At 37.6% G+C, this 144,179-nt stretch overlaps 2 protein-coding genes, 1 long non-coding RNA gene and 1 pseudogene across 10 annotated transcripts; 3 read left to right on the top strand and 1 right to left on the bottom strand.

The window, feature by feature from the left end:
* Positions 1–1,649: 1,649 nt before the first annotated feature.
* On the bottom strand, positions 1,650–2,229 carry LOC125355364 (annotated as a pseudogene).
* Positions 2,230–20,468: 18,239 nt separating this feature from the next.
* LOC125354351 (calcium-activated chloride channel regulator 1-like) lies at positions 20,469–40,011 on the top strand. The gene is made up of 14 exons (XM_048349954.1): positions 20,469–20,627; positions 22,027–22,167; positions 22,398–22,545; positions 22,919–23,027; positions 25,249–25,426; positions 26,262–26,489; positions 28,215–28,439; positions 30,410–30,587; positions 31,688–31,788; positions 32,652–32,876; positions 33,697–33,967; positions 34,476–34,643; positions 35,486–35,725; positions 39,671–40,011. Exons 1-14 carry the CDS (start codon positions 20,469–20,471, stop codon positions 40,009–40,011), a joined length of 2,712 nt encoding a protein of 903 aa, XP_048205911.1.
* A 20,929-nt stretch (positions 40,012–60,940) lies between these two features.
* On the top strand, positions 60,941–94,055 carry Sh3glb1 (SH3 domain containing GRB2 like, endophilin B1). 8 transcript variants are annotated; one of them, XM_048351697.1, is made up of 11 exons: positions 60,941–61,323; positions 70,301–70,442; positions 73,580–73,708; positions 76,112–76,245; positions 78,610–78,702; positions 82,681–82,764; positions 84,315–84,338; positions 87,475–87,564; positions 88,279–88,379; positions 92,933–93,161; positions 93,595–94,055. In XM_048351697.1, the coding sequence occupies exons 1-11, from the start codon at positions 61,252–61,254 to the stop codon at positions 93,700–93,702; spliced, it is 1,206 nt and encodes a 401-aa protein (XP_048207654.1). In that variant the 5' UTR covers positions 60,941–61,251; the 3' UTR covers positions 93,703–94,055. The 8 variants fall into 8 exon arrangements, with proteins under 8 accessions (XP_048207654.1, XP_048207658.1, XP_048207656.1 ...); XM_048351701.1 differs by having other exon boundaries at positions 60,942–61,323; positions 82,681–82,716; XM_048351698.1 differs by having other exon boundaries at positions 60,943–61,323; positions 92,936–93,161.
* Positions 94,056–107,513: 13,458 nt separating this feature from the next.
* Positions 107,514–128,399, top strand: LOC125355367. The gene is made up of 5 exons (XR_007211650.1): positions 107,514–108,567; positions 122,073–122,147; positions 123,255–123,331; positions 127,550–128,215; positions 128,250–128,399. It is a non-coding gene; the product is annotated as an uncharacterized LOC125355367 (long non-coding RNA).
* The last annotated feature ends 15,780 nt before the right edge of the window (positions 128,400–144,179 follow it).

A 144,179-nucleotide genomic window follows, 5' to 3' on the forward strand; every position in this document is an offset into this window, starting at 1 on the left:
ATTGAGTCTTTTATCCCAGAATTTTACATAAGAGGATAAATATCATGAATCAAACTGCCTTTTAAAGTCAAGTGACAAGCCCTTTGTATTGTTTCAAAGTCTGAGACACTTCTTGAACCATCACTACTTACAATCTAAACTCTTCTAAATATTAGCAATGGAACAATGGGCTGAAAATATGAGTAATTCAGACATCTCTCATCCTACAAAAAGTTACCAACTTGTCAAAGATGCCCTTCACACCAGAAATGATCTGGCACAAACCAGAACTGTCAATACAGGAGATCACAGTGATATTTGCATTACTAACACTTTATACTTCTAACCTCTCCAAGAATAGAAACAATGAGTTTAACCATACCTCTTATTCCAAATTCTTAAATTCCATATTATAGGCACAAGAGAATAAGCAAATCTGGGATGTGCTCCAACAGAAATGCAACAGCATAGCTATGTTATTCTTAAAAATACTGTCTATTCTTTCCTATATAACCAAGCACTCAGTGGCTACACTTTTACAGCCCACTTTAGTTGACAATAAATGGATTTTATTGTGCAACAAATCTATCTAAGCTTTTTTTTAGGTATTTTTCAATATGTCCAAGAAAGAACAGGTGCTTATTTAGAGGTACTGATCTACAATGACACCAACTCCATTTTTAAGGTTAGCGTATTATTGGGCCAATTGAAACAAAAATACAAGAAAAATTCAATCACAATAAAATTTCTTCGGGTCAGTTAAAGGCCTAACTCTGGCTGGCATAGGAAAAAAATTAATCTCACCAGCCTACACTCCAAATGTTAATGCCTCTAGGAACAATCAACAGCAAGAAAAATAAACCTGCTAATAACTGGCCTACTATTGAAAAAGCAATTTAACCACATACTTAGATAAAAATATAACACTACCTACCCTAAACTGTCCCACCCATTAGAGACGAAAAAAATTGCTTTAAAAACCTAAGTAGGGGCTGGGGATATAGCCTAGTGGCAAGAGTGCCTGCCTCAGATACACGAGGCCCTAGGTTCGATTCCCCAGCACCACATATACAGAAAACGGCCAGAAGCGGCACTGTGGCTCAAGTGGCAGAGTGCTAGCCTTGAGCGGGAAGAAGCCAGGGACAGTGCTCAGGCCCTGAGTCCAAGGCCCAGGACTGGCCAAAAAAAAAAACCTAAGTAAGCTTGTAATTTCTCACAAGGATTACATGTGGTCCAACTCCTGAGAGAGTGCTCAGAAGGACTAAAGACAGAGTGAAGGCAATGTCTAGGGATTGGCATCCCCCCAAAGTATGTCTTTATAAGCCCAAAAGTACCACGAACACACTAAACTTGTCTATGAACTAGAAAATAAGATATTGCTACTGCTTCTTTTTTATCTACTGAGATCAACAGTTTTTGTAGGCTCTGACCTTCAGTATGAAAGCAGGACATAAAATCAGCTAAAAATTTCCAAGTCATCTGCTACTCAAATTTTTGGGACAGTATATCCTAGTAACTGAAACAAAAGAGATCTACTGTCTTCCTTCCATCCAACCACCTCACAAAAATAAGAGAACTCAAACAATTAAAACGTGATTTTAAAAAGTCTGTGAAAATATTAAACTTTTAGAGGAAAGAAAAGCAAGAAAAACAAGAATGAGGGAGAAAGCTTAAGGAGGGGGGAAAATCAATGGGCCTCTTTTATTTGGCGACAAGCAAGTGCAAGAAAGTTCATATGAAATTTGTTTAGTTGTCTGTCTTGTGCATATCTGCATTCTGAAGAGAGGGAACATTGAGGTTTTTCTGAAGGACTTGAGCATCTGCAAGCTCTATCCTCTTATAGTAGTTCTTCTTTGTCTCAATAATCTCAAAGCCAAACTTCTTGTAGAAGTCGATTGCTGACTCATTACTGATCTGGGCATGCAGATAGATGTTGTCAAAAGTGCCATCTTTTTCACAGATGTTTAAGAGGTGATTTAACATTTTTGTTCCTATTCCTAGTCTTCCCTAAGGTGCAAGACTTCCTAGTATCATGACGTAAAGTCTCTTCTGATCCACCCTGCAGTACACTGCACCGACAGCTATATCATTGAAATAGGCAAGCTTTGCTAACTCGCCAACCTCCAGCACATCCTTGTAGAACTTGTCACTGTAGCTGACCGGGAAGATGACCTAGTTTAGTCTCTTCAACTGTTTAATATTGTGTGGTGTCACAGCTCCCTGCTGGATCCTGCTACCTTTCATCTTCCCCGCCTGTTAAAGGCCCTCTCTCCACGATGTTGTCCTTGCCGCCCTAGCTCTCTGCGCCCTCACCGCGGGCCACTCAACACCAGCAGCAGGTCTCCTCGCCCTGTCGTTTCTAGTCGGTCGTCTCCCAGAGTGACCTTCAAACGCTCTTGGCTCCTTCACAGGGATTTGTAACACTTATTTCCTTTCTTGATCACTGCCTACCTTAAAAGAATTTTCTCCAATTTTCAGACGTTTTCCCAACCTGAACTCTTGATTCTTTTTTCCTACTGTCTCATCAGCCTTATATCATGGCTAAATTTCTCTCTGCCTCTAAGATTTTCTAATTTATCAGATGGTAGTGGAGGAAGAAATCTGACATTCTTAGGATCCCTTGTTCTAGGGCAACAGGTGATAGAAAAATCATATCCCTTACTATCTATTTTATTTCTAGTACTAGCAATTACCACAATAAGCACTCAGAGGTGATTTAGACTATTTAGGTATTTATTCAGTATTACTACCATAGCAATTATTAAGGAATGGAAAGGGAAGACAAAGAGAAGGGGGAGGGGAGGATAAAGGAGAAGAGGAAAGATTCAAAATAATGAAGACTCAGTGTCTGAGGAGCTGCTTTTAAGATGGCAATGAAATGTAGGGCAATCTGCCATCAGCTGAAAAAGACACAGTTTAATTCGTTACATTTTTTGTACCATCATCAAATATTAAATACTAAAACATATGAAGAAAAGAATTCTCAAAGTAGTTTTGACTTATCAGATTCTCTGAATGAGACTTAGACACTACGGCCCAAGGTCCACCTGGACCAAAAGCAAGAGACTTTATCAAACCAAAAGCAAAGGAGGCTAGACGTGTGGCTCAAGTGGTAGACTGCTTACCTAGCAAGCACAAAGCCCTTAGTTGAAACCCAAGGACCACCAAGAATAAAATGTTGTGAATAGAATTCTCTGAGATAAAAATGGTTAAGGTGCTATAAAGTGCAACAGAAAAATCAATTAAAATAATTACTAACATACAGGGTCATTTATCAGTACCTTGAGGAAAGTCAGAACAGTAACATCATCAGTGTTATATATCTGTCAAGCAGAGCATTGACAGTGCAAATGTTCGTTACAGTTTGTGAATGAATAACTGAATAGATGAGAGAACTGAAGACAATATTTTCAAATTGGGGCTTGATTATTGGCAGAAAATAGAGTGACCTTCCAAAGGCAATGAGATAAAAAGCAGCAGTTAGAAAGAAGTAATAAAAAGAATTCTAAGGAAGTACTTACAAGGGAATGAAGATGAAAATTTACTGTCATCTGTAGTTGCAAGTTTGTGTAATAGATAATTCCAGTATAATCTTTATAGGAATTAACTATGACATTTAAGGATGATTGTATCAGTGGTTGTGTAGGGTTTTGTTATCTCCTCAATCTCAGAATTAGTGAACCATATCCATGGGTAAACTCTTAATACCTTCTTATTTAGATCATATGTCTTTATTTTGTTCTTTGAAAGACAAATTAACTATATAAAACCTATTGGATGTTACTTCACTACATACATGGTTCTAATATTAAATCTTCTCATCTAGAAGAGTTTTTCAGGAAGATGATCTAGGGAAAAATGAATAAGGAAATCATTTCAATAAAAACTACCTAAGGCTGGATGTTGGTGGCTCACACCTGTAATCCTAGCTATTCCGGAGCCTGACAACTGAGGATCATAGCTCAAAAACTAGCCTGGGCAGCAAAGTCCCTGTGAGACTCTTTTCTCCAATTAACCACTCAAAAATCCATATGTGGAGCTGTGAGGCTAAGTGGTAGAGCACTAGCCTTGAGCAAAAGAGTTCAGGTACAGCATCCAGGCCAGGAGTTCAAGCCCTATGACTGACAAATTCAAATAGTTAAAGAAACCTAGGTGAAGATTACCTTGGTAGAATGCTGTGACAATGTGACTTTTACAGTTGTCCACTTTAAGTTAAGATCTAATTTAAAATGACTGACAGAAAAGAGTTTCTGTCCACAAATAATCAAAAATGAAAAAATTTGAAAAGACTTATATTTAACTCTAAGATTTTGAAGCAATTCAGCCTAAGAAAATTCCATTATTCCTCCTTATTCGTATCTTGAAACAAGATAGAAATTCTTTTGACTAATATAAAATCATTGATAATAGGCTAGAAGCATGGTTCAAGTGGTAAATCACTTGCTTGTCAAGAAAAAGGCCATGAGTCCAATTCGTAAATCCCAATAATTCACATTTTCTAGACTCCTATTGATGGCTACTGCTTATAAAAGATCCTACTTTCAAAATAATTTTCAAGCCTAAATACTTTCCGATCATCCTTTTCAGAAGTACTATACGTGGCATATGTTTGAAAATAAATTGAGGGCTGCGTTATGGCTCAGTGGAGAACATTTACCAGCATGGGTAAGGCTTTGTGTTTGATCCCCACCATTGCTAGGGGAAAAATAAAGGGGGGGAAGAGAAAATAAATAGAGTATGCTAAAAAAAAAAATGTATAAGTGCTGAAGCTGAATGTCTTGATTTTCTTTTCTTTATTTTTTTATTTTTATTTACTGTAAAAGTGATGAACAGGAGATTACAGTTATATAAGGTAATGAGTACATTTCTTTTTAAACACTGTTACCCCTTCCCTTGTTTTCTCCTGCTTATCACATTCCCCACTCTCCTCCACCCTGCAATTGTAAATGTTTATTTCCAATATAGTTCTAGTGAGTATGATGGTTCATGTTTTGTCTGGCCATTTCTGTGATTCCTTTTCCCTTCCACTGAACACATAAGCAAAATCTCTGGCCACAAAAGAAATGCCAATCAAAACAACAATGAGATTCCACCTTATCCCAGTTAACATAAAAGACACAAGACTAGACAAGTCATTTCACAGGACTAAGACATGGAATGATAATGACAACTCACTTACTAGCAAGAATTTTCAAAACCATATTTGTTTTGGCATGTTTTATTAAAACAATATAATAAAAGGACCTTTCATAAGCCAAACGAAAGGTAGAACATCCACCCATAGGTTACTTAAGCTTCAATATTGAAAACTCTCATTGTAACCACTCTGGAAATACAACATTTTCTCATGACTTTTAAATGTATAGCAGAGTCAAATAAAATATTAGTATAGCCACTGGAGGAAAAAACCCAAGAAGGAAATTATCTACTCAAATATTTAGTTCCAATTCAATTCAGAAAAGATTAAGCCTTCAGTGGAAAACTGAGCTCTTATGCCCCTAGTGCTGATTCTAGAAAGTAAAAGAAGTGATGTGTTACTTGTTTGCACTGAGGAAGAAGGAACATTATCATGTCCTTTCTTGTGAAGGGCAGGAAGTATAATTGTGGCTGGCAAACATTACCCTTAAACATCATAAAGATATATTAAGAGCAGGGCACTGGTGGTTCACACTTGTAATCCTAGCTACTCAGGAGGCTAAGATCTGAGAATCACCATTCAACACAGCCCATGCAGGAATGTCCATGAGATTCTTATCTCAATTGGCTGCCAAAAAGAAAAAATGTCAGGAGTGGAGCTGTGGCTCAAGTGGTAGAGTGAAAGCCTTGAGCCAAAAGCTCAGGGACCCTGTCAAGGCCCTGAGTTCAAGCCCTCAGAACTGGCACCAAAAATTAAAAAAAAACGGGGGGGGGAATTCAAGACCTCAGGACTGGCACCAAAAATTAAAAAGATATCTTAAAGAGGAAATGAGGTGCAGAGGGGTAGGCCTAATGATGAACTCTCTGGGAAAGGTGCCTGGCAGGTGTATAAGCTATGTGAAAGGACCTACTGGACTAACATTCCCCTCTTTGCTTTAATAAGTGAGCAAGGGCACTAGGACAGGAACAGCATAGAGGATGTAGTGGGCAGAGCAGGACAAGTGGGTGGGGGGTTAGATAGGGAGGGGAAGGCTTAGATTTAGGGAACAGAAGAGAGGGAATAGTTAGAGGAAGCAGGAGGGTTGGAGAATGGAGACAGTTTACTGGATGTCAGCCCTGGGGTAAAGAGAGGAAGGATAGCCCATAACCCTGTGAGGTGGTAGGACGCTCCATTGAGCAGTGCCCCTTTTTTGCCATTTAGGAAATGATAGTGGGGTGGGCATGGGGGCTGGGAGAGGGGAGAGTTGAGGACAGGTGCCTGTCCAGTGGCCAATCTGGCCTCACCCCAGGCAGGGGCTTAGAGGCTGCTGTGGGATGTGCCTTTAATAGGTGGTATTTAGCCTTTTAGGCTTTTTCATCTCTGCCATTGTATATTCTGAATGCTATCTCTAAAACCTCTTCTTGTGGGTAAGGTGTTCCTTATCCAGTTGTTAAAGTTTGGCCTAATGTCTGAGGTACATTGGGAGAGGAAAAAAAAAAACTCATTAGTAAAAGTTGACCTTCCTGGGTCTCCAGGTGCAAGCCAGTGTACCCGAGGCATGCCTGGTAAGGCACCCAAGGAAAGTTGATGGATTTTTATTTTTATACCAATAATGTATTGTAATTGACAGCCTTGTAAGAGAGAATCTGGGTAGGCTCCCGGGTCTGAACCTGTGTAAAGGTGACACCTAGTGTTTTTGAGGGATGTTGCACCTCCACAGTGCTAGAGTCTATTGCTGGCTGGTTCTCAGCAGGAACAGGGAGGTGGAGAGAAGAGCAGGGACAAGTGGAAGGAGGTCCTAACCCTGAAGAGTGTGAGGGCTAGTAGCCAGAGGATTAGGAATGGGGTAGGAAAATGTTGGGGGGGGGGGATCCCTGGAAGGAAGGGAGCAGCTGAGTCTGGGACTTGAAACAGTGCATAGACATGCCTCCAATCACAGTGAGTGCTAAAATGAATGAAGATGCCAAGATCTTCCCCCACCCCATAATCATTTATGCAGAAGTAGTACAAGTGTATGTACCCATTCTTGGAGCCACCGTGACTGCAATCATTGAATCAAACAGTGGACACACAGAAGTTTTGAAACTTTTAGATAATGATGCAGGTAAATTTACAGTCCATATTTACATAACTTGGGATATATTAAGGGTCTGTGGCAATGTGGGGCATAAAAAAATATGACAGGCACAGAAGAATTAATGCAGGTGATGAAGGAAATGCCGAGACAGCAGGAAATTCTGTCAAGCAAAATCTGCAAAGGGGCTTAGCAAGCATTATGCACATGGTAAGCGTTCTGTAAATGCTATTTATTTCCATTGCTATAGTCTGTCATCTAGATAGCCAATGCTTCTCATCAGTTAGGAAGGTCTCATTCAGAAGGTTGAGGATAGAGTCAAAAATTCTTAGCCAGTGTTGATTGTTGGAACATCATGACTAAAATCTAGACAGAGAAGGTGAAAGTATACACGGGCAGATGGGATTAAGTGGTCAAATCCAGCCCCTTAAATGGAAAATGAGAGAAGCAAGTGGAATTCTCAATAGCTGGAATGAAATAGAAAATTGAGCGCTGATGATCAGTACTATCTGAGGCTGCCACAGAAGGGACAGCACCTGATCATCTAGGCATCAGACTCCAGATCTAACTGGTAAGCAACAAGGAGCAGGCAGGACATTCTCCGTCTTCTTGGTCTGTAAGAATGAATGGGAACTGAAGCTTCCATTAAGAGCTCAATTAGCAGGGAAACCAGAATTCCATGCACATCTGACTTGTTTCTGATTTCCGTCAGTACCATTGGGATATAATCTATGTGGTCATTTAGTAATCCTGTCTCCATCTGGACTTGGCCAATTTTTCTTTGGTGTCCATCAATGCATTCTTCTGAGTATAACTATTTTCTACAATTATCCAATAAGTCATCTATACCATATCTATACCTGTCAGGGCCTCATAGGACCCCTTCCCCCCTATCTCCCGGGAAAATGCCTGAACCTCAAATTATGAAAGAAACTCTGCCGGCATAAGGAAACTCATACCGGCAGAAGGAGTAAGGCGTGTCCTTAACCGGACTGCTCTAAGCTGAAGTGGGATGCCGAAATCACTTCCTCGGCCCCCCATAATGTGTCAGGAGGCGCAGGACAAAGATATCGGGGAGACAGTTGGATGTTTGAATGGGTCTCCAAGGATTTAATTGGGAGGGGGGTTTATATAGCGGTAATGGCGGGAATGGGAAGGACTTGGGCCATTGGCTAAGCCGGGCTGCCCATCAGGTGATGTCATGAAACTTCCTTTGTGGGCTGGACAACCCTATCATGGTGGCACACATGTGTTCGGCCCCCAGGGGCAGGGGGCTTCTTTTCCGGTTGAGGCCGGAAGGTGGGAGGGGCTCCCTCCCACACTGCCCCAGGGCTGGGGAGGGAAGGGCAGTGTCTGGCTCTTGTCACCCATCCCCCATTAAGGCCAAATTAAATCCCCAACATATACCTACATATTTATAAGGATAACATATCTGTATTTGTTTCATTTCTTAGCATTTGATCAAATGAATATTTAGTCAGTTAGGAAACAGGCTACTTTGGAATGTCTTTACCTAAAAAGGTAGTAGTAATTAGCAATGGCTTAGAGAAGGCATTCTCCCACTTCAGTTTACAAAAACACAGGATACTGAGTGCTTTCTCTATGTAATCTGGGAAAATTGTAAATCTAAAAATCTTCAGAACTATGGAGTGTTACAAAACTGCTGGTACAAGGCCATTGATTTTATAGCCACTGATTTAGACTGTTAACCCCTTAGGGCAATGTGCTTTGTAATTTAACAGGTGATTCTAGTGCTGGTGATATCAGGAAGTGAGCTATTTGTTTTTGTTGTTTTGTTTGTGTTTGTTATGAGTACTGGGGCTTGAGCTCAGAGGTTCATTCTCATTCTGCTTGCTTCCTTGCTTGCTCAGCTGGTACCTTACCACTTCAGATTTTGCATTTAGCCCCGCTTTGTGCTGGTTAATTGGATATGGATTCTTGAGAATTTTGTGCCCTGGCTCAATCCAGATCTCAGCCTCTTGAGGATTATAGCCACTGTGAACCCCTGGTGATAAGAATTACACATATAATACAGCTTTACTTTTTCTGTGCAGTCATTTATTCTAATAGTAGATGGGATGGGTTCTTCTGTCAGAGGAGATATTTATTGATTGTGAAAACTAGAGCAGGGTAAAGGGAAGAAAACTGCTATCAAAGATGAGGTAACATAAGTAATTTTTTTACTATAAAGAGAATTAAATCCCACACAAAGATATGTCATTTGATTTAGTGGGGACACTTTGACTTAAACAGAGAAATTACAAAATTAATATAAGAGAAAGTAGGCAGAAAGCTAACCATCTGGCAGAGAAATAGTAAGAGTACATGATAAGGAATGCATAGAAAGGTGAGGTATTAAAATATTCAGCAAACACAAATATCAATATGTACATAATTGTTATATAGATATTTTGTATCAAAATAACAGACAATTCAACAATATGTTGTCTTGGCATAATTAATGGAAATATTTTCCAGAATTAAATGTGAAGTACCAAGTCATGCTTATAGGAGCAAATGCTTATCTCAGAAAATATATGAATATGTGTTTTAATTTATAAAAACAACAACAATAATAATGTATTTATTTCTAAAAAAGATGCTGATTCTTTCAAGAATGATGGACTCTATTCCAGATATTTTACTGCTTACACAGAAAATGGTAGACACAGCTTAAAAGTGCGGGCTCATAGAGGAACATACTGTGTCAGGAGAAGCTTATGGTATCCAGCAAACAGAGCTGCGTTCATACCAGGCTGGGTAGTAAATGGTGAGTAAGTCATGATATCTAGAATCCAGCCACAGCTTGGATAGTATTTGCAATTTCATATAACTACAGCTTCAAATATTTTACTTTAAAAGTATTGCTTTTTCTATTTTTATAGTGAAGTTCTTAAATCACTGGCTCTAGGTTAATCTCAGCTTTAGAAAACTGCTTGGCATCTAGTAAGAACTCAAAACCTGTCAGATAGTATTATGTTAGTTTGAAACACCTTAACAATATTAACAGTAACATGGACAGGTTTCAGTGAGGATAAAAGAGGACACTGTACTATGTTATGAGGCTAAATACAGCGTGGCAGGATTTACCTTTCAGAATGGATGGGCTATCAGAGTGATCACTTATGTGGAGTGTTTTTATTAACTCAAAAGAAAAAATGTATAGAATATGATGATAACAAGCACTAAGAACCCGGTCTTCACTAGCTTTCCTTTGGTTCCTTTATCTTGTGACTTTCAAGGACTTTTCAATGGGATAAAATCAGAAGTATTTCAGATACAATCCTAGGAACTTGGGAGGCTGAAATCTAAGGATCCAGGTTCAAAGTCAGCCTTGGAAGAAGAGTCCATAAGATTCTTATTTCCAGTGAACCAGCAAAAAGTCAGAAGTAGAGGTGTGGTTCAAGTAGTAGAGGGCCAACCTTGACTGAAAAAGTGAAGTGAGAGTGAAAGGAAGAGGAGGAGGAGGAGGAGGAGGAGGAGGAGGAGGAGGAGGAGGAGGAGGAGGAGGAGGAGGAGGAGGAGGAGGAGGAGGAGGTAAAGGATTCCTTAGCAACATGGGAGGGAATAGGATTTAGTCCAAGTGGTTGCAAGGGACTCTTCATTTTCCCAAGTATATTCTTATCTTAGAAATAATGTTACAGATAAAGCAATACCTTTTATTAAGGGCTCATGTTCAATTACTTGATGTTATTCTCATTCAGTGCAGTATTCCAAAGCAATTTGTTATTCCGTTTTATCCAACAACATTCTGGTAAAGCATTCTCCCACCAGGCCAATGCTATGATTATGTCATAAGGCTTAGTAAAAAATGTGACTCTGCTATAGTGAAAAAGTGAATTATATAAATGATGCATTGCATTATAGAAATATTAGCAGCGTTTTGCCTATTTTGAACTAGTGAATTTTCAATGTAGGAGATGTTCATGCAAATCCACTCAGACCTGAAATCAATAGGATGATCAGACATTCTTGGAGAATTTCAGCAGAACAGCATTAGGAGATGCATTTGTGATGTTACAAGTTCCACCTGGTCCCTTGCCTGATCTGTATCCTCCAAGTCAAATCATAGACCTTTATGCCACATTTGATGAGGATAAGATCAATCTAACATGGACAGCTCCAGGAGATGATTTTGGTGATGGAACAGGTAGGAACAAAGTGTCATATGGTTTGACATAAGTGAAAGGTACTCATTGGAAAAGCAAAGGTTCATGGATGTGCTAGGAAAGAATACTTTTTGACAGATAAATTGAATAAGTCAAACATGATATAGTTTTATCCTTGTCCTAGTATATATAAAGTAGTGCATTTGGCAGAATTTAGAAGCTGGAATTCAGTGGGACACAGTGTGGCACACTTTGAATCCTAGCACTCGGGAGGGTGAGGCATGAGTTCTGAGCTAACCTGAGTTATACAATGATTTCTAGGCCACCTGGGATACACAGTGATATCCTGTGTTTTAAAAAAGCAAACTAGTAATAACAACAATAACAAATTTATTAATTTATTTTAGTAGTCAAATTTCAGCTTTTATAAAACTTATCAGGCTGATACAAACATATTTTGCATGGCTAAGAAATTTTTTAGACTAAGTAGCAGGAAAATGAATGTAGTATCCTAGTTACTAAACCACTTGCAAGTGTTTTCTTCTCAGTTCAACAGTATATCATAAGTATAAGAGGAAGTATGCTTCATCTGAGAGAAAATTTTGTCAATAATCTTCAGGTTGACACTTCTAACCTGTTACCAAATAAAGCCAACTCTGAGAAGACCTTTGCATTTAAGCCAAGAAATATCCCTGAAGAAAATGCCATGCACATATTCATTGCCCTTCAAAGGGTAGACAAAAGAAGTTTGACATCAAAGTTATCCAGAATTGCACAAGTAGCTTTGTTTGTCCCTGAGGAAGGTGCCTGTCCTGATTCTGGCCCTGGTAATGCTAGGTCTGTAGTTAATGTTACCATTCTGGTGGTGTCAGTCAGTGGTACTTGTGTTTCTTATTGTAGGTGCCACTGCTTAGCTCTTAAAAAGAAAATCTTCAAAGAGCTTCAACAATATTTTACAACAAGCAGAAACACCACAATAAATGCTATTCCTGAATTTTTTATATTCATCCATGTGGAGTCATAAAAATAATCTTAAATGGTGTAGAAAGGTTACTAATTAAATAAAAAGGGTGTATTGTGAACAACTGTCAATAATATCATTTTCCATTTTAATCATTTATTTCATGCATTTATTTTATTTATAAGTAGTTTTTTATATTGATTCCTGGATGTGTATTTTATTTCTGGCGAAAATGTTTTCTGAAATACCTATGTATAGTAACTAATGCCTACAATACCAGTGATGACTCTAGAGGTAGAAATCAGAAATCAGAATCACTATTCAAGGCAATAGTCATACCTCATCTCAACTAATAAGCTGGGCATAGTGGGACACATGTGTCAGTCCACTTACACAAAAGGGATAAATAAGAGGACTGTGCTTCAGACCAGCTAGGACAAAAGCATAAGATCCTATGTGAAAAATAAGAATTCTTAATGGAAAGCTTGGGGACACCATTCTTAGTTCCTGATGCATGCTACTGGGGTTCAGTTTTCTGATAAAAAGTCTGTGAAATTATTCCAGAATTTGAAAACACATCACTGGTTTCTGGCAACAAAGGCTGTTCTTTCTTAAAGATGTTCTACAAAATGGCAATGATATTAACCAGTTTTATTGACTGTCTATATGTAAACTCCTATGTAACTCATTCCATGTTTGTATCAATCTAAAAGAAGAAGTATTAATCTATTTAAGAGGCAAGGGAAGGACTGGGAATGTGGTCTAGTGGTAGTGTGCATGCCTCACATACATGAAGCCCTAGGTTCAATTCCTCAACACAACATATACAGAAGAAGCCGGCGGTGGCGGTGTGGCTCAAGTGGTAGAGTGCTTGCCTTGAGCAAAAAGAAGCCAGGGACAGTGCTCAGGCCCTAAGTTCAAGCCCCAGGACTGGCAAAAACAAAACAAGACAAGAGGGAAGGGAAATGAGCTGTCTAGCTGTTCTACAAGTTGGCCAAGATTCATAGCCAGAATGAATAGGCAGGTTTAGAAACACATATAGATGAATTCAAATTCTATGTCCTTTATCTTACTAAACATTTCCCAGATATTTGGTTTTTTATAAGGTATCAAGAAACCTTTCAATGTCCAAGCTAAAACAACTGCTTGGGATTGACCGACAGCTTGAAATTACAGGCAGAGACTCTGCTCATTAATAATTTACTTTTATAATAACAACTGAAAGTAGAAAACTCCTGTACTGAGGCCCTGATCGGTGAGTCCACTCTCACTTGGTCATCCTTACAATATTTTTTCCATTTGATAACAGGAAATGGTAAGCACAACATCTGCCTATGTATTTGAAGACAGACAGACAGACAGACAGACAGACACACACACACACACACACACACACACACACACACACACACCACGATTGTTTTTCAAAAATACATCTAGCCAGGCAACAGTGGCACATTCTTATCTCCCATTAACCAGCAAAAAGGCAGAATAGCCAGCTATTAGTGGTGCATATCAGTAAGCCTAGCTACTCAAGAGGCTGACATCTAAGGATTGTGGTTAAAAGCTAGGTCAGGCAAGAAAGTCCATGAGATTCATTTTCAATTAACCACTAAAAAGCCAAAAGTAGAGCTGTGGCTCAAGTGGCAGAGTGCTAGCCTTGATCGAAAAAAGCTCAATGATAGTGCCCAGGCCCTGATTTGAACCCCAGGAGTGCCACCCCCCCCAAAAAAAATGACCCAATTAATGTCAACATGTATTGAAAAGTTTCATGACTCCCCATGTACCTCAATGCTCTCCTCTCTCTCTCTCTTTCCTATTCCATACCCAATGAGTATTCATTAAATGTCTTGCTTTTATAATAATCAGCCAGCCCTAGCCATTTTCTGGACTGCTTCCCCGTTTGCTTTCTTTCAAACAGCACCATCACCTCCCATGCCATTCTTACCTGTCCTTCATATGCTCTCTTAATAAAGTTTGTTCTTTCGTCCCCTCTAGTCTTTTATTCCCTCTCAGTTGTACTTTCTTTCTACAAGAATGATCAGCAAAGTCAGTCACTTCAACCACAAGTGCCCAACAGATGAATTCCCCCACCTAACATGAAGTTACCAAATCTCCTGTACAGAGTGATCCAGACAAATATCCTTGGTTCCTGTGACATTTCCTAGATTGTCCAAGAAAATTACAGAACTAGTTCACTTCACAACAAATCCCAGCTAAGTGAAGGCCTTAGATGAACTTCATAAAAATTGTACTCAACTCCCTTTCTCATTTCCATAGCAACATTTAAAAGATTGCTACCATTTTTCTAAAGATCTCTGGCAACACCTCTTACTTCAAAAAATAAATAGATGGCTAATTGAAACAAACAGAATCTTCTATGTATTTCTTTTCTTGATCTCTGCCTATCTTAGAAGAATTTTCTCCAATTTTCAGACATTTTCCGTAGCTGAGCTCTTAATTCTTTTTTCCTACCCTCACACCAGCTTTATTTCATAGCCAAATTTCCTCTCTTCCTCTCAGATTTTCTAATTATTATATGTTTATGGAGGTAGAAACCTGACATTCTTCAAAACTGTGTCCTGAGGGCAACAGACTATGGAAAAATATCCCTTATGATCTATTTTTTTCTCTAGATTGTATTCTTTTATTGTGAGGTTGATGTACAGAGAGGTTACAGTACCTACCTAAGGTTGTGAATACATTTCTTGTGAAACTTGTTACCTCCTCCATCATTTTTCTCCCACCTTCCCTCCTCCCCAACTCCCCCCACTTAGTTGTACAGACATATTGTCTTGTACGTATTGCTGTTGCAATGGTTCACCTTTTACCTTTTACCCCTTTGTCTCATCATTTGGATGTTCCCCTTCCCTTCCTTAATTCAAACAAACATATATAAAATATCTAGGGTACCCAAATCAAATACAGTGACAACAGGGGATAAACCATAGGGAAGATAAACAAAAGATAAAAAAATTTCACATAGTATGTTAAGAAATAACAACAACAATAAACCACTTGTTTCCATATCTTAGAGTTCATTTCACCGCTACAATCTATTTTATTTTGTAGTAATAGCAATTACTACAACAAGTACTCAAGATTAGACTATTTAGGTATCTATTAAGTATTACTGCCATAGCAATTATGTAGGAATAGAAAGGGAAAAGGAAGAGAAGGAGAAGGTGAAGGAGAGGAAAAGAGGGAAGGAGAAAGATTCAAAATAATAGAGACTCAGAGTCTGAAGAACTGCTTTTACGATGACGGAAAGTAGGGCAATCTTTCATCAGCTGAAAAAGACAGTTTAATCCAATACATTTCTTTGTATCATCATCAAATGTTAAATACTAAAAGTATGAAGAAAAGAATTCTCAAAGTAGTTTTGACGTTTTTTTCTAATCCCCTGAAAGAGGCTTAGACACTAAGTCCCAAGGTCTACCTGCACCAAAAGCAAGAGACCTTATCAAACCAAAATGAAGGAGGTCTGGCTCAAGTAGTAGACTGCTTACCTTGCCTAGCAAGCACAAAGACCTTAGTTAAAACCCCAGTACCGCCAAGAATGAAATGTTAATTGATTATAGCATTCTCTGAATTAAAATAATGTTTAAGGTTGTATAAAGTACAACAGAAAAATCAATTAAAATAATTACAAACATGCAGGGTCATTTATCAGTACCTTGAGGAAAGTCAGAACAGTAACATCATCAATGTTATATACTTTGTGTAAGCAGAACATTTGACACAGTGCAAAAGTTCATTACAGTTTGTGAATGAATAACTGAATTAATAGATGAGAAAACTGAAAACAATACTTTAAATTTGGGGCTTGTTTATTGACAACAAATAGAGTGACCTTTCAAAGAGGATGACATAAAGCAGCAGTAAGAAAGCAGTAATAGTTGAAAGAGTTATATGATAGAAGAGAATCCAAAGACAAACCAGAGCTGGGATGTATCTCAGTGGCAACGTGCTTGGCAGCAAGTGCAACATCCTAGGTTCAATCCCCAGTGTAAAAACAGAAAGGAAAAAAAACTAAAAATTAAAAAGTAGAAAGAATTAATAAGGAGAATTCTAAGGGACTACGTACAAGGAAATGAAGATGCCCAGCCCTAGTTCACTGTTCTATGGTTCATTTCAAGTTTGTGTAATACATAATTCCAGTATAATCTCTATAGGAATTAACTATGACATTTAAGGATGATTGTTTCAGTGGGTGTGTTGCCTCATAATTGTCTGATTAGTTAACCGTATCCATGGGTAAGCTCTAAATATTTCCTTGTTTAGATCACATATCTTTATTTTGCTTTTTAGAAGACAACTGTATAAAAAGAATGAACTGTTACTGCATACTTCTAATATTACATCTGTTCTTATAGAAAAATCTTTCAGGATGATGATCCAGGGAGAAATGAATTAATAATTTTCATAAAAATCACTTAATAATTTCAGCACCAGTGGCTCACATTTACAATCCTTGCTTCTCAGGAGGCTGAAATCTGAGGGTTACAATTCAAAGCCAGCCTGGGCAAAGTCCCCAGAGACTCTTTTCTCCAATTAACCACTCATAAAAACCAAAAGTGGAGCTGTGGCTCAAAGTGGTAGTAGCCTTGAGCAAAAGAGCTCAGGTATCACATCCTGAACTAAAGCCCCACAAAAAAAAAAAAAAGACGGTATGAAGGAAAGAAGGGAAGAAGGGAGGGAGGGAGGGAGGGAGGGAGGGAGGGAGGGAGGGAGGGAGGGAGGGAGGGAGGGAGAGAGAGAGGGAGGAAGAAGGAAGGAAGGAAGGAAGGAAGGAAGGAAGGAAGGAAGGAAGGAAGGAAGGAAGGGAGGGAGGGAGGGAGGGAGGGAGGGAGGGAGGGAGGGAGGGAGGGAGGGAGGGAGGGAGGAAGGAAGGGAAGGAGGGAGGGAGGAAGGGAAGGAGGGAGGGCGGGCACATATTTTAAAATGATTTACAGAAAAGAATTTCCATGCACAAAATAATAAAAAAAAATCAGTAACTAAATTTGGAAGAACATATTTAATTCTAAGGTTTTGAAGCAAGTCAGCCACAGAAAATGCCATTATTCAGCCTTGTTTCTATCTTGAAACAGATAGAAATTCTTTTGACTAATACAAAATCAATGATAATAGGCTAGAAGCATGCTTCAAGTGGTCAACTACTTGCTTGGCAAGTACAAGGCCGTGAGTTCAAATCCTAAATCCCAGTAATTCACATTGTCTAGACTCTTCTACTGAAGACTACTGTTTATAAAAGAAGCTACTTTCAAAGTCTTCTTCAAGACTAATCATCCCCCAAAGTACTATATTTGGCATATGTTTAAAAACAGACTGAGGGCTGAGGTATGGCTCAGTGGAGAGCACTTTCCTAGCATGCAAAAGACTCTGGGTTTGATCTTCAAAATTTCTGGGGGAAAAAAGAGAAAGAAAAAAGAAAATAGAATATGCTTTAAAAAAAAGAAAGTATAAGCTCTGAAGCTGAATGTCCTGAGGTTCAATAGCAAAGGTTTCCTTTCTGAAAGCCTAAGGTTTCCATTCATCAATCTCCTAAAGAATGGTCTTCTCCCAGTGTCTTTCTGAATCCCTCTACCATAAATGATTCCCCAATTTTCTGCTCTCTAGTGATTATCTTATAACTCTCCTATAGAACTGTTCTTGCCCTATCTTGGGTTGTTCTTTTTTTTACAACTCTAATCTATGCAACTAATCCATAAATTATTTGTCAGTAATGTTATATTTACTCATTTCTGTACTTGCTCAAGAGTAGAGCACTGGACCTGGCACCTAGAAGCATTTATATATTTTTTCATATAATTAAAAGAAACCAGGAAAAGCACTAGACATTTATTTTAATGTATTCCTATTATCCTTAAGTAATTGTACAAAGGAGTTGTTATTCAACAAAGCAGTTTATGATCAGTGCCACCCCTTTCAATGTGCTCTCCCATCCCTCTCAACACACCATCTTTTCTCATTTTTCACAATTTTGGAGGATATGCATTTAGAATTTACGACTGCATTCTCTCCTCTTCCTCTCTTCATTCATCTACCCCCCTCCCTCCCACTGATCCCATCTCACCCCTTCCAAATACAGGTTTCTCGGTTGAACTGTTGAACTGTGACTTAGATTTTCGAAGGAATTACACAGTTTGAGTTCTCCTCACACTAAGTAAACATTCACTGTAAGTCAAATATGCACCAGCACTTACAAATACTTTCCCATGCTGTTATTTTATTTCATCTACCCAACATTCCTTCCAGTTACTTCCTCATTTTATAGTTAAAGAAACTAAGATTTGGCTGGGAATGTGGCCTAATAGCAAGAGTGCTTGCCTGGGATACATGAAGCCCTGGGTTCGATTCTCCAGCACCACATAAATAGAAAACTGCCAGAGGTGGCGCTGTGGCTCAAGTGGCAGAGTGCTAGCCTTGAGAAAAAAAAAGCCAGGGACAGTGCTCAGGCCCTGAGTACAAGGCCCAGGACTGGCCAAAAAAAGAAAGAAAGAAAAGAAACTAAGATGGGGAAGGATTAAATTCAGAAAAAAAAAATCCCTCTAAAGAAGACCTACTATGCATATCAATAATAACACAAGCAAGACTGGATGTGGTGGCTCACACCCATAATGAAAACTACACAGGAGGCTGTGGGTAGGAAGACTACAGGCACAACCTGGCTGGGATGAAATTGTAAGACCCTCTCTGAAAGTGAAAAGGACTGGGAGTGTGGCTCAAGTAGTAGTTGACCTAGCAAGCACAAGGCTCTGAGTTCAAAACCTCCAGTACTGGTTCATAATAATAATAAATTACAGGAGCAATGTAGATGTTAAGTAAACATGGTGGCACAAATAAGTTCACAGGAAAAAACATTACTTTTATTTATTTTTTATTTTTTATTTATTTATTTTTTTGCCAGTCCTGGGGCTTGGACTCAGGGCCTGAGCACTGTCCCTGGCTTCTTTTTGCTCAAGGCTAGCACTCTGCCACTTGAGCCACAGTGCCACTTCTGGCCGTTTTCTATATATGTGGTGCTGGGGAATCGAACCCAGGGCTTTATGTATACGAGGCAAGCACTCTACCACTAGGCCATATTCCCAGTGCCAAAAACATTACTTTTAATGTGGATGACTTAGTAGATTTTTAGGCTGGACCTGCAAGGGGTACATCAAGAAATAATGACAGAGCATTCCAAAAAGCCTATGGCTTCAATCTAGTAGACAGTTCTTCCTCTAGTTTGGGGCATTCTCAGGGACTTGCAGTAAGACACTGGGAGGTTAATCAAAATGTGTAATAAGTTTGCATCTATAACATATAATGCTTGATAATAAGGTATAATATTAGGAGCTTATCTAGTGTCAGTCGTCGTGTATGAAAACTTCGTAGATCCTATTCATAGATTATCTCACTTAGAGCTTTTTTTTTAGTACAAATTATTCTAATAGCACCATAAAAGAAGGGTCTAAAAAATGAGCCACAGAACTCTTACAAAAAATAATTACATGAGTATTAAGTGACCAAAGCAATAAATAGTAGGGTTTCTATATTTCTAACATTAGAGCCAGCTCACAATACCATTGTACACACGTTCAAACTAAGGACCATTTGTGTTCAATCTGAAAAATAAATAAATAAAAGGAAGAAAGAAATCCTAACTGAAACATATTAAGTTCCCAAGTTATGCAAGGCCTTAAAACAGTCAATGCTATTTGAAAATGGAAATAAATGAGTATTTATCACAGAAGGTGAAAATTTTCCCACTGACCCACAGCTGTTTTGAACCATTGTAGTTATTGCACTCCCTTCTAAAGAAAGAATATAAACCCTTAATTCACTACCACTCCCTCTTCAGTCCCTTTCAGATTTTTGTTTTTCCAAGACTCTTTTCATCTTCCCTTTCCTGGTGCTTTGTGCTACATTCTCTCCTCTCCCTGAAGGGCTTTTCTGTAAGGAGATCCTGAGGTCACCTTTGGTGGTGACAATCATAACCGCACATGTCTAGAAGCTTGACTGTCCACACAAAGAATGCTAAGTATGTTTAGCATAATCCCCACTGCTACTTCACATCTACACCTTTAGAATTAATAAGATAAGGAAGTTCACTAAGAAAATTTAGTGTATTTAAATATATCAAACTTATGCAAATAGGTTGGTCTTAATTCAAATTCCTAAACTAATAGGCAGACATATAAATACCCTCCTTGGATTTCCATAAAATTAATTGTAGCCTGGGCAATAATGATGTTCAGTCTAAGGGTTATTCTATGGCTAGCTCTGCATCTCTTGCCAGAGGTGAAAAGCTCAATGGTAAAATTATACAACAATGGATATGAAGGCATTGTCATTGCAATTAACCCCAATGTAACAGAAGATGAAAACCTCATTCAGAACATCCAGGTAAGAGAAAATTCTTATTATTCATATATTTTACTATGGTAACTATTTCCAACTCAGCACATACATAAATCAAACAGTTATAACTTCTCAAAGTTGTTTTGACAGTGTTCTTCATTTATGTCAAACTGATCCAAACTGCCAGGATCAACTCTATTTAGCTTTATGGTTTAATTATATATTAGTAGTCATTCCCTTAACGAATAACTAAAAGGCCAAACTAGTAATATTTTTTCAACTAGTTAAGCTAATACAAGGAAAGCTACTCTCAGAAAGATTGAATATCAAGACGCTGATGGCCCATACCTGTAATCTTAACTAATCAGGAGGCTCAGACCTGAGGCTCATGGGTCAAACCCAGCCCAGGAAGAAAAGTTTGTCAGACTATTATCTCCAGTTCACCACCAGAAAAACAGAAGTGGTGCTGTGCTAAAGGGTTAGAACACTAGTCTTGAGCTGAAGTGCTCAGGGACAGTGCCTAGGCCCAGATTTCAAGCCCCAAGACTGACAAAATAATAATAATAATGTTTAAATAATAATCCATATATATTCCCCAGACTTTCTATTTTTCTATAGGAAACTTAAAATTTTTATTTATATTATCTTGAAGAAAATCTTACATATTTTGAGGTTCATTCGCTTCTTACTATTAGTACAATAAAAAACTTTATAACACTTAATACATACTATTTTCTTTGATCCTCTCAGTGTTACCATGTTGTAGTCAAGAGCAAGGAATTTTACTCTAGAAATGAAAGAAACTAAATGGTTTGTGCAGTTATATAGTAACTTTAGGTCCCTAAACTGGGACCTAAAGTCAAGAAGACACTAGAAATCTAGCAAATGCCTTTTAATTAACCTAAAGTATAATAATCTGAACCAGTGCCAGTGGCTCACACCTTCCACTCTAGATATTCAAGAAGCTGAGATCTAGCCTGAGCAGAAAAGTCTTCAAGGCTCCAACTCCAAAATAACCAACAAAAAGACAGGCTGAGAGCATAGATTAAGTAGTAGAGGAACAGTCAAGCAAGGCAAGTAAGTGTGAAGCTCTGAGTTCAGTTGACTTCCAATTTATTTAAATGGCCCAATTATAAGAACTTGCATATTAACTAAGCAATTTTCCCACAGGCCCCCAAACTTACTCACATTTGGATTTTAACCAGTATTTTTATTTCCATCTCCAACAGTAATGCTGAGTACGAATTTGGACAAGTAAAAAGCAGAGTTGGCTTTGGGACATGTGAAAGTAAGCTTATAGACTAGTTTAAGCTATTTTGCAGTTAATCTTTGAAAAAGTATTTGGAGGAAAGAAGTTGTAATTAGCCTCTTCTAGTTTGTACAAATACTTTCATGCTACAGTTGTTGTAAAGTTGTTATGACAAAGTATTTTTAATTTTGTCAGAAAATGGTAACTGAAGCTTCAACCTACCTGTTTCATGCCACCAAGCAAACAGTTTATTTCAGAAATGTAAGCATTTTACTTCCAATGACATGGAAGTCAAAATCTGAGTACTTACTGGCCAAACAAGAATCATACGAGCAGGTAGGTATTTTTTCTAGCTCTTATAACATTTCCTAAGCTTTCTTTATATTTGCTCGCTATTTACTCATTTAGTACTTAAACTATTAATGTAACTTTTCTAAATGTAGATGAAAAAGTTGTTGTTTTGAAAATCCCTTGTTTCTGTTTTGAAATTTGTTTTTGTTTGTTGGTTGTTTTGCTTGGCTTTTGGTTTTTGTTGTTAGTTTTCTTTGGTTCTTCTGCCTTTTTAGGCAGATGTAATAGTTGCTGAACCTTATCAGAAATATGGAGATGATCCTTATACACTACAATATGGACAATGTGGAGAGAAGGGACAATACATACATTTCACTCCAAATTTCCTGTTGACTGACAACTTAGCTGTCTATGGGCCCCGAGGTAGGAAAGCTATTTTATACTCCTATTTTCAATATCATATAAACACATAAAATATATGATATGTAAAAATATAAAATATGAAACACAATGATTAACTGTACTTTTAAGGATTTTTAAGAAAAAAACAAGTATTAATGCCTTTAGAAGTGTGCAAGTTACATTCACCTATTTCCTGTGTCCATGGGTTTAATAATAATGAGAGTCATGTATTATCAACTAAATAATTTCAACTATTTTGACCTAGTAAAAAAATGTTGAATTCTAGAATTTCTTGACAGTAAGATTGGGAAACAGGCATAAGGTGTTAAAGACAAAAGAAATAGTATTAAAATATTACAGTTACAAGTTTATAAATGACAGTATTCTCTTGTAGGCAGAGTATTTGTGCATGAGTGGGCCCATCTCAGGTGGGGAGTATTTGATGAGTATAACGTGGACCGGCCATTCTACATTTTCAAAAAGAATACTATTGAAGCAACAAGGTATCACTCTATTCAAAACAAATGTTTCCAAATCTTTTCACTTACTGTTCTTCAAATTTCCATTTAGGCAAACAAAGGCTATTAAAGTGATTGGATCTTCATACAGTTAATTGACATACGAAATCTGTGCTATTTGTGCATATCCAATTAATTCATCCTTGAATGAAGATCAATCAGGAATTGGTAATCGTTTCAGTACTCACACATATGAATTCTACTAACATGTTATTAGAAGAAGAGAAAACAAAACAAAAGAAAAAACCTGAGACCTAAGATATCAGAAAATTAGAGTCAAATCTACCCACTCTTTTGTACAATGTAATCCATTACCTTTTCATTAAAGTTGCTTCCCTTAAAACATTGAAACTGTTAAAGTTTCTGGTAAATATGTTTTACTTTTTAGTGAAAGGGAAAAAAGCATTTCTCATATTGAACTTTTAAGAAATACAATTCCAATTCTGGGAGTGGGTACAGATCATCTGTTTTTAAACAGATGATAAAGCTTTTAAACAAAAAGCATTATCAATCCCATAGAACATTTAAAAGTATTGAACAACAACAGAAATCAATACAGCAAAGATAAAATAAGTTGAGAAATGTATTAGCTGGAAGAAGGGTTCTCAACTAATGCTTGTCTGAATCCTTCATACTGTTTCCAGAGCTATAAGTCTTTCATACAGACTGAGCTCTTAGTCCAAGACACTCCGTTTCCCACTCATCCCATGAAACTCCTCCCTTATCTAACAAAGCCTGTTTAGCCTTTAAATATTTCTTCTCTAAATGTCTTTCCTTTTCTTCCACTTAAGGTTAAATTCTCTTGAAACTGCTCCCACAGGAACATGTGTAGGAACCCTCAGGCTTACATCACCGGGCAGTAATTGTCCATGTAATTTTTTCCCCATTATAATTTTAACTTCATTTGGGACTATGCTTTTATAAACCATTAGGTCTGTCATAAAGTCAAATCTAAACCAAGTAATATTTTTAAGCAATAAACATTTTAACAAATTATTTTCCTCATAATCAGTCATAAAAATAGATAAATTAGTGGAAATAAGTATCTAGAAAAACATTCAAGGAGCTATTATTGTGTGCCAGGTACTTTTTTAAAAAAATTTTTTTGCCAGCCTGGGGGCTTGAACTCAGGGCCTGAGTGCTGTCCCTGAGTCTCTTTGTGCTAAAGGATATCACTCTACCACTTAAGCCACATCATTACTTCCAGCTTTTTTCTAAGTAGTTTGTTCGAGATAAGAGACTTTCAGACTTTTCCTGCCTTCAGACTGTGATCCTCAGACCTCAGCCTCCTGAGTAGTTAAGACTGCAGAAGTGAGCTACAGCAGCAGTGCCTGGCTGCATGAGAAACTTTAAATCAATTAAGTCACTTTGTATGTAAATTCAACTTTTTAACTCCAGTGCTAACTCTCTTGGAAAATATTAATTACCATCTCCTTTAATCCTTAAAATGCAAGAAAATTTGTTAAAATAGACTAATTTCATGAAGTTCAATAAAAACACAGAATGGGAGGGAGGAAATTCTACTTAAAAGCAGAAACTCTTTCAAATACCCATACAGAACCTCCTCCCCTTTCCTTTCCAAAGGTGCAACAGTTATCATAAAGACCACATGACTTGAGTGGACAAACCTGTCCATTAAACTACAGTTTAATTTTATTTCTTCCTCCAGTCTAGCTTATTTGTATATAAAATTATGTATGTCACAAATGGATATTTAAGAACACTTTAATCACAACATTGACTCTCACTAGACACTAGGTAGAAAATGAACTATGCAACTTGTAGGCAGGGAATGAGGATGGAAACTAGGGAGAAGTGAAGGCAAGAGTGACATTGTCCCAAAAGAAATGGACTCATCATTTCCTGACATGAAACCATAACCCCTCTGTATGACACCTTAATGATAATAAGATTGAATTTAAAAAATATTGACTTTCCCCTGCCCACTAAGAAGCAAATTTTCTGTAACTCTCTTTAAAATATAATTCACAAAGACAGTATGTTTATTGATCATGATTATAAGCAATGGATAATGGATAGGAACAAAAAAAGACTGCTCTTATTGAAGTCAACACCAAATAGGGGTCAAAATTATGGTATATGATCTACAGCACCTGCCACTGAAATAAAGATACAAGGATGATGGTCTTTATTCTTCACTCACTTGGTCTTCATTTGCGAATGTAATGTCTCTTCTTTATCACAGATGTTCCACTAGTATTACTGGCAGGAATGTATTCAAGGACTGCCAGGGAGGAAGCTGTGTAATAAGGGATTGTAGACGTGATGCCCAGACAGGGTTGTATGAGGCAAAATGTACATTTATCCCAGACAAATCCCAGACTGCAAAGGACTCCATAATGTTCATGCAAAATCTTGATTCTGTAAGTACCTCCTTTTTCCTGTCTCACAAAGAAATGCTTAGAAAAGTATTAGAAGGGGCTGGGGATATAGCCTAGTGGCAAGAGTGCCTACCTCGGATACACGAGGCCCTAGGTTCAATTCCCCAGCACCACATATACAGAAAACGGCCAGAAGCGGCGCTGTGGCTCAAGTGGCAGAGTGCTAGCCTTGAGCAGGAAGAAGCCAGGGACAGTGCTCAGGCCCTGAGTCCAAGGCCCAGGACTGGCCAAAAAAAAAAAAAAAAAAAGAAAAGTATTAGAAAACGGATTTTTCTATTGTGATATGTGTACCAGCAGAGAAAAAGGAAATTTACTCATACTATTAATTAGATGCCATTCTTCTGCCTTGGAATTGTGCCATCCTTTCTTGTTAGCCTCTTACTTGCTTCAGAGGTGGCATTATATCCTTCTCGGTGAAGTGACATAATGAATCCTTAGATAATCACTTCCTTCCTAGACAACTACCTATCTACCTACTTCTTCTGAGTTTTAGACATACTATTATTCTAGAGTAATCTACAATGGATCTTTAGAAAGCTGACATTCTAGATTTTGACCTGAAACATTCAATTTAAATATACAAAGAATAATGTGTAACAACAGGTGTGTTAAGAGATAAATAGTTGGTATTGAAACATAACCTGTCATTTTCAAGCTGCATCACTGTGGGATAACAGTTACATCTGATTTAGTTCTTTATAAGAATTAAACTACTTCATATTCTTGCTGTCCATAACTTCTCTGCATATATTTGGTTGGAAAAGATAATGACTCCAAATTGTTGAAATGTTTAATGTTCTAATTAATTCTTTTGCAGGTAACTGAATTTTGTACCAAAAAAACACACAATGCAGAAGCTCCAAACCTACAAAACAAAATGTGCAATCACAGAAGCACATGGGAAATAATCAAAGAATCTGATGATTTTCAGAATGCATCTCCCATCACAGGAATAAAAGTGCCACCTCATCCTACATTTTCATTGCTCAAGTCCAAACAGCGAGTGGTCTGCTTGGTGCTGGATAAATCTGGAAGCATGAGTGCAGTAAGTCAGTCATTCACTAACATTTTTAAGTTATTAGGAATATAACTTAACATTAATGCTAGTTATAATAAGCTAACACATCATTTATGCACTAATAAACTTTAGCACTCTAATTTTATATAAACGTACTAGAAGATAACCTGCTACATATATAAAATATTAAATACATAATATAAAATAATTATTATATTAAGGCTATATAATATGGATCACTTTTACTCCTTAATATTTCTTTGCCAGGCCTGGGGCTTGAAATCAGGGCCTGAGCATTGTCCCTGGCTTCTTTTTACTCAAGGCTAGCACTCTACCACTTGAGCCACAGTGCCACTTCTGGCTTTTTCTATATATATGGTGCTGAAGAATCGAACCCAGGGCTTCATGTATTCGAGGCAAGCCCTCTACCCCTAGGCCATATTCCCAGCCCCTTTAACTCCTTAATCTTGGACTGGGAATGTGGCCTAGTGGCAAAAAGTGCTTGCCTTGTATACATTAAGCCCTGGGTTCAATTCCCCGGCACCACATATATAGAAAACGGCCAGAAGTGGCACTGTGGTTCAAGAGGCAGAGTGCTAGCCTTGAGCAAAAAGAAGCCAGGGACAGTGCTCAGGCCCCGAGTCCAAGGCCCAGGACTGGCAAAAACAACAACAACAACAAAAAAAAAACTCCTTAATCTTAATCTTAATCTAACTAGAAGACTTACAACAAAGAGAAAAAATAAAAATTATAATTCCACTATCCAACCTGATAGTCTAGTTTTATTGTTGTCAGTGTATTTGTTTTTCTTTTTCAAAAAATGTGATTATAGCTGGGTGCTGGTAGCTCATACCAATAATCCTAGCTACTCAGGAGGATGAGATTTGAGAATTGTGGTATGAAGCCAGCCTAGGTATCTCCAATAAACCACCAACAAAAAAAAAAAAAAAAAACTACCACCAACAAAGAAACAAAAACAAAAAACTAGAGGTAGAAATATGGCCCAAGTGATGGAGTGCTAGCCTTGAGGAAAAAAATTCAGTGACAGTGCCCAGGTCTGAAGTTCAAGCCCCAGAACCAACCCCCCCAAAATAATAGTAAAATAAATGTGATTGCCATTTATATAATGTAAAAATCATTCTATAGCATAGTTTTAAAGACTTTATCATAGATGCATACTATAATTTAGCCAAATAATCTCATTGGAGCTTTTAAAGATTTTCAACTTACTACTATTAAAAGCTACATAGCAATGAACATCTTTATACACATTTAAATTATTTCCTTAGGTAATGTTCTGAATATATAACTGTTAAGTAAAAGCATATAGATTTTTAAAACTGTCAAATATAATGATGTCTTTTTAAAAATAGTTGTCATTTGTTTGTTTATTGTGCTAGTATTGGGATTTGAAATCAGGGCCCCGTGCTAGTTTTCTTGGTTAGCACCCGATCGCTTGAGCCTTGCCTTCTGCCTCGCTTTTTGCTGTTTACTTTGAAGATGGAGTGTCTTGGGCTTCTTGCCATGCTGGACGTGAACTGCACTCTTCTAGATCTCAGCTTCCTATGTAGCTAGTGTTACAGGTGTGAGCCACTAGTTGCCAATTTCAATTTTTAATTTTTAAATAAAATGGAGTTATATTTTTAAATACATCAATTTATTATTGTTGTGATATATGGCCAATGACTGTCTTTTATTAATCTGTCAAGATTGGAAGTGACACAGGAGTTATTTAAACCTTTTTTCTTATAGGAAGACCGTCTTATTCGGTTGAATCAAGCAGCAGAACTATACTTAATTCAAATCATTGAAAGAGGATCTCTAGTTGGGATGGTTGTCTTTGACCATATTGCTGAAATAAAAAATAATCTAATAAGAATAGGTGAAGAAAATGCTTACCTAAACATCACTAGAAACCTGCCACAAAATGCTGATGGTGGAACTTCAATTTGCAATGGACTCAAAGCAGGATTCCAGGTTTAAAATCATTTAAACATTATCATTTGCCATTTACTATTGCTTTTCACTTGCTCCTCCTTTTGAAAAAAAGTCATGAATTCGGGGCTGGGGATATGGCCTAGTGGCAAGAGTGCTTGCCTCCTATACATGAGGCCCTGGGTTCAATTCCACAGCACCACATATATAGAAAATGGTCAGAAGTGGCGCTGTGGCTCAAGTAGCAGAGTGCTAGCCTTGAGCAAAAAGAAGCCAGGGACAGTGCTCAGGCCCTGAGTCCAAAGCCCAGGACTGGCAAAAAAAAAAAAAAAGTCATGAATTCATAGGTTTCTCATTTAATAATATTCTGATCTGATCAAGACAAGTCATTTACAAATCATAATAGATTATTTCAATCCACATTCAAAGTCATAAATAGTTCTTAAATACTTACCCAATAAAACCATGTCAATATATAAGCATTTTATGTACAAAATCATAACAACAACTAAAATGTTTTGATGATACACATTATTGTCTGTGCTAAATGCTTTATATCCTTACTATGATTTTGTAAGTTGGATAATATTACTATACCCACTCTGCATGAAAGGAAAGTGAAGTTTAGACTAACTATATATAATTTGTGTGTATATGTTTGCATATAATGACACTAACATTAGATGTAGATCACTGGCAAAGCTCTTGCTTAACAAGTGCAATGTCAGGCTGCAATGTCCTCCTTTTGAAAAAAAGTCATGAATTCGGGGCTGGGGATATGGCCTAGTGGCAAGAGTGCCTGCCTCGAATACACGAGGCCCTAGGTTCGATTCCCCAGCACCACATATACAGAAAACGGCCAGAAGCGGCGCTGTGGCTCCAGTGGCAGAGTGCTAGCCTTGAGCAGGAAGAAGCCAGGGACAGTGCTCAGGCCCTGAGTCCAAGGCCCAGGACTGGCCAAAAAAAAAAAAAAAAAAAAAAAACAAGTGCAATGTCCTGGGTTCAATCCCCAGTACTAAGAAAACACACAAAAAATTATACTTAAAAAATGAAAGCACTTGGGGACAGTGCCCAGGCCCTGAGTTCAAGCCCCATGATCACAATGACATTATGTAATTAAGAACCCAGCCTTTCACTACCCAGCAACTACCTCCAATAACCAAGCTATTCCTAGCTCCAGCATCATATTATTAACAAATGGAGAAACAGTATGTGTGAGGGGTCTGAGTGTAATTTCAACTCTTGGGACAAAAACAATACTGTTCTCTTTAGTAAAATGGCATAGCTATAATTTCTTCTTTAGTTATCTAACACAAGAGCACTTAACTAATACTCAGTACAGTAAGTCAGGAAGATGAGAAGAAATGTTTACAATCCTTGATATTATGAACTTTCTTCCTCATGTCAAGTCAGTTTTTTTCTCAGGTAAATCTTAAGATTCTATAGTAGTGACTAGATAACATGTATTAAAAAGGTATCATTAAGTATCTCTAGGGCTGGGAATATGGCCTAGTGGCAAGAGTGCTTGCCATGTATACATGAAGCCCTGGGTTCGATTCCCCAGCACCACATATATAGAAAATGGCCAGAAGTGGTGCTGTGGCTCAAGTGGCAGAGTGCTAGCCTTGAGCAAAAGAAGCCAGGGACAGTGCTCAGGCCCTGAGTACAAGGCCCACGACTGGCAAAAAAAAAAAAGTATCTCTAGTATGATGACAGCCAAAACTAAGTGCTTGCTGTGTGGCAGGAATTATTCTAAATGCTTTATTCTTCCTTTTTTTGGGTAGTAGGAATATTTATACTTGAAATTGTTAAAAAGGGGCAAGCATCTCTCTGAAAAATTTTACTACACTTATTTCCATTTGCCAATTCAGCCATGAATGATACTATGAAAAATTTCCTTTTGCTTACTCTAATGTATAATACTAAAACTTCTCAGACTTAAGAAACAAGTTTTTTCTTAGTTTCAACTGAAATAACATTCTGAAATTAATAATCCAATTTTAAACTATCAGGCAATTACCTCCAGCAACCAGACTACTTCTGGTTCTGAAATTGTGTTACTGACAGATGGAGAAGATAACAGCATCAGCCAGTGCTTTGAGGAGGTTGAACAAAGTGGTGCAACCATCCACACCATTGCTCTGGGGCCTGCAGCTGCCAAAGAACTGGAAACCCTGTCAAATATGACAGGTAAAGCTTTAGAACATCACTTTTGATAGAAAATATATTCCTAGTCTCTCCTTCTAAGAGCTTTCTCCAGAACTGTAGTTTTTCAAAATTGCCTATCATAAAATGAATTTTGTTTTTTCTCCTTCAAATTAAGTTCTTTTCCCCTTCCTCCACTTCTTCGTATAAAGCTTCCTGCTGTCTTCATTCATTCATTCTTTTCCCACTGTCAATACACACTAAACAGAAAGGTTTTTCTCTATCATTGCTCACTTGTAAGTCTAAAGTTATTACTTAATTCCAAAATAACATTCAGTCTCAGAAAAAGGTTTAACCATCCCTGTTTTCTAAATAAGGAAATAGGTAAACTGACTACAGACGAGTTGCCTAAAGCTGTCATTGAAGTCAGACCTCTTCCCCTTGTCCTACACTGTTCCCTTCAAGTCTTTCTAAACCTGAGTGGAGGATATTTATGTATTTCCCCTGTCTATCCAGTTCTACCACCACATCCTAATCCTAATCTAGCCCTCACAAATTTCTACCTGAATTTCTTCAATACCCTTTCAGCTGGACTTTCTGGACTTTATTGCTTTAGATTAATATGGATTGATTGTCATATTTCTGGAAGTCACTTATATTAACTCTTGCTCTCCCTAATCTAGTCTAAATTATCACACCTAAGTAATCTCTCTGTTCCTTAACTCCTCTATTATTTATTTTCTTCAATCAGTTTGTATTTTTTCTTAGTGCTCATTCTCTAAGTTCTTGATATGTTTTTGACCCATCTAGAAAATAAACAGGTGGTTCATTACGAAATTTTAAATTTCATTTTTATAACATCTAATAATAAGACCAGCTTTAAAAATGTGACATATACTTACATTTGATGATTGATGGATTAAAAATATAAAATGACCTATTCCATAAATTTTTTTTATTCTTATTTATTTTTGAGGAAAGTTCAGATATTATAGAATTATATTTAAAATACTAATACCAAAAAGTCCATGTGGTTCTTACAAATCTATCTTTAGTACAGTCTAAAGAGAAATGTTAAACAGACTTTAAAGCTTATTGATGACACACAAACAAATGTGATTTCCCCATTGAAAACTTCATTTTAGGAGGGCATCGTTTTTATGCCAATAAAGACATAAATGGCCTTATTGATGCATTCAGCAGAATTTCATCAAGAAGTGGTAGCATTTCTGAGCAGGCTATTCAGGTTAGTATGTCAAGAAAATTCTTTACTTTCTTACAGTTACAATTACTTCCTATTACCCTAGTTATTAACTTTTTTCTCTAATAAACAATTCTGTGCTAAAATGTATTTCAGTTGTATAGAAAAACATCCTTAGTGAAATTGTTTTTCCATGACATAACCACTTTTCTCGTGCTTCTAGAGTTTACATGTACTCTTGAAATTTTTCTTTAACTTTTTGATATTTTAAGTGAAATGTTTGAAACAAAATTTAAATTATATTGTAACTTCTCACACCTAAGTAATCTCTCTTTTCCTTAACTGCTACATTACTTATTTTCTGCAATAGATCAATTTGAATTTTTTTCTTAGCTTTCGTTCTCGAAGATCATAGTATGTTTTTGACACATCTAGAAAATAAGCAGCTGTTTCAGTAAGAACTGTTCCAATTTTTGTTTTTATAATTTATTTTAGTAAGCATTAAGGTTATATTATCTATGAGAAAAAAATAGGTTGAGAATAGTGGTTCATATCTGTAATGCTAACTACTAGAAGGCTGAGATGGGAAAGATTTGTAATCTAGGTCAATTTAAGAAAAAAAAAAAAAAAAAAGTTCCTAAGACTCAATCTCAGTCAAATTAGGTGGATGTTGGAGGTATATGCCTGTCATCTATACTATAACAAAAAGCATGAAAGTAGAAGAATCACAGTCCAGGCATAGGCATACGTAAAAAGCCTATCTCAAAATAACCAAGGCCAGAGTGCTAGAGGTGTAGCATAGTTGTAGAGCACCTACCTACCAAGTATGAAGTCCTTGCTTCAAGCCCAAGTATGGTCAAAATAAATAACAAATTGGTTTTATATGTTTCCTTTTACTGATGTACCAGTTGGAGAGCAAATCCTTGAATGTCTCAGGGAAGACATGGGTCAATGGCACAGTGTATGTGGACAGCACCATTGGAACTGACACATACTTCGTTGTTACCTGGACAACACAAAAGCCACAAATTATTCTCCAAGATCCAAAAGGAAAACAATACAATGCCTCAGAATTCAAAGAACATAAGCTAAATATTCGATCTTCTCGTCTTCAAATACCAGGCATTGCAGAGGTAACTCTATTTTTTTTTTTTTTTTGCCAGTCCTAGAGCTTGAACTCAGGGCCTGGGCACTGTCATTGGCTTATTTTGCTCAAGGCTAGCACTCTACCTCTTGAGCCACGGTACCACTTCCAACTTCTGTGTATGCAGTGCTGAGGAATCAAACCTAGGGCTTTGTGCATGCTAGGCAAGCACTCTATTACTAAGCCACATTTCCAGCCTGGTAACTCTAATTTTTATCACTATGTTTTTATTAATAACCATTTTATAAATATGAATGATGTCTTATACATTGTCAATATTAAAAATGACAGGTCATCTTTCATAATAAAAATAAATTGAATATGTAGTAATTCACATCCATATTATTTACTAGTTTCTAAAATCAGTCTTAGAAATCAATATTGGGGCTAGAGTATAGCTCAACATAGACATTTACCTACTGATAGATGAAATAAAGTATTATCTTCATCATCACACACACAAACACACATATATATACAGGTATGTACATATGTATCAATATACACATATATAAAACTATTTACATTTCTAAATAAGTTTATATCCCAATGAAAGAATAAATTTTTTTTTGTTGCTGGTCTTGAAATATAGGCCTGGGTGCTGTCCCTGAACTTCTTTCTACTGTTATCATTCTACCACTTAAGCCACTGTGTCATATCCAGATTTTTCTGTGATATAATTGGGGATAAGAATCTCACAGACTTTCCTTCCCACGGTGGCTTCAAACCATGATCCACACATCCCAGTCTCCTGAGTAGCTAGGATAGCAAGGCTCCTAAAGAATTGTTGTTGGTTTTTTTTTTTTCAGACAGGTACTTGGACTTATAACCTTTTAAATAATCAAATCCGACCTCAGTTGCTATCAGTGACAATGACCACTCGAGCAAGAAGTCCTTCTGTACTTCCAATAATTGCAGTTGCTCACATGAGTCAAAATATAGCACAATACCCTAATCCAGCAACGGTTTATGCACGAGTCAGTCAAGGGTTTATGCCTGTGCTGGGAGTTAATGTTACAGCCATGATAGAGACTGAAGATGGACATCAAGTAACACTGGAACTCTGGGACAATGGTTCAGGTAACTAGAATCTCCTTCAATTTTGAATTTCAAACACCTCCTACAGGATTCAACGAAGTCATAACCTACATATATGTATAAATCATATTTTAAAGTTATAGTATTTCTAAACTTTTTACTCACCCCGACAAAGCAAAAACAAATGCATTTATCTTCTTTCAACTTCAAGGACAATTTTACTTTTCCCATAGAATATACAAATACAATCCTTCTCTAGGTTTCTTCGTGTTTTGACTAAAATTTCACCATCTAGTTATATTTTCTTTTTGAATTTTTTTATAAAACAATAACAGCTAATATCAGCTGAATGAATACAATCAGATAGACTGTTTCCAGTATCAAAGGATTCACATGTGGCTGAGCCAAGGTATGAATGCAAACATTCTTGATTCTAGAGTTCATACACTTTATGCTGTCTCCCAAACTGCTGATATCACTACTGCTCATAGATAGATACAACAGCCATTTTTATTTACTGGATAACTAATTATTATGTTTGAACCTAAAGGTGCTGATACCATCAAAAATGATGGCATCTACTCCAGATATTTTACGGAATACAATGGAAATGGTAGATACAGTTTAAAAGTTCGTGTCCAGGCAAGAAATTACACAGCTAAACAGAGGTTAAGACAAAATAACAAGTCTCTATATGTACCTGGCTATGTTGTAAATGGTAAGTAGCATTAAAATTGAAATGAATCACATATTCTCATACATTGCATGGGGCAAACATTGAAATTTAATGTACTGTGGAATATTCATATACATAATTATGTCATGGATGTCTGTTTCAAAATCATACTATCAGATCTAGCATTAAGTAGGCTGTCACAGTTTTGTTAACATCTCCCATGGTTCATTTCAATTAGAATGAAAAATTGGACTGAACATCTGGTATGAGGCCAGCACAGTAATAGATGCTTGGACTACAAAGATGAATGAAACATAATCCTTGAACCAGGCTCATGTCTCACACTTGTCATACCAGCTACTCAGGGAGTGGGGATTGACGGGATTGCTGTTCCAGGCAGGCTGGGACAAAAAGAAATTTCCTGAGACCTCCATCACAACAAAAAAGGGCAGGATGGGCATCCGCGGAAGCCTAAATGGGAAGATTCTAGTCCAAGGCTTGGCTGGGTGGAAATCTTGATACCCTATCCAAAAAAAGAACATAACTAAAACCAAAAGATCTGGAGCATGGCTCAAGTAACACAGTGCCTCGCCAGCAAAAATGAGGCCCTGAGTTCAAACTCCAAAACCACAAAAATAAACAAAAGGATCCTTGCCCTGAAAGAATTTCCAGCCAGCTAGTTAGTAGAGATAGAAGGATCAAAGATAGTATTAACATATCATAATATCTCCTCATTCGTTTCAAAATTATATTAAAACAAGAGGGTTTTTTTCACTAAAAATTATCACTGCTACATGTCCACTATTAACTTTCAACTTACCCATCTACAAGATGAAGTATACACATCACAATATGAAAAGTTTCAAAATGACTCTTTTTGATAGGTACCATTGTACTGAACCCACCCAGACCTGAAGTTAAAGAAGACTTGGCAGAAGCTAAACTGGAAGGTTTCAGCAGAGTAACTTCAGGAGGGTCATTCACTGTATCAGGAGCTCCTTCTGCTGGTAACAGTGTGCCCATGTTCCCACCTAATAAAATCACAGACCTGGAGGCTGAGGTTAAAGAAGATCATATTCACCTTTCATGGACTGCCCCAGGCAGTACCCTTGACAAAGGAAAAGGTAAGCTTGTTATTTAGCTTCTAAATTTTCTAAAAGAAATTCTATTAACTTTCATTTACTAAGAATGTTCTAATGTCCAATTTATAAATAATATTTGTTGGAGTGTCTACATGGGCAAGTATTCATTTGTTTTCAGATGTAAAAGCCGAAGCTTCAAGGGGTAGAAATTGGGCCAAATTATATCTATATTCTAGCATTCTAACCCATTCTTACCATATTCTATTGTACTTTTCTGGTTGTTTTTTTCAGTTTGAACCATCCTAAAATTACTTGGGGAGGCCTAAATAACAGCTTTCTCTCCCTGGCAAGGGAAATTATTTTTCTAAGCATTTCTGTACTTATGAAATTTCATTCATTTATAATCGAGTTTCAAACCATATGAGGTTCCTAGGAACTAACCCTATTGAATCAGTTGAGCATAAAGGACACATGAATATACAAGTCATTTTATAGAACTAAGACATGGGATGATAATGGCAACTCACTAGATAGAATTTTCAAAGCCATATTTGTGCACTATTGAAAAATACTACTTAGCAGTAGAGTGCTTACCTTGCATGCATGAAGCCCTGGGTTCGATTCCTCAGCACCATATAAACAGAAAAAGACAGAAGTGGCCTGTAGCTCAAGTGATAGAGTGTTAACCTCAGCAAAAGAAGCCAGGGACAGTGCTCAGGCCCCAAGTCCAAGCCTGAGGACTGGCAAAACAAAATAAAATAAAATGACCTTTCATAGGCCAAAAGAAACATAGAACTTTCACACATAGATCGTTTTTGCTTCAATACTGAAAACTCTCATTATGAACCCTTCTGAAATATACAATTTTCTCATGGCTTTTAAATATATGGCCGAATCAAATAAAATTAGTATTGGGGCTAAGAATGTGGCTTAGTGGTAGTGTGCTTGCCTACCATGAATGAAGCCTCGGGTTCCATTCCTCAGTACCACATAAACAGAAAAAGCCAGAAATGGTGCTAAGGCTCAAGTGGTAAAGCACTAGCCTTCAGCATACAGAGGCTCAGGGACAGAACTGAGGCCCTGAGTTCAAGTGGTAGGATTGGCAAAAAAACAAAACAAAACAAAACAAAACAAAAAAAACAGTATTGCCACTGAAAACAAGCCAGAAAGGAAATTATCTAATCAAATATTCTAAATTCAATTCAGTAATGTTCCATCCTTCAGTGGAAGACTGAGCTCTTATGAAATGTCCATTGTGCTGATTATAGAAACTAACAGGAATGATGTGTTACTTGTGGGCACTGAGGAAGAAGGAACATCACCATGTATACCCATAAGTGCTTAAACTTTCCTCTTTCTTATGATGGGTAGGAAGAATAATTGTGGCTGGCAAACAATTACCCTTAAACATCATAGATATCTTAAGAACAGGGCACTGGTGGCTCACACTTTTAATCCTAACTATGCAAGAAGAGGCTGAGATCTGAGAAATACCATTCAAAAGCAGCCCATGAAGGACTGTCCATGAGACTCTTGTCTCCAATTGGCTGGCGGGGGGGGGGGGGGGGGGAAAGCCAGACTTGGAGCTGTGACTCAAGTGGTAGAGTACTAGCTTTGAGCAAAAAAGCTCAGGAACAGTGTCCAGGCCCTGAGTTCAAGTCCCCAGGACCGTACTCCCCCCCCCCAAAAAAAGATCCATAATCTCCAGTGAAGCACTTAGATTCTTCCATAGTTTCCATTCCTGTTAAATATGCAGATTTAGCTAGATGCCAGTGGCTCATACTTCTAATCCAAGCAACTCAGGAAGCTGAGACCTGGAAGATCACATTTTGAAGCTAACTTAAGCAGAAGTCTGTGAGACTCTATCACCAATTAATCAGAAAAAAGTAAACATGAGGCCACAAGTTCAATCCCCAGTAAAGGCAGGAAAAGAAATGATATTTAGAATCCCCAAAATAAGTAGATAAGATTCCAATATTTTGTAATTCTCTACTTGTATCAAACACACATACTCAATACAATATTGTGTACCCTCACTGGTATTATTTTTTAAAAATCTACTGTCAAGAATAATAGGATCTCATCAGAATGAAAAGCCAGAAAATCATGCAGTAGAAGTTCATGGAAGAAAAAAATCAAGGCAGATGAAACACTCAACTAAGACTTTATGAGAAATGGTTCTTGGTTGGGCCTTGAAGAATAAGATTTGAAAAATACCTGAAAACTAACTTAAAAGCAAACAAAGGCTGGTGGTGTGCCTCAAGTGATAGAGCATTTGCCTAAGTGCAAGGCCCTGAACTCAAAACCAAGAACTGCCAAATATTAAAAGTAAAAAAGCAAACCTTAACAATATGTGAATTAAACTTAGGGCAGAAGAAGAGGGAGAGGGAGAGGGAGAGGGAGAGGGAGAGGGAGAGGGAGATGGAGCCAAGGAGACTTACATCAGTGGAATATAAGGTTTATGTGCAAAATGATAGAGTATACCAAAAGGGATGTGTATAGAGAAGCTACATGTTAATCTTGACTTAGAAATAAAAAAAACACACCCAAAATAACTTACCACATACTTGAAATCTTCTCATCATTTCCCAGAACATAAAAAATAAAGACTTCATCTCAAAAAAGGGCATTAAACCTTCTAGCATCAAATTTACATACATGACAAGATTTTGTTTTCTTTGCTGTGTTGTTGTTGTATGTTCTGCAGGTATTCTACCACTGAGTCACACTTCCTGCCTTGGTGATTTGGTTAATTTTTAGACAGGATCTTACACTTCTTACTTGGACTGGAAGAGTACTGCAATTCTTCCATACTTTGGATTATAGACATTTTCTACCATATTTGTTGAGATGGGAATTTTTATGACCAGACTGGTCTTAAACAAAAAACTCTTCTGATCTTCATCTCCCAATTATCTGGGATTGCAGGCATAAGACACTCTATTTAACTAGGGAACAATTTGTGTGTGTGTGTGTGTGTGTGTGTGTGTATGTGTGAGTGTGTATGTGTGTGTGTGAGAGAGAGAGAGAGAGAGAGCTTTTTTGTTCAAGGATAGCACTCTATCACTTGAGCCACAGCTCAACTAATGGTTTTTGCTGGTTAACTGGAGATAAGAGTCTTACAGATTTTCTTGCCTGAGCTAACTTCAAACCAAAAAGTTCAGATCTCAGCCTCCTAGGTAGTTAGGATTACAGGAATGAGCCACTAGTACCCAGCTAGGAGATATTTTTATATCCATGACTCTGTAGAATTCTAAAAGTAGTGTAGGATGAATTGTCTATTTAGGCATCTTTCTTTCCATTCTTAACAAAGTAATAGCTGTAGCTAACATTTCAGACATTCATTCATCACATATTTAATTGTGCTAAACACTTCATGTATTATCACTTACAATTCTCACCACTGGAGTAGTAGACAATAAATGTTTGCTAGAGATGAATGACTAAATCTCTGTTTTACAGGTTTTAAAAGCCAGAGATGAGAAAGTTGAGATAAAATTTTCTATTACTTAGAAAACCAGTCCAATGAAAACAGCAGTCAAGGTCTACCGTAGGTCCTGAGCTTAGTAGACACCAGCTTTTGTGTTTTGCTCCTACTCTGTTCCTTTATCTTCTCTCTTACTCTCCTCTCATATTGATTTTTCAACTTAATAAGAAAGCATACTTGAACATTCCTGTGTTCCCTATTCTAAGTGTAAAAGCTCATTCAGCTTTGTGTATTTCTCTGTCTAAAATACAACTAGATTCTGGCAGGGAGGTTAGCTTGATGCTTTATGGTAGTGAATGAAAATTTTCTGTGATCACATAATACATTTTAAAATTTCCCTGTACTTGTTAAACTAAAAACAATAGTGTAACCAGACAAAAGCTGTGTTTGGCTTTCTCTGACTAAGCTATAGTGAGCATTCTGATAGGTTCCCAGCAGGCAGCATGCCTGTAGTGAGGTGTCCTTGTGGTTTCAGGGCACAATTGTCTGTTGTTTTCCAGCTGCCAACTACATTATAAGAATAAGTAAATGTTTCCAGGAGCTCCAACACAATTTTGACAATGCTGCTGTAGTAAATACTTCTGGTCTGACACCTAAAGAGAGTGGCTCTAAAGAAACTTTTGGATTTGAACCAGAACTTTTTAAAGTAGAAACTGGCACCAAGTTCTACATTGCAATCCGAACCAACAATGAAGCTAATCTCACCTCAGAAGTTTCTAACATTGCATCAGCAATTAGGTCCAATGTCCCACAAGATTCCAGCAGTCCTGCTCTGGGTACCAATATTTCTGCAGTCAGTTTGGCTATTTGGGGGTTGGTTGTGATTTTGTCTGTAATTTAAACTAGAGAATGTATTGCAAATGAAATTCAATGTCATATATATTTAGTAAACAGCTATTTCTTTTAGTGCAAGGTTTATAAATTTCCTAATTATTTAATATCAATTAGCATATTAAATGTAAATCAAAATATTTCCTGGACAGTCTATTTATTAACTTTGTTGATTTTGTTGTTTGCTGTTCTTCATTTTACTTTTTTTCTTCTTAAAATTCCGGGGAATGAACCCATGCTAGGCAAGAGCTCTACCACTCTTTAATTTTCAACATGAAAAATGAGGATGTTTATTTCTCTTTATGGACTTCTTAAGAAACATTTTCAGAGGATGCTACAAACTCATCCAATATATTAGCCAAATCAAAATGTATACAAGTCATTTGAAAATATCTATGTTTATACAATAATGTTATAATATTCCACAATAGATTACGAATCACAACTTCATGCTTACAACATTTATAACAAAAAGGACTGTAAAGATAAATTTTCAATAACGTGGTAAGAAAATCAAATTTGTTTTTTATAATTGAAAGAATCTTCTTTTGTATAAACTGTAGACTATCACAATAAAGTTCTATATCTAGGCATAAACCATCCTTAGATTAAGAGTATTGATTGGTCTGCCTGGAGAACAGCTCCCTCTTCCCTTCCTCCTCTTTGTGAAGGACAGCATGTACCCTTACCAGAAATCACCTGCCGGAAACTGGTAATCACCTGTAAGGGTTAGTCACTTGACTGTCAATCATCTGACTGTGAGTCAGCCAAAGGACCCCAGGCTCTGAGGTCACTTACACATCTGCAGTGGCCACACCTTCCCCTTGCCTTTCCCCTTCATAATCTTTCTCAGCCATCAGTCAGGCTGCTAAACAGGTACAGGCCGGTGGTTTGTTTCCCCTAATAAACTGTCTTCTTCCTGAACCACCTGGTAGTCTGTTTTCTGAAGCCTTTACAAGTATCACTAAGATGTTCCATTTGTGCAAACTTGCTGAAATCTTTGTATGTAAAATGATCCTTAACATGTTGTATATAGTTAATGAGTATCTTAAAGAAACTAATAGGGGGCTGGGGATATAGCCTAGTGGCAAGAGTGCCTGCCTCAGATACACGAGGCCCTAGGTTCGATTCCCCAGCACCACATATACAGAAAACGGCCAAAACGGCCAGAAGCGGTGCTGTGGCTCAAGTGGCAGAGTGCTAGCCTTGAGCGGGAAGAAGCCAGGGACAGTGCTCAGGCCCTGAGTCCAAGGCCCAGGACTGGCCAAAAAAAAAAAAAAGAAACTAATAAAGACTTTCATACACTCAAGAAAAAGCCAAGTATGATGCAATTACATAAAAATATACATAAACATCACGTACATGGTATTGTATGTACATTATATAGTAAACCTCACCTCTTCATAACACTGGTTTAAACCAAAAAAGTGTGAGGCTTTATGCAGTGGTTCTTGCCTATGATCCACCTTCTTGGGAGGCAGAAATCAGGAAAATCAAGGTCCAAGGCCAAGCTAGATAAAATGTTAGTGAGATATCCATCGCAATCATTAAGCTCGGTACAGTGGCTGATGGCTATTGTTTCAGTTGCACAGTAGCGACAGGCAGGAAGATTATGGTCCAAAACAGACCAAGTCAAATGGTGAGACCCTGTCTGAAAAATAACTAAAGCATAAAAGATGTGGTCCAAGTGGTAGAGCTTGGCTAACAAGCAAGAGATTCTGAGTTCAAACTTCAGTACACAAAAAAAAAAAAACAGGTTTCAAAAAATTAATTATATACCATCTTTCTAAACTATCTAATAAAATGTGAACTAAGTCATTACTATTATGATGGTATGATTTCCAAGAGACATAGTGGAAGAAAATCATAGTGTGTGTGTGTGTGTGTGTGTGTGTGTGTGTGTGTGTGTGTGTGTGTGTGTGTGTTCTGGTCCTAGAGCTTGAACTCAGAGCCTTGTACTCTCATTCAACTTTTCTGCTCATAGCTGGGGCTCTCCCACTTGAGCCATACCTTTAGTCCAGCTTTTTGCTGGTTAATTGGAAATAGAAACTCTCAGACTTTTCTACAAAGGGTAGTTTAAATTTGAGCTCCTCACATCTCACCTACTATTATAGGTATGAGTCACCATCACCCTGTTTGAAAATCCATCTCCTAAGGCAAGATTTCAAAAAGAAACAATATAAAATTATAAAATGTTAGCAAACCAAATCCAAATAAATATATAAAAAGTAAAAATATATCAGACAAGTTAAATTCAATCCAGGAATATGACGATGATTTAATATTAGAAAAAACTACCATACCATATTAACACACTTAAAAACACATTATAACCTACAATTCTCCATTCAAAATGAAATAGTACTTTTTATTTCTTTATTGTCCAAGTGATATACAGAGGAGTTACAGTTTCATACATAAAGCAGTGAGTACATTTCTTATCCAACTTGTTACCTCCTCCCTCATTTAGCCTAGTATTTTAACCCTAAAGATCAAACTTGAATAATTTAAAAATAAAGAAAAGGGTATAAAGTTTTCAAGTAGAGATACAAACAGATATCAGAGAGAATTCTAAATTCTTAGCAAAGTAGATTACTTAAGATTCTATAAATCATAGAAATTATGATTAGTTATAAAAGTTAGAGGGGTCAGTAGATAGTTGCTTTATTCTCCTACACACAGCCACATACTAAATAATTTATAAAGCTTTAGTAATCACTGAGGAATTAAATGTTGCTATGAGATGAGAGAAAAAAGAATAGAAGATACAATAACTAGAAAAGATATAACTGGGCACTGGTGTCTCAAGCCTGTAATCCTAGCTACTTGGGAGGCCTGAGATCAGAGGATCATGGTTCAAAGCCAGCTTGAGCAAGAGAGTCCATGAGACTCTTATCTCCAATTAACCACCAGAAAACCAAAGTGTAGCTGTTAGTTAAAGTAGTAGAGCACTAGCCTTGAGCAAAATAGCTCAGAGACAGTGCCCAGGCCCCAGGTTCAAACCTATTACCAACAAAAAAAAAAAAAAAGAAAGAAAGAAAAGAAAAGTTGTAATACAATAATTATTTACAAATGACATTTAAAAATCCAATAGAATAAAAATAATAGTGAATCCTGGAAAGCTACTAGGTACAAGGTCAATTTATAAACATGAGTATTACTGGTACAAAATGCATGGAGCTTAGATATCTTTACTCTCATCCTCATAACAACAACAAAAGATGAATTAAAAATCAACATTCTTAGGTTCATTAGAGAATTCAATGATTTACAATCTACTGCCAAAAACCTAGAAAGAATCACAGGTTACCAGGAGCAGCAGCCTGCTGGTGAGACCAATATAGCAGGAAAATTCAAACTGTAAATGGTCAATTGCCAAAACTAAGTGAGAGTGAATTTGAGAACTTAAAACAGGTCCTCAGAGTGAAAACTGGAGAAAAAGAGCATAGGAAATAGTAATGATTTTGAAATATGCCAACGGCATTCTATTCTCCTAAACACAGACCACACACAGACTGTCTTCAAGGAAGCCCCATTGACTTTAGTTAATTTGCTAGTTGGTTAGCTAGTACCTAATCAACTGACCTGACTCCAGCCTCACCTAGCCTTCCATGGTGAAAGGAAAATGCCCCACTCCATGCCCTGTAACCTTTCCACCTCAACAAAGGAGAACAAAAAGCTGGAAAACAGTCATGAAAGCAACATCCCAGGAAAACTGCACACTAAACAACAGAGGTCTAATTATGACTATACGATGCTTCCTTCACACACACATACAAGCTTATAACAATTTTAATAGGCTGTTGTATATGAACTGGTGATTATACATGAAAGAATTGGAGGCCTCTGACTGAATGTAAGATACAGTGTCTAGGAAAACTCAAAGACAGCCAGGGGGTCAAAAACAAGTATTCGAGAATAAATTTTGGCCTTTGGCACCTATAGCTATTGCAAAGAGTAAACACAGCCTAACTCGTGACACAAAACCTCATACTAATGACATGTTTACCATTTTTCGTTTTACCCCATGCATAATGTCTGGCTTTTGGCATACTTAAAATAAAATAAAATAAAAACAAAAACACACCCAAGCAACAGACATAAAAAACACACTTAGATATGCCAGAAATTATGGAATTGTCAGTCTGAGAACTTATAACTATGACTATTTAGCAACACCCTCACAGAAAAGGGAATCACATGTGAAAACAGAGCATGGGCAATCCTGAGCACAGACATGGAAGTCATAAGGGGGGGGAAAAAGAGAGACGATGTGTTAGTAATTTTAAAAACTGTAACAGAAATAGAGAATGCCTGTGAGAGATTGGTTCATCAGTAGACTAGACATAGCTGAGGAAAAAAAAATCAGAGATTAAAGCTATCTGAATAGAAACTTCCAAAAATGGAAAAAAATGAAAAAATGGAATTGATTATTCAAGAACTGTGTGGAAGGCAGAAGATTAAGAGAAAGAGCAATAGGGCTGGGAATATGGCCTAGTGGCAAGAGTGCTTGCCTCCCATACATGAAGCCCTAGGTTCGATTCCTCAGCACCACATATATAGAAAATGGCCAGAAGTGGCGCTGTGGCTCAAGTGGTAGAGTGCTAGCCTTGAGCAAAAAGAGGCCAGGGACAGTGCTCAGGCCCTGAGTCCAAGGCCCAGGACTGGCAAAAAAAAAAAAAAAAAACCAAAAAAACAAAAAAAAAAACAAGAAAGAGCAATAAAGCCAGGCATCAATGGCTCATGCTACTACAACTCAGAAGGCTGACATCTGAGGATTACAGTTCAAAGGAAGTCCAGGCAAGAAAGTCTGTGAGACTCTTATGTTTAATTAACCACCATCACCACCACCCAAAAAAAAGAAAGAACAAAAAAGAAAAACTGTAAATGAAACTGTGGTTCAAGTAGTAGAGAGTACTAGCCTTGAGCAAAAAAGCTCAGGGACAGCACTCAGGCCCTGAGATCAAGTCCCAGCATTAACACCAAACAAACAAAATAATATAAAGGGAGTGAATCCGTGAATCTGATTTAAAAAAAAAAAGACACAGAATAAATATTTAAAGATACAACATCTGAGAATTTTCAAAAATGGATGAGGCATCAAACCAAAGATCCAAGAAACTCAAAGAACACTATTCAATAAATATCTTAAAAGTGATACCTACACATATTAGTAGATATTTAAATTGTTGAAAGAATGCTGGCCAGCCTCGACTTACATAGAAAGATTGTGATAGAGAGAAAGGGGATGGGGGAAGGGAGGGAGAAGGAGAAAGGAACGAGAGATAGATCTAAAACAAAACATTAGGCAAAATACATAAAAGGGAGTCTGGGAATGTGTCTTAGCAGTAGAGAGCTTGCGTAGCATGCATGAAGCCCTGGGTTCGAATCCTCAGTACCACATAAACAGAAAAGACCAGAAGTGACACTATGGCTCAAGAGGTAGAGTGCTAGTCTTGAGCAAAAAGAGGCCAGGGACATTGATCAGGCCCTGAGTCCAAGCCCCAAGACTGGCAAAAAAACAAAAACAAAAACAAAAACAAAAAAACCATGATATGTTGAAATTAACTACAGCAATGAAATACCACTTATTTCCATAACATGGAGTTCATTTCTCTTATCATTATCTTGTGCATTCATATGGGCATAGCTATTGGACTGTTGTGCTCTTCTGCTGTGTCTATCCTAGATATGTACTAATTATTCCCTATGAGGGAGACCATATGGTTTATGTTTCTTTGGGGCTGGGTCACTTCACTTAGTATGATTTTTTTTCAAGTTCTTCCATTTCCTTACAAATGAGCCAGTATCATTCTTTCTGAAAGAGGCATAGAATTCCATGGTGCCATGTGAAACTGTATCTTCTATTCTCTCGTATTCCCTTCCTGTAGTTTTACTCCTGCTATTACTGTAACTGATTTTAGTGCCCAGGATAATGTATAGACATGCATTAGAACTAGGGTAGGGAAAGGGAATACCAAAAATGAGAGACAAAGGATAAAAAGACAAACCATTGCAATAGCAATACTTACAAAACCAATTGGTGTAAACCAACTGTACCACTCATGGGGGGGAGAGAACTGGGGAGGTGGGAGATGGGGGAAAAAATGAAGGAGGAGGTAACAAGTTGGCTAAGTAATGTCTTTGCCTTACATATGAAACTCTAATTCCTCTGTAGTTCACTTTGACAATAAACAAGAAAAAAAAACCCAACACAATAGATGGGTTTAATTACAAAAAAAATCAGAATATAAGTAAAATTAATACTTGATAGACTACAGAAATCATTTTAAATGTTTAAAACCTATTATAATTAAAATACATTAATATGGGGCAAATGAATATTAACAAGAAAAAATGAATTCACAATAGAAAAATAGGCAAAGAATACAAGTAGGTAAATTACTACTATATCAGTCTTATTTTCTGTTACATAATTTGTAAAGGAAAGAGGCTTATTGGGGCTTAAGGTTCTGGAGACTAGGAAGTTCAAAATCGGTCATCTGCCATTGGTAGGGGCCTCATGTTGCCTCAGCAATTGGTGGAAGGCAGAGGGCAAGTGGGTACATGTAGAAAAACGAAACATCAGAAATAGCTTGACTTGTTGACAACTCATCTTCTAATCCAGTCTCATAAGAGGGAAAACACAATGCATTGAGACATTAACTTCTGTTAATAACTAAATCACCTCTCAGAGGCTCCATCTCCAGCCTTCGTAGTGATGAGATTTCAACAAGAGTTTCAGAGAAAGCAAACCATATTCAAGATATAGCAAAACCCTAATGGCAAGTTTAGCAATCAAATAAACACATTAATAATCAGTGGCAAAACACAGAGGTATACATTAATGATTATCAAATAACAAAAAAATAATAATCAGATAAAACCAAGTGTAGGTAAGAAGATGGAGAAGTGAATTCTCATCCTTTACTGTCAGGAGTAGACCTGAAACCATATGAAGGAAAATAAACAAGTGATGCTTAGTAAATTCAGTGTACACATGATCTCAGGATCCAACAACACCCACCCCCCCCTTTAGGTTTAAACATCAGAGAAACCAGCACAAAACAAATCAAAAGGCAACTTTGGCCAGGAAATGATGGCTCACATCTGTAATCCTAGCTACTCAAAAGACTGAGATTTGAGGATCACCATTCAAAGCCAGCTCAAGCAGAAAAGTCCATGAGACTCTTATCTCCAGTTAAACACACACACACACACACACACACACACACACACACACAACTAGAAGAGCTCAGGTGGTAGTGCTAGTCTTGAGCAAAGCTCAGGAGAATGCCCAGACTTTTAGTTCAAGCCCCAAATTGGCACTTAAAATTGGCACTTAAAAGCAACTTTGCCCAATGAAGTTTATGACTACTATTTTTTCACAGTTACAGAAAGTGGAAAGCGACTTTAAGTAGCTATTTTTAGGACAACAGAGAAAAATGTAGTAGAAACATAATCTGAAATACTGTTTGTTCTGTACACAGAAAGACTACAACAAATTACATATGGCAGCTAATGGGTTGCAAAAACGAGGTACTCAAAAAAAAAAGCAAGGAACACAACAACACCTATAAGATAACATTTATGTCAATATCAGATATATTTGTTTAAAAAGCTGTTTGATTTACTAGGACATACAACAAACACTAAAGCAAAAACTTTCTATAATGGAGTACTAATGGCTCATGTTTGTAATCCTAGCTACTCAAGAGTCTAAGGGCTGAGGATTGCAGTTTGAAACCAGCGTGGGCAGAAAAGCCAGTGAGACTCTTACCATCAAGTAACCACCCCCACCCCCAACAATGACAGTTATATCAATGAGACTCATTCATTCAATTCTATAACTGAGCTTCAAAGGAAACACAAAGCAAAATTAAAACCATTATTAATAACAGTAAAGAAATGCTATCAATGAAAATTCATCATACTAACAAATTAAGAAGAAAAATTATGAATATCTCAATGTAGAAAGGCTATTTGATAGATTCAGTTATCTATTCAGGATTTTTAAAAAGGAAACCAGGAAAGTAGGATTTGGAATGAACTTTACTTGGTTACCAAGACTATTCTATACCAGTTGTCACCATTTCAGGAAACACCTTTCACCAATGTAAGAAGACAAAAGTAATGAATACAAAGTATTCAAAGGGTGAGTATAAAGCATTCAAAGTATGAGTACAAGAATATTAGAAAGCACCAACAATGTCATTATTTGAAAATATTTTCATAGATGATCCAGAGAATGATGACTTATGATGGCCCACATGTGATGCCATCAAACCGTATGAATATGAAAACTCAGTGTATGGAAGTCAAGTGCCCTTGTTTATAAGCAAATCAATTAGAAATTATTATCTTAAATTTCTCATCCATAATAGAAACAAAACTATAACTGATGGTTAAAAAAACACAAATAAAAAAACAGAGTACAGACTATAAACATTACAGAAGATTATTCCTAAAGATCTGAATATAAGAATTATATCACATTCATGTATCAAGATTCTCCATATTTTAAAATATTTTTAATTCATTAAATTTCAATTATACATATTTCAGAAAGGATAATTAAGAAAATAATTTAAAAAACAAAGTTTGTGACAAAGAAGCAGATATTTTCAGATTCTGTACTTACAAAAGAAAGGAAAGCCAGGCACTGTTGGTGCACTATGTAATCCTAGCTACTCAGGTGGTTGAGATCTGAGGATCATGGTTCAAAGCCAATGCAGGCAGATAAATCTAAAAGACTCTAATCTCCAATAAGCCAGAAGTAGAGCTGTGGCTCTGGTGGGAGAAAACTAATTGACAGCCCCCAGGCCCTGAGTTCAAGCCCCAGTGTACACACACACACACACACACACACACACACACACACACACACACACGGAGGGGTGAGAAAGAGGGAGGGAGGAAGGGAGGGAGGGAGGGAGGGAGGGAGGGAGGGAGGGAGGGAGGGAGGGAGAGAGGGAGGGAGGGAGGGAGAGAGGGAGGGAGGGAGGGAGGGAGTAGGCATCGTGATGGTGGTGCACACCTATAATTCCATCAGTCAGGAGGAAGAGGGAGGCTGAGGATAAGGGAATCATGATTTTCAGACCATCCTGGGCTACATAGTTCCAAGACCAGTCTGGGTAACATAGCAAGACCATATCCTAAAACAGTAAAACAAAAAGAGGATAAAATAGAGAAATATTAAAAACTTAACTAAAAATAGGCAAAACACACCAACAATCAATTTTACAGAGAAAAAATTAAAAGAAAAGAGTCTCAGTCTTGAGGGCAGTAAAAATGGCAGTTGAAAACAATAGCATATGCACACTATTTCCACTAAATACCTGTCAAGTTTTGTTGAAAATGAAAGGAAATAGGGACTTCCTGCTGGGTTGCTAAGATTAAAAACACACATGCTTCTGATCATATAAAATAATATTTATCAAAAAAATGCTACTTATTATGTATATGTGGGTTCTAGAATATATGAAGAAAGATAATTGGCTTGGTATTGTGGTAAATTGCCTAGCTAAGATTAGCTAGTCAGGAAGCTGAAACAGAAGTTGGGGACATGGCCCAAGTGGTAGATTACCTGCCTAGCAATCCAAAAGTTCTGGGTTGACATGCAAAAATTAGACTATATTTGTTTTTAAACAAACGAGTACATTTCTTCCTTCCTTCCTTTCTTCTTTCCCTCCTTCCCTTCCTCCCTTCCTCCCTTCCTTCCTTCCTTCCTTCCTTCCTTTCTTCCTTCCTTCCTTTCTTCCTTCCTTCCTTCCCTCCTTCCTTCCTTTCTTCCTCCCTCCTTCCTTTCTTTTTTTGTTGACCACAGGGCTTGAACTTGGGGATTGGGCATGGTCCCTAAGCCCTTTTTCCTCTTTTTGTTCTACCACTTTGAGCCACAGCACCACTTCCAGTTTTCTGGTGGTTAATTTGAAGAGTCTCCCAGAATTTCTTGCCTGGGCTAACTTTGAACCACAATCCTCAGATCTCAGTCTCCTCCAGTTAGGATTACAGTCATGAGCCACTGTGCCTGACTATGTGTACATTTCCTAACCAAGCAAAATTTACCTTTACTCTTCCTAAAGGAAGCTCTAGATGAGGACAGAATGGTAAATAAAACTGAGGTTAGTTTCATTATCTTAGCATAGGAAAGTAATGTTTTATTCTTCATAAAATAATGCTTAAACATTGAGTATTGCTATGACTTTATCAGGAAAGTGAGATCATATATTATTATTCTTTATATTTTCCTAATTTTTAAAATTTCTTTAAAGTATTAAAATAATCTATTCCATTCCAGCTTAATAAGTTTACAAATATTTTCTAAATATAAATGAGTTAGAGACATCACATGTTGTATCTGCATATCCTAACCCAGGTCTATATACACAGAGTCACATACAGGAAAATGGAGGAATTGTCTATGACATCACTAACTAAAATTAGTATAGAGTTACCACACACAATAGGCAATGGAACTGGCAGATGGCTGAGAAAGTTATAATATGGGTTGAGCCACACTTTCAGAAATGTTTACTGTGAAAATGAAAAGAAGCATGAAAATGGAGAGATAATCCGGGATTCATTAGGATCTACACAAGAAGTATATATATAGTAATAAGTGATAAGTAGTAATAAATATGGAAAGAAAAAATACTGGTGCTGTGGCTTGAACTAGGGGCTGGGTGTTGTCCTTTAGCTTTTGCACTTAATGCTGTCATTCTATCACTTGAGCAACAACTCCACTTCAGGCTTTTTGCTGGCTAGTTGGAAATACAAGAGTCTTAGGGATTTTTCTTGCCCAGGCTAGCTTCAAATCACAATCATCAGATATCAGGCTCCCGTGTAGCTAGGATTATAGGTATGAGCTACCACCACCTGGCTAATAATTAATTTTTGTATGTAAACTGCCCAGAAACTTTAAATCATTCAGATATTAACTTGGCAATTCTATTTTATACTGTATTCATTGACCCAAACATGAGGAGCTTTTATTCAACAGTATTTGCAAAATTCATATCTTTTGCCTTTCACACTGACATACTTGTCACAAAACAAGATTACTGAACTAAGACTTACTAGATAAAAATCACAGTGGCAAATACTGGCCAAATTCTTTAACCTTCACTCCAGCATTGCAAGGCAGACAATACTACATCTTCACCTAACTGGGAAGGAAAATGAGGCCCAGAGAAGTAAAATGGATTATCTAAGATCAGACCAAAGCTAGTAAAAGGTAAACCAAGATCTGTCTAGTTCCAAATCCAACATTCCCTCCAGGACCATCCTAAGCTTTTCTACTAACCAAAAGCATTAAATAGCTATCTCATGAACAAGTGCTGATTTCCAAGAGGCACAAATGTCGATAACTATCTTATTATTTAAAAATCTTTATTTTAAATACATGAACTTATTTGGTAAATATTTACTTTTTATAAATTATTATGATAGGCTATGCTATCTCAAAAATCTAAGAATAGCTACTTAGCCTCTTAAAAATAAAGTCGTTTTCAAAATGGGTTAATAGAAAGTGGAGCTGTAGCTCAAGTACTAAAGCGGTAGCCTGAGCACAAAAGGTCAGGAACAGGGCCCAGGCCCTGAGGTCAAGCCCCAGGACTTGCACATGTACACACACACACACACACACACACACACATACATGATTAATAGCACGTTTTTATCTCACAGGATTGTTATATTGAGTTCATTTTAATTATTGTCATATCTCACTAGCTGAGATTAAATAAGAAAATGAAAGCATTAGCAAAGTAGTTGAATGTAGTTGCTACCCAAGAAAATGCTAGCAAGTGTTATTTCTCTATTATATTTCATACTTTATTATTGCTAATTTTTCTTATTAAAAATAAGAAATTCAAAATCTCTACAACTTTCTATAGCACAAGAGAATTATATCCATAGTGAATATCCAGTCATGCTGCATCCAGTTTCAATTTCCAATAATATAGACAAAAGCATTCTCTCTTTAGATTAACAACATGGGAATTATAACAGCTCAACAGAACATTGTCTTCTACTCAGTACTTTAATTGTAGAGCAATTAGTATTTTAGTTGAGCCTGACATCTAGTGGAATGACTGTAGTCATTCAAAATATTTAAAATATACACTTTTTATTTTTTAAAAGGAAACTAGTAACATTCTATTACATAAATGACTGCTAGCTAATATAAATACCTAAAGAGGATAGTCAGAGTTAGGAGTATAGATTAAGTGATGCAATGTCTGCTAAGCACAAATGAAGCCTTAATTCAAACCCCAGAATGACCACAAATTTTTTTTCAAAAAATTTTAAAAAGAAACTTAACAGCACACCACACACAACTGTAATCCTAGCTACTTGGGAGGCAGAAATAGAAAAACTCTATCATGGTTAAAGGCCAGCACAGGCAAAGTTGGTGAAAGACCATGTTTCAAACACATACTAAAAGCAAAGTGATTAGTGACATTGTTAAAATGGTAGAGGGTTTACCTAACATGCATGAAGCCCCTGAGTTCAACTGAGAAGGAGTTGTTTGGTGGGGGATTGGGAATTAACTTGAATATTGTTTAGTGTGGGGCATAGACTAAAACCTTCCACAAATTTTATGCCATTCATTAATTTGTTCATATTTAACATTTAGTATCTATGCTAAACATATAGGTATATATATATATGCTTTTACATATATGCGGGAATGCATTATTTTTGGCAGTACTAGGGTTTAAAATCAGGGCTTTGCATTTGCTTGGCAAGTATTCACAATTTGTTCTATTTATGTTTTTGGACCAAGTCTTGCTTTTTGTCCTGGGACAGCCTTGACTATGATCCTCCTATCTATGCCTCTTTTGTAGATGGCATTATAGCCTTGAATTACCATGCCCAGTTTGTTTGCTGAGATGCCTGGGCTGGCCTCTAAACAGGATTCTCGAGATCTCTCCCTTACAAGTAACTGGGATTACAAAACTGAGTCACTTCCTCCAGACAAAAATGTTTTTTTTATTTTTAAAGTGAAGTACAGAGGGGTTAAAAATATTTTAAAGCTGATATGACACTAACTTTTTTGATGTTTATGGACCAACAGGAATTAAATGAATTATCATATAACTGTATATAATTATGAACTCTGTTTAGAGCTATGAAGTGCGCATAAAAGAATATTTAATTTAGGTCCTTTAGAAGGAATTTAAGACAAACCCCTCTGAGGGAATGATAAGCAAATGTCTAAAGAATGAAAACCAAGCCAAGAACCAGTAGGTCATGACTAAAGTCCTAGCTCCTCAGGAAGCTGAGATTTAAGGATGGCATTTCAAAGCCAGCTCAGGCAGACAAATCAGAAAGACTCTTACCTTCAACTAACTACCGAACAGTTGGAAATGGGGATGTGATTCAAGTGGTGAAATGTCAGCCTTGAACACAAAAAAACTAAGCAATAGTGCGAGGCCCTAAGTTCAAGTCCCAATACTGGCACAAAAGGAAAGAAAAGAAAAATGAATCCCTAGAAAAATTTAAGGCAGAGAGAACAGCATATGTGAAGGACAAGAGGTGAGAGGAGGTTTATATCTGATGGAATTGAAAGAAAGGCAATGGTAATAGCTATGAGCAAAACAGCAACATTAAATGAATTTAGGGAGATAAATGGGTGTCTTATCAAGCAGGGCTTTCAACCATGCTTACTACTCAAGATTTTATTACTTCATCATAATAATGGTGGAAACCTGAAGGGTTTCACCTGAAGGGTAACACAGAGAGAGATGTTTGATGGCCTGTGTTGATTTACAAGAATATTCTGACCTGGGTGCTGATGGCTTATGCCTGTGAATCCTAGCTACTCAGTAGACTGAGATCTGAGAATTAGGGTTTGAAGCCAGCCTAAGTAAGAAAGTATGAGACACTCTTATCTCCAATTAACCAGCAAAAAGCTAGAAGTGGAGCTGTGGTTCAAGTGGTAGAGCACTAGCCTGGCACTCGCTTAACTTGAAGCCCCACAATCAGCACAAAAAAACAATAACAACAACAAAAATAAACATTCTGGGAGAAATGAAATACAAGAAGATAAATGTGAACATAAGGAGAAAAATTAGGACTTTGTTAGATAATAAGAAAGTTATTCTCATTTTGTAATCCATAATTTTCATTTATTTATTTCTCCATGCTGCCTTATGTAAAACATCCTCAAAACTATCTTGCTTTTATTGACCTATCTTCATATATATCTAATATGCTACTAATCATTGCAATTTTTACTTTAATGGCTATATTTTAAATTTTTAGAGGTTCTCTTCTTTTAATCTGTCCTTGTTTTCAGTGTCTTACTGTTTTCTTCAGATTTCAATCTTGCTTAGTTTCCTATTCTATATCGCTCTTATTAGAATGTTATTTACTAAGCAAATGCAGACCAGTGAGTATGCAGATAAGTCTTTTGCCAATCACTTAAAAGGGAATCATTGACATAAGAAAGGGCAACTCCTGGTTTCTCTTCCTTTCAATCTTTCCTTACTCATCAGTAACTCACAAGTAGAGTATTATAAAATGTACACATATCAAGAAATGAACTGTTTAAAAATTAAGTTCCTTTGTTCAGTATTTTCACTGTTGGTGAGAACAAAACACATACGCATGCATATAGACACTATGAAATATAATCTGTAATTTTAATGGCTATGCATACATATTAAGTATTCTTATATGTACATTTTATTTGTTTTAATTTACACAGTCTTACTATGTAGTCATAGTTGGTATCAAACTCATGAGCCTTTTGCTTCTGCCCCTAGAATGCTGGGATTAACAGGCATGCAATGCCACATCTAGCTTTCATACTCAGTTTTTAAAATTAGCCTTGTATTATATGACAATGCAATATAAAAATCCATGCTAATTTTTTTAAATTTTAGCTTTTCTTTGCTTAGGATGGCATCAAGTAATAAATTTTAAAACTACTATGACAAGTCAAGGGACACAATTATTAAATTTTTATTGTTATTCTAAAGATGATGTATAGAGGAGTTACAGTTTCATAAGTCAGGTAATAAGACCATTTCTCTTTTGGGCAATGTCACCCATTCCTTTGCTATCTCCCAGTTTTTCCCTCCCATTCCCATCCACATATTTTAGCAATGTTTTTTCCTATCCTGGGGCTTGAACTCTGGCCCTGGGAGCTTCTTTACTCCTTGAGCTTCTTTACTAACAGCTGGCACTCTACCATTTGAACCACAGCTCCACTTCTGGCTATTTTTTTTCTGAGTAGTTTATTGGAGATAAGAGTCTCCTGCCTAGGCTGGTTCAAACTCCAATCCTCAGATCTTAGACTCCTGAGTAGCTAAAAGCCACCAGCACAACGCTTGTTTTAATACTTCTGTTTTGTTTCGCTTTGCCTTTATGCATTGCTGGGGATGGAATTGAAGGTCTTAGACGCTATCTGGGCAAGTACTTTATTGAACTGGATCTCCAGCCCTTTCTCTTACTTTTTGAAAGAACTTCATACTTTTATTTTTCACAGGCCTTTACAATTTATGTAGTTGGTATGATTTATTAGTCTAAAAACTGAAGTTTCAATGAGCATGGGACACCTTTAGTTCTTGTGCTACAACAGCAGGACAGATGCCCATAGTTACTTATCCTATAGCCATCCTCTCCTTCTTCCTTGCTAACAGAAAACTCATTCTCCTCAGGATGACAATATGGACTATTTTTAAAATAAAAATGGGTTATTATACTCCTACAGATGCTTTTATGTCTTGACTGCATTTATCAGAACTAAGTTATCTATTTCTAGCTAATGAGATATAATAAATGTTTACTAGGTGAGGTATATGAAAATGTTATTTTCTTGACTTAAAAAAGAGAAAGCAGTGTGTACTTTTGCCCTTACCTCTCGTCTACTTCCTGCACTGAAAACATATGTGATGCCTAGAAGTTCAGAAAGCATTGTATGATATACCAGGATGAATGCTACAGTCAGAATACAAAACACAGCAAAACAGAAACTAGCACAGCCAAAGCTCTTGTTCAATCCCCAGCATAGACAGTGAAGAAGGGGAGACAGACAGACAGACAGACAGACATCAAAATGAATGAAGAATGCACCATACCATGTATAAATATAAAACCAGGAACAGGAAACTGTCTACCTCTGAGCTTCATTAGAGCCAAATAAGTTGGTTGAAACGTAATCATTCTTTAACTAATACAGCAGACTAAACAACTACAAACATTTAGAAATGTAAAGAAAGAAATGGAAAAAATTAGTTCATTGTTGAGCTGATAAAAAGAAGACGGGGAAATGTTAAGTTTGCAGAAATTTAAAAAAAAAAAAAAACGATGTGAGCACACAAAATGACCCTGTTTGGTGTAGGAAAAAGGTTGGATGAGAAAGATGCTTGAATCTTTAAACCCCAATGGTGATGAATGGATAAAGAAAATCTGATATGTATATATACAAAAGAATACTGTTCAACCTTAATAAAGAAGATATAGAGTCATTTGTAACTATGTGGATAAAGCTTAAGGACAATATATTAAATGAAGTAAACCAGGAACAAAAAGACACATACTACACATACTATATGACCTCATTTGTATCTGATCTCATTTATGTACAGAATCTAATCTAAAGAGAAGCAAACAAGGAAGTTGTGCTGTGGCTCAAGTGGTAGAGTGCTAGCTTTCAGGTGAAGAGCTCAGGGATAGTGCCCAGGCCCAGAGTTAAAGCCCCATGATCAACAAAAGAGAAAGAAAGAGAGAAAGAAACAAACAAACGGGAACTGACAGAAGCAAAACATGACTGATAGTGGTTGGTGGGCAAGATAAGTAGAGGCTAAATGATGTTGGTTAAAGGATACAATATTTCAGTTAATGGAATTAACCAGTGAAAATCTATTGATTAACATGTTGGCTACAGCTACTAATACTGTAATATATTTTGATAATGCATTAGGAATGTGTATGTTTAAGTGTTTAACCACAAAAATTGCATGTGAAAGTAATACACGTTAATTTGCTCAATATGGTCATTCTAATATATGCAAATTTCAAAATATCATGTATATTATACACAAATTTTATTTAGCAATTTCTTTGTTTTATTTTTTTATTTTAATTTAATTTTTGCTGGTTGTGGGGCTTGAACAGAGCCTGGGTACTGTCTCTGAGATTTTTCTGCTCAAGGGGAGCACTCCATCATTTGAATCATAGTACCACTACCTTATTCTGCATTTTTTTGGGGGGGGCAGTCCTAGGATTTGGGACTCAGGGCCTTAGCACTGTCCCTGGCTTCTTTTTGCTCAAGGCTAGCACACTACCTCTTGAGCCATAGAACCACTTTTGGCTTTTTCTGTTTGTTTATGTTGTGCTGAGGAATCGAACCCAGGGCTTCATGCATGCTAAGCGAGCACTCTACCACTAAGCCACATTTTCAGCCCCTTCAGCAATTTTTAAATTAATTTTTAAATCTTCACATGGTGACTTAACAAGCATACTCAGTAACTGTGAATGACTCCAGTTCCATCTGATGGCCGCACACATACACAAATTAAAATTTTATGACATTCTATTCTCTCAGTGAAAGAACAGAGTCGATAAAATTCACCCAGTGAGATGATAAAGAAGCATTTCTATCACATGGAAATGAGGCAAATTCTCCCCTGAAAATTTTAACTATGTTTTGTACAATCCCAGATTAAATTTCAAATGTATAACATCTGAGTGATCTTGCAACTTCCAAACCTAGAAAGAACTTTACATCAACATTCCTCACTGACCAGTGATGCCCTTAGTTTCTGATATTTGAAATACTTTCAATAGAGAAAAATAAGTCCATTAAAAAAAAAGCTGTAGGCCATGGAAAATTATTTCACAAAGAATAATTCTGAAGATAAAACAAAAGTACTAGGTCTCTAATTAGAAAAGTCTAATTGTAATGTCAATAAAGTGGTTTTAAAATATAAAATAGTAGTATCACATATGTATTATGAAAACAGAAACATGCAATCGCAATTAATTATACCAATTTAAAAGTGGTGGTCATCTTTAGGGGAAAGGGGAAACAGGTATATGTGAAAAGCCTGAAGAAATATTCCAGACTGAAAGAGGATTGAGCAACATGGCACTTGGGTACAGCATGTGATATTGGCTTGGATGTTTTTGCTCTTAAGACATTGTTGGAACAATTTGCTCAAGCCTGAGAGGGGTTTTTAGGTAAAGGGTCTACAGAACTTTTTGTACTAGTCTTTCTTGTTTTGTTAGTTTGAAATGGTTTCAAATGTTTTTAAAACCAAGAGATGAAAACCATTTTAAAGAAGAAATTGCAAGACTGAATCAACTGTAGGTGGCAAATAGAGAAAATAACAAAAAGAGACTTAGATTTATGGTTTATGTGATTTCATGCATGATTCAATTCACCAACATAGAAGTCTCAAGAAAGAGTGAACCTTTGGGAAAAGCAAACAATAGTCTGATCACTGGAAATATTGAATCTGGTATTTAGAATTTAGGTTTAGGGGGTTAGAGGCATGGTTCAATTGGTAGAGCACCAATGAATGACCAAAAGCATCTGGTACCAAGTTCAAGTCTCAGTCTCAAACAACAAGAAAGAGTAAAATTTAGGTTTAGGTGGCAGTATCACAAAAGAGCCTAAAACAGTATACATGTTTATGTTATTCACTTAACAAATTATCTGAAAATTCAATGTTGCCAGGAATTTAAAGCATAAAAATATAAAAATGAATAGAAAATTTTGCTGTCTTTAAAGGACTCCCCTTTGGTTAAAAAAAAAATGGAATGGATCTGTGAGCAAAGTAGATGGGAAGAACAAGCTCTAGTCTGAGGATGATGACCTGTCTTAGAATCACCTGAGCGAGCTTCTAAATATCCCAGTGTCCAGTCTATACTCAGAGTGGGATCCAAGAATCAGTGGTTGCCTAGAGTCTCCAAAAACAGTGTGTAGCTAAGATCAAGAGCAGAGGTTCTGGGCTGGGGATATAGTCTAGTGGCAAGAGTGCCTGCCTCGGATACACGAGGCCCTAGGTTCGATTCCCCAGCACCACATATACAGAAAACGGCCAGAAGCGGCGCTGTGGCTCAAGTGGCAGAGTGCTAGCCTTGAGCGGGAAGAAGCCAGGGACAGTGCTCAGGCCCTGAGTCCAAGGCCCAGGACTGGCCAAAAAAAAAAAAAAAGAGCAGAGGTTCTACTCAAAGAGAACACCTGAGACACTCACCCCCTTTCCTTTGATATATTTGACAACATTGGGGGAAGGAGCATAGAGGATAGGAGGTGGAAACAAGGGTGTGTTAAAATCCTAGCTATGCCAGAGACTGAAAAATTATGGTTTGAAGCCAGACCACTAAGAAAAAGCTGAGAGTTGGCTGGGTTGCAGCCCAGTGGCAAGGTGCTTGCCTAGCAAGTGCAACTTCCTGGGTTTGATCCCCAGTACAAAAGGAAGAAGAGACAAAAAAAAAAAAAATGTTAAAAAAAAAAAAAGCTTGAGAGGCCTCATTTTTAAGTTGCCAACAAAAAGCAAACTAGGGGCATGGATTGAGTGATAAAGTATCAGCCATGAGCAAGCAAGGCGATCAGGCAAGCAGGAAGTGCTGAGTTCAAGACCTAGGTACAGAAAAAGAAAAGAAAAGAAGGGCCAAAGGCTGAGAATACATAGAAGAAAGGCAAACAAAATTTAATCTGTTAAGAACTCAAAAATGAGAAGTAAATTTTTGCTGGGATTTTTGTTTGTTTGTTCAAGTCTAGGACGTAGAATTATTCCTCAAAATGGTGCCATGGAGGTATGATAAGCAAATGTGCCGGTTTTAAATACAGAAATCTGAAGAGAGAGTGGTGCTTTTTTACATAAAGATCTAAAAAGATCCAATGAATGGAAAAATAGTACTCCTATTTGTGTATTTACTTTTCTATATTTCTATATTTAGAGATGAAAGACATGGAATAGTTCAGAGTTGGTAGAGTCTCTGATACTGGAGTTACTTTAAAAAGAGATGTTTCTGTCATCACAACACAAATATTTATATATTACTTTCTTGTCCTAATGATGCTTTTACTACAGTTACTTTCATCCTCTCTAACAAGAGCTGTAAACTTTGTGTTCTCTGTTGAAGTAAAACACTGAAGCCCAAATAGATTTCATTACATGGTGCACCTGTATTTTTCCAGACCCATTGTTTCAAACTCGCTGGCCACACAAAAAATAGCGTTTCCTTATTCTTGAAATACCAACATGCCTCCTTCCATGCTTGTAACTTCTTACATTTCTTTCGTGCATAGTTTTTGTAGTAAATTTTGCCTGAAGAGTTACTCAAAGTGGCAGGGTTTAAAAGCCATATTTTACACAGATGTGAAAATTATTCAAGCTCAATAGTTATGGCTATGCTATGTCACTATCTTTTAAAAGTGATGGGCAGGAACTTGGTGTTTATATATAAGCCCGAATGATGTTCCTTAAAGCTGTTAAGTCCCATGGTCAAGTAGGGAGACTAAGGGCATGATCTCTCCAGCCCTTGACCCAGTGCCTGGCACATAGTAGGTCCTCAACACTGCTGAACGACATATATTAACAGGGTGGTGGAGGACAATGAATTCAACTGTATTCTGCAAACAGGCCTCGGGGCTCAGTGAGACAATACCACTACTGTAAGATGACAGGGTCCATCGGTTTCTTATTTCATAGATATTGTTTTTGATGATGTAATTTCCGTGCCCACGCTAAAAATTAAAAAGAGGAACTAAGTCTACGGTGCTGGGAGTTAGTTGTTAACTTGGAAGGCAAGGGGCGGTGGCGCCTCGACGCCCTCCGGGTCACTAAGGGGCGGGGCGGAGCTTCCGGTGCTCCCCGAGGCTTGGTCGTCGGAGCCTCTAGGGGTCGCTGTTCTCGCGATAACCTCCCGGAGGCCCCGCCCCGCGCCGGCTCCGGCTTCCTGCGTCCGGGGCCAGCCCCACACCGCAGGGACGCCCGCCAGGGTCCCCTGCTCGCCGCCTGCCCGCCCGCCCGCCTCGGCCGGAGGTTCTCCGGACCCGGCAGGCCGCTTTTCCGGTGGCGGTCTCCGGGCGCAGGGCCCGCTGCAGGGCGCACGGCGTCCTCCCAACCCCGCCTCGCCCCAGCCTCCGCCCCCTTCGCGGAAACAACAGCTGGGGCGGCCGGGCTGGCGCCGCCTCCCTCTGCCTACCGCGCCCCGCGCCCCGGCTCTGCTGCGGCGCCTCCGCCTCTCGGCTTGGTCGGCCGGCGGCTCTGCCTGGGTGCCGCCCAGAATGAACATCATGGACTTCAACGTGAAGAAGCTGGCGGCCGACGCGGGCACCTTCCTCAGTCGTGCCGTGCAGGTACTGTGGCGGGGGTAGTGACGGGGGCGGCGTCCGGGAGAGGGCCAGGACGGGACGGGCTCCGAGGCAGCGACATCCCCGGGATCCTGGCCTGGGCCCCGGGGCCTGGGCGAGGGGCGCGGCCTGTTGCCCCTGCAGGGCCCTGGAGGCCGTTTCCTGCCCCCCTTCTGCCCAACCGCCGGTCCTGGGGAGGCGAGTCGCGACGTGGCCTGGACCTTTCTCCACCCTGGAGGACACCTTGAGCTCACCCCGGGGCGGAGGCGCGGCCCCGCGGTGGGGATGGGCGACACCCCCGGGAGGCCTGGCTCCTGGGACTCGGGAGATGACCGAGACGACAACCCACCGTGCTTGCGCCGCCCCCACCCATCCCTCGGGTCCCTTCCCCTCGGCTGTGAGGCCAAGGAGTTTCTTTTTGCTGCCCCTCAACCCCGGCAGCTGCCAACACAGCTCCTACCAGCTCCCCCAACCCCCAAGAAAGATTGTCCCTGGGCTTGGCAGCCCCTAGAGGAAATGGAGATCGCCTGTTGGTGTCCCGACTTTGCCAAGGACATGAGAAACCTAGAATTAAGGGGAGGGGCCATCTTCCTTATCCCCCAAATGGGAAGCTCTGTTGGTTAAGCCAGGGGAGGTCGAGAGTAAGATTTCGTGTTGTGTCTGTGGTCACAGTGGTTTATTTGAAGTGCACTGTAAAGGGAAAAGTTCACTGCTTCTCAAGATTCCGTAATCAAGGAAGTGTGGTAAGGAACTTGGACCACGTACCACAGTCATCACCCACATTGTGCTAACTCAGCAAATCTGTGAACAGATGTAAATTTCACAACATGGGTTATAAACAATCTGTTGTTTAGTAACAGGGTAACAACAACATTCCCTTTTTTTAGAAAACAAAAGTAATTTTCTCATACGTGTTGCCAGATTGGTACTGAAATGTAAATCTGTTCTTTTCCCTTCTATCCTTTTTCTTTCTTTTACCTCAATTTTTAGTAGCACACTTGACCCTATATTGCATTAACCCTGGCCAAAAAAAAATGGGTAAGCTACAGCAAAGGCACTCACTGCCTATATAATGAAAAGTAGTGTGTCAAGCAGTTGGCAATACATTTGTCACAGTCTCCAGTCCTGTCTGAAGCGTTGTCAGACGTTATTAGCTCCCCTTTATATAAGGAAGCAGCCTCAGATTAAATAACTTGATTAACTTGCATGGCTAGTAAATAACCAGATGCTGGCTGACCTACTACCGCAAGCTGCTTTCTCTTTCTGCATAAACATCACATGTTCAAGATCTATAGAATAGTAAAAGGATGTAGTAGAAGGACCTAAAGAAACAAAGATCATCTAGTGCAAACAATATTTCATTATCAACAGTAGATAACAAGATGTGGAGAATTCCATCTAGCTTTCTATTTCCTAAATCTGTAGTAAATAGCAAGCCTGTTCTTGCTGCTCCTCCTCTAAAAAATGGAGATGAATGATTGAGAGTATAAAGTAAATTTCGATTTCTGAGACACTTTTTTAGACTTAACGTTGACTGTAGTAGATAAAACCTATGATGTTTTGTTAGTCTTAGTGCTGAATGATTCTGATGTTTGATAAAGACCTGATGCTATATAATTGGATATATTTCAGGTACATAGTCCATACTGTTTAAATAGGATATATTTACTAAAATTTAAATTGTTGATTGATTCAACTTAAAGTAAATCTAGAAAAGCTCTCAAAAGATGTACTTTCTAGATGGATTTTAATTACATAGTGATTTAGGAAAAGTTTTTTAAATTCTATTTTAATGTGTTTCGTCAAAGCATTTTTTTCTTCAGTCTTAAGTGTGTTTACACTCCATGCATGGCTGTTGGTTTTATGTACACCATTGATACAGCAGTAAATAAAGAGTGTCTGATCTCCTGGTGCTAGCTGAAGACAAGCTATTAATACATCAGGTAGAGGCAGAGAATAGTATGATGGCAGAAGTGGTGGGTTTCAGCTTGTTCAGATAAGATGGTCAGGGCAAATCTTTCTGGTAGACAGAAACTCAAAGAGACCTCAGTGAAGTAGCAGTGTTGGATGTGCAGTTTATGTTATTTGTTTTTGTTTGGGGAAGGCAAAGCATTTCAGAAAAAAGCAACAAGTATAAAGACTGGAACTTCAAGAGTATTGAAGAGACCAGTTTGGGATCTGTGGCCATAGGACAAATAAGAATGGGATTGTGACTTAGATGACAGTCCAGAATTGGCTCTCAGAGTGGCCCTGAAGTATGAAAGGACAAGATGTATCCACGGGTTTTGTCTTAAACCATTCATTTGAAAGGGAACATTTTCAAATACATTATTTTAATGTACCTTTTGTATATAAGCCTGTAACTGTTAAGGATACCTACTGAAATATTTATGGTAAACTTATATCTTGTCTGAAATTTGTTTTAAAATATTTCAAAAAATAGTTGAAACAAATTTAGCAGAATGCTGATAGTTGTTTAAGCTGAGTTATGGTTCTTAAAATTTCCTTATACTGTTTTTCACTTCACTGTTGTATTTTTGTATATTTTTGACATTTTCCATAACATTTTTAAAAATGCAATTAAGGAAAAAGATATTTCCAAAATATAATGTGAAATTTGAAAAGCTGTGTTAGTTTTCAACACTACTTTCTCGTTTCATTGTTTTGTCAATAACTAAGTTACTACTCTTAAGATGATATCAGTATACTGCCAAAGTAAAAAGTTTCATTAAGAGCTATGCCAGTTAATTTGTAAGTGTAGACAACTGTTGAATAGGACCTAAACATTCTTTCTTGAATAATTTCCATTCAATTCAAATTGTACATTTAAAGAATCCTATGATAAGCCACCCACTGTACATAATTAATTGAGCTTTAAATAATCAAGTTTTAAACTTATTTTTATACACGTAAGGACTATTCTTTCTGTATTATTTCTTTCAAGTTCCAAAATACCTACTATTTGTCTAAATCTGGGCTTTGGTTCATGTAGTGAGACTTCTGGAATGCTAGCCATCTCTCCCTCTCTGATTAGTTTTTCCCTTCAAAACAGCTTCAAATATATCGCAACTATGAAGGTTTCTCAAACCATGTGAAATTGATGTGAAATCACTTAACATTTTTTAATTGTCTATGTCCATGTGGCATTTTTCTTCTAATGAAGTACTATGTAGGTCCTTTGGAGCTCTCAAATCCTGTGACTCTACATCTTTCATAAGATACATCCTAAGGAATCAGCTCTTGTTGTTTTCCCCTCCTTTCTTAATATCTGGCATGGTTCATCCTAATTTTTGTATCATTTTAGCCAAGGAAGTTAGTGCCCCTGCATATAGGAGTTTATTCTTAAGGCAACAGGAATTTAGCATGTTAAAAAAAAATTTGTCATTTTCATTTTAGTGCACATTTACTGAGTACCTTTTAAGTACTTGGCATTGAAAGATACAAAGATGAATAAGACCGAATTCATAGTTTAGTGCCAGACTTGTCATTGTTAAACATTTTGTTTTTTGTATATCTACCTTTTGTATTACTGTTCTCTTATTTCATCTCATAACTCTAAATAAATGAACAAGAGGTGCATTTTTAATTTATACCAGATATTAAGGCCAAACTTTGTTCACCAGTTTTAAAATAAGGGAATGTGTACTTTCTAAATATTTTTCAAAGAAATACTTAGGCAGGAATTCATTTTTAATTCTGAAAGATTTCTTCTAATTGTTAAAGTTATTCTATGAATTTTATATCAGCTCTTTCCTCGGGGAGTAGGTCTTAAAAACATAGTTCTAAGATTGGTCTCTGGTCGAATTCTTCCAGGAAACATAATGGTGTGTCTTACCTGGAGATGTAAAGATGGTGACACCATTAGTGAACTCCTTCAATATCCTGTTTGCAATTTCATTTCAGCGAACGAGCTCCTGCCTTTCTTAAATCCTGTTTCTTTTTTAGAATTCAAACTGTGATAACTTCACTTTCTTTCCAATTTTAATAAAATTACCACATTTACAATCTACATTTTCTCATAAAAGGCCCTACATGTTTACTATTACTTAAAACTTGTAGTCACATCCTTTGATGGCATCACTGTTAACTTCTAGGTAGAAGATAGTTTGTTAATTGATACTAAAATTTATGCCAAAGCACTACATAAATTATACAATAGAAAATCTACAAGATTATTTCAATTCATCACATTTCTTGAAAGTATGTCATAAATGATTTTTAAACTGTTCTTTCTGAGCCATACCAAGTCACACTCCTTATTGCTGTACAATTTAAAATTATGTAACAAGGAGGTCTATTATTTAAATCTAATTTGAAGACAGATTTCATACTAGAACTTCAACACAACTGATTTTTTAAAATGTTTATATTTAAATAGTGGTACATAGTAAATAGTTGTTCTTTTACAAATACAATGCATCTTTATCAGTGTCACCCCTTTCAACATTCTCAACCACCCCTCATCCCTAAAGCATCCTTTCTTCTCTCCAACTGACATTTTTGAAAGCAAAACTATTGCATGGTGAAGTGATAGTAATAGCAATCAAGATTAAAAGTGCCAAAGAAAAGTAGTGCCCACTGCACTAAAGCAAGTAATGCACATTTAAATAATTCAGAGCTTAAAACATAGTGTTAAGTCATGGTTATGCCTGAACTTATCTGGGGAATCTTTGATCCATATATAGGCTACATCCTGGTCCAATGAAATTAGAATTCGAATTTGTCAGCATTGTCTTTGAAATTCCCCTCCCTCAAATAATGCTAAAAAGCATTGAGAAATAATGGTGTTCAATCCACATTAGTGTATTAATAAAATCAGAGTTTGTTACTTATTTCCTTCCTCTGAAGAGGTTCATATTACTTTTAGAATATTACTCTTACTAGCCAAGGAATTGGTTACAATTTACATTAAATAGATGTCTTTCATCACACAGCTTTTTAAACATATTTTCCCCCTTTTTGCTTAAGTATATGGAATCCAATATTTTCATACTTCGGGGTATTGTACTATCTTGCTTAAAAAGAAATATTGCAGTGTCTGGCCTAAGACAGCCAACTCAAAAGGCAAACCTTTCCTTAAAGAAATACTTAGAAAAAAATATATAAAGGGAAGAGAATTAAACTTTATTTTCTCATACTACTTTACTATGGTACAAATGAAATACTATGAAAAGATTATGCATTTGATTACATTTTAGAGAACATAAAATTTGGATTTCTCTAACCTACTTACATTGTGACTTTTACTATAGATTGGTTTTTTTTTTTTTTTTTTTTTTTTGGCCAGTCGTGGGCCTTGGACTCAGGGCCTGAGCACTGTCCCTGGCTTCTTCCCGCTCAAGGCTAGCACTCTGCCACTTGAGCCACAGCGCCGCTTCTGGCCGTTTTCTGTATATGTGGTGCTGGGGAATCGAACCTAGGGCCTCATGTATCCGAGGCAGGCACTCTTGCCACTAGGCTATATCCCCAGCCCTATAGATTGTTTTTACCAAAGTTCTTAATAAACTTTACCACTGACTTATTTATTAAAATAAATGCTTTAAATCAGTTCTGGTCTTTAACTAAAGTCTATTACCAGCTTATAAAGGCAGTGTTGACGTGGACTTGAAAATGTTGAAAATGAAAAGCTTTTGTTAATTTTTAAACCTTTAATAACTTAGGAAAGGACTCTTAAGAAAAAGAAGAAAAATATTAGGTCTTCTGGCTTCTGGAAAGGGTACCATTATTATAATTTTATATTTGCAGTTATTATCCTAGGTAGACCATAAAGTCCTTGTGGGCAAAATCACATCATATGTTGATCATCTTGTAATAGAAGAATTCCATAAATATTTTTATTATTTAAAAAATTATTATTGTACAAAGAGGTTACAATTCTATACTTAGGTTTAGAGTACAATGCATCTTAATCAGTCATGGCCTGGGTCCTGTCAGTGAGCTTTTAGAAGCTCAAGACTAGGGCTCTACCACTTCAGCCCCAGATCTGCTTCCATCTTTTTTTATGGTTAATTGGAAATAAGTGACTCACAGACTGTTCTGCCTTGGCTAGCTTCAAACCACAATCCTTAGATTTCCTGTGTAGCTAGGATTATAGGCATGAGCCCATAAATATTTTTAAACAACATAAATCTGCTAATTTAGTTACTTAATAGGCTTTTGTAGTTTATATATTCTTTGAAATATTTTAGAGAAAAATGTATTAAATATATTTTTATATTAATATAATAAACCTTTTGATGTTAATACAATAAACCTGATTAATGATGGAGAAAACTCTTTAGCCACCAAAATATTTCCCATTAAATCATGAGAAATATTATGCCTTTTATAATTCTACATTTGTATAACAACATTTCAATTCTTCCATTAAAATATAAAAACATCAGTGTTGTTACTGTGTGTCCTTCCCTCCTCTGCCTTTTTTTTTAAGGTGGCCTTTAATTTGGTAAATAATTATTGAATGTCATTAAAAGGCAGGGAGGAGATATGAATACATTCAGGCAAGGAAGCATAGAACATATATGGATAATAGTAGTAGAAGTAAAAACTAGTTTTTAAAAAATTAGCAAGTATTTAATGTAACGATAGTATAAGACTTAATAACTGAAACACGGGTAAAATTAAATGTCAGTACTGACCCTTGGACAGAATGCTTCACTACTATAAGTCTCTATTTATTCAGCACTAAAATTATAATTCTTACCTGTAAGAATTCCTTTGAGTACCTGATGTATTGCTTAATAGATGGAATTTTTATCACATATTAAGTCCAGGTATTGTTAAGAATTCATAAATAGGCAAGCAGCAGTGGCTCATCCCTGTTAAACACAGAAGATAAAGAGCTAGGCAGGGTGGCTCAGTTCTGTAATCCAAACTATTTGGGAGGTAGAAATTGGAGGGTGGAAGTTCATGGCTACCCTAGACAAAATAGTTTGCCAGGTTCTGTTTTCACCAATCATTGGGTTTCTATCATCCTAGCTACAGGGGAAGCACAATGTCTGGATGTGGTAGAGTGCACTTTTCATCCCAGTGACACCAGGAAGCACAGTAGTAAAAGAATCACCGTCTATTCCAGCTGAAGAATAAAGTTAGACCCTCTCTCACCAAATAATGAGCAACACAAGGTCCCCAGTTAACCTCAGTACCAGAAGAGTGGGAAAAGATGAACAAACAAAAAGATTAGCTAGGCTTATTATTGGCTTGGGGTAGCCCAGAGAAACAAACAAACAAACAAAAAGCTCAGAAAATAGAACAGCAGAAGAAATTTTAAGGAATGAAAAGGAGAAGTCAAGGTAAATATTGTCCTGTTAGCTAAAAATGAGTTATGATTGAGCGTGGAATGGGTGCCAGATGCCTGTGATGAAGAGAAAAATCATATATTTTAAAGGAAAATTACACGTGACATACTGCTTGAGTCATCACCTGTAGTGTTTAATTAAAAGTTTCCAGAAAACTCCATAAAACCATAACTTTTTACCTTTCTACTGCCTGTATAGGCAGTGCTATCTTTTCTCAAACATCAACATACTCAATATAATAAGTATGTTCAACTACCTTTTATGCTTTCTAAAAGATACCTCCACTACTATGCACTGATGCCTCATGCCTGCAATACTAGCCACTCAAGAAGCTTGAAATATGAGAATTGTGGTTCGAAGCCAACCCAGGTATACAAGTCTAAGACTCCAATTAACCAGCAAAAGGCGAAAAATGCAGGCATAGCTCAAGTGATAGAGCACCATCCTTGAGTGGAAAAAGCTAACTAAGCAAGATTTTTCCCTGAGTTCAAGCCCTCTACCATCACAAAAACTAGAAAATGAACAATAAAAAATATGAATGAATTTCTGGAATATATACTTAAAGTTAAATCATAAAAGTGAATCCATTTTAAGTTGAAATAACAATTTGCAGGTTTTGAATAGAGTAGTCTCTTAAATAGGGAACTAACTGAAAAAGTGTTAGCTAAGAAGCATGAACTTTCAGGCCTATATTGTTAAACTATATTCAGTGTTAAACTCTGCCAAAAGCTGAATTTAATCCCCAGGACTGGCACGTCTACCATATATTTTACAACATGCAAGAGTTAGTATGTTATAATTCTAATTCTAACCAGTACAGGGGGCTGGGGATATGGCCTAGTGGCAAGAGTGCTTTCCTCTTATAGATGAAGCCCTGGGTTCAATTCCCCAGCACCACATATACAGAAAATGGCCAGAAGTGGCGCTGTGGCTCAAGTGGCAGAGCTGCTCGCCTTGAGCAAAAAGGAAAGAAGCCAGGGACAGTGCTCAGGCCCTGAGTCCAAGCTCCAGGACTGGCAAAAAAATAAATAAATAAAAATAATAAAAATCATCTAACCAATACAGGTTAGAAATGACTAAAATATGTTCAATAATATTTTTTTTAAGTTACAGAGTTTAAGTGTTGCAAGTTAGAATTCAAGGGAAAGTTTTCTCTGATAGCATGACTTGTTTTGGAAAAAAAGGAAAGGTATTTATTGTCTTTTATGATAGTGGTTACTAAAACATTCAATGCTTTCTCAGGTTATACAGCATTGCAGTCAAGATTTGAGTTCATATCCATCTGATGGAAGGCTCTTAGTTTTTGCTATCATGCTAACAAACTAGAAGCACACTTGCATATTTATGATTGTTTGGATTTGATGTTTGTTTGTTTATTGCTTTGCCAACCCTGAGGCTTGAACTCTGGGACTGGGCACTCTCTCTGAGTTCCTTTTGCTCAAGGTTAGCATTCTGCCACTTGAACCATAGCGCCTCTTCCATCTTTTTCTGTGGTTTTAGTGGAGAGACTACTCTCACGGACTTTACTACCTGGACTAGCTTCGAACCATGATTCTCATATCTTAGCCTACTGAGTAGCTAGGATTACAAGTTTGAGTACTGACATCTGGCTTTGAGTTTGGTTTATACTGACTGAAATAATTTTCTAACATTCGAGATTTTATATATTTTTTGAATAATTACAGTTTACAGAAGAAAAGCTTGGCCAAGCAGAGAAGACAGAATTGGATGCTCACTTAGAAAACCTTCTTAGCAAAGCTGAATGTACCAAAATATGGACAGAAAAAATAATGAAACAAACAGAAGTATTATTGCAGCCAAACCCAAGTAAGAACTTTTTTATCTTTAGTCTATCTTGATTAAAGTATTTTCTTAATGTTGCAAATACAACTTTTGTGGCTTTAGGGTCTTTGGTAAACATGCTTGTTGGGGGTGGGGGGTAGATGAAATGATAAAACACTTTTTTGTTTAGCCTTTAAGAAATTTACAAATAACATTATTCAAACCTTTGCTGAATCCAAAATTTTGTGTTTTATATTTTCACAAAAATTATTCTGTTTGCTTTTCAGATATCTATGAGATTTTTCTAATTATTCAAGTTGATAACAATAATTACTTGAGTGAAATTTCCAAGTTAGCCTATAGCATAGCTAATTAGAAGTAGAACATGACTAAAACCAAAAGTATCAATGGTCTTTTCATTATATGTTTTAAGTATTAAAACTGAAGGACAATGGCAACATGTTATGAAATGTCATGGACTTATGTTTAGGTAATAAAACTCCTAGTATTACAAAAATTGCTGACATTTTATTTTAGAAAAGTTATCATTACCTTTGTAAATAAGCCTTTTGCCCCTTGTGTGAAGCTTATTGGTTTTGGATATCATGTAATATTTCTTATTCATTTAAGGCCAGCTAAATTATACACTAGGACACTTTTTAAAAGTAGCAGACATTTTTCTTCCTGTTCCTTATTCTATCTAGAGGTCCCCCATAGAAAGCATGTGTATCCCCACACTTGTTTTTTTGAAGGGCAAATAAACTCTTACATGACTAGTTAGTGAGAAATAGAATTGTCTCTCCCCTCCCCCATTCTCCTGTCCCCATTAATTAATGTAAAGTAATGACAAGTTTTTGCTTCTTTGGTTACATCGATTTGGGGTGATCAGTCACATTTTTCTTTGACCTATAAGTCTTGGTAATTTTTTGGTTTTGTGCTAGTTTGGGGACATGAACTCAGTGCCTTGTACTGACTTGGCTTTTTTGCTCACAGTTCTGCCTGAGAGCCACATCTACCTCTTTAACCTTGTTACTGTTTGATTTTTTTTTCATAAGCTACATTCTTTCCAGAAATGAGATATGTGGATATACATGTATTACATTAAAGCATTGCTTTAATGCTTACATTCTTGTTAAGATTTTATGACATATTGAATGACCTTTAAAATGAATCAGTATTTTTCTTTTTCTTTCTTTTGGTTGGTCATGGGGCTTGAACTCTGGGCCTGGGCACTGTCCCTGAGCTCTTCAGCTCAAGGCTAGTATTCTACCACTTTGAGCCACAACATCACTTCTGGTTTTCTGGTGGTTAATTGGAGATAAGAGTCTCACAGACTTTTCTACCGGGGCTGGCTTTGAACCACTATTCTCAGATCTCAGCTTCCTGAGTAGTTAAGATTACAGGCATGAGCCACCAGGCACCTGGTTTAGTTATTTCTTAGTATACCAAACATTTGATTAACTAAATCAAACCTGCGTAATATTGGTCTTTAAAATTTGACAAGGTGTGAAAAAAGCGGTCCGGAGCTAAAAATCAATCAGAAAATTTCGTTAACATTTCCTTGGTGCTTGTTTTGAAATTAAATTACTCTTTGGTTTTAGCTAATGTAATGTTTTTAAATTCTGCTTTAAAATTTTTGTGTCAGAATCTTCCACTAAAGGAAGGAAGTATTATTCCAACCCCCTACTGATATATTGTTCCAAGGAAACCACCTAAAAGAATAACCACAAATACTCAGGATGTAAAGTTCAGTGCTGTACTATGAATTCTGGGTTCATTTTTCCCATAACACCCCACCCAACTTCTGCTAAAGACAAACCACCTTTCAGCAAATCTAACATTTTCATTTATCACTTAAATTAAGCACATTAACTTTTTACCATGCTTTTTGGTCACCCTTCAGGGTTGGCAAACAGCAGAATATTCAGTCTAAACACAACTGACAATAAGGACTGACAGAGTTTCTCCACACTAAAAGCTATGTAATAGGTGCACAGATACATTAAATTGGTTTTTAAATTTTCTTCTGCTTTTTTTTTTGACCATGCTTGGTCAAATTTCATGTAATATAAATAAAACAGGCTTACTATATAATACCTGTATTTCATGTATTATAAATTAACCGTCTTATGTACAACAATTAAACCTTTATCAACTTCTGGAGAATTTTTGTTACTGATTCAATGCACTTAAATTTTTCAGTGCACAGTGTGAAAATTATGATTATGTAGGAATCTATATACAGTGTAGTACTTACAAGCGACCTATTTGATTTCACTGAACTTTAGATAGTGATTTTAAGTTATGCTTACTTTTGTTTCTGAAATTTTCATCTATTCCTGAAATACTTGCTATTAGCAGTGTAAATGTGAATTTCTAGGTCTTAAATTTTACCCTAACCATGCATTATTAGGCTTTTCTAGTTTGTTTGTTTTTACCCATTCTAATGCCTGTTACTCCTTTGTCTTGTTTATTAAATATATTTTTAACAAATCTTTTAAAGATAATACCTGCAAACCTATGTACTTTAAGCATAACTAAAGCCAAGGCTTACTTCTGAGACTTGTCCAAACCTAGATTGTTCCAGTTTTTAAGCTCCTTTGTCTATATTTAGACTTGGCAAGAGAGAGTAAGTGCATGATCATACTAATGGTGTCAAATGTGAACCTTTGGTTCTTTTAGGTAATTATATTTACTAGCTTAAAAAGCCCTTATTTTGAAATTTGTAATATATATTTAGTTTAAAAATAAGGCAGTCATGACTTCAGTAGAATTAAATACTATAAGTCCTATTTTGAAACTTTAAAATCTCAAAGAATACTCAGGGATTAGCTTTATTTTAAAATATTTTGTGCCTAGACATATTAAGGAATTTCTAAAATGTTTCTTAGATCTGTATAATACACAAACATAATTTATATATGTGAAATGTGTGCATGAAATAGATGCTTGAGCGGGTGATAATTTCTTATTTAAGGAGGGGTAAGTTGCTGGTAGGAGAATAAAGCAATCACTTAAATTGTTTGTTTTTCAGTCAAGCTCTTTCTGTTATAGCTCAGGCTGCCCTTGAACTACCAGTTCTTCTGCTTCTGCCTCTCAGGTGCTAGGATTACAAGGGTAACTTCCATATCCAGGACTTCGTGCTCTTTTGAAACTATTCGTAATCTTAACCTTTCTCCCAGATGCCAGGATAGAAGAATTTGTTTATGAGAAACTGGATAGAAAAGCTCCAAGTCGTGTAAACAACCCAGAACTTTTGGGACAATATATGATTGATGCAGGGACTGAATTTGGCCCCGGAACAGCTTATGGTAAGCAGAGTCCAAAAGATTCTGATAAGAAATAGCCTTACATTTAAATTTTTTACTCCTTAAAGATATCACTGGCTAAATGATATCTAAGAGTAGAGTAAGTTTTAACTTTATTATGTTACATTTTTGAAAAGTAGAAAATAGAAGTGACCAACAACTGAAAAGCTCAATTTAATACTTAATACAATTGAGTGTATATGAAGTGGTCCTTTTTACTTGTATTCTCATTGGTTTTCCAACAACTATTTTCATACTTCTAGTATTGTAGTAAGATTATCTATCTATGTATCTGTATATCTTCTATATGTGTTTTATTTTCTTTTTAGTGCTTTCTTTTCTGTTAAAGTACTTTACACATGTTAAATGTTTGGTGCTTATATTTAAATTTTGTTTAATAATCACTACCCAAAAATTATTAACAGTAGGTAACAACTACGTTTAGATTTCATTTCAGTTTTTTCCTGTTTCCATTTTATATTTTTTGTTTTTTAGCCAAGCCAGCTTTGCTAGTTGCTGTACTTTAAGTGTGCAGCTCTCAAGCTAATGTTTTACATCTTTATTTTCATTCATAGCTAATTTTATAACATGAGTATTTCTGGTTTATAGAGCTAATAATTCTCTTTAAGGCTGAGCTAGAAATTAGTCTATTTTTACTATGAAATGATTAATATCTGTAGATATAGTTTATGAAGTAGCTCTTAGGTTCTTGAATTACATTAATGTCATTTGAGTAGTTATTAATCCATTGAATTGCTTCTTAGATGTACAACATTGAGATATTTACAGTGTATTCTTCAAATTCTAATTCTTTCAAATATCAAAATACTTCAACTTGGAATTGTCTCTAAATTTTAATTTTTAGAAAAACATGCTAAGCATGTTTATTGCTTTTTTGTTCTCTATTCTTAAAGGTATATAAAGGAGACTCAGTCCCTTCATTTACCAAGCTAAAGGCCTGCTAAAACAGAACACATTAGAAACATTTTTATAGCTAGGCACTGAGACTCATGCCTGTAATCCTACCTACTCAGGAGGCTGAGATCTGAGGATTGATGTTTGAAGGCAGCCCAGACAGAACAGACTATGAGACACTTATCTCCAATAAACTGTTCAGAAAAGGCTGGAGTGGTGCTGTGGCTCAAGTGGTAGAGTGCTACTCTTGAGCCAAAGAAGCTCAGGAACAGCACCCAGGCCCTGAGTTCAAGCCCCAGGACTGGCACAAAATAACAAACCTTTTATATTTTCTCCCATTTTTAACTTGCTTAATCCGTATGTACCTCCAGTAATTCTGGGAAATGTATTTTAATTATTAGCTTGGGCTTTAAGAACCTATTAGTAGTAAAAGTAAAATGAGTATCTCAGGTATTGGGCTAAGCACTTCTCAATATGTTTACATATTATGGGCATCAAATCCTCAAATTGTTTTAGTTTTTTGAGACAGAAATCAAACATGTGGTCCAGCCTGACCTTGAACTCAAGATCCTTCTGCCTCAGTCTCCATTTTAAACACAAGGTAACCCAGGCTTGAAGAAATTAAATAATCCATAATCACATAACTGACATTTAAAATGCATGTCTTTTTCCAGAGAACTCTCAGTTCCTAGGCTAATTTCCTTACCTATCTGATCTCATAACAAATTCAGACCTACAAAGAGTTAAAGCTTAATTAAAAGTAGCTCTGGGAATAGGACTCTGATCTTGGGGTTCCCTCTCTCTTCTATTCCCGTGTTTGTATGCACATGCAAGTACATGCACGTGCATGTGCTTGTGTTGTTCCTGGTCTGGAACTCAAGGCCTGGGCACTATCCCTAAGTTTCTTTGCTTGAGGATAGTGGCTAGTGCTCTACCACTTGAACGATAGCTCCTGTGCACTTTGACCCTTTTTGGTAGTTAATTGGAGCTCTCATGCCTGTGCTGGCTTTGAACTTTCATCCTCTGATCTCAGCTTCCTGAGGAGCTAGGATTACAGATGAGATTCACTGGCACCACCTTCTGCTCTGCATTTTAACTCTGCTTTGCAGCAATGATGCTATAATCTATTTAAATATAGGTAAAAGTAATATAAATATAAAACTTGTTTTCTTAAAATATAAAAAAATCTACCATTTAGCATTATTTACTAGCCCAGGATTATGTTTTTTTGAGTATAACTACAGTATTTGAGCTGTGACTAAAAATTGTTTGTACCTGTCCTCTTTAAGCCCACTGATAGAATTTGTACAATTACTATGATAGGGAATTTGTCTTTCTCATTTAGATGCTTCTCTTATATTTACTTTTAAATAAATCTATCACATTATTGACAAACAAGGATCAGATAACTTTTAAGTATACCTAAGAGGTAACATGCCTTTATATGATTTTTAACTTTCTAACCAATCACTAATTTTTTTTCCTTTGAAGGTAATGCCCTTATTAAATGCGGAGAAACACAAAAAAGAATTGGAACAGCTGACAGAGAACTAATTCAAACAGCAGCCTTAAATTTTCTCACTCCTTTAAGAAACTTCATAGAAGGAGATTACAAAACAATTGCAGTGAGTTGGAAAATGTTCCGTCCTTTTTCTTTAGTAATTTATATATATACTTAACTTCAAAGAATAATTTTCCTATTTAATGACTGCAAATGTAGCAGATTAGAACATTTAAATACTCTAAGTTGGTATAGTCTTAAAAACACAAAGCTAAACTAAAATAATGGACTGTTAATAACATCAACTCTGTGATAAAGGTGCCTTTATATTCATTCTCACTTATTACCAACACTGAAATCTATAGACAAGTTCATGGAATAACTGAGAAAATATATAGTACATGATAATTATTCTGAGTTATATATTTATTTAAGCTCAAGGTAGAAACCTAACCATTGGAATGTATATTTCCGCTACTCTGCTTTATCTCCACATGCATCCTGGAAGTTGTTTTCATAGTGTTGTTTTTATTTCCAAAGTATAAAAATTAAAACTGTTCTTTGCTAAACCTAATCTATTAGCCTTTGTTTTCAGCTTAATTTTTTTGTTAGGGATGAAGATCTTGATAGATTTTTTTTCCTAACATTTTTGTTGGTCTTTGTTGTAAATACAACTTTAGACTTCAATTTTTTTTTTTTTGAGGTGGGGAGGGTCATAATTTATGTTGTATATTTGAGTCAGTACTGGATTATCTGTCTGTATTTATACTGGTTGAGTGTTGTGGCTAGAAAGTCAGATTTGCATTCATGCTACCAGACACATCATTGTATGTATACAAAAAGAAGAAAGAGAAGGAAAACTGATATTGTTGAATTAAATTAGAATATAGTTATTGCTTCATATCTCCACAAAAATATTTTATAACTTTTGAGATTTCTGCTGTTTGCATAAAGTAATTTATTATACAAAAGGATGTTAGTGAAGGTTGAAAAGGACAACAACTATTCTTGTAAGCTGTTGCCATAATTATGCTGCTCAATATTTGAACAATTACATTTATATAGATTCACTGTTAAAATCAGTGTTATTTGTACAGTTAGTCCTTAATGAAATCAGTCAACTTCCTACCCTTCTTAAATAAGACACTGATATTTCTGAAATTTACCTATTCATTGTTACAAATTATAGAAACATTTATTTATTTATTTATTTATTTATTTATTTATTTATTTATTTATTTTGCCAGTCCTGGGCCTTGGACTCAGGGTCCGAGCACTGTCCTTGGCTTCTTTTTGCCCAAGGCTAGGACTCTGCCACTTGAGCCACAGCACCACTTCTGGCCATTTTCCATATATGTGGTGCTGGGGAATTGAACCTAGGGCTTCATGTATACGAGGCAAGCACTTTTGCCACTAGGCCATATTCCCAGCCCTTATAGAAACTTTTAATCAGTGTATTTTACATGACTTTGTTTCTGTGTCAGAGAACTACCATGTAGAAATATAATTTAAACGATACCAGTAGAATGAAATTTAATGTATGGAATCTAAGATAAAACAGGCAGTTATAATCAACTTTACACAGAAGCTTGAGGAATTTTAAAATGCTTTACTAATGTTTATTATTAATATTTTTTTTTGGTACCAGTCCTGGAGCTTGAACCCAGGGCCTGGGTGCTATCCCTTAGGTTTTGGTTTTGCTCAAATCTAGTGCTCTTGAGCCAGGGCTAGCTTTTTGGTAGTTAACTGGTAATAAAAGTCTCACAGACTTTGCTGCTTAGGTTGACTTTGAGCTGCAATCCTCAGATCTCAGCCTTCAGAGTAGCTAGGATTTCAAGTATAAGCCACTGGTACCCTGCTTATTTTATGTTTGAAATACTGTTTTGGAGCAGTTGCATTACATTTACTGCTATGATGCATTAAGAACAACCTTCCCAATCCATGAAGTAGATCACATAGGACATCAAGGAATCTTGCCCTAGGTTTATTTTTCCTTCACCTTAAGTACTTTGTGGATAATCTATAACAGTTTAAAGGTTTCTGGATTTGGCCACTACTAACATTGTGGGCCAATTGAGTCTTTGTTGTTGCAATGTAATATGTTTAGTAGCATCCTTGGCTTTGCTCAGCAGATGCTACTACTAACTACCCCCTAATTTCAACAACCAAAAAAATACTGCAACATGTTCTCTGGAGGCAGGAAAACAAACTAGCAAAACATTAAAGCCATTATTCCTTTTCTTCTATGCCAGATTTCTAGGTATATATAGAATATCTAAAATGTCTAGATCATTTTAAAATGAAAAATATTGAAAGAAATGGAGAGAAAGAAAAATATCTGCAGTCACTTTACAGACAGTTTTATAGTCATAAATCTTTTATCAGATGGACATATACTTAATGGAAAGTAGTAGCTGAAAGTTGTATATTCTTACGGTTTTAGTTATAAAGGCTAATAAGATTTTTTTTTCTTTTGTGTAATTTATAGAAAGAAAGGAAACTATTACAAAATAAGAGACTGGATCTAGATGCTGCAAAAACCAGACTAAAAAAGGCAAAAACTGCAGAAACTAAAAGTTCAGTAAGTAGTGTTTTTCTTTTTAAATAAAAATTTAGATTAATAACTCTAAAATTTGTGCAATATTTTGCTAATATGTAAGTTAAAGACTATCATTTAGAAAAGAATTTGATTTTAGAGTTTTAGTTTTGTTTGAAATCAGTGTGTGAGAACTTAATACATCTAAGTCAGCACAAAGTTGTCCTCTGAAGAGCCAAATCCATTGTTGCCTAAAAACACAGTACCTCCTAAGGGTGAAGCATGATCCTCAGTAGTGAGTTTAATTAATATGAGAAAGTATCAAATTTGAGAACATATGTGTATGTAGCTTAAAAGTCAAATTAGGTTTACTTTCCATATCTGAGTCAGAGTGTGAAGGGGTATCACCAAGAATAGTTCCAAAAGGATTCAAAAAGTGGCAGCCTGGGCTCCCAAGTAGCTATTTTGAAGGGAGAAGAAGCCCATTTGGATAAATTAAGTTCTGGTATCGTTTTCAGAAACTCAACCTCATTCATTTTCAAATCATATTAAATAAACTGATTCAATTACTTTACATGTAACTTGTTTAAAATCCAATCTTGAGGCTTGAACTCTGGGCCTGGGCACAGTCCCTGAGATCTTTAGCTCAAGGCTAGTGCTCCACTACTTGAGCCACAGCTCGGCTTCCAGCTTTTTGCATAATTTATTGGAGATAAGACTCTCACAGACTTTCCTGCCTTGGCTGGCTTCAAAACTATGCTTCTCAGACCTCAGCCTCCTGAAGTAGCTAGGATTATACGTATAAGCTACTAGTGCCTGGCTGTGTATTACTTTTTAAGGTCTTATAAGCTTTTTAAATAATCTAATTACTATTTGTATTTTCAGTCCAAAGTTGAAAAAGATTATTCAGAGTTAAACTAGAATACTTTTACTGTTGAACAATATAAACATGCAGTTTTATTAGAGAAAGCCAAGGAATTTCTAATTTGCAAAGGGATATGTTTTTGTTGAGAAGGATTCTAGCCTCTATTTCTAACTCTGTACTGCTATCATAAATCATTCCTTAGGTGAATATAATAATATAATGCTGGTAGAAGTCAGTTTTCTTCATTTGGTTGAGATAGTGTCAAGTGAATTTTTTTTTCCTTTTTGCCAGCACACCAGTCCTCGGGCTTAAACTCAGAGCCTGGGTGCTGTCCCTGAGCCTCTTTGTACTCAAGGCTCACACTCTACCACTTGAGCCACAGCACCACTTCTGGCCTTTTCTGAGTAGTTTTTTGGAGATAAGAGTCTCATTGACTTTTCTACCCGGGTTGGCTTTGAACTGCCATCCTCAGGGCTCAGCCTCCTGAGTACGTAAGATTACAAGTGTGAGCCACTGGCACCTAGCCTAAAATACACTTTTTCTATTGAATTTCCTTCCCTTTGGGGGATTTTTGTACTAGTTATTGCTGGAGAAGAGATATCTCTGATAAGATATTAATTTCAAATTCAGTTTTGTTTTCCCTTCAAAAGTTACCATGACATCATAACTACAAACAGTGTTACTGTTGTAGAATTAAACTTCAATACAGTAGAGCTGGCAGGTAGCTCAGGTAATAAATTGCTTACCTAGCTTGGTCAATCCCCAGGGTCTGTAAAAAAATAAAAACAAAAAATAATGCTGTCAACAGCAAAAGACCCTGCAATTTATTAGTTCTTATTTGTTAATAATGAACTTATAAACACAAATTGTTTCTTAAGACACTAATTTTATTGTCAAGGTAATGTACAACTTACAGTTACACATATAAGGTAGTAAATACATTTCTTGTCAAACTGTTACCTCTTCTCTCATTTTACCCCCACCTTACCTCCTCCCCATTCCCCCCCCCATGACATTAATTTTATAATCAGGACAAAAATTATTATTTTGAAATGTTAGAACTAGAACAAACCTTTTAAAAGATACCTGAATATGACCATTAGTGATTGTTCAATATAGTTTTTTATTGGTACAAAAGTTTAACAAGCATTATAGGCATTATGGGATTATGATTATTTGCATTTTAATCTGTAAACGTGCCAGGAAGTTCATAGTAACAGTATAGTATTCTTTGAGTATTCTAAACACTTTACCACTGCTATTAAGATTCATAAGAATTAAATATAATAATAAGCTAGGCACCAGTGGTACTAGCTATTCAGAAGTGTGAGATCTGGAAGGTCTCAATTTTGAGAAACTCTTGAGAACAAGAATTTCTGTCTCCAAAACTAACCAGCAGAGGGCTGGGGATATGGCCTAGTGGCAAGAGTGCCTGCCTCATATACATGAGGCCCTGGGTTCGATTCCCCAGCACCACATATACAGAAAATGGCTAGAAGTGGCGCTGTGGCTCAAGTGCCAGAGTGTTAGCCTTGAGCAAAAAGAAGCCAGGGACAGTGCTCAGGCCCTGAGTCTAAGCCCCAGGACTGGCCAAAAAAAACAAAACAAAACAAAACTAACCAGCAGAAAAGCTAGAGAAAGTGGCTCAAGTGGTAGAATGCCAGCCCAGAAAGCAAGCCAAGCAAGTTCAAGGCTCTAAGTTATATATATATTGCTTTTAATACATATAGGGAAAATAATTGGCAATGTTTCTGTGCTGTGTATTGTGGAGGACAAATTTTTTTCTGTGGAATTTTTTGTTTCAAATTAAGCTTCAAGGTGATACAAGTGACATAATACAGAAATTTCATTTTACACAACTTTTCTAAAATTTGACTATTATATAAAACAAGATTTATTTGTAGCAAAATATTAAAGATATGAATCTAGACAAAAGCTCACTTTTTCTGGTTTTAGTCTCACTCCTTCCCCTAGATAGTCAACTTATTTCAAACATTTTATCAATTAAGTATGAATTATTTTAGATAGGAAAAGTTGTCTTTGTTTACTATAGAAGACATTAAAGAATGCTGTATTGGGTGATTATTTTGTTGTTTCTTCCTATATTTCTTTTGTATTTACATAAATAATACAAAGTAATAGAAATCATTTGGAGTTTTGCCCTTTTCCTCTTTGACACATTTCTTGGTTCGCCGTTGGCAACTAAAGAGGTCAATCTAACCCCAGATTTTGTTTAATTTTTGATGTACTAGTAAAGTTTGGAACTTATACATGTCACTACTTTTTTGGAAAACTATCATTTTAATAGTTTCCCGTGATCTCTTCTATACATTCTTTATTTTTTGAGTGTGAATTTTGTGAAATGTACTCTAATGAGGAAGATTGAGAGGTAAATATGCATAATTTCTAACACAGTCCACAATTTATTGGATTAAATTAAACATTTTTCTTCCTTGGTAGTAATGGAGTTTTAATTCAGGGCCTCACAGTAGGCAGGCACTCTACCCATTGAGCCATGCTCCCAACACTTTCTGCTTATTTTTCCATAACATCTTAGCTGTACTGTTACCTAAGGCCTCCTGCATACCTTGTTACAAGCAGGCAGTACTGTGCCTGGCTAATTTGTTGTGTACTCCAACACACTTGACCTGTTTGCTGTGATGAGGTCTCAATTTTTTCTCTTCAGGACTAGCTGCTTGATCTTAGCCCCCTGAGTAACTGGGATCACAGGTGTGAGCCACTGTGCCTTACCCTAGATTAAAGTTTCTGATGACAGAGCTATCAGTAAAAAAAAAAAAAGGGGGGGGGGTTAATCTGCTTATGTCCAATTTTGCTGTTTTAGTAAATTGTTTTACTAAATTTACTAATTCTGTTACCTTAACTAGTTAGCAATTTCTAAGTGATAGATCTTCCCAAGATGAGACTAATTTAAAATTAAGTATCAAGTCTATGTTATTTGAAAATTTGACTGTTGGAAAAATTGAGCAGGCGTCACCATATGAAATTTCATAGAATAATAAATACAGTTGTATTTTCTAAATAAAACATTTTATTGGCTTTTTTAATGCTTGTTTAGTGTTTGCTTTATTGTGCAGAAGTAAACTTGTTTTACTGTGTTCATTGGTATGTGTTCTTTGTCTCTTACCTGTGCACTTAAGCAACTAAACTCAGCTCGCCTTGAAGGAGATAACATGGTAAATTTCTTTTACATGCTCAACTTCCTGCATGTAAAATGGCTGAAGGTTTGTTGGCCTACTGTGTTTTCTACATCTTGAATAAAGTGCCTTCTCTTGTTATTAGCTGCATGTAAAACTAAAATGAAAGTGTAAGTCATGCATTCACTACATCTAGGAAAACATATTAGCTCAAATTATGTCATGAGCTTCCTGGAGTCCTACATCTTATGACATATTTGCAATCCTCAGAGTTCTGAGGAAGTCCCCATCTACTTTTAACTTATATCAAAATGCCAAGATGGCATTACTTCGATCCAGTATCCATATTTCAACATGACCCTGAATCATAGGAGGTAGGTGGGGGGAGACATTATGTGTTCTAATTCCCCAATATAAATAGGTGATGCCAGATACAAATTTTAGAATTATAGAGATAAAATGGTTTTATGCACCCAATAATATACTAATTTAAGATGGCACTTCTTATTTTTACTTTGGGCATTGAAAAGCTTTACCTTACTTGTAAAAAAGTAAAGGTATACAAATTGGATTTTTGGTAGCGTCATAACTTACTATTTACAAACCCTACAAAATCATTTTCTTCTGCTATTTAGTTAGGCTAACAAAACCCCAGGAGATTGAATATTCCTACAGTGGCCATGCCCATTCCTTATCTTGTGTTAACTCACTTTCAGGATGGTGATGGCCTGGGGAAAAGTGGAGAATGAAAATTGGTTTGTAACATTGAATATGCATATTGAGCTCAGTTTGAGAAACTTTTTGATAATAGAACTTTTTAAATTTAATACAATAGGAAATTGTAAAATACATGCATAGAAAACTCATTCATTACCCAATATAAATTAATAGTCTCTGATTCTCATTTAGAAGTGGCATCAAATCTGCATTACAGTTAAATTGGCAATTAATTGACTTGTTTCATTCCATTAGCATTGAACTAAAAGCAGAAAAAAAATCTTACTTATTCGTATTTGATTTTTTAAATTTAAAATTGTAAATTAGGGCTTTCCTTAGATAGCAAGAGAATGCATTCATTTATTCCCATTGTCCTATCTATAGATAAATGAAAAGCATGAAACTATTTCAATTTTTGCTGAGCATATATAAATTGTAGGGATTTTTCATTTTAGGTAAAAATACCCTAACAATTAGCAATGTTTTGCTTTAATGTGCTAAATATTTGTTTTATACAAGTTATCATCTACTTATAGTCAGATATATTTAACTCTGCTAATTTTAAATTCATTTTATTTTACCTTTACTCTCTCCAAAATGTTTATGTCAACAACATCTAATCTCCATATATCCTTGCTTTTTTATTTCCTAAAATTTGACAATTTATACAGATGTTTTCAAAATAGGAAAGCTATAATTCAATTAATATAGATTCTTACTTGATCATATTAAGACATATAAAAGGCATACTCATATATTAAGCTTTACTGATTTAGTTACTACTGTGTATAATTAGTTTATAATTCTGGAAAAAGTATGCCATTTAAATTAAAATGCATTTTTTCTATAATTGTAGAAAACGTTGAATTCCAACTTTCTTTCATGCTCTATATCTTTCTCTAATTTTTAATGCTGGCTAGATTTGGGCAGAGGAAGTGACAAAAGTAAGTAAATCATTAAACTACAGAATTATGAAAAAAGAATTTAATTACTATTCAATCAGTAAGCATTTATTGAGCACCAGCCATGAAGCCAGTCACAATCTATCTTGCTGTATCTTAAAAATATGAGAGTTAAGGAAATCTTCAAGTCTGTTTGGCTAATAGCAGCTCCACAGAGCAGTAGAAAAAGGCTGCAGGAATATGGTTTACACACACCATGATCAACCCTAGAGCAAAAGTTTGTAGTTTTATGGTGCCTTGCTACAACAATCAGTACTTGATTTATTCATTGACAATTATTTTAAAACTGAAGTTTGTTGTCTTCAGCACCAAAGCTAATTTTTTTGTCACTTTAATAGAAATTATCTAAAATATGGACTTTGCAGAATTATTAAACACAGAATTACAAGTGTTTCATTTTATTTATGGTTAAGATCATAATTACAAATATCCCTGATCTAATAATTGGAGCTATTGTTTTTTGTCCTTTCCCTCAGTGTCAGACTTACTACTAGAAGCTGTCTGTATGACTTATATTCACAGTCCCTCTGCTTTTGTGTTACCACTTTAATCTTCTCTGAGCCAGGAAAGCAAGTAAGAAAGCAAGAACTTAAAGAATAAAATTAAGACATTAGTGCCTACTTCTTTCAAATAATAGGTTCTTCAAAAGCATTTTTCATTTATTCCCCAGGCTCAGCCCTACCAAAATCATTCTCTAGGTGAATTTGATGCTAGGGATCAAGGACAGGTGGCAGCTATAGCTCTTAACTTTTAATAGCTTTATAAACCTTAATTTTGTAGTTTATACACTTGTAGGATTGCTGGTTATAGTTTGTTTCTTGCATAGGTTATTGAACTATTGTTTCTGTGACTTGGAGATCCATTGTAAAATTTGTAATGTTCCCATGACCCTTTGTGAATATTTTGATCCATTTAGTATGGTTCCATCCTGGTTTCTGATTTCCTCCTGAACCTCTTCTCATGAAGAGAACAAAGAAATAAGTTGAACAGGAAAACCAGGGTGTCTACCCTCTCGTGTCTTCTGTTTTGGTGGATAGGCATGCCCCAGCCCTCTAAATATATATCTGACTTGATGTTGTACCTTCTACAAGTTTGGGAAATCGATGATGTAAACACTCAGGAAATTAATGTTTATATTATATAGTTACATAAAATTTTAAGGAAATATGTCAAAATGGATTTGGAGAGTTTTTCTGTGGTCTTCTGTCATTTTATAATTGGAATTTTTATAATTTGAAAATGGCTAAATTTTAAAACTTGATGTTCCTGGAATATTTTTAAGACTTAGGCCCATAAAGATTTAGATAACACTAACCAAGATTATTATAGCAAAATTTCTAGCTTAAATAATTCTGATGTCACAAACCAACATACCCTTTTACAAGTCACATTGTAAGAGAAATCTTACTATATGCTTAACATGGTAAACTGTCATATAGCCTAGATTAACTAGTAAAGTGCCAGTAATTCCTAATAAAAGGTGTTTTGCTTGAACTCTACACTTTATTTGTAAAATGAAATTCAGGGAGTAACATTCTGGAACAGTAATAGTAGCATTCTTTAACAGTGGTTCAAATGATCTTTAAACTTTTCTCGTATGTCTTCTAACATACATTATCTTCTTCCTGAGTAAACTGATTATGCTCAGCCTAATTTAACTCCCTAAACATCTCAGATTATTATGCTCAACTGTGTCAGAAGTATAAACACCAAACATACAAAAAAACTTGTCCAGGAAATGAGATTCATTCTTTTCTTCATATTTATTTCTCCTAATTATAAATAGTAGAGGAGAATGTCTTTTACTTTAAAACCTAGAAGACTGATGCTTTGTTATTAATGAACGTAATATTTTATTCAGTATTCTTAGCATTAAAGCACTATTCCCATTTAGTCTCAAGCTTCCTGATCACTTAAGTCTACTACCTAGATTTTGGGTTTTCTTTTTTTTTTATGTACTGGTACTAGAGCACTCTCCTAGCATTCTTACTCAAAGGTGCCACTGTCACTTAAGCCACACGTCCACTTCCAGCTTTTTGCTAGTTATTTGGAAGTAAGAGTATTGTAGACATTTCTGCTCAAGCTAGCTTTGAACAATAATCCTCAGATCTCAGCCTCCTGAGTAACTAGGATTACAGGTGTGAGCCACCAGCAGCGCAGCACTAGCTTACTTTTTTGTATTTGTGCAGAAATATTATCACTTAGGAGGCCTTTTTTTGTCATTTCTACTAAAGGCCATTAGGTCAAATTATGCTTGGAAATGTTGTAAATAATTTGCATAGGGGGAAACTATGACTAAAAAGGGAGTAAAAATATTATCATGACATCGTCACCAGTGAGGATTCCCTGTGGTAGGAATAAACTGAATGAACTATGAAATTGTATTTTCTCTTTCTTATTTTATTACCAGCCACTCCTGATAAAAGTGTAGAAGGTGTTTTGCTAGTATTTACTTCTTTTCGATTTGGGTGCTTTTTTTCCAGTGTATTATTTTGCCCCAGTATGAATATATCAGATGATTTGAACTTGTAGTGGCATACTGCATATATATTTCTTGTGAACTCCAGTCAGGAGCTTTACATCGGTAGCTTAAAATCACCCAATTTATATCAAGATGTAAGAACATATCTTTTTTTTGAGAACCATTATGTTAGCATAATGAAGTGTTTGGTTACAAGAGGTAGAAATCCTGTGTCTTCACTCTAAAGTCTTATATTTGAAATTGAAGACTATGTTGGAAATAAAAAAAGTAATAAGAGGTATTTGACAATTATGTACAAAACGATGGCACTCCTGAGATTTTTTAAATAAAATTTAGCAAAATAAATACTTGAAAATATATTGGCAACTGTCTAATAAGTTTTCTAGGGTTTTATGAGAATGGTGTTAAACTTTGGCATTGATTCTTTTTAGTCAACTGCTGGTAAGGAATTACTATGTTGAGGCTGAGTAATTCAGAAAAGGTAAAGTCTAGAAATCAGAGAGCAATTTAGAGCCTAAGCAGAATCAGGAAATCAACAGATTATAATTTGGGATTTGTTTGGTGAATTTTAACTATCTAAATGAATGTAAATAAAATAAATGTTCTATTAAGATTCTAAAACTGTCTTAATTTAAGTCTGAACAGGAGGTAAGAATAACTCAAAGTGAATTTGATCGTCAAGCAGAAATTACCAGACTTCTGCTAGAAGGAATCAGCAGTACACACGTGAGTATTTATTCACTGGAATTTCATTTGGATCAAATGACATTGATTTGGATGTAGCATCTGGGAGACCAGGGTAGGGGGACTGTGAATCAGTCTGAACTATACATACAGCAAGACCCTGTCTCATACAAACAAGCAAATAGAAGAAGGACTGGTAATTCTAAAACTGTGCAGTAAAAAAAAAAAAAAAAAAAAAAACTTGCTCTTCATTCATCAAGGAAATTTAAACTGACATGTTTCTATATGAACACATATTTAAAGTTTTTTGTAGCCAAGTGCCAGTGACTCATGCTTGTAATCTAGCTAAATCCTAGCTACTCAGGAGGCTGAGATCTGAGGATCACGGTTCCAGCCACCCCAGGTAGGAAAGTCCATGAGAGTCTTAGTCCAGTTAACCACTAGAAAACTGGAAGTGGCACTGTGACTCAAGTGATAGAGCTCTAACTTTGAGCTGAAGAGCTCAGAGACAGTGCCCAGGCCTAGAGTTCAAGACCCATGACCAACAACTATAACAAAATTAAAAATATAAATAAAGTTTTTTGTATATAACTCATCACTTCACCCAACCTTGCCGAATTGTCTTTGTTGCTTTTTATTGGCTAAGCAAACTTGGTTATTGATACTAGATACATGAGTCTCATTACAGTGTTGTCTTCTGTCACTCCCTTGCCCCTTAAGAGCTGCTGAGAACTGACTGCAACTTTTCCTTTACAGGCCCATCATCTCCGCTGTCTGAATGACTTTGTAGAAGCACAGATGACTTACTATGCCCAGTGTTACCAGTATATGTTAGACCTCCAGAAGCAACTGGGAAGGTGGATATTTCCTTTTCACATAGAAAAGTCCTGATAAGAAACTTGCATATATGAACTAATGTAGATTTGAGGATTAGGAGAATTAATGCTTTTATTAGCTTATAAAGAACTGTGTTTTTTAAAGTAATTGTCAGGCTTCTTGGGTAATAAAACATCAAGGTTTTCTGGCAAATAAAGATGTTAACAAGAGATGAGAAGATAATTTTAAGTAAATATCTGTTTAGTACCATATAGGAAAAACTTGAAAGATGCTGTTTCTCTTTTCTCTTCCTATTGGATGCTTTCTGCTTTTTTTTTTTTTTTTTTTTTTGCCAGTCCTGGGCCTTGGACTCAGGGCCTGAGCACTGTCCCTGGCTTCTTCCCGCTCAAGGCTAGCACTCTGCCACTTGAGCCACAGCGCCGCTTCTGGTCGTTTTCTGTATATGTGGTGCTGGGGAATCGAACCTAGGGCCTCGTCTATCTGAGGCAGGCACTCTTGCCACTAGGCTATATCCCCAGCTTTTTGACTAAGGAAGAAATAGTTACATTGACACTTAAAAGTGAACTGATTTATATTTGTCAATTACTTGCTTATTGGAAAAAAATTTAGAATCTTCTATAAAACCCTGACACATTGACATGCTTGTTTCAAGTATGATAATGTGTGTGTGTATGCAGGGTTGGAATTCGATGCCTCTCGATCTTTCTCAGCTTGCTTGATCGTGGCTGGCACTCATCTACTTGAAATATACCTGTAGCCCAGCCTTTTTCTTCTTTCTTGTTAAGTGGAGATGGAATCTTGAAGACTTTTTCTACCCAAGCTGACTTCAAATGTCAATGCTCTGATCTCAGCCTCTTGAGAATCTAGGATAATAGGCATGAGCCACTGGTATTCAGCTGCTAATATATTTTAAAGTAAGATGATAGTTCGTAAGGTATATAACTCAGTCATTCATCAGATTTTTACAGAATACTTAACCATGTGCCAACCACTGTTTTATATATTACAGTTAAATTAGCAAACAAAGGACAGAAAAATGTTTCCCTTTATGGCACTCATAAGGTGAAACTGGAAATACAGAAGGGTCTCCATTCTCAAAGCCTAGATAGAAAAACAAGCCCTAGGAATATAGAACATATTATAAGTAAAAAAGTACAAGAAGGGCAGAATGCCTAAGGATATCTCTGAGTCAGGTGTGTCTAGAACAATTTTCTAGTTTTTTAGTAGTAATGTAGATTTTAAAAAGGGGGCAGGAATGTTCCATACAAACCAAGAACCTGTTTATAAAAAGGCTAGAGGAAAGAAATAGTAGCTCATTCTGGCATATTATTGAAGTTGAGAATTAGGACAGTTGTTGAGTCTAGAGTAGTTAGCAAAGTCATACCATCCATGTATGCTGTGGTCTTAAGTATCAGTTATGGTGAGGTGTGCTGTGTTTATATAACCATGAAATCAGAAGAGTGATTCCTTTATATTTGAGGGAAAATATCAAGATAAATTGTTTCGGGCTGGGGATATAGCCTAGTGGCAAGAGTGCCTGCCTCGGATACAAGAGGCCCTAGGTTCGATTCCCCAGCACCACATATACAGAAAACGGCCAGAAGTGGCGCTGTGGCTCAAGTGGCAGAGTGCTAGCCTTGAGTGGGAAGAAGCCAGGGACAGTGCTCAGGCCCTGAGTCCAAGGCCCAGGACTGGCCAAAAAAAAAAAAAAAAAAGATAAATTGTTTCAAAGCCAAGCACCAGTAGCTCCTACCTATAATCCTAGCTACACAAGAGGCTAAAATCTGAGGATCCCAATTTGAAGCCAGCCCAAGCAAACAAATTCAAGAGACTCTTGTCTCCAACTAACCAGCAAAATGCTAAAAGTGAAACTGACTAAAGTGCTAGAGAGTCTGCCTTGAACAAAAAAAGGTACCGGAGAGTAAGTACCTGGCCCTCAGTTCAAGCCTCAGTACTGGCACCAAAAATATTGTTTCAAAAGTCACAGAAGTGACCAATTCCCTAATGGTTCTTATTCTTCTCAGTTAAAAAGCAGCAAGCTCATCAACAGCATACGTTTAGGGGAGAATTACTGAAATTTAAGGGAGAGCAGAAAGTGAATGGATTAGAGAATGTAAATTGTCAGGCAGCATTGTAGAGCCTTTTGAGGCTCTACAGTCACCTAATAACATGGGAATTGGTTGTTATTTTGTTTTCTGTGTGGATTTTTGTGTCTGTTCTGGGACTTGAACTTGGAGCCTGAGTGCTGTAGCTGAACTGTTGTGTTCAAGGCTAGTGTGTTCTACCACTTGAACCACAGCTCTTCTTCCAGCTTTTTGGTAGTTAACTGGAGGTAAGAGTCTCGAGGACTTTTCTACCCAGGCTACCTTTGAACCATGATCCTCAGATCTCAGCCTCCTGAGTAGCTAGGAATAAAGTCAGAAGCCATTGGTACTTGGCTCTACAACATTTTTTTTCTGTCATAGTAGATGCACGCATACTGAGTACAGGTAAATTTGGAATTTTTATCAAGTAAGTACAGTGATGTGAAGGGCATAAGGGGGCATATGTCAGAAAGTAATTGTCATAATTGACTATAGATATGAATAAAATGGTAGGGTTGGACTGGGAATGTAGATTAGTGGTAGAGTGCATGCCTAGCATGCATGAAGTCTTGGGTTCTATTCCTCAGTACCTCATAAACAAAAAGCCAGGAAGTGGCACTGTGGCTCAAGTTGGTAAGAGTGCTAGCCTTGAGCCAAAGAAGCTCAGGGACAGTGTCCAGGTCCTAAGTTCAAGCCCCAGGACTGGCAAATATATGGTCTTAGATCCTGATAGGCTTGTTGAAGTGGGAGAAGTGTTATAGAAAGATGATGAGAGGATAGGCTGCTAGAAATTTCAGTTATTGGAAAAATTGTAGCTATTGGAAATGCTAAGTTGTATGTAGATCTGACTGTAGGAATTGGCTACAACAAGAATTGCTAGAGTTGATTGATCTGAGGCTAAATGTTGGGAAATTGTCTAAATGGATACTAAAACCACCAAGAACTAAGGTATAATTTAGCCAAGTTAAAATTTTATTTTAGACATGAAAGGAAGAAATGAAGCATTTACAGATAACTGCAGCAAGAGACAGTGAAAGTAAATTGTCAGTGAAATTAAGAGAATAGGAAAGAGAAAAGAATCTAAATGTAGTAATGAGGAACATCCTTAATATGCTTAGTTTTGGGTTTAGTCCCTGTTCAGACCTTCAAAATGATTGGATTAGAATGATAATAAGCCAGCCATTTTATACTACTTTGCATGTAGTTTTTGGGGGTTTTTTGGTTTTGTTTTTGTTTTTTGCCAGTCGTGGGCCTTGGACTCAGGGCCTGAGCACTGTCCCTGGCTTCTTTTTGCTCAAGGCTAGCACTCTGCCACTTGAACCACAGCACCATTTCTGGCTGTTTTCTATATCTGTGGTGCTGGGGAATCAAACCCAGGGGCTTCATGTATATGAGGCAAGCACTCTTGCCACTAGGCCATATTCCCAGCCCTGTAGTTTCCTTTTATGCTATTTAAGAAACAGTGGGGGCTGGGGATATAGCCTAGTGGCAAGAGTGCCTGCCTCGGATACACGAGGCCCTAGGTTCGATTCCCCAGCACCACATATACAGAAAAACGGCCAGAAGCGGCGCTGTGGCTCAAGTGGCAGAGTGCTAGCCTTGAGCGGGAAGAAGCCAGGGACAGTGCTCAGGCCCTGAGTCCAAGGCCCAGGACTGGCCAAAAAAAAAAAGAAAAGAAAAAAAAGAAACAGTGGCCTTAAATTGAAATTTTTAATAATCTTTAAATTGTTTGTAAACACACTAATCAAGAGTTCCCTGATCTTTAATAAAGCTTTATTTTATTAAAAACAAAACAAAATGAGCTTGTAATGTTTCTGTATTCTCCTGTTTACTCTTATATTACATTTTAATTATTGTTATACCATTTGAATGTGAATTAAGGAAACTTCTAATGTAGCTTTTCATTGATATTTTTCACAGTTAATAAAGAGAGGAGATAGATGAATAATACATACTAGTATACATTCTTATCAGTATTTTAAGGATAAACCATTTTCTAGGGGGAAAATAGCCACTTTAAAAATCTAAAGTCAGGGCTGGGGATATGGCCTAGTGGCAAGAGTGCCTGCTTCATATACATGAGGCCCTGGGTTCGATTCCCCAGCACCACATATACAGAAAATGGCCAGAAGTGGCGCTGTGGCTCAAGTGGCAGAGTGCTAGCCTTGAGCAAAAAGAAGTCAGGGACAGTGCTCAGGCCCTGAGTCTAAGCCCCAGGACTGGCCAAAAAAAAAAAATCTAAAGTCAGTTTTAAGAAGACAATTTCGAAACAAACTTTTAAAGATTTATATTTGAATACAACTTAAACCGTCTAACTGGCCCAGGAGGACCCAGGAAGCTACACTACGCAGTTTGTCATTACAGTATTAAATTCATATCATCTGTAAATGTCTTTCAGTTGAGATTGCTAGAGAGCAAACAGTGCCACCAAGTGGTGATAGTAAGAAACTTTAATCATTTGGAAATTAATAATGGACTTTTCTTTTCAGCAGTTTTCCTTCCAATTACCTTTGTAACAACAATCACAATGCTGGGACACCTATGCCATCTGCTTTACCAAATGTGATTGGTTCTTCTGCCATGGCTTCAACAAGTGGCCTGGTAATCACCTCTCCTAACATCAGTGACCTTAAAGAGTCAAGTGGCAGCAGGAAGGCCAGGGTTCTCTACGATTATGATGCTGCAAACAGTACTGAACTGTCACTTTTAGCTGATGAGGTAGGTAATGTGGGTGAAAAGAAATACATGTAACAGAGTGACATACTTCCTAATATTATAAAATACAGGTGCAAGGGCTGGAGATATGGCTCAAGTGCCTACAAAGTAAGCATAAGTCTGAGTTCAGACACTACCGGTACCATAAGTAAAGAAAAAAACATTTCTTGTTACATATCTGGAAATAGTTTGTCACTACTTTTTCATGGATTCCATATTTATATAGACATTTTATAGGATTTTATTATTTAACATAATAGAATGTCACGGAAATATTTTAAACTTTAACTGCTGAATGTTGTTTATAAACCTGCCTCCAACAATGAGCAAGATTGATAAAGTTCTTTAACAATAACAGTTTAAAGAAGATAAATATGTCACATTTGTTTGGTATGTTTATTTTTTAGTATACTTACTTGACATTTTTATTTTGTAGGTGATCACTGTGTTCAGTATCATTGGAATGGATTCAGACTGGCTAATGGGGGAAAGAGGAAATCAGAAGGGCAAGGTGCCAATTACCTACTTAGAACTGCTCAATTAAATAGGGAGACTATGAAAGATTGCCCATCATGACACCGTATTTATATACAAGTAATTCTAAATAAAGCAGGTTTAAGTATCTTCCATGTTAATGTCTTAAGATTGAAAAGAAAATAGGCCGTTAGAAGCTATCCTTTCTGCTAGTAAAATTGCATGGTAAATATTTCATTACAAAACTTACATTAGAATTTTCATGCCACAAATGTTTTCTTACAAAATTCTCTTTCTACTGAAGTTTAATTAATACACAGCTCTACTTTTGAGCCCCAACTTGAAGCAGAATGGTTTTCTACTGAATTTTTCATTAACGGCAAGCTTTTTCTTTTATGTAAAATAAATTTATTGTGAATTTGATAGCGTTGGCTCATTTACTAGGGATGATTAATAACCAAAGAATAAAATTAAAATTTGTTTTTCAACTTTTGGTTTTTAAAATTCTCTAAGATTATAAATCTCTTTTGTGAAAAATAATGTTTTTGAATGCTTCCAAAAACATGCATCTATACCACTTTTACCTTGTGCCCCGCAGGAATAAAATGATTTCAATACTGTGGTTTTAGTAGGTTGAGCATATTGGGGAAATCTTTTTTGTTTGTTTTGTTTTGTTGAGTTTTTTGTTTTTATTTTTTTGTTTTGAGTTTAGGGTGTTTTTTGTTTTTGTTTTTGTTTTTGTTTTTTGTGTGTGTTGTTTTTTCTGCCAGTCCTGGGGCTTGGACTCAGGGCCTGGGCACTGTCCCTGGCTTCTTTTGCTCAAGGCTAGCATTCTACCACTTGAGCCACAGCGCCACTTCTGGCTTTTTCTGTGTATGTGGTACTGAGAAATTGAACTCAGGACTTCATGCATGCTAGGCAAGCACTCTGTCACTAAGCCACATTCACAGCCCTTAGGGTGTTTTGGTTTTTTTTTAACTCTTGTGAATAGATTCTTTTAAATTAGTCTTGAAAAGTACTACTTTATTTCTCTGATGCAGTTAACATTTTAGATTATTCAGTTGGCACAAAGCATAACTATGAATAATGAGAATAAGATCCATTAAGAACATACTACACCACTACAGAAAAGACTTGTTATTGAACAAAATCTGTATGAAAATATGATTTAATGCAACTATATTCACTATGGAATAATTTATACCTATATACCAATTTAACTTGTTTTCTTCTAGCTCACTAATAAAACTTTGAAATTTTATTAGTGAATGTAGGCTTCGTTGGTTAGGATTTCTGGTTTTAAAGAGCACACTATTAAAATTATTAGTGACAAATCTGGAGCCAGAGAATTGTCATTTGGGACCTGGTATGAATCAATGGTTGCTATAAATTAGCATTATGGACATTTTTTCTGTTAGGACTTCTCAGGTTCATTTAAGGAACATTTGTTAAGAGGCAGCTACTTTGTTGATCCACTGAGTATATTATAAGCAAGATGCATGTAGTTCTTGCCCATGCAGAATTTAAAGACTAGAAAAATAAATAATTATTCTGAGCTTTGTATTATGTTGAAAAAATAGGTACTGTACTGTGTTAGGAATTCCCTTACTCAGATCTGAGGACAGAAGAATGTTTTGGAAGGAAATATTACAAGTAGAAAGAAAAGGATACACAGCATAAGTAGTTGAGACTGGCTTAATAAATTACAAAATGTAGTTCCTTTATACAGTAGTCTTTATTAAATCGATGGCTTTTTTTTTTTTAATTTCAAAATGCTGAGCATTTATGCTGGTTTCTAGTGGCTTGTGCCACTAGGCATCCAGGTTTGAAGCCAGCCTGGATAGAAGAGTTTTCAAGACACTATTTTTAAAAAAAGAAAATAGCAAAAGCTAGGCTGGAGCTGTGGCTCAAGTGTTAGAGTACCACCTGAGCAAGCAAGATTGAATAAATGTGAGGACCTGAGTTTAAACTCCAGTACCAGGAAGAGAGAAAAAAATAAAAGGAGAAGAACTTAAATATTTAAACACTTAAAGTATCCAAATTCTTAAGAGCTTGGTAAGCATCTTAATAATTTAATTCACAGTCTAAACTTTTATTTCTGTGCTATTAAATACTTCTTTTTTTTTTTTTTGCCAGTCCTGGTGCTTGGACTCAGGGCCTGAGCACTGAACCTGGCTTCTTTTTGCTCAAGGCTAGCACTCTGCCACTTGAGCCACAATGCCTCTTCTGGCTTTTTCTAGATATGTGGTGCTGAGGAATTGAACCCAGGGCTTCATGTGTATGAGTCAAGCACTCTTGCCACTAGGTCATATTCCCAGCCTATTAAATATTTCTTTTACGATTTTTACAAAATTTATACAAGAAGCTTTGATTCACACTGTGAATTGTCATTCTTAACCTCAGAAGCTGTTAATTTTCTATAAAACCAAATGAATGGAGCTACTCCCCATCCAGAAAGGAAAATTTAAAACAATGTAGATTGCCATTTATTATATAAGTTCATAAAAATTCAAGTCAACTTGAATAGCAACTTTAAATCATGTTTCTAGAAAGTGTAGTAACAAGGAGAAAGTACAGATAATGGAGTGAAATGGTCTGAGTTCATATCAGCCTTCCACATATACATGCTCTCTTAAGCTTCAAGTCAGATATGTAACTGCTACTTCTTTATCAGTAAATTTAGATACTTATGCACCTTAAGGATGTTTGAATATTATACAGCAAATGTTATTTTGTGTTAGTGTGTTTTAAGTAAAGCCTTGGCACATAGTAGACACATTCTGTAAATATTAATTTCCCCTTATCAGTCCCTGTGGCTTAGTGACCTACCCAGCCCAGGGACCTTGTTAATGACTGTGGATCAGAAGGACCTTTTCTTATGTCTGTGCTCTACTTATTCCCTTTCAGTTCTATCCTCCACAGTCTTTAAATCACACCTAGATTCATGTTTAACCCTACCACAGTATAAATTCATTATTAGAAATGTATGCCTTCCATCAGAGAAATGTGATTTATTATTGTAGTATGTTATAGTAACACATTAATGTGCTACTGTAATGTTACTAGGCCCAAAGTCTTCTTGAACCTTTGTCTACCACAAGTTCACCCTAATAAGAGAGCTTGTTTGTATGTTTGTTACATTTTATTTTGGTGAGGTTTTGTTTATTCAGATGGGTTTTTTATTTTGGTTTGGGCTTAATGTCATAGTTTAGTAAAGGCCTTTGAAGGTTCTTAGGCATAGGAGGAAAATAAAAAAGCTTGGGAAGCCTTTTATTTCATGGTGCAGTTCAGAATTGTTTAAACAAATATGCCCTGAGTTTAACTCAAAAGGACAGTAGTGTGAAGCATGTACATATGAATGAACTAATACGTTTGGAAATACTTAGTCTTTTACAAACTGAAAAAAGTAGACTGAATTGTACCTCTTTGTTCTTAATCTAACCTACAAGATTGTTGTGTTACAAGGGTTTTATGGTGCTAATCAAAAAGATTGATACCGTAGAAGATGAGGTCCCAAAGTGGGAGCATGCCTCATACTTGACAACATGGGAAAGTAAGGAACCTGGGGCCAGCATCCTCTTGGTCTGCTATTAGCCTTCACCAGAGTAAACGAACAACGGAGGCTGATGTGGGAGGACACTTCTAAGGTGCACTGGAAAGTGGAAATGATGAAGGGCAGGACAAGAAGCAGCAGACTTGTTTTCCAAGTAAGGCCAGCGTAACTCCATGCTTTGTGGATGGGATTCCTTTAAAAAAACAAAAATCCCCTACCTTTCATATATGATGCCATTTTGAAATATGTTGCCTTACTTGCACATGGAGCCTGTGTAAAGAGCTATAAAGGAGAGATGGACTCAAAACCAGCTTTTCTAAGGTCTCTTTTGCTCTTTCCTTGTGGTGAGACTACACAGGCTGGGATGGAGTTCCCTGTTATTCTAGTTTCAGCAATGGTCTTCAAACACACACCAGCAAAATCCGCATTGCTTGGACACTTGTTTCAAATGCAAACTACTTCTTTTAAATATTTATTTGTACTTTTTTGTTTCCAAGGGCTTGTGAAATTTGTCTTAGTCTTGAATGTGATAACTTTCAAATGTTTTACAACAAAAACTAAATCTTTATTATGTTCTAATACTAATAATTGTACTTAAATTATTGTTTTAGTATGTATCTGTCACTCTAGAATGCAAGCTTCCTGTGATAGAAACTAATTTTTTTGATCAGATTCCTAGCTCCTAACACACAATCTAGCTCATAGTATGTACTCAATAAATACTTGTTGAATGAAAAAAGAAAATGCAGATTACTAGACCTACAAAATCAGACTCTCAGTGTGGGGACCAGCAGTCTTTAACAAGCCATTTGAATGAGAGTGCTGCAGTTCCGTTTGCAAATCACTGCAAAACCAGCAGAACTCACCTTTCACCTTTAGGCCTACTCTCTGACATCATTTGCAAACTCATCTGTAACTCTAGCCAGCAACATTAACTCTGAAGGTAGAGGAAATGCTCTGGTCTACATTGCAAGTGGTTACGAAGGTATGAGTATATTTAGTATAAGTTAAATATCAGAACGTCAGTACCTTGGTGCTATACAAGATTTCTAGGAGTTTGGATCCCTGAGTCTACAGAAAGACAAGCACTACTACCACCTACATTTTTACTCGGTACAGTGCCTTTTAACTGATGACCTACATCAAAACACCTTAGCAAACCACTGAAGTAGACTAAGGTATGTGTGTCATGTGCCTCAGGTTGCTACACTCAGCTCTTGTTTCATCTTGACACTTTTTTAAAAAGAATTGTCAGTTTTGTTTATTTTATGAGTCCTAGCAATGTTAGCAAACAATAAAATATACAGTTAAAAATAAAATCAGCCACAACCATCATCCAGGAATTAGCACTACAATTTAGGTAGAAAGCCTTTTAGACTTTGTGTATTTATAGATTTTTTTGATGGGATCAATTTTACAAGCTGTTTTGTAACTTTTTCACTCAACAGTATCCTGACTCATCGAAGTGTCATCTGTATTTCTATATCTTTTATTAATGGCTGCATGGTGTTTCATAAGTGCCATATTTCATTAAACTGCTGTGGAATTTTTAGGTTTCTAATTTTTCACTAATAAACATTGTGTTGCTAAGTCTTTTATGTTCCTAATTATTTAATATAGATGCTCTGAAGTGGAATTACTAGTAGAGAAAGTATGCCTGGTTTTGTTTTTAAGCTTTTCTTACTGCCACTTTGCCCACTAAAAACATTTTGGTATTCTACACTTATTTTAAATCAGTGGGGAGGGATATTTTTGTTTTGGAGGGCTTCCAGTTAAATGTTGCTATAGCCTTTGGTTTCAAAATCAAGGTAAAAGATTGTATGAAGACCTTGCAAAATTGAAACAAGAGCAGTCTTAATTTTCCCCCAACTGTAATATTTGTGAGACTTTGGAAAAGTTTGTAGTACTAGTTCCCGCTAGTCAACTGAAGCATTACCATCTTCCTAACTTTTGTTGAAATAGAGGTATTATAAATAGACTTGAGTCTTAGTTTTGAGGCAGACCAAACACTGATGGTTTTAGGAAGCGTGTCCATGGTGTAGAAAGTAGCTACCATTAAATCGCCCGGTTGTATTGATGACAGCCTCAGCCACATGACACCTTTTACTTCCTATGTTAGTACTGCAGTGATTCGAGCAGTTTTTATTGTCAACCTCTTGAGTCAAATCAGTCATTACTAAATAAAAATCTTGAAAGCCATCACAGTAAATGGACAGATTTTGTAGGTACAATACAATGTACTTTCAGAAGAACTCTAGTTCTTTCACAGTCTGATTCATTTTTTCCAGTCAGGTAATCAGATAAGGTGTCTGGTAAAGATTTCAGCATTACTATGCTTTCACAGGAGTATGGCAGAGTGGCAGGAGTTGTTTTTAAAGGGGGAAGGGAGAGTATCAACATACCAGACTTGCTCTTCCAAATAAGCTGTACTACCCTCGGCCACATCTGGACTCTGTAAGAACCTGACCACAGAAGATTGGCCCAATGAAGGGAATTTTAGTTAGCTAAGTCGCAGTAGCATCTCTAGGAAAATGCACAACTGCTTTCTTTATACTGGAAAATAAACAGAAGTATTGTGAATGCTAAATTGCTCAACCAAAAAGGTACATTTCCCGGGATTATAGCTGCAAGAATGCAGCAAAGCCTCGGAGACCTGCCCACTTTAACACTTACATGAACCCCAGTAAATTCAATTAGCATCTGGTTTGTTCTATACAACCTAAACTACTCAGCCAGTAAGAACTGGCTAGTGATTACTGGCTGGGGAAGGGGTGGCCCAAGTGGTAGAGCACTTACAAAATAAGCGAGAAACCCAGCATCACCAAAACAAAGTGAGTGGTAAAAATTACAGGAAGTTCTAAGGAAAGATGTGTCTATAGGAGGCTTCGGGTTTATGAAAACAAGACCTGGTGACTTGAAGCTTTTCTTGGAGTCTGATGCACAAGTTAGAAGTGCTTCAGCCTAGTCTCACTTCCTAGCAAATTTTTGAAACTGATAGTTCCCACCAATGTGCACTTGAATGCCTGCTTGCCTTTTGTCTAGTTTCTACTCTGCTTCACCTGAAGACCCACTCATTTTTCCAAGTTTAACAACATTCTCTTCTCTATGAAGATACTCTGAACTCCCTTAGGCAAAATCATAACACACAGAGAACTGACATGTTTTGCCCTGAGTTGGTAATATGTGCTGCCTTAGCCAAGCTCTGAAATAGGGACTTTGTGTGTCCCCTACTACCTAGCACTTAACGCTGACTTGCAGCATGCCCTTTAGAATCTTTTCTTTTTTTTTCTTTTTTTGGTACTGGGGGTCGAACCCAGGACGTTGCACTTGCTAGGCAAGCGCTAGCTACATCCCAGCCCGCCCTTTTTTTTTTGGGGGGGGGGGGGGCCAGTCCTGGGCCTTGGACTCAGGGCCTGAGCACTGTCCCTGGCTTCTCTTTGCTCAAGGCTAGCACTCTGCCACTTGAGCCACAGCGCCGCTTCTGGCCGTTTTCTGTATATGTGGTGCTGGGGAATCGAACCTAGGGCCTCGTGTATCCGAGGCAGGCACTCTTGCCACTAGGCTATATCCCCAGCCCCAGCCCGCCCTTTAGAATAAATCTAATTTCGACGAGAGAATTACTGCTGATTGAGCACTTGTATGTGTAGTAAACACTGGCATTGATTTGGAATATCAATGTTACAGACAAAACATATCTACTTTTCTTAGAAGCTCTGTTGCCCTTATTTCCCATTGACTGGTTAATTTGATAATCCTTATTGCCAACTTGTACTTTGCAGAACAATTCATTATAGGTTGGATGTTTTGGTTATAGGCATACTTCACATTGAAGATCAGTCACTTACATTGTTAGGATATTTCTGATAAGCTTTTCAATGTAGATGTTTTCATTAAAATAAGTTTTCTTCCTCTTCTTCATTTCTACTCTCCCCCTTCTCCCATCTCTGAACATACTCTGTCTCTTTCAAAAATGTTATGTAAGAAAATGTTTACCACCTAAAAGGAGAAAGGTAAACTTGTGAAGACCAAAGGTTAAAAATGTGAGTATACAGAAGATTCTGCTCACTTGCTATTTGTGAATGGCAAATCTGGCTAACTCGTTTCTAGAAGACAGAAGAAATGTGACCAAACTTCAAATTGACCGTTTACAGAAAGAAGCATGCTAGCCACTGGGCAGAGAGCCATTCACAAGCGACTACAGAGGGCCGGAGGACACCATCAAGCAGCAAGCCAGAGCGAAGAGGCCAGAGTTCTTGCCCTCACTCAGGGATTACATTTTATATGACAGCTTCCTTGAAGTTTTCATCTAACAGTATAAATAAACACACAATTCCCATTAATACCTTGAAATTCAAGGTATTGAATTTCAATACCTTGCCTTCAATGCCTGCCTGGCTCCTTCCTGATATCAGATCATCAGAAATCGGGCTATCCCTCCCCCGTACATTTCTCAGAATCTCCAGAGACACTTGTTTATGTCTACTAATCAATTCTCCTACCTACTGGTGGAGAAAGGTCCTCCACCCTATCTCACACCTTTACCTCAAGCTGCCTAGACACTTTTTGTGGTTATTGCAGTGAAGTAAGGGTCTGATTAGCTGATTTAATTAAGGTATTTTAATTGGAGGAATAATGTTCCTTATCAAAATCTTACCTGGATTACCTGCCAATACAAGTAATAGGAACTTTGAACCTACACTGTGTCATTGTGACAGACCTTGTGCTGTTGCTGACTTCCAACCCCTGCTCCCTGCCTCCTTGAACACTATATAGCCCCTAATGCTTGCTCACTGCTGCCTCAGACTGTTGAAGTCAGAGCAATAGTGTATGATTAGAGCTATTTTCCCCATAGTATGCTAGAGCAAGTCCTCTTGGAGAGCACAGCTCCCTAAGCAGAAGCACTTTAAAATTTACAAATATGAGTCGGGCACTGGTGGCACATGTATTTACATAATATTAGCTGCTCAGGAGGCTGAGATCTGAGGACCACAGTTCAAAGCCAGCCCAGGCAGGAAAGTCTGGGAGAAAAAGCCAGAAGTGGTGTTGTGGCTCAGGTGATAGAGCACTATCCTTGGGCACAAAGAAGCTGAAGGACAGTGCCCAGGCCCTAAGTTCAAGGCCCGGGATTAGCCAAAAAGAAAAAAAAATCACAAACAAAAGGACAATTCTCCCAGAAGAATGCCAGGATGCCTGGTGCAAATGAATTCCATTATTGCACACTGCACACCTGGCACCAAGGCTTCCTCTTGTCCTACAGCCTCTGTGAAGGGAGCTGCTTACTGTTTTAGTTCATTTCTGCCTCCATAAGGAAGTCAGTCTCTGTCAGAGTCTCCATCCTGTACCTTCAATGGACTCTATCCAATACCTTAGCTTCAATTAGGACCATCATACAACATCCACATGTTCTAATACCCTTGGATCTCTCTTCTGTCCAGAATATCTTATTGCTGAAATCATTTAGTAAAGAAATTAGGAGTAAAGCCAGGTGCTGGTAGCTTACACTTGTGATCCTGGCTACTCAGGAAGCTGAGATTTGAGGATTAAGGTTCAAAGCCAGCCTAGGCAGGAAAGTCCATGAGACTCTTATCTCAAATTAGCATCAGAAAACTGGAAGTGGCACTGTGGCTCAAAGTGGTAGAGCACTAGCCTTAGGCCAAAGAACTCAGGGACAGCACCCAGGCACAGAGTTCAAGCCCCATGACCACCACCACCATCACCCCACCCGACAAAAATAGAAAACAACTATAGACAAAGAAATGGAAGGACAAAAAGTGAACAAACGCAGCAGTGGTACTCATTAGATACTGTTGAAAATGAACTGTACAGCCTGTGAGTAGGAACAGGATAGAAAAACTGGGAGTGAGGGAAGAGGTGACATTCAAAAAGAAATGTACTCGTTACCTGACTTAAATAACTAACACCCCTGTGCACCGCCTTTATAATAACTAAAAAAAAATTTAAAGACTAGACTTTAGAATCAAATCTCAACTCTACTACTTTTAGCTATATGTTGAGTAGGTTACATAGGCTCAATTTTTGTTTCTCCATCTAAAAAGTACAGATTGAAATGTCTTCTATTAGCAAACAAAAGTCTAAAAAACATTCACAGAACATTATTGTCATCACCTAGGAATTTACTTTAAAACTGCACATTATTGGGGCCCTACAGTGAGACATAACAAATTAACAAGTCCAATGGTTATGTGAACATTGGTGAGCATAACCTTGCCATTGCCATAGAGCTATTACTACTACCATTAGAATTTCTAAAGTAATGAATGAATGGTGAACTTTTCAAGCAGAGTTCCAAATATATCTCACAACAAAACTTTTCATCAAAATTTGTCAGCCAAAGGTTTAAGGTTAAGATTTCTGATGAGTATATGATGTGCAAATCCCTATGCTATAGTCAATCGTGTAGAGAATGAGCTGAAATTGTTTTTTTTTACCAAAAATGAACTACAATCTATATAAAAAGTCATTCCACCTCTGCAAAAAGAGGCATTCAAGAGGCAGTCCAGATTTTTCTCAGAAAACAGCCCAATATTTGCTTCTATGCAGGAAAAATATAGGACAACTGAAGCACTCATATTCTAGAACATAGATTGTACCATAATCACTTTGACCTGAAATTTTTCAGAGTGCACTTTTGTCAACTACCTGGTGTAGTTATAAAGTAACTTCTATCATGCAGTTACAAAATAAGTAACTTTTCTCATGTACTTTCCTGATGAATGCTTTGAGGTAAGTCTATTTCCTTATGTAATTCTAGGAAACTAAATGAATTTGTCTTCAATATAGGGTGTTTGGATATAATCCAATTACATGTTGCAGGGAACTAAATCTATTATGGCTTTAGAAGAGTTCATCATAAGCCATTCTTTTTGGAGAATAATTTGGATAGCAAATCCAGTAGAAATTAAATCTGGTTGTGTGCCCTCAGGCAAATTATTCACTTACCCTCTTAGACACTCAGATTTTTCATCTGTAAAATAAAAATATCAAATCAGATGTTGTCTAAGGTCCTAGTGTCTCTTGTATCACAATATGCCAAAGAAAAAGGCCATCTTCAGGCTTCAAGAATAAGTACACCAGGGGCTGGGGATATGGCCTAGTGGCAAGAATGCCTGCCTCATATACATGAGGCCCTGGGTTCGATTCCCCAGCACCACATATACAGAAAATGGCCGGAAGTGGCGCTGTGACTCAAGTGGCAGAGTGCTAGCTACTTGAGCAAAAAGAAGCCAGGGACAGTGCTCAGGCCCTGAGTCCAAGCCCCAGAACTGGCAAAAAAAAAAAAAAAAGAAGAAGTACACCAAACCACACCTTATTGGTCCAACTTGAACAGTATGTACAATTCAACTGGCAGGTATTTGATGCAATGATTTTCTATTTTATTTTAGATTATAAAACTCTAATATGAATTTTCTGGAAAAAGCTAAACAATCCTTGCAAGAATTTCTTTTGGAAATCCCTCTTTCTCTGCACTGAGTGCAGACGAAAAGAACACACATTGTGCTCAGACACTCTAGCGAGATCCGATGAGTACATAGGCTTGTGGCACTGACCATCTTAAATATTGTTAGGGTTTTATGTCCTCTTGGGAAAATTCCTAACACTTACTGTTTATGAACATTACCTTCTTTAAATCTAGCAACAAAGTATACCTGGACCTATTTTACAGACAGAATGTAGAGGACTGCTCAATGAGCAAGTGGCAAAGCTAGATCTTGTTGCTTATCTACCTACCTCCAAAGCTCAACTTTCTAGTCGTGTTTAATAGACACCCATTTTTATACGTGCCCAAATAGTTAGTGGCCCTTTATTTCTTCTGTATTGGCAACGTTGCTTGGGATAGAAAAAGTGCAACTGTTGACATAAAATAGCTCTAAGCTAAAAGTCCCAACAAGGTCCATTAAGCTAAGTGGGGATCTGTCTTTTCTACTAGTGACACAGCTAAAAGAGAGAAATTAGTGTTAGCTTGGTTGACAGGTTCCTACAGTGGTTGGGGATCTTGTAAATATGTTCTTTCTTTCTACCTATCTTTCTTTCTGTCTGTGTCTGTCTTCTTTTTTCTTCTTCCTTCCTTCTTTTCCTTCCTTCCTTCCTTTCCTTCTTTCTTTTTCTTTCTCTCTTTATTTCCATTTGTGTGTACTGGACCTGGAGCTTGAACTCAGGGCCTGAGTGATGTCTCTGAGCTTTATTGTTGAAGGCTGGTGTTCTACCACTTGAAACACAGCTCTACTTCTTGCTTTTCAGAGTGTTAATTGGAGGTGAGTCTCACGAGGTGAGGTGAGCCTCCCCAGGCTGGCTTCAAACTGCATCCTCAAATCTCAGCCTCCTGAGTAGCTAGGGTTACAGGCATGAGCCACTAGCTCACAGCTTCTGGGAGATTCTTATATAGGTGTTTGAGAACTACTTGTTTAAATAAAGCAAAGACATTACAATTTTCTTTCTTTCACTTCAAAACTGACTCGCTGTTAAAAAACAATAAGAGAATAATGACAGTTTCCAAAAAATTACACCAAGCACTTAAGTTGAAATGTGTTACCATTTTACTGTCTTTATCAATTAAAAGAACTAGTCACTAATGTTCAATTTGATGGTAGAAATGTTCAGAACAATGAAAACTCAATTAAAAGGATATAATGCTTTGTCAAGAAATCTATCATTTTTAATATCATTTTATTGTTTCTCTCCTGTGGTAGTTTCAGTGAGGGACTTAGGTTTGCATTCAACAATAGGTGCCATTCCACGGCTTTTACCAGGTGCTACTCACTGTGAGAAGTGTTTTACTCACATTATCTTACTCTATTCTGGCAACACTGCGATGGTAGAGATGTTACCCTCACTCTCCTCCAGGAGAAAACTAAGCTTAGATTAGACATCCACCTCCTGCTCTTTGCAAGGCTCCTGAATCTCCAGAGACAATAGACTTCCTGGACAGCATCCCCTTTCTGTCCTCTTATCTTGATGTTAATGTCCCCTATTACTTCACCCGAGTCTACCAAACACAAGAAGCCGGAAGTGTAAACTGTCCTTTGTGACACATTTCCTTTGTTCCTTTAATTCCCAACATAATGCCCACTCTGGCTAACATTAAACTCAATTTCTGAAAATTTGAGCCCTCCAGCCCCAGACAACTGCCTTTAGGAGGCTTATGGAAACACAAGGATCTCTGTGATCTCAGCAGCAATAATGACCCTCAGAGGGGAAAGAAGAGGACCAACATAACAGAGTCATAACTCAGTCGGATGTGAGAAATGTATCAAGAGCCAAACTGAGCAGGAAGAGAGGGAATAACTAAAAGAACAACTGAAAGTGATTGATCAAGAGAAAATTTGAAGCTGGCAATTTTTGTAAATAGCTTACTATTTCTATTTCACTGCCATATACCACCAACTACTATCATGCAAATTATTAAATGTGTTGGGTTAACTTTTTCCAGTAGAACTATCTTGTTTCTATTGCAACAATGTTACAGTACAGAGTTGAATAGAGAACAGTTGTTTGCTTACCATTTCTGAGTTGTAAGGACCATTGGTCCTATCTGTATTTCACTAGGTTTGAGAGCATATATCAACCAAAGGAGCATATGCTCTAATGACACATAGATATGACATATCGATGTCTAGATATGTATGTATATATGTGTATATGTATATATACAAATATATGTGTATATACATGTATGTATATGTAGGTATATATACATACACAAAAGAATTTGTTTTATTTGGTAGTGAATAGGTATTAGTACAGACCTAGACACTTACAAAGCTCTTCTAGCCATGTGTCTATATTAGAAACCCACCTAGTGCTGAGCACTGGTGGCTCACACCTATGATCCTACCTACTCAGATGACTAATATCTAAGGACTGTAGTTTGAAGCCAGCGTAAGCAGACAAATTCAAAAGAGTTATCTCCAACTAACCAGCAAAAAATTGTAAGTGTAAGCATGGCTCAAGTGGTAGAGACTTAGCTGTAAGCTACAATGTGGTGAAAAAGCATGAGGCCCTGAGTTCAAACCCCAATACAACACAAGGGGGAAAGGAAAAGAAAGAGAAAGAGGAAGGAAAGAAGGAAGGAAGGAAGGAAGGAAGGAAGGAAGGAAGGAAGGAAGGAAGGAAGGAAGGAAGGAAGGAAGGAAGGAAGGAAGGAAGGAAAGAAGGGAGGGAGGGAGGGAGGGAGGGAGGGAGGGAGGGAGGGAGGAAAAGAGGGAGGGAGGGAGGGAGGAAGGAAGGAAGGAGGGAAGGAAAATAAATATATATATACCAATGGTTGAGAGATCTTCCATTTTAGTCACTTGTTTTATTTAATCACAGGAACTATAGTGATGAGTAGGGTGACTAGGTAGGAATTCTTTGCCTACCCACTCTGCTCCTTTTTCCAGGTTCCTCTTTCCTGAAGTCCTCTTCAATTAAAACCTTGCAACTTTGGGGAATAAGTGAGATAAAAAAAAATTGCAATGATTTAAGTACTTACTGAACACCAGACCCTGTGCTAAAACAGTCATTTATACTTACCTTGTTTTCACAACTTATGAGGCAGGTGCTACTCTCATCTGTGATTTTCACTCTTAAATCATATAGCCTGGTAGCAGAGGAGCCTGATATTTGATCCAGGGCTCCTTTATGCCAAAATATTTACTCTCAATTTCTACAGAGGGCTCCCCAACATCTATTATGTCATTTAGCCTGGTCAGGACCAAATATGGCTAGGAGCAGAGACAAATCCTTCTGTAACTGAGGTAGAGTTCAGCCTTTGCAGTGCAGCCACAAGAAAAACTGAAGCACAATCTGATGGCTGCTGCCTCATGAGTGTTCTTCCAGGAAATGGATTTCCTTTCCTGTGGTTCCTTTAAGGAAGCCCACACTTCTGGTACCTGTGAAGGGTAAGCGGGGACCTTCCTAGACTCATCTTTACTACAGGAAATGAGAACCTTTCCTATTCTTTCCAATATACTTCGTTCATCTCAGTAACTTGTCCTAAGTCTTTTGACTCTTAGGAGTCAATATCTCCTAACCCAAAGCACATTTGTGCTCTACAGATGGTGGCAAGGTGACTGGTCAGTGCACCAAAATCTCTTTTATCTGCATTATGCTGGACGATTGATAGTATGGTCAAACTCAGAATAGAGTTGCTGAAGACTGTGAAATTAATCGAAGCTCTTTCACACTCCTTTCATCCCATAGCAATGACAAGCACATAGTAGTAAATAATAATAGATTGTATTTAATGAGAATTTTCCAAATGTTTGATAGTGCTCCACATGAATGATCTCTTTTGGCCTACAGAGCAGCAATATGCAGTGGACACATTGTGAGGCTCAAGAGATTGAGGCTGAGAGAAGTTATGTAATTCCCAGTGTCCCAGAGGTGGTAAGTATAGAAGCTGAAGCAGAGCCCAGGCAGTTTTGTTCAAATCCAGTGTATGAATGACTGTGCTCTATCTCCATGGCTCTATAGCTCCTCTCTAAGCATCAGGACCAGTACCCAGGGCCAAATTCATGGCTCTGCTATGTGGGCAGCTCTGAAGCAAGCAGGTGGAAAGGGGGTTGGATCGAAGCCCTGGAGAATCCCTTCACCAAGGTGGGGAAGAAAGAGTGCGATTGGACACACAAACTTCTGTTCCTCTGAAAGAGGATGACATCAGTGAAAAGGAAGAGTTGGTGGACCAGCTGTTTGTGTTGAGGAACAAGTAGACTGCTCTGAAGTGTGACCTTGGGAAACTTTCTTAACTTCTACTTAAATAAAGCCCTTGGAGATTCACCTCTAAAATGCTTGTAGGGCAGAAGTGATATGATCTCAGATCTAGCATTGTGTCCTGCACATGTCCATTTTGTGACTCTGACCATTACCATCCTACCACATCCACATCTGAACAGAACCAAAACCCACTGGAAAACTCTTTTCAGTTGCCAGTGCTATGGCAAGCCTGTGGAGAAGGAAATTTTGTCCCTAAATTCTGAGATAGTACAGAACCACAGTGGCAGAGCCATTCTCCCAAGCCTAAGCTGAGGAATGAGCACAATGAATGGGCTCGAGTTTTTCCTTTTGTTTCTGCTTTTGAACTTTCCAATGTTAGGACCTAGAAGCTGCAAAATGGAGGAATGCAGTTGGCAGGAGGAAAAAGACAACCAACTCAAACAGACCCTGATTAATCAGGCTTGAGAACAGGCCATAATTTATTCTACAATTGTCTCTAATGGGAATGGGGGTAGAGCAAGAACAGAGGCAGGGAAACAGATGCCCCTTAAAGTTTCTCATCAAAAAGCTAATGAACCATACTTTATGAATGCTATGGTGTTTTATGATCTAAACTTCTTTTAAATGTCTAGGTCCAGAGCCAGCTCTCTCTCTCTCTTCTGCCAAGAGAAGTGTTGCTATCTTTGCCACTGCTGATCTTTGTTATTCTTTGGTTGGCAAAAAAAAACAACAACACACAAAAAGAATAAAGCCAAAATGGATGGGCTTAAATGTAACACTTGAATTCACCATCTCCTGTCATATATTAGTTGAAGAGGCTTTGAAATACACACAAAGGTATTATACGTAAACCAATAACAATTTTTCTTTCTTATTCAAACCATGAATACTGACTAGCTAATTTTCATGGCATTCCCATCAGTGAGCTTTATTATCCTGTTCCAACTCAATTCTTCTTCAGCATTTTAATCTGCCTAGATGATTTTATTTTATCTCCACAAAACTGTTTTTACCAGCATCCTCCATTTTGTTCAGATTTTCTTGTCATAGCTGGATACATCCAGCATTGGCAGTCAGGTGCGATGGAATGGGATAGGTGAGATGAAGAATGGAACAAGGCATTGGCATGAGCTAATGTGAATGGTTAGAGGGGATGGGCAAGGAAGTACAACCCAGATGGAAAGACCAAGGGAATGGCTAGTGGGGTTCATGGAACTACAAAGGCAATAGCATAAATAAAGCTGGGGTAACAAATGACAATTAGTGCATTCAACAGATGCAGATGATTATCCCCCCACAGTGAGTATATGTACCCTTTTTCCTCATCTGCACGGAGCAGTGCCTGCCTCTGTTCTGCTTGTTGAAGATGGGTAGCAGGAGTCAATCCATTTGTGTAACAGAATACTGTACCCCAAACTAGGTACTTTATTCAAACAAACAAACTCACATTTCTGGAGGTCCCAAAGCACAGCACCAACATCAGGGGGATTTCATTGTTGTTGTTCCGACAGTGAAGCTTGAACTCAGAGCCTTGCCCTCTTGTTTAGGTGTCTCGCTCAAGTCTGGCACTCTATTACTTGAGCCACAACTCTACTTCTCAATGTCAGTTTTTTGATGAGAGGCTCAGGGGAGCTACCATTACACAATGAAAGAAAAGGCAAGAAACCAGGCAAGGTCAGGCTCACTCTTTAAAAAAAGAAAGAAAAAAAGATAGCATTTTGGCAGTACTGGGGTTTGCATTCATATCCTTGTACTTGCTAGGCCAGAGCTCTACCACTCCTGAAAAACCTAACCCATTCTTCCTTACCAACATTAGCCAGCACAGTCATTACCTAACCATCTCTTACTTCACTGCAACTTTTTTTCTTATTTATTGTCAAAGTGATGTACAGAGAGGTTACAGTTTCATACATTAGGCCTTGGGTACATTTCTTGTACTGTTTGTTACCTCCTCCCTCATTCCTCCCTCCTCACTCCCCCTTGCCCTCTCCCCCCATGAGTTGTTCAGTTGGTTTACACCAAATGGTTTTGCAAATATTGCTTTTGGAGTCGTTTGTCTTTTTATCCTTTGTCTCTCGATTTTGATATTCCCTTTCACTTCCCTAGTTCTAATACCAGTATATACAGAATCCAGTGTACTCAGATGAGATACAGTGATAGTGCGGGTACAACCACAGGAAGGGGATACAAGAGGATCATCAACAATAGAAGCTACGGTTTCACATGGCATGTTGAAAGTAATTACAACAGTGATATAACAGTTGTTTCCATAACATGGAGTTCATCTCACTTAGCATCATCTTATGCGTTCATAAGGGCATAGCTATTAGGCTCTTGTGATCCTCTGCTGTGACTAGCCTAAACCTATGCTAATTATTCCCTATGAGGGAGACCAAAGAGTCCATGTTTCTTTGGGTCTGGCTCACTTCACTTAGTATAATTTTTTCCAAGTTCTTCCATTTCCTTACAAATGGGGCAATGTCATTCTTTCTGATAGAGGCATAAAATTCCATTGTGTATATGTACCACATTTTTCTGATCCATTTGTCTACTGGTGGGCATCTGGGCTGGTTCCAGATTCTCACTATGACAAATTGTGCTGCGATGAACATTGTTGTGTTGTTGGCTTTAGTGTGTTCTTGTTTGTGGTCTTTTGGGTAGATGCCCAAAAGTGGGGCTGCTGGGTCATAGGGGAGCTCTATGTTTAGCCTTCTGAGGAATCTCCATACCACTTGCCAGAGTGGCTGAACCAGTTTACATTCCCACCAACAATGAAGTAGGGTTCCCTTTTGGCCACATCCCCTCCAACATTTATTATTGTTTGTTTTCTTGATAATGGACATTCTTACTAAGGTAAGGTGGAATCTCAATGTTGTTTTGATATGCATTCCTTTTATGGCCAGTGATGTAGAGCACTTTTTTATATGTTTCTTGGCCATTCTCATTTCCTCATCAGAGAAGTCTCTTTGTAAGTCTTTAGCCCACTTGATGAGGGGGCTATTGGTTCTTTGTGGTTTTGTTTTAGAGGAATTTAATTTTTTAATTTTTTTTCAAATTTTTATTATCAAACTGATGTACAGAGAGGTGAATTTATTTTTTTTAGTTCTGCATATATTTTAGATATGAGGCCTTTGTCCACTGTATGGCAGTAAAGATTTTTTCCCAATCTGTGAGCTTTCTGTTTATCTTGTGTGCTATGTCCTTTGCCCTGCAGAAGCTCTGCAGTTTGATATGGTCCCATTTGTCCATCCTTTCCTTGATTTGTAGCATTTCTGGGTCTTTGTTCAGGAAGTTTCGTCCTGTGCCACAGAGACCAAGTGTTTCTCCTACTCCTTCTTTTAGTGTTTTCAGAGTATCTGTTTTGATTTCGAGGTCTTTGATCCATTAGTATAGTCAAAATGGCAATATTACCAAAGGCTATCTACAAATTCAATGTAATACCCATTAATACCCCAACATCATTTTTTAATGAAATAGAGGAAGCAATCCAGAAATTCATATGGAACAATAAAAGACCACGAATAGCAAAAACAATCATAAGCAGAAAGAACAGTGCTGGAGGAATTACAATACTAAACTTCAAGCTGTATTATAAAGCTACAGCAATAAAAACAGCTTGATATTGGCACCAGAACAGGCCTGAAGACCAATGGAACAGAATTGAAGACCCAGAAATGAACCCACAGAACTATGCGTACTTAAACTTTGATAAAGGAGCTAAAAAAAAAATAGGATGGAAGAAAGATAGCCTCTTTAACAAATGGTGCTGGCAAAACTGGCTCAATACCTGCAACAGACTGCAACTCTTAAAGTTGCCACAACCTTTCACCACCATTACATTGAGGACCAAGCTTTTAGCACATGGACCATATCCAAACCATAGTAACAGGCCTGATAAGCAAAGGCTTACAATATATGTGTACAGTTAGACTCACCTTTTGGGTGTCTCCCAGTACCATGAGGTGAGCCTGTGAGAAGAGCATTCATTCAAATGGGGCCAGAGACAAACAGATCACACCTGTGGCTTGGAGGAAGCTAGACAAACACATTTAGTATATACATTACACTTAGCAAGTTCTTTCTGGCCTCAGAGCCTCCACAACTGTTGTTTCTTTGACCTTTCTCTTTCTTCCAATCTGTACGTAAATATCAGGTTCTCAGAGCCCCTGCCCTGACTCTCCTCCCATCTAAATGATGCCTGTCCCTATATTAATTCTTCTTTAAAGTACTAGGTTATTTTCCTTCATTAGACCACAGTTTGTTTCTTCTTATTTTTAATTTTTGCCAATCCTGGGGCTTGACCTTGGAGCCTGGGCTCTGTCCCTGAGCCTTGCTGTGCTCAAAGCTAGTGCACTTTCACTTGAACCACAGCACCACTTCCAGCTTTTTCTGTTTATGTGGTACTAAGGAATGGAACCCAGGGATTCATGCATGCTAGGCAAGCACTCTACCACTAAGACACCTTCCCAACCTCGTAGTTTGTTTCTATGTTGTATGTTTATCTCTTCCATCAGATTTCTAGAATGAAATATACCAACTTCTCTTCCTAGAGACTACAAAGATAGCATATTCTTTTTCTCCCAAGTACCTTTGAATCCAGATGTAGGCTAGAGCTATGTAATTATTTTCTGTCTATGGTTAGAAAGGACCTGAGAGACTGAGCCATAGTGGATACTTAGCATTTATTTGCATGACAAATGCTACCAAATTTTACTGGTTTAAAAGAACAACTTCCAGCAGGGCACTAGTGGCTCATGCCTGTAATCCTAGCTATTCAGGGATCTGAGATCTGAGAATCGTGGTTCGAAGCCAGCCAGAAAAGTCCCCATTAGACTCTTGTCTCCAGACTCTTATCTACTCAGAAAAACCGGAAGTGGTGCTGTGGCTCAAGTAGTAAAGTACTAGCCATGAGCACCAAGAGGCTCAGGGACAGAGCCTAAGCCCTGAGTTCAAGTCCTAGGATCAGAAGAAGGGGGGAAAAAAGCTACTACTTTATGATTTCTCAAAGTTTCTGTGGACCAGGAAGTTGGGAGGCTCAGTTTGGCATTTCTGGTGCAGGCTGTACCATGTAGTCAGGTGTTGCCAAGGGCAGGCCAGGCACCTCTTCTTACCATCTCAGGACCACTTCATATGGCATCTCCGAACAAGTTTAGGTTTGGTCAAGTAATCGATAAATGTCTCAATAACTAGTCTAAGCACAAAAGACACATGGGTGTGGCACAGGGTCTTCTCCCTCTGTCATCTCTTCGCCATTTCACCTTGTGTATAGTGAGTGCATCATGACTTTGTCTTCTATCTCAGAACTTTCTGCAAGCCTGCAGCAACTCATTGAGCCCCCACCCCCACCCTGCACCGTTCCAGGTTCAACCAGGAAGAGATAGATAGGACACCTCTCAATCCAAGGAGAATAAAAAATCATTGGGCAAATGAACAAACCTTTTATCCCATGAATAGACAATGCTGGAAATCATCCTTTAGACTTCAATGGTCCCTACAGACTTTAGTCTTTCTTGCCTAAGGTAATGACCCCATAATGGACACTTCGTTAACTTTTTCCTTCTTGTTCCTTCATATCTGCTTCCTGAAATTAACTCTTACTCTAAGTTTCCCAGCTTTTAGAGAAAGCTAAAAAAAAAAAAGAGAGAGAGAGAAAGTTACTCTTATGGGTGGGTGAGATAGTGAAAATCATACTAGCAGTTGGCTTTTAGAGGCTACTATAGAAGATAGGAGCAAAGTGAGTTAACATTAATTGAGTGAAACCATCATAGATGCATCCTCAATGTTGCTATTATTTATCTTATATACTTTATCTCTCATATTTTATCATTTACAAATAAGATATAACTTTAATTTGATAATATAACTATATTTGTCAGCATTTTTCTCTTAGACACATGTAAACATCTTATAAATCTGGCTTGGAGGTATATGAACATTAGGTACATCCTATAATCATTATTTTTTTTGTCTTTAGCATCTTCTAATTCCCATTCTGTTTCTCTAAGTCAAGGGTAAGGACCAAAAGAATTTTTAGGGTATAAATACAATCAAATGAGGAACATAGCTTGAGAAGAGTCCTTTAGTACCTTAAAGCCTGATGATGAACCCCAAGCATCCCCCAGCCAAGGAGGAAAGTGACAGGAAGGATCCAATGGTCTTCCTAGTAGGTGTTGGGACCCTTAGCTTATAAAAGCAGGGGTTGTTCTTCACTCATCCATAGCACCTAAAAACTGGTTCAGAGTGAAGCCTGTCAAATGACTGTTGATAGGAACAAGGTGAGAGAGATGCCATCATGGTAAGTTCAAGAACACATAGGAGTAGAGACCGATGAGGTAAAGAACACTGGAGATGCTAGTTCAACTAAAGAGGGTGAACAAAGCCTTCATGTAGCCTCATGCAGTAGGGGAGAGCACCATTGAGTTTGAGTACCTAGCCGACTGTAGGTCCTCCAGGATATAGATAACTTGTTTCCACTACATCTCTATCTTTTTGTGTGTGTGTCTTTTCTTTTTTGGTACTGGGGATCGAACCCACGATGTTGCCCTTAGCTAGGCAAGTGCTTTGCCACTGAGCTACATCCCAGCCTTACATCCCTATCTTTTCCTGTGGCTCTGTGTTCCTTTTCATACCTTCTTGTGGCTCTGAGGGCTCTGTGTCTTTCTCTTTCTCCTCCTGGAAAGAAACCTTTCATCTGCATGGGTCTTTCTGCCTCCTACAGCATTTGATAATCTGCCCTTTACCTCATTTTCTTCCCTGAAAATTTAATCTTCCATTTTCCCATCTCTTTAGGCTCAGCCCACTCTCTGGTGGACCAGATGGATGCATCTGGCATTCAGGGTTGATAATGAGTTATCCCTGTTCAGGACCATTTATATCATAATAGCCCTTTCTGTGCACTTAGTTCACAATGACAAACATATGCTAAGCATTCCATAGTGAACTCACAGGGACACTGTGGGATATTTTGTAATGTTCAAGGGGAATGCAGAGACATCTGTCAGATTGTGCCCAGATTACTACTATTAAGTGAGTTGGACTTAGTTACTTAATAAACACAACTGTTAGATATTTCTTTTGGCTTAAGAGAGCCAAGAAAAATCTGTTAAGACAATAAATGTGCTGTGAATACAAGTTTCAGAAACTTATGCCTAAAGCCTAATAAGCAAGTGGAAGTGGCATTTGAGCACCTCAGGAAAGCTATCAGGAAAAGAATCTATGAGCCAAAATATCCCTTCAGAGTTTCCAGATCACACCACGAAGGTGAGTGTCCACCTTTCCAGTGGGGTAAGACCTCCAGTTTTGTCTTTGTCAGCAAATTCTAAGTCCTATCCTAGGTGACAACTGACTACCTGTATATAGTGCTGGTCCTGGGGCTTTGAAGCCAGAGTCTGGGCACTGTCCCTGAGCTATTTTGTTGTTGTTGTTGCTGTTCAAAGCTAGCTGTAATCCATAGCTTCATATCCAGCTTCTCTTGGTTTTTGGAGATAAGAGTCTCATAGACTTTCCTGCCTGGAGTTGGCTGTGAACTGAGAATGCATCTCAGTCTCTTGAGTAGCTAGGATTACAGGTGTGAGTCACCAGTGCCCAGCTCAGACTATATATTTTTAAAAGTGAATTCTGATGCTAGCCCCATGGACAAAGAAACATGTGTTGAAGGTTCAAGTGATCCTCATAATTCCTATCATATTTTTTCTATTCTAGAATGTGAGCTCAAAAACGCAAGGGCTTGGGGCTGGGGATATAGCCTAGTGGCAAGAGTGCCTGCCTCGGATACACGAGGCCCTAGGTTCGATTCCCCAGCACCACATATACAGAAAACGGCCAGAAGCGGCGCTGTGGCTCAAGTGGCAGAGTGCTAGCCTTGAGCGGGAAGAAGCCAGGGACAGTGCTCAGGCCCTGAGTCCAAGGCCCAGGACTGGCCAAAAAAAAAAAAAAACGCAATGGCTTCCTTTGTTCAATACTGTATAACTAGTTTGTACGAGCTCCTAATATATAGGAGGTCCTCTAAAATACATCAAATAAATAAACTGGGATTTCATGAAGGAACTGAGTTCAGAATTGAGGAGAGCCATCCATTTTAGTCCTCCTTATTGGGGGAAGGAGTATTAAGTAGCTAGATCCCAGATCCATTTCCATGTGGCTGCGCTTTCCCAGACCATGATAAATAGCCTCCAGTTCTACTAGGTAGACTTCATCTTTTCTTCAGTATCCAGGAATAATAATACTAATAATATACGTATATATACTTCGTATTTATCCTGAATCTAAATTCTACACTGGATGTAAGCTCTGTGAAGCTAGAGGTTTCATTTTGTCACTACTGTATAACCAGTCCTTATAAGAATAACTAGCACCTAGAAAGCAGTCAGTAAGTATGTTGAATAAATGAACTGGAGGTCGATGAGAGAACTAAGTCCTACTACCTTGTCACTCACTGTTTGAATGGTATCAAGAATGGCAATAGCGGGGCTGGGGATATAGCCTAGTGGCAAGAGTGCCTGCCTCAGATACACGAGGCCCTAGGTTCGATTCCCCAGCACCACATATACAGAAAACGGCCAGAAGCAGCGCTGTGGCTCAAGTGGCAGAGTGCTAGCCTTGAGCGGGAAGAAGCCAGGGACAGTGCTCAGGCCCTGAGTCCAAGGCCCAGGACTGGCCAAAAAAAAAAAAAAAAAAAAGAATGGCAATAGCAGGTGCTCCAAATCTAGCTAGTTAGGTGACTGAGACCTGAGGATTGTGGTTTGAAGCCAGCCTGGAAAGGAAAGCCCATGAGACTCATATCTCCAATAAACCACCTAAAAACCAGAAGTAGAGCTGTAGCTCAAGTGGTAGAGTGCTAGCCTTGAGGGGGGAAAAAAGTTCAGAGACAGTGCCCAGGCCCTGAGTTCAAGCCCTGGAACCAGGACAAAACAGGAAATAAAAAAAGCCATATTGCAAAAGACTGAATGAATAGAAAAATCCCATTCCTCTACATCTGCTCTTCAGACAATCCTACCCACACAGCTGGTATAATTCTTTCTGCACCTATTCAACATGCCTTGGGTTGGAAATGGTTAAGAAAGCTTCTGCCTGCTGACTGGTGTGTACTTAAGGAGGGATACTCAGCCATCCCTGGAAGGTGACTTGTGGGACCCCACAGTTAATGGCTCTGTAAGCAAATCCGGCCTTTAAAGGCTTCACAAAAGGGCACATTGACAATTGAGGCTGTAGTCTAAATACTGTCTGGTACTGATAAGCCTGGCTGGGAACGCCTGTCCTATCCCTTCTCCAAATCAAAAGCTCTTTGAGAGGCAGCCAAGCATTTGAGATCAGCCAAACAGTTCTAAGTGCATTATCTTGTCTAAGCAAAGCATGAAAAGTAAATTAAGAGCCTTACTGACCTCACTGACTTAGCATTAAAAAAAAAAAAACACAACTCTGCTTTTACCTAATATATGGCCATTGTCCTAAAGAGAACTCCTCCCTTCCCTTAAAATTATATTTAGTATGAAGAAATTCATTCACTTCAGCAGTCTCATTCTATAAAGATACTTCCATTTCCACTTGCTCTGGTCATTTTTAAACCAATCACTAGAAGAGGAGATGGAATGACCATAATTAGCCTACCTACCTACTAGTTCTTAGACCTGCAAGGTCCACCCTAGGAATGGCAGGTGCAGTCCCCTAGATTTTTGAGGGGAGGTAGATATCTTAAAAGAGCATCAGGAGTCTCTTAGCTGAGAAGCAAAGGATAGGTAGGGGCTAGGGATGTGCTATAGCAATGTCTAACATGGACAGTTTCATAGCTAGCAGACTTTAAAGGTATAGATGCAATGTTGAAGACCCTTGGCATTAAATATTATAGTTCTTTCTGGTGTCCTCAGCTGGCTTCCGCCAAATAGCGCGCACGCGCACGCGCGCGCACACACCCACACACACACACACACACACACTTTGTTGTCCATTTACCTCTCCAATCTGCCCTCTCTTTACTTGCCAACAAGTAAGCTTTTAACTCTTTTTAGACTGAGGCTGGTGATCAAAGTTACTGTCTTTGCCATTCCATTGGCTCAACATGAGATGATGCTGCCCTAACTTCATCAGACACATTTGATATAATTTTAAAGTCTTTACACATACTACTGACATTGAAGAAATGACCAGATAGCCTTTTCCTGCCTTTTCTTTTTTAAATCATCCTATGGTCTTGTAACACAAAGCTCAGTCCTATCCCTTTAAGATGCTTCCTTAGATTGCTACTGCCTACCCCAGCCCCTTTTCAGTCCCTAGAGCAGTTAACTTTAAAGGTTTTTTGTATGTATTCTTAATTTTTTTTAAAGAATCTATGTACAACTTACAGAACGTTCAACTGACATCCAGTAATATTAATTATAAGTCTAATTCCCAACATGCAGGCTCTGAATATATGTCGTGTCAAGATCTTGGAGCAATAAGTATGCTTAAATGATTCTATTTGTAGTCAATATCTGCCATCTAACTTGGCAACCCTGATTCTCATTCTAAGACTATCAGATCAGCCAGTTTTCCTTTCTATAAAAAGATGTATACTTAGATTTTTAATTCAAGTAATCAGATCAATGTCCATAGCTGTTTCAGTGATCTCACTTTTAAATTCTAATTCAAAAGTGGATGGATGAATAGATGGACTCACAGATTTACCAACCATCTTTTGGATAACATCAAGAATGTCCTCCTTTATTCCTGCTGGCATCTATTCCTCAAGAGGATGCATCCTGGAATAATTCTTTTGTTTGGCACCCTGGGGTCAATTCCACAACAAAAATCTCTAGGGTGGGTGTGAAATCTTTTGTGTGTGTGTGTGTGTGTGTGTGTGTGTGTGTGTGTGTGTGTTTGTGCCAATCTTAGAGCTTGGACTTCAGGCCTGAGCACTGTCCCTGAGCTTTGTTGCTCAAAGCTAGTGCTCTACCACGTGAGCCAAAGCTCTATTTCTGGCTTTTTGGTGTTTATTGAGAGATAAGAATCTCATGAACTTTCCTTCCCAGGTTACCTTTAAACTATAACTCTCCCGTTTTAGCCTCTGAAGTAGCTAGGATTAAAGGTATAAGCCACTGGTGCCTCTCTGAAGTCTATCTTTTAAAGAACAGGATTTTCAAGAAGTGGGGAAACAGACAACTACAGAATTGGCAAATCAACATTAGGAAAGGATATAGTTGGATTGAAGATCTAGAAATTCATTCCTTTAAAATTCGTCCAAGGGATTCACAAAAAGTTATTTGTTGATACCCAAGGGGTGGGCAGGAGTTGGGGGCTAAAGGCGGCATCCTGAAGCCCCTGTGGAAAGCTGAAGTCTAACTCTGCCCTTGGTCTTGGCTGCATTGGAGCATCAGAGCTTGCAGCTTTCTGATCCCTGTTTTAGCTTGGGGAGACTCATCAAGGTCAAACTCAATTCCTTTCAATTTTGCCTTGCCTGTTAATTGTGGGTTATTTTATTTTGCTTTTCTTAATGGAATTCTAAACTTCTTGAATGACGAGTCTATAAAAATTTATCTTAGCTTTCCCTTTCTTGCTCTCAGCAACAAACATTCCTTGCCTGGGCATCTTCTTCCCGGTAGAAAGGAAACCTGATTGGTAACGTGAGGGTAATTTGATGAACAGAGACTGGTTTGGGAATGAGACAGTCTTAGTTAAGTCATTCAAAGCCATGGAAAAGCTATGGAGATAAGAGAATATTTGTCATAAAATATGCTTTGTGTTCCAGGGTTATTTCTACGGTTGTTTGATAAAGGTTTCCTACTGGACTTAATGGAAAAGTAAGACATGCTGTATTTGCTGTAGACTACAGAGGCTGGGTGTGTCAAGCTCTTCATTGAGTTTAAGTTCAGTCACATTTATTACACTGGGTAATAAATAAATGAAAAAGATAATATTTTGGCCTCAAGGTGTTAACAGATTATAGGTGAGAACTAGCTATGGTCACCCATTAGTTATGTGGACTGCTGAGCAAATCTCCTCTTCCCCAGTGATGCACGTTGCCAGAGGTTTTAGAGAAGGACTAAAATGTCCTAATATGTTGAAGCAACATTGGCCCCTTGGCTCTACCTCTGGTTCTTGCTCAACTCTATCTACCCCAAACAAGCATCTGAGTTCAATTCTTATTTCAAATTTGTCCAAGTGGCTGGGGCACCTCTCAGTTGCTTCTTTGTGTTGCTTCATGATAGCATCCTTCTTATCAAGAGGTTATTTATTTACTCTCCTATAAATCCAATCCACTCTGCTATACATGAAAAATAAAGTACTGTGAGTGCTCTGTATCTTTCCTGGGAGCATAAGAGAGGCAGTTCTTCTGGGACAAGAAGGTACACTTTGATTTTCAAGTAGTGACAGTTGAAGTTTATTGCCCATTGGGCCAGGTCATGAGAGTTTTTTGCCTCTCCCTTAGCTCCTGGTTATCCTTTAACAGGGAAGAAGATTGAAGAAAGTGAAACTTGTTATTTTACTAATATAATGAGAGTATTAAAGCAAAACACCATTGGGGCTAAATGTACTAGCATACTCATTGTAATTCCAGCATTTTAGAGGCTGAGGCTGGACAAGGACAGTTTAAGGACAGGCGGGCCCACACAACTATATAGAACTATCTTAAAACAAAAAATGAAAAAGATAAACAAAACACTATTGACAAAACCTGAGTTTTGTCTAAGATTAGACTAGAAAGATTTAAGAAAAGGTAAGTAAACTATTCCTGTTTTGTATCTAAATAATTTTTAACAATACATGAGCCATAGTACAATTAGTAAAACAATTATGATTGCAGGTACCATATACAAAACAAAATTAGCACCTAAGGAAAGAAGGGAATGTTTGTATTTATAATCTCTAGAGCATCAAATGGATAGTCAGAACTTGGTCTTTCCCTCTGGCTGCTTGTTGTTAAAATACAGATGATGATAGATGATAGATGATAGATGATAGATAGATAGATAGATAGATAGATAGATAGATAGATAGATAGATAATAGATAGATGATAGAGATGTTGTTGTTAGAATGTGTGTGTGTGTGTGTGTGTGTATGTGTGTGTATCAGATATCTCAGTACATGAGATCTGATTCAAACCATGGGGATGGGGGAGTCTCTCCTAGCAAAAGCCTTCTACCAAATCATCAGATTAAGTGTATAAGACCAGAAATTGAATTTTCTCCTTTTTGTTTTTTAAAGAATAAGTATGCACATCCAAGCAGGATTGGGGGTGGGGCACTCTCTTACCAGCACAGCAGACTAAGAAGGAGCCAGGTGCTAACTTTGGGCAGCAAGACAGCTGGATTTCTTTCTTCCTTCAATACCATCCTCTCCCTCTCCATCCCCATTAAAAATCAACCAAAGGGGGCTGGGAATATGGCGTAGTGGCAAGAGTGCATGCCTCGTATACATGAAGCCCTGGGTTCCATTCCCCAGCACCACATATGTAGAAAATGGCCAGAAGTGGTGCTGTGGCTCAAGTGGTAGAGTGCTGGTCTTGAGGAAAAAGAAGTCAAGGACAGTGCTTAGGCCCTGAGTCCAAGTCCCAGGACTGGAAAAAAATAATAATAAAGAAAAAAAATCAACCAAAGAAATTTACTACAGTTAATGGCTAAAGAATGAGAGCAGATAGAATGAGAACAGATGCACAGTCTTTATACATTTCATGTTTTGATCAGGCAGACGCTCAACTCTTCTTTCTTAAGCCCCATCTATAATCCATTGCCAATTTCCCCTCCTCCCTTTTCCTGAGGCATACTAATGAAAGTTTCAAGCCAGGCTGAGGAAGGATTTGAGCTGGCTCGCTCCCATATATGCGTAGCTATCTTTGCCCCTGCTTCCTGAAGACAAAAATGAATTCAAAGCAACTTGTATAGTAGCAGCTGCCTCATTCTCCTCCCCAGCCTGGTCACATTCTGTTGTTCATTCTTGGGCACTATTTCAGAAGCTTACTCATCCTGCCATTCACTTCCCCCACCTCCTACCTCTGCCCCCAAACAAGACATTAGGAAGGAAACATGAGAGATCACATTTTGGCCTAATTGAACAATAGCCCTTATTTCATCTTGAGTAAGATAAATGGGCTGTCCAACTTCACTTCTCACTTTATCTGTAATGAGGTTTCTCTCTCAACTGTTTACTAAAGTATTAAAAAGCACTTTGCAGTGCCCGCTGGTATATTCCATCAAAGAGAGTCAATAAAACAGATGAAGACATATGAGAAAGCCAGAGAGATAAGGTGCCTTTTATGAAAGTTCACATTCTAAAACTATTAGAACTGCTTGCCCTCTATGAATTCAATGGGAAATACACAGCCTTTTCCATTCTGGTAGCAAAGAGGTTTGTTTGTTTGTTTAATTTTTATTTTATCTTTTTATGTAGGTCAGAAGAACCCATGATAGGCTTTCCCAGGGTCAGACTGAGGTGGATAACTAACTGCACCCATTAATGTCTAAGAGGTAAGAAATTGCTAGTGTGCTGATATCCTAGTAGGCCATTAGCATCTCTATAGCAGATATACTTTTGTGGAATTTTCCTCTCACCCAGTGATGAGCTGTGAGTCTGTTCTTGTTCTGTCTTCAGCATATTCACAAATGTTGAGAACTACAAAGGTGAACATTGGGAATTGGAAGGCCTGGGTGCAGACCCCATGAACTGTAATGCATAATTAATTAATTTTCACTGTACCTGATTTCTTCCTTTATATTCTATACTGATGAGTGTTGCATGTAAAAAATGATCAACTATGTTTGATGTATTGAAATTTTACATATGAATTAAATATGGATTTTGTTTTTTTTGGTCATGGGACTTGAACTGGGGACCTGAGTGCTGTCCCTGAACATTTTTGCTCAAGGATATACTGCTCTACTACTTTGAGCCACACCTCTCCCTCTGATTTTTGAGTAGTTAATTTGAAATAAGAGTCTCACAGGGACTTTTCTGCCTGGGCTGTCTTTGAACCTCCATCTTCAGATCTCAGCCTCCTGAAGAGCTAGGATTACAGGCGTGAGCCACCAGTGCCTGGCTGGATTATTTTTTAATCATAGCCACAGTCCCATTCAATGCTTTCATTCATATATGGGCCTACTGAATGCATAAAAGACAGGTAAACATGAAAGAGAATAAGGGCAGAAGATATAGCTTACTGGTAGATTACTTGCCTAGCATATAAAAGGCACGGGGTTAAATCCTCAGTATCAGCAAAAGAAAAAAAAAGGAATAATAGACATGCATGACCCTTTACAAAGGGCCTAGTCTTCAGTCAAGAGCCCCCAAATAGTTCTTCCTACCTGAATATTTTTGGCAAACCAGTAATTCCACAGATCAGAGCCTTTATCATCAGTATTACCATGTTCATTTTCAGACTCTACTAGACTATTTAGCTTCTAAAAGAGGAGTTGCCCCTTATTCATTTCCTTACACTACGCCCCTAGAATAGATCTGTTAATATAATTGGCATGTGATGTCTATGTGTAAAAGAATGAACTGAGTAAATAAATAAATGCCAAATGCAGAATACAAATTGGAAAAGATAAATGATTGATTATGTTTTGCCTTGAAGAGCCCTGGTGCAAAAGCAAGGTACAAATGACTAACCTCTTATTCTATAAAAAGTTTGATCTTTTTTAACGTGGTTGTTTGTAGTACTGGAATTTGAACTCAAGGGATCGTGTGCTTGTTTTGTATGTGCTGTGCAGCCTGACCAATCCCCCTAATCCTTTTGTGGTTTCATTACTTTTTAAAATAAGATCTTGCATTTTTGCTGGGGCCAGCCTCAGACTATGATCCTCCTGCCTATGGCCTCGCATATAACTGAGACTACAGACACACTTGTGGTCTATTGATTGAAACAGACTCTTGAACCTTTCTGCACATACTGATCTCGAACCAAGATTATCCCAATCTCCACCTTTTAGTAGCTGAGATTATAGGTCTGACTCACTATTGGCCTCAAGGTCTACATCTGAAAAATGCTAACAACCAAATTAAACAGAGTTACTGTGGGATAGAGAGTTAAATGAGATAGTATAGGTAAAATACTGCTAAACAAAATTTAATTCTCTTAGTCTATTCCCCTTCTCCCTAAATAGTTAGAACACAACAATGGAATTACAAGGAAAGGCCCAAGATGCAACTACAGATTGGAAATTTATCAAAGAAATAAGAATTTGTGAGCCACAGGCAGGCATAGACAAGCCCTCAAAAAGAAAATGAAGAGAAATGGCTGATAATTACATTTGAAGCATATGTACAAGCCTGGCAGTAGTAGTTCATGCCTATAATACTAGCTACTCAGAAAGCTGAGGTCTGAGGATAGAGGTGAAAATGACCAAAGCTTTAAATAATGATGGGTACCTAAAGTTTGGAAACTGATATGCTATGACATTTAGATCAGTCTTCATTTCTTTGCACCTTGTTATTCTATTCTGTAGATCTACCATTGTGCTCTTGGATCACTCTTTCTTTCTTCAGCTAATGATCTCAAATTTTGCTCAGGTAGAAAGGCCCCCAAGACTATACCAAAATTGCTAAACTAGGGGCATGAATCATATGGTAGAGCACCAGTTGTAAACAAACAATTTGAGGGAGAGCATGACGCCCTAAATTCAATCCTCAAAGCAGGATGATGGGCAGGTGAAGAAAATATGAATAATTTTGGGAGAGCTGAAGAAACAAAGAGGATATTGTGTTATGGAAGTAACTCAAGAATATCATGGTATATATGGAATAAAATAACAAATAGGAAAATAAAAATCTAAATATAGGAGTGATTCAGTTCCTGAGTTTTAGGTTTTGATCATTATTTAAAGTGCTTTCTACTTTCTGATTCTAAAATTTTTCAATTCATTTTCTACCATGTATCCACTAAAAATGAAAGACAAACTTTATTGAAGGAAAAGAAAATTTATGAATACCTCTTCTTAAAATTAATCATTTTAAGACACAAAACCACTCACATTTCTTTCCAGTAAAGCCTGGGCCAGAACAGCCAATTGTGGTGGTATAAATCCCATTGTTCCAGACACTACACCTATTAGTACATTTCTGAGTTACATTTGTATTTCCGGAAAACACATTATGCTTCTGGCATATATTTAGTCTGTGGTTGACTTAAAACTTTCTAACTTCTTTTTAACCAAGTCAGAAGTTGTTAAAAATACACATACCTAATTACATTAAACTTGAGTTCATATTCAATATGGATTTGGTTCTGGCCTGTCTAAACTTTTTTTAGTTTAATATCCAACATTTTATTATCCCTCCTGGATTTTTTTTCTTTATTGTCAAAGTGAAGTACAGAGGGGTTACAGCTTCATATGTTAGGCAGTGAGTACATTTCTCATCCAACTTGTTACCTCCTCCCTCATTTTCCCCCACCTCCTCTCCCCCCATTTCCCTCTCCCCCCCCCATGAGTTGTACAGTTGGTTTACACCATGTAGTTTTGTAAGTATTGCTGTTGCATTGGTTTGTCTTTTTGTCCTTTGTCTCTCTGATTTTGGTATTCCCTTTCTCTTCCCTAGTTCCAATATACATATATACAATATCCAGGGAAAATCAGTTATAGTGATATCAGGGGTAAAACCACGGGAAAGAAATACAAAAAAGGGGGGGGCACGGTTTCACATGGCATGTTGAAACAAAAATGATATACACTTGTTTCCATAACATGAAGTTCATTTCACTTAGCATCATCTTGTGTTCATAATGGCATAACTATTGAGCTATCGGCATAACTATTGATCTTCTGCTAGGTCTGTCCTAGATGTGTACTAATTATTCCCAATAAGGGAAAACATAGTCTATGCTTCTTTGGGTCTGGAACTTCACTAATATGATTTTTTCCAAGTCCTTCCATTTCCTTATAAATAGGCAATGTCATTCTTTCTGATAGAGGCATAGAATTACAATGTGTATATGTACCACTCCTTGATTTTTGTTACCTAAAAATTTGATTGTCATTCCTCTGTGTCTCCATACCATTAGATTTATCTTTTAGATGAGGAGCATCACACTAGAAATAACAATTCAGTTGACTCTTCCTTAACCCTCCTATGTACTGGATTTTTAACCTTTTTAAATTAATTTACATTAAAATTTACAAAACTGCGAGCTACTTAAGGGGGAAAGAAAAACATGGTTGCTTATCTTCACATTTGTAGCCCAGTACCTAAATGAGAGTTGTATCCAGCTCACATTTCTCTCCCTATATCTGTTAGAAAGTCTTGACAAGTTCCCTGAAAGTAAGACCATGTGGACTGCAAGTCACCATGGATTCTAATTGGACAGCCAGTCTGTTAATAAAGGCATCACTCATTCCCCCGTGCTCATTCTAGCTCACAGAGGCATGACTCTCTTCTCTGTTTTCATGAAACATCTGTTCAATAACTATTCCATAATGGTGCCAAACATAAGTATCTAAATATCTGTGGACATTGATAATTAAATGTTTTAAAGAATTAGCCTTAGTAAGGGAAGGGGTGACATTGTCTAAAAAGAAATGTCCTCATTACCTGACTTATATAACTATAACCCTTCTGTATATCACCTTTACAGTAACAATTTTTTTTTAAAGTTCAAGGGAAAAAAAGGAACTCGCCTTATTTCTTAAGTCCAAATCAAGTTTTTATAAACTTCCTTTACCTTCCTTCTTTTCCTAACCCCTTTCAAACAGGACCAGTCACGTTCCTCCCCGTGACCTGTGGGACAGGAGGCAATGACTTAGGCAATGACAGGAGGCAGTGGCTGCAGAAGAGAGGACTCCCTCAGCTCTGAGCTCAGCAAAGACTTCCATTTGTACCTCGCAGCTCTCCATGGCACTAGGTGGCTTCATGCATGAATGTGTGGGGACGGAGCATTTCCAATTCTCTCATCTGTTCCAGGACTTTCCCCAGGGCTACTTCATTCCCAGGTTCAGCCCAGCTCCACATGGGCACATTGAACCCCTCACCCCAAACAGAGCTCACAAAGATGCCATTCTCTCTGGGCCCAGACTCCTTCCCTGCAAAAATAAAGAAAAAATAAATAAAAATAGTAATAGATCCAACCATAAATTCTATGAATTCGCTGTAATAAAACATAAAAGTTGCATGAATTTAACTCAGGTTGATTCCCTAACTTTGCTATGGTATGAGTAAGACACGTAACCACTTTAAATGTCCATTTTCTCATCTGTAAAATTAGAATGATAAGAATAATGTCTCATAGGGAAGCTGATGGGGTGAATATTATAAAACTACATGAAAATGGGGCAATGAGATAGCAGAGATGGGACTTCGTCTGACTTCCCTGTGAGAACTCCGGGAAGCCAAAGGTTCTCAAGGCCAATTTAGAATTCCAGGTCTGTCTGGGAGGCCTAGTCAGTGCAGACACAGAATTACAGTTTTCTGGTTACAAACTGTATGTCTTTTCTGTTCTGGAATTGAAAAGGACCATGCTTTCTTACACTACTCGGTGTCCGGTATAAGAAACCACCATAACCAACTTTTTTTTTTGCCTGTCCTGGGACTTGAACTCAGGGCCTGGGCACTTTCCCTGAGCCTGTCTGTGCTCAAGGCTAGTGCTCTACCACTTGAGCCACAGCACCACTTCTAGCTTTTTCTGTTTATGTGATACTGAGGAATCAAACCCAGGGTTTCATGAATGCTAGGCAAGCACACTACCACTAAGCCACATTCCCAAGCCCATAACCAACCTTTGTACAACATATTTCCCATATAGCAGCAGTAAACTTCACAAGAATTTAACTCAGATGAAAAACTACTGTGCTTCTAAATCAACTGAACTTTTTTTTTAATTACCTGTTTGGTAAGTGGCCAAATAACTAACTTTGGATTCTATTGCTTTGCTCCTCCCATCACACTACCTATATTGCTTTTTAGCCAACAAATATTTATTGGTATGCCCAGACTCTTGGCCAAGTGCCAGCATATGCACAAGCTAGGAAGCTCGCAGCTGAATACGCATGGCAGGTATAAAATAATAAAATAGTTTTAAGTAGCACACATGCAGTATAGAACAATTACCATAGTGATTCAAGTTTAAGCTCTAAACCAATGGCTGTGTTTGAGTCTGTACTGCATGGATGATCTTCAAGAAATTAATGAACAGTTTCATGACCTAATTTCTTTATCAAAAAGTGAGGATGATAATACTATAGGTGTTACAGGTTTTGATGAATATAAGGGGTGCTATGTTTTAAGTGCCCATAATTAGTGCTCAGTAAATATTAACTGTGATTAGGGGGAACTCTGAAAAAGAAGATAACTTTGAGGGATAAGAATGTGAGGGTGGGGGGTATGAGGGACAAGGTAACAAACAGTACAAGAAATGTATCCAATGCCTAACATATGAAACTGTAACCTCTCTGTACATCAGTTTGATAATAAAAATTTGGAAAAAAAAAAAAGAATGTGAGAGAGGGAATGGGGACTAGTGCACAGAAGAGAAGATCGGGGACAGTGAAGAGCGCATAGACCCATCAGACTATACTGAGCCCACAATTGCCACATCTCCATGGCAGAACCCAATCTCAGATTTCATCAAAACTTGTCAGGGGAAGGGGTGGGAGTTTATCAGGGAGGAAAACAAAAAACCTTAAGTCTTAAAAATGTAAAGTATCTGAACCATTTTGGATTAATATTTGTACAGAGAGAGAAAGGGTCTAGTTTCAGTGTGGATATCTTGCTTTCTCAACATCATTTGCTGAAGAGACTGTACTTTTCACCAACCAATGTTTGGAACTTTTGTTCCATTTTGGGACCTATGTCTGAAATATTTGAAAAATGTAAGTGGCTCTAACTATATGAGCTTATTTCTGGGTTCTATTCTATTTCTGGATTTCTGTTCCATCTCATTTGTCCATGTGTCTGTTTCTGTGCCAACACCACACTGGTTTTATTACTATGTCTCTGTATAATTGAACTCAGGTATCTTAATCCTCTAATATTCTTCATATGCTCGGTCCTATTTTAAGTATTTGGGTCCTCCGTGTTTCCATAGGAGTTTTAGGAATTTTTTCTGTTCCTCTTAAGAATATCATTGAGGGCTGGGGATATGGCCTAGTGGCAAGAGTGCCTGCCTCATATACATGAGGCCCTGGGTTCGATTCCCTAGCACCACATATACAGAAAATGGCCAGGAGTGGCGCTGTGGCTCAAGTGGCAGAGTGCTAGCCTTGAGCAAAAAGAAGCCAGGGACAGTGCTCAGGCCCTGAGTCCAAGCCCCAGGACTGCCCCCCCCCCCAAAAAAAGAATATCATTGAGATACTGATGTGGATTACAGTGAATATGTAGATTACTCTTAGTAATATATCCATTGTTACGATATTTATTCTGCCAAAGCAAGAACACAGACGTTTCCATCTTCCTAAATTTCTTTCTTCATTAAAAAAAATTGGTGTGTAGTTAAGTCTACATTTTTTAATTAGTTTTATTTATTTTTGTTTATGTGGTACCAATTGAACCCAGGGCCTCATGCATGCTAGGCAAGTACTCAACCACTAAGCCACACTCCTAGATCTTTGATCTCTTTAGTTAGGTGTGTTTCTTGGTCTTTCTTGAGGCTTTTGTGATCGGGTTTGTATTCCTGATTTCTTTCTCAGCATGTTACCTGTTAATATGTAGTGAAAGTTACTGATTTTTGTGTGTTGATTTTGTATATGGCTACTTTGCTGAAAGTGCTTATCAGATACAAGAGTTTGTTGGTGGATTTTTAGAGTCTTTTAAATATAGCATCATACCATTAGCAAATAGGAATAATTTGACTTCTTTCTTTCCTATTTGTACCTCTTTCACTTCTTTTTCTTGTCTTGTTGCTCTGGCTAAGACTTCAAGTACTATATTAAATAAAAGTGAAGGGGCTGGGAATATGGCCTAGTGGTAAAGTGCTCACCTCGTATACATGAAGCCCTGGGTTCGATTCCTCAGCACCACATATATAGAAAAAAGCCGGAAGTGGCGCTGTGGCTCAAGAGATAGAGTGCTAGCCTTGAGCAAAAAGAAGCCAGGGACAGTGCTCAGGCCCTGAGTCCATGCCCCAGAACTGACAACAAAAACAAAATAATAAAAAAAAAAATTACGAACTGTTTGATGAAAATGAACTGAACAACTGAACAACTCGTGGGGGGGAGGGGAAAGGGAAAGAGGGAGGGGGAGGGAGGGGGGAGGGAGGAATGAGGGATGAGGTAACAGTACAAGAAATGTATCCAATGCCTAATGTATGAAAGTGTAACCTCTCTGTAATTCAGTTTGATAATAAAAATATATATATATATATAAAACTTGATGCAAACACACACACACACAAAAAAAAATGTGAAGAGAGCTGACAGCCTTCTCCTATTCCTGATTTTAGAGGACATGGTTTTAGGTTTTCTCTATTAGTACAATTTTGGCTATAAGTTTGTCATTTATAGCCTTTATGATGATGAAGTATCTTCCTTGTATCCTTCATTTCTTCACCACTTTTATCATAAACTGATGTTAATTTTATATTCAGCAATGATTTTTTAGCATGAACTTTTCTTACATCTATTGAGATGATCATGTGATTTTTGTCCTTGATTCTGTTTATATATTATATTATATTTATTGATTTGTATATTGAATCATTCTTACATCCCTGGAATGAAACCAATTTGGTCATGGAACAAAATCTTTTAAAGAAGCTGTTGAGTTCAGCTTGCAAGTGTTTTTAAAGAATGCTGTGTCTGTGTTAATTAAGAAAATTGATCTATAATTTTCTTTTTCATGTTGTATCCTTTTTGTGTCCAATCCTTATCCAGTACCATAAAAATACTGACTTGAGAGGACAGGTTTGGTAGCATTCCTTCCCTTGTACATTATGGAGTAGTGTGTGTAGCATTGTGTTAGCTCCTCTTTAAAGGTCTGGTGGAGTTCAGCAGTGAATTTGTCTAGCCCGGACCTGTCTTTCGTTGGAAACTTCATTTCTGTTTCAACCTCATTGCTTATTAGATATCTGCTTAGCATATTTATATCCTCTTGATTCAATTTTGATAGATCATATATGTCTAGAAATTTATCCAATTCTTGTCAATTTTCTGATTTATTGGACTATAAGTTTTGAAATATTCCCTAATGATCCTATGGATTTCACTGGTATCTTATAATATCCCCTTTTCCATTTCTAGAATTATTAATGTGTATCTTCTCTCTCTTTTGATTAGTTTGGCTAAGTGTTGGTTGTTCCATATTGTTTATCTTTTCAAAGAATAAATTTTATTGCATTGATCTTTTGTATTAGTCTTTTAATCTCACCTAATTAATTTTTGTTCCCATCTTTATTTCTTTCCATCTCTAAATTTGAGGAATATCTTGTTCTTGTTTTGTCTAAGAACACATTATTATTATTTTATTTTGAGATGCCTTTCTACATTTTGATAAATGTTGACATTTACAACTTGACAGCTAATCTTGATTATTCAAATTAACTGGGTTGCAAGATTCCAAGGACTTAGTAAAGCAGGTGTGTGTGTGTGTGTGTGTGTGTGTGTGTGTGTGTGTGTGTGAAAGAGAGAGAGAGAGAGAGAGAGAGAGAGAGAAACACTACATAGGTGATATGTACTTCTTCAAGGCATACCAGGAGACACATGTTGACAATTCGCCCTGGTGTTGGTGACCCAGTGGCATTTACTTTTACTCTAGGATTAAGTGGACAAAAATAAAGAAACATACAGTGGCAGATTAGCATGCAATAAAATGCAGCTGTTATAATGATAGGGATTATGAAGGGGCTTCTCTGGGCAAAGCTCCCAATTTATTTTCTCCTATGTCTGTGGCACAAGGTCCTTAGGAGAATTGCCCATAATCTTGTGGTTGTATCTGTCAAAACCCATAGATTTTAACTTATACACAGAAGCTCTGGATCATTATCTGGTAACAAGATAATAGCATGTTCCCAGAATAAAGACCTCTGAGCTATCTTTGGAGTTAGTCTGACAACTGACCTATAGGAATAATGGATCTGGTAATGCCCTCTGTTACCTGGATGTGGAGCGATTTTTTACATGAAGTAGTCAGTATTTCTTGGCCATCTGAATTTAGAACCAAACACATTATTGCTAGACTAGGAAATTTCTTTATTCCTTTGACGAACACATAGCAAGAACTGATTAGACTCTGGTACTCATAAGAACCAAGAGCCTTTAGTCTAGTGAGAAAAACATCCCCAGTGGAATCCAAGAGCTTAGAGAAGTTTAGGGTACCTGGGGAGCAATGGCAGGGAGTAAGAGGCACAAAAGGAGTTTGTGCCTTTGTCACAAAGCAACCACCAAATGGATGGACCCGGGAACGATTATGTTAAGTGATATATATCAGGCCCAGAGAGACAAAGAACACATCTTTTCTTTCATATGTGGAAGTTAGATCAACCTTATAAATATACAAGTAATCATATACACAGGGTCATATGCACATGTACACAAACATATTAACCATGGTGTAACTCCTTAGTACACCTTACAATGAGTAACAAAATAAATATCAGGAAGCTGGTACTTGAGCTGTGTGGGAGGAGATCAATTGAGAGCACTAGATGAACAAAGGGATGAAGGAGAATGCAATTGTAATATTCAACATTTATGTCATGAAATCAGGAATGTCAAGGAGACTAAACTAAACAATATCTAGTGTATGAGTCGAATTGTGTAAGGACCATGAAAAAAATGGTAGTAGAGAATGCGAAGGAAGAACATAGCCCCTGGGATGGACCGAACTCTGCTGTATTGCTCTCAAGCTTTCTGGTCTTCAATTTACTCATGTGTGAAAGACAATAGCAGTACACACACACACACACACACACACACACACGCACACACTCATGCACACCCATGATTGTTAGGGGAGTAACGTATTGTGAAAAAAATCCTAAGCAAGTATGAGCACTAGCACTATTTTTTAATTTGTATACAGACATGGTTTTTTATTATTTAAGTTATGAATAACTTAAAAGAGTAAGGGTTTTCCTTTTCTATAAAGACACCTGGAGATTTTTTGTTGCTAAAATGTAGAGGCAGGCAACACCTGTTGAGAGCGCCATGGCTTTCTCCTGTCACACTGGCAGAAGACCAATCTTTTTCTCCTTGGTTCAGGTTTGCTTTCAAGGTTGAAGAGAAAGCTGCTCACCTCACACCCCCAGGGACTCATGTTTAGAGGCTTTGTCCTCCTGTGGGCTGATTTTACAAAAATATCACCATCATGTCTTTCTGCTTCCATCAAGAAGGCCTTGTAGTGATGTAATTTTTTTTTTTATTTTTTTTGGCCAGTCCTGGGGCTTGGACTCGGCCTGAGCACTGTCCCTGGCTTCTTTTTGCTCAAGGCTAGCACTCTGCCACTTGAGCCACAGTGCCACTTCTGGCCGTTTTCTGTATATGTGGTGCTGGGGAATTGAACCCAGGGCCTCATGTATACGAGGCAAGCACTCTTGCCACTAGGCCATATCCCCAGCCCTGATGTAATTTTTTTTTCCTTTTTCAGTGATGATTTTGTTTGAAATAAGTAGGTAGGTATACACTGGACCTGAAGATCTGTTAGCTACTGGGATGTATTGGTAATAAAATTTGACCAAGAGAGAATTTCTAGGCTTTATTTAAAAATGAATCCATAGATTTGAGAAGTCATTTAAAATTACATTGTTATAGATCTGAGAAGGCAGTTAAGCCGTGCTCTAACCTTTTGAAATATCATTAAGAAAGTTGATAGCATAGATATGCTCAAAAGTAAGAATTTTAGTTCCTCAAAACACACTATTAAAAGAATGAGAGATATGTCACAAACTGAAAGAAAATATTGCATAATATTTCATAATTGAATTAATCCATAATATGTAAAGAACTTCTAAAACTCAATAAAAAAGATTAACAACTCAATCAAATAATGGTCAAAAGATGTGAATATATCTAACACCTAACCAAAAAAAGGCATGGCAAACAAGCACAAGAAAATGCATATTATTCTTTTCTTAACCTGATGCATATATTACACAATATCCATATATTTAAAACATCACAAGATACCTAGTAAATATGCACAATATTTAAACACCAGATAAAATAGGCTCAATAAGATATATACTATCTGAGGTGATTTATGTAATAGATACTAGATTCTCTAAATGTTTGCTCTTTTCCAGTATCAGTTATAGAATAAATGATATAAATCTCTCTACCATGGAATTAATTTGGATAACGTCAAATTCTGAAAACAAACTCAATATTAACCATCAGACAGTCCAACAATTTGCAATGAATGCATGGATTTCTATAAAGATACCTGATAAATATATTCATTTGTGCATTTGCTTCAATATGTTTGTTAAACACTAGTCACATTTCTAAACAACATAATTATTTGGCAGGAATTGTTTAATATATTTATAGACTTAAATTATAAATATTTTCAATAAACAAAAAGATAATATCCCTGTACAAGTAGATTTCTCAAGTTCTAAATTTGAAATAATTTTGTTCATTCAACTTCAGGTTAAGAAGTTATGTGGAAATCTACCATAAAAACATTTTTTGTGTTGGGCTGAGAATATGGCCTAGTGGCCTCGCATACATGAAGTCCTGGGTTTGATTCCTCCGCACCACTACATAGAAAAGCCAGAAGTGGCAGAGTAAAAAGAAGCCTTGAGTAAAAAGAAGCCAGGGACAGTGTTCAGGCCCTGAGTTCAAGCCCCAGGACTGGCAAAAAGAAAACAAAAATTGTGACCTACAGAAAGCATCTCTGTGTGTGCATTAGCACACACATTATTCTTAATCACTAGGAAAATGCAAAGTAAAATTACACTGGTGATACTACTCTTTATTAGAAAGTCCAGAATTTAAAAGTCACTATACAACTGGGTGCTGGTGGCTCACGTCTGCAATCCTAGCCCCAGTCCTGGGGCTTGAACTCAGGGCCTGAGCACTGTCCCTGGCTTCTTTTTGCTCAAGGCTATCACTCTACCTCTTGAGCCACAGCTCCACTTCCGGCTTTTTTCTATCTATGTGGTGCTGAGGAATCGAACCCAGGGCTTCATGTATACCAGGCAAGCACTCTTGCCACTAGGCCATATTCCCAGCCCAATATACAGAAAATAGCCAGAAGTGGCGCTGTGGCTCAAGTGGCAGTCCTAGCCTTTCTTTTTAAAGAGACTTTATTTTAAAGAGCTGCTTTAGGTTCCCAGAAAAATCAAGAGGAAATGCTGAGATTTCCACATTCCTCCCCTCTCACAGCTGCACAGCTTCCTTCACAGACCACAACTGATGGATGTACATGAACACATCATTCTGGCCATGAATTTTTCACACATGCATGCCTGTGTCAACATTTCTCACACTGTATATTTCAAGTGAGTGCAGTTTATTGCCTGGCAACTATCACAAAACAAAGCTACTTCTTGAAGAGCAAAATTATCAGCCAGGCATTAGCTATAATCTAGCTACTCAAGAGGCTGAGACCTGAGGATTGCAGTTTGAAGCAGTCTGAGACTTTTATCTCCAGTTAACTACAGAAAGAAGTGTTAGGTCCTCTCCCTGAGCCCCCACCTCATTAAGTCTCCACCCAGTTACCTGGGTAACCTGCAGACCTGGAGGCAGTTACCTCCCCTTTCCCTGAGGTCACATCCTAATCCACCTGGCCACACCCCTTGCCCCTGCCCTAGATATAAGGCAGGGCTGGGTGGGGGTCTCTCTCTCTCTTCCTTCTCTCCGGCCACGGATCATCTCGGCCACAGGCCAGCAGTTCGGTAATAAACTTTCTTTCTTGCCTGAATACCGCGTGGCTTTCTCCTTTACCGGCTACCTACTTTAAAAAACCTAACAAGAAGGAAAGGAATGAAGGAAGGAAGGAAGGAAGGAAGGAAGGAAGGAAGGAAAGGAGGGAGGGAGGGAGAGAGGGAGGAAGGAAGGAAGGAAGGAAGGAAGGAAGAAAGGAAGGAAGGAAGGAAGGAAGGAAGGAAGGAAGGAAGGAAGGAAGGAAGGCAGGCTAGGGAAAGAGGGCAGAAGCTGACTCCATCTCCACTATTTCTCCAGCCCCCTCTGCTCAGAGGCCCTGGAAGATTCCCTCTCCCTGTAAACAATAATGCCCCACACCCCCTGAATCTGCACACCAATTCTTGGTGGGTGTGCCTGGATTTCTACAGGAAGGGAAGTTCCATCCCCAGGTAATGGGAGTTCCTGAATCCCAAGAGACAGGGGTGGCACATAGCCTATAGGTTACTGAACCTGTCTGTCAAGTGCTTGGAACTGGGAGCTTCCTGTGACCCTGCCCCCTGACCTGACCCTATTTAGGGGCAGACCAGCTCAGGCACCATTATGCCATTTCACATGTTCGAGTGTGGTGTCTGTCATCCCCATGGCATCCCAATTCAGCTCTCCATTAGAGCTGAATTGGTTTGTTGGAATCCTCCGGAAGTAAGTCTCTGTGCCACTGTCCTGTTCTGTGTTATATGTTCTTCTGAAACCTGGGACCAGTCCATCCGGAACTTCCCCAATAAATTCATCTTTTTACTTGAGACTGTGTCTGAGTGGTGGACTCTTGGTGGGCTGGGGGACCCCACATATACACCATTACAACAACTATCAAGGGAATTCTCCTATTTCAATTGGAAAATGAAATTCACCTTGCTTTCCTTATATTTACCTATACTAACCTCTTTTGCCTAACACCTAATTTGTTATGTGCCTCTAGTAGGCATCAACCCACTGCATTTTCTCTTCTGATATGCCTGGCCTTGTCCCCAGAAGTTAGTAAGTAGTATCCTAGAGATCTGCTTCCACCCTCAGGATACATCCTGACAGCTGTGGGTGAAACTGTCTAAGCCCACCAGCAACTGTTTGAACAGCTGAAGGAAGCGTGGGGGCGAGGGAAGGAGTTTCTGAGAGCTGTGGCCCAGAAGGGTGTCACACACCTGCCACAGGACTCATGGCTCAAACACAGCCTCAGCATGGGGTCCCTTAGGGAGAGCTTGAACACTATTAGCACGAGGCAGAAAACCCATCTTTTTCTTTTCTTTTCTTTTCTTTTTTTTTGTCAATCATGGGGCTTCAAATTGGGCCTGGGCCCTGTCTGTGAGCTTTTTTGCTCAAGGCTAGCACTCTACCACTTGAATCACAGCTCAATTCCAGTTTTTATGTGGTAGGAGATGAGAGTCTCATGAGCTTTCCTTCCCTGGGATGGCTTCAAACCTCCATCCTCAGATCTCAGCTTCCTAAGTAGCTAGGATTACAAGGATGAGCCATCAGCACCCAAAAGAGAACCATCTTTGATGGCATTTCAGCTCTTCTCTCCTGTCCTGTGTATCTCTTAGGCTTTATAACCTTTTGGGAGCCAGATTGTATTCCTCTGTCATTTCCAAAGACTTGCTCACAGACAAGGGCTGGTAGGCCTGTCCCTTTGTTCTGAAGAGCCAGGAAAGCCTCTTTGACCCCAACTTCTAAGCAAACAAAGGCCTTCTTGGTTGCCAGTAAGCACAAAGTGCTCATTAAGCAAGAAGTTTTCTGGTCAAAGGTTGAAATGACATCATACTTCCTCCTGGAATCCAGCTAGAGAGACTGTCATTCAATTTATAAAGCTGGCTTCCTTCTCCTGCCAGCTTTCAGGGCTTGCTGGCATTTCAAGAGCTTAGGGAAAAGAAGAGCCTATTTGAACTCATGCTTTGAGAACATCACTTAAACCCCCTCCACTTAATTCCTGGCAATATGCAAAGGCATCCCATTCCAAATTGTTGTATCAGAGAACAGAGGGGCTTCTTACTGTTCCTGAATTTTTAAATTGAGTGTTTAACAAGACAGGACAACAGCAGATGGGTCTTCCTGGATAATATGAAACTAGCCCTTCACACTTACTAACAAAGGAATAAAATTAACTCTTTTTTACCCTATTGGCTACACTTTGCCATGGGGAGGAAAAAGGTATTGTCTTAAGGATGTTCATTCAAGTTTCTTTCAGTTTCAAAGAAACTACAATTGCCAGAGGCTGCTAATCCATGCCCTGCATCCTTTTTTCTTTTCTTTTTCTCTTTTACAGACCACCATCAGGCTCATTAGAACAATCAAGTCAGTAATATTTTAAAATTTCCAAATCAATCTAGCATAATTAGTTTTCCCAAGGACTGTACTCTAATAAGGAAAACCAGCACACAATAGGTATATCTGTAACAAGTTTCCAGAACTGAATTCCCAGATAATTTCACCAAAATATTAGATACACTTAATGCAAACCAAAACAGATAAAGCAAAACTCTTACATGATAAATGGATGTTTTATGTAGCATTCTTCACTTTTTAAGATGTCTTCAAAACATACTTTATTTCAAACTCGTGAAATGAATCTAAAACACATAGAGACAAATGCTTTTTACAATTTACTAAGCTACCACTAAAAATTTTAAACTTATTAGCCCATGTATTACTTATAAATTGCCATGAAATATTTGTTACTCAAAAAGAGGATTTCCAATGTGGAAATTAAAAAAATAATAATCCTGTAAGATTTTGATCATGCCAAGGCCCATCTGATGAACCATATGATAAAATAGGCTCTAACATTATTTCACAGTCCCAGATCTTTTCTAAATCTAGTAAACTCTAGTTTGCATTCATAGAAAAATGTTAAGTTGCAATGGCACTTGTTCCTTTAAGTGATAATATAATGCTCAAAGATTAAGATTGTTTATCAATTTTCCATTAATGTTAGAAGTACCCAAAATAATCATCTCTTTACAAACAAAGTTCTGCAGCTTAGTGTAGTAGTCCATGACTATAATCCCAGCACTAAGGAGGCTGCCACAGGAGGAGTACAAGTTCAAAGCCAAGACATTCGCTGGTGATTCATTTCTGTAATCCTAGCTACTCCAGAGGATAAAATATAGAGGATCTCAGTTCAAAGGCAGCCCAGACAGTAAATACTGTGAGAATCTTCTAATTAACAAGCAAAATACTAGACTGGAAGTGTGGTTGAAATAGTAGAGCACCAGCCCTGAGCAAGAGATTAAGGTACTGAGTTCAAGCCCTTGTATCAGTATACACACATACACACACACACACACACACACACACACACACACACACACATTACATTCAAGTCTGCCCTGGACTACATGACAAGACCCTGTCTTGAATAAATGAATAAATAAGTATATTAATATAAAGTTATGGATGTTTCATCCATCATCAGTTGATGTCATTGCTTTAGGGCCCATTAGGTAAGGCCGTGAATCCTGGAAGGAGTTCTCAGCAGAGCAAAACCACTCATCTTGGGGCTAGGAAGCTAAAGGGAGAAAAGGGATGTCCCACTGTCCCTTAAAATGGCATATTTGCAAGGACCTAATGACTCCCCAATAGATAGACCTGACCAGATACAACCTCTTAAAGGTTCCATTGCTTCCCAATGACAAGAGATGTGATGAGATGGACCTTGAGTGGGCATTCCAAATCCAAACAATGAAAATGATTTAATTTAGCAATTTCGTTTCAGCATGCTTTTTTTCTATTAACTGTAAACACTGAATCGGCCTTGTTATTCTGACAGTTCTTTCCTAAATGAACCAAATAAAACCTTGACACATGCTACCTATTTATATAACAATTATCTTTTTAACTGTTTGAACATTTTGCTTAGATGCTCTACAGAATTTGAAATGGCAGAATGATCTCATTTTGAACAAATAGGGTTGTCTTAGGTTGGGTGGACTCTAAGCAGAGTCTAAGGCAAGACTTTTGAGTGTGGCAGCTTATTTTGGGGGTAGATGAACTCCTGGAAGGGAAGTGAGAAAGTAACTCAAGAAACGGAAGGCTGCCAGCACCGGGTAGATTATGGAATTTAGTCTTACAGAGAAACTGCAGGAAGCTAAATAAAACATACTTGCTAAGTTATTCCACCCAAAGAACGTAGAACTAGAGTCATTATACACCAAATTGCTAAGTTATTTTTTGAGGACTGCTCCCGGGTAGAATCAATTCCCAGCACTTTCGGCCAGATCACTGGAAGATTTTTCAGTGCTTGAGCACAAATGCTTGGGCAGGAAGAGACAGGCAGAGACAAATGGAAATGGGGGGCTACTGAAATGGCGGAACCAAGCATGACAGAATGTTCAGAGCCTTTCTAAAAAATCAAACAAAGTAAAACACGTCTCTGTCCAGGAATCGGTGGCTGAAGCCTGTAATCCTAGCTACGCAGGAGGCTGAGATCTGAGGATTGCCGTTCAAAGCCAGCCGGAGCAGGAAAGTTCCTGGGACTCTTATCTCCAATTAACCACCACAAAACCAGAATTGGCGCTGTGGCTCAAGTGGTAGAGCACTAGCCTTGAGCTGAAGAGTTCAGGAACAGCATCCAGGCCCAGAGTGCAAGCCCCATGACTGACCAAAAAAAAAAAAAAAATCTCTGTTGTGTAAGAAATAATATCATCCTCATGTGACTCAAATGCATCAACATTCCCTGAAAAACAGTGAAACTATTTCTTATGATAACATGTTCAGAGAATTGAATAGATTCAATTCAGAAATTTTCCACAAGATTAATCAAATGCAAAATGCTCATAGCATAATTTGCATAACTGGTTAAAGAAAATATCTAGTTGTAGACAATTGACACATTGCTTTGTGTTTGTGGGGTTTTTTTTCCCTCTGTTTCTTTGTTTCTTTTTTTAAATTTTTATTGTCAAACTGATGTGCAGAGAGGTCACAGTTTCATACGTTAGGCATTGGATACATTTCTTGTACCTTTGGGTTTGTGTTTTTATGCCCATACTGGGGATTGAACTCATGGCCTGGACACTGTCCCTTAACTTTTTCTATTAAAAGCTGGTGCTCTACCATTTGGGTGACAGTTACACTTCCAAGTTTTTGCTGGTTAATTGGAGATAAGGGTCTCATAGACTTTTTTGCCCAGATGGCTGCAAACTGGGATACTCAGATCTCAGGAACTCTCCTGAGTTTCTGGGATTATAAGTGTTAGCCACTGGCATCTGGCTTAGCTAAAGTTTCTTGTATAGTACATTTGCCATTAGAAGAATATCACATTACTTTAGAAGAATATTAATTACTTAAGATCATAAATGATCTTTTGTCAATATGAGTGAAATTTTCTGGTCAAATACTTTATTATCGATCTTCTGTAAAGTATATTTAGAACATTTTATAATTAAGCAATGTTTTTTCATAACTTATTTTTGTAAATTACTTTTTAAAAAATTACTGATGTATGTGGCTTAGGAAAGAACTAGCAAATATTTTTACCTTAAAAGAGAACTTCTAGATACTGAAAAAGAAGGAGAAAGAGAAAAAGAAGCAATAAATACAAGAAGAACAAGTAGAAGAAAAAGGAGGGCAAGGAGGAGAAAGGCAACAGCAAGAAGCAGGAAAAACAGCTAGAAGTAGAACAGGAGGAGAAGGAAAAGGAAGAAGAAGAAGATGAGGAGGAAGCAGAAGAGAAGGTTGAAAAAGAGAAAGTGGGAGCTACAGACCACACTGTCTACCAGATTTATTGTGTTTTAAATCTTCTAAATTGCCTGATTGATAGAGAACGCTATTGATCTCAGAAGAGCTTTCCAGTGGTTCAGCTGAGATGTCGCACCCAGAGGCTTTTGAAAGATCTGCACTGAGGCCATATTGGCAAGGTACTATGTCCTGTGGACCCAGAGCCAAAATCCTTCCACACAAGTGACATGAGCACAGAATAATAAGTTCCTAAATATTTGCCTGCAATGTTCTTTTATTTTCTTGACACTGGATTGGCTGGTTCAAAGAACAGGACTTCAGTTAATAGCTAGAGTTTATATGATCTTGCACTAATTCCAAGACACCAATCTCCATACAAACCCCCTTGCATTACCACATTCATATGCACACAAATGTATGTGCCAAAGCAGTATCTCAGCCCTTGCCCGTAAGTCTTCCCTTTCTCCCCAGCTATTTCTGAGTGGGGTTTCTATGGGAATCCAAGAAATCCTCTGTCAGCTGCAGGTACCCACAACAGCCAGCGCTCTTCCCTTCCTGCTCAGTTTCCACACTTTTTCTTATGAGGAGTTGTCAGTTGGCCTTCAGGCCCCTCCCAGTCCTCACAGAGAAGTTCTTTTTTGTAAATTATATTTTTGTTAGCTTTAAGGAGTTGTATAAAAAGTTATCATTCAACAAATCAGTTTATAAATATAATGCAGCATCACCCTTTTCATCATTTTCTCCTATCCCTCCCAACCCATCTTCTCTCGATTTTCTTAGTTTCATAGGATAGTCAGTGAATGTCATGACTGCCTTCTTTCCTGACTTCCTCTTTACATTTTTCTACCCCTCCTCTTGAGCTCAGCTACCCATGTCTTTCAAGTGCCAGCTTCCTGGTATTCATTTTGTTGCACTGTGAATTCGTTTTTCTAAGGAATTACACCATCTGAATTCTCTACAAATGCCATACTTTTGTTAATGCATTTGTCAGAGAAACTAATTCTTTGTGTTTCTTTCAACAAGAGAGGCCAATTGAGAAGGTCTTCTATCGATTCCACCCATCACGCCTCTTCTTCCTCTTCCCTTAACCTAGTCCTCTGCTGTCACAATTCTTCTCTCTTTCCTGAGTTACAAAGCTGAATTTTCCTAACACATCAAAGAATGCAAATTGTAAAGGTAGAAAATACCTTCAACACATATTTCAGTAGTGACTGCTTGCAGCTGGAATTTGCCAATCCTACCTGTATTCTAACACCTCTAATCACCAAGGCAACAAGAAGAAATACAAGATCTAGAGATGCTAGGCTGTCTGCCAGTTGGTTTGACTTCTCTTCTGCTATTATCCAACAAACATCCTGATATAAATCAGGCACTACAATAATATCTGTATCCTGAGATTGATGTATTTTTCCCTCTCTTCTCATTATTAGTACCTCAGTTAGACTACCATCAACACAACCTTAATTTACCTCAACAGCCTGCAGTGCTGCCCATCTCCCAGTAATTCTCCATACCATTGCTAGAATGAATATCTCAGCATTAATATTTGATTATGTCCCTCACTTTTCTTCAAATATTTTTAATACTTTCCCTTAGAACTCAAGGTAAAGCCCTTATAAGACCTTTTATGATCTACTTTCTGACAGCTTTGGAAGGGGTCATCGCCATCACTGGCACTTCTGACACCCTCCAGAGATACTCACACATCCACATGCCCAAGGACTACTGTTTCCCCATCTTTTCCACTTCTCATTAGCCTTCAAAGTCTCAGCCATCCTTAAGAAGCTTCCTCTGACTCCAAGTTGGGTCAGAGGTCTTGCCTTAGAATCTAAAGGTATTCCCGAAGGAGTATCTAATCCATCCA

Source organism: Perognathus longimembris, chromosome 7 (genome assembly GCF_023159225.1).
Source record: "Perognathus longimembris pacificus isolate PPM17 chromosome 7, ASM2315922v1, whole genome shotgun sequence".
Lineage (NCBI taxonomy): Eukaryota > Metazoa > Chordata > Mammalia > Rodentia > Heteromyidae > Perognathus > Perognathus longimembris.

Bases quoted from the DNA above. Each gene is read 5' to 3' on its own strand.
- Sh3glb1 (XM_048351697.1), top strand. From the start codon at position 61,252: ATGAACATCATGGACTTCAACGTGAAGAAGCTGGCGGCCGACGCGGGC. The intron at 61,324-70,300 runs GTACTGTGGCGG...GAATAATTACAG, and splicing joins TCCTCAGTCGTGCCGTGCAG to TTTACAGAAGAAAAGCTTGG. The intron at 73,709-76,111 runs GTAAGCAGAGTC...TTTCCTTTGAAG, and splicing joins TGGCCCCGGAACAGCTTATG to GTAATGCCCTTATTAAATGC.
- LOC125354351 (XM_048349954.1), top strand. From the start codon at position 20,469: ATGATGTTCAGTCTAAGGGTTATTCTATGGCTAGCTCTGCATCTCTTG. The intron at 28,440-30,409 runs GTTTAAAATCAT...TTAAACTATCAG, and splicing joins GACTCAAAGCAGGATTCCAG to GCAATTACCTCCAGCAACCA. The intron at 30,588-31,687 runs GTAAAGCTTTAG...ACTTCATTTTAG, and splicing joins AACCCTGTCAAATATGACAG to GAGGGCATCGTTTTTATGCC.